The sequence below is a fragment of the Schistocerca gregaria genome, chromosome 4, assembly GCF_023897955.1.
Source record: "Schistocerca gregaria isolate iqSchGreg1 chromosome 4, iqSchGreg1.2, whole genome shotgun sequence".
Lineage (NCBI taxonomy): Eukaryota > Metazoa > Arthropoda > Insecta > Orthoptera > Acrididae > Schistocerca > Schistocerca gregaria.
In genome coordinates, this window is record NC_064923.1 from 349,208,157 (window position 1) to 349,352,335 (window position 144,179).

A 144,179-nucleotide genomic window follows, 5' to 3' on the forward strand; every position below is an offset into this window, starting at 1 on the left:
TGCGCCAACTGTTAAAAGCACATATAGAAGTTAGAAAGGAGCGACAAACACAACATGTTGAGGCGAATTTCGCTGGCGAGGAGATAGAGAGATAGATATAAAGAGAGAGAGAGAGAGAGAGAGAGAGAGAAAGAGGGAGAAAGAGAGGGGGATGGAGAGAGGGGAAAGGGCGGGAGGAGAGGAGAGGGGAATGGCGGAAGAGAGTCGGGACAAGCCAGCGGCGGTGGTGAGGGGACAAAAGCGACACTCCACACAAAAGCACGCCTGCAATAGCGTCCAGCGGCAACTGCGCAAACTGTAATTGGCCTCACTGAGCCCGGTGTAAACAGGTGGGTATTGGAGCTTATTCACTCGTAGCACAGAGGTCGCAGACAGCTGAATAGTACTAATGTGACGTATACACACGCTGAGGGCGAGTTAGTTGGTTACACAAGATTCATAATCTCCTTGCCTGACGGAAGATTAATTTATGTAATTATTGCAGATTTGCGTTCGACATCGATCATAAACAGGTGAATATTGGCGGTTATTTGCTCGCAGCTCAGAAGTAGCACCTAGTACAACAATACCATATTTCGTATACACTAGCTCAGGGCGAACGTTACATGCGATCTACTCGTATGATTTTGTTCGACAGGACACAAATTTATGTGCTTATTATGAATCTATTTTCAATAGCAGTTGCATGTTAGTGGAAGCCCCACAGTCAACTGTCTTGATCGTTAAAATAAGCAGTGTAACATTTTTTTCGTTTTACTGGTTGGCAGAAGAAAACTGGTAACCCGAAAGAAGCTTCGTCCTAGCACAGTCCTTGAAGAGTTATCAATGCAAAAATTCCTTTCAGACTATTTAGTAGTACAACAGTCGACAGAAAATATTTTGGATAAAGTGCACCGGAGAATAACGTTACACTACTTAAAAACATCTACAGGCACAAATATCTTACTACAAATTTTTATTAATGGTAAACAGAAAGCAGTAGATTTTGAAATGATATATGAGTATTACTTTGTGATACATGCCGGAACATGTACGAGTATTCACTACGTATATATGTTGTTAATAGCTACATAAACTACTTTGATTTACGTTGAGGTGGTGTTTGACCCGTATATGAGAGCCGCCAATCTTGAGAAGGGTAGTTGATAATATTATCGATCAAAAACAGGATTTTGTATAACATATTACGAATAATGCCCAATCGAACTATGCAGTTACAACGCTCGCTTGCTGCATCGTAGTAGGTAAATCTGGGTAGGAACAATTCAGTGGTAATGGAGTTTCTACTGTCACATCACACTAGCCACGAAATAATTTAGCGTGAAACACTTTTCCAATTTTAGTCACTTCTACAGCAGTTTTGTTGCGCCTAAATTTATTTCAGTTTTATTGCTGATCTCGTTGCAAGAACTTCGGCATAATATGAAATTTCTAACTGGAAAAAAAAGAAGAAAAGATGAGTACGCTATACTATTAGCACTAGTTGCATAAAGAACTTCGTGAGGACGCGTCCGATGATCAGGAGAAAATATCAATACCTGTTGTGGTATTAGAGTGAATTCGCTGTGCATGATCATAACCGTGCCTCCTAACAATTTGTACTTAGATTCTCATACATAGAGTAAATTCGAACACAGACTGTAATATTTTGGAGGTTGTTCGTGGATATTTTCTATTTCCGTGTATAAGACTAGCAATTGCTGGTGCCTCGTTACGAAGTAATAGCATTTCGTCTGACTTCTTACCACAATTTATCTGCATTTTCTATATCGTACTCTAAGTACCTGCACATTAGTACAAATATTGACAGTATGAACTGTGTGTGTTTGGAAAGAAACGGTACTTGCTGTTGTCTACGTTTATGTCCATTTTAGTCCTTGCCCTCAAGCTTGAAGTCAATACAGCTCAGTAGCAGCTCGGTTTCGTTTTAGCTGCACGTTGACAGTGGTAGAGAGCAGTATGGATGGTTTTACCCTTGAAGAGTTGACCGATACGCAACTCGTGTAACGGTTCACTGAGGGTTATTGCATCACTTTGTGATGTGTGTTTCACGTTTTGGTGAAGATGTATTTCATGTACTGGTAATAGAATTCCGTCTGATTTATTACCCAAGTTTATCTTCATAATCTGACTGTTTTTGCATCGCTTTTTGTTGTGTGTTTCACGTTTTGGTGAAGATGTATTTCAAGTAATAGCATTCTGTCTGTTTTCTTACCCCAGTTTATCTTCATTACCTGTCTGAAGATTTCTGCATCAGTTTGCGTTGTGTGTTTCACGTTTTGCTGATGACACGTTACAGGCTTTCTCACTGTTGTGATGATATTGTAGCAGAAATATCTTTAACAGGGTACAAACTGTATAAAATTATAATCGCATTGAAGCAATGACAAAATCTCTGGCATGTAGCGATCACAATACTGTTAGTAGTAGAATTATTGTTCTGTAGCAATGGCATAGTATTCTAATTAAGATATGGGTGGTTTTAATGCCGTACTCAGCATGATCGGATGTAAAATGCGTGGCTACGAATAGCTCATCAATGTGAGCTGCAGTCATAGCTGTTGATGATTCTGCAGCTTACATTGAGGAGCTACTCGTAGCCAAGCATTTTCTAACTGAAGAATGAAGCATAAGGCATTGAAAGCAGTCGTATCTTGAGAGGAGAACATGAAATTCTTGTGCTAAAATTTTTGTATTATAATTACAGTATTATTCTGTAACGAGCTACGAGAGACAGTAACACTACCACGAAAAGATTAAGGACACTGTTACATTACTCCTATCCACATGCGTTTCTACGTTTCTCCAGTCGGTACCCCTTCAGTTCGCTGATGACATTGCTATCCTGAGTGAAAGTGAAGAAGAATTAAATGATCTGCTGAACAGAATGAACAGTCTAATGAGTACACAGTATGGTTGAGAGTAAATTGGAGAAAGACGAAGGTAATGAGAAGTAGTAGAAATGGGAACAGCGAGAAACTTAACATCAGGATTGATGGTCACGAAGTCAATGAAGTTAAGGAATTCTGCTACCTAGGCAGTAAAATAACCAATGACGGACGGAGCAAGGAAGACATCAAAACAGACTCGCTATGGCAAAAAAGGCATTTCTGGCCAAGAGAAGTCTACTGATATCAAATACCGGCCTTAATTTGAGGAAGAAATTTCTGAGGATGTACGTCTGGAGTACAGCATTGTATGGTAGTGAAACATGGACTGTGGGAAAACCGGAACAGAAGAGAATCGAAGCATCTGAGATGTGGTGCTATAGACGAATGTTGAAAAGTAGGTGGACTGATAAGGTAAGGAATGAGGAGGTTCTGCGCAGAATCGGAGAGGAAAGGAATATGTGGAAAACACTGATAAGGAGAAGGGACAGGATGATAGGACATCTGCTAAGACATGAGGGAATGACTTCCATGGTACTAGAGGGAACTGTAGAGGGCAAAAACTGTAGAGGAAGACAGAGATTGGAATACGTCAAGCAAATAATTGAAAACGTAGGTTGCAAGTGCTGCTCTGAGATGAAGAGGTTAGCACAGAAAAGGAATTCGTGGCGGCGGGCCGCATCAAACCAGTCAGTAGACTGATGACAAAAAAAAAAAACCTTCAGTAGCATATTATGATACGGACCATGAAGTATTTAATTGACAAAAATTTGTAAAGGACCACAAAAAAGCATTACTTGAGAGGAGATGAATTTCTTAGTCAAGATCGCTTGTAAACAAACTTTATTACCGCTTTTGGTAAACATGATTACCATCGTCAGATCTCGATAAAAGGTTATTGGGTGTCTCCTATATTAGCTGTATAGACCGGTACATCGTTCATCTCGTCCCTCACATACCAGCAATGTTTCAGAAAGAGTCATTGTACGGATAATATAGGATACAAGCAGTAACCTTTTATCGAGATTTAAAGACGGTAAAAATGCTTACAAGCGACCTTTCCTGAGAAGTTCACCTTCTCTCTCGCCCCTTACCACTCAAGATGAGTAAACAAAAAAAGTGTTGTTTATTATTGGAATCGTACCTTTACCATAAACCAATTCAAGCTACACTTTGATTAGAAAAATCCCGCGTCCCACAATACATACTAGATTTCTCCACACTGGAGCTTTAGGTGTACTGGAAAGAGACGCGAATGAGTAAAACGAACACACGCACGAGATGTGTACAAATTCATTCCAGCTCTGCCGAAACACATACCTCAGCGCGTCTGTCGACCCACTGGGACTGATAGAAATATTACGATCAGCGCGCGCGCCACATAAAAATGATGATTCAAAAAAATTGCCAGTAGGCAAAGGTTATTTTATACTGCTGGATACAGCTTAACTAACTGTTGTTGCACAGCTACAGACTCTCAATAAGCTGTCAGACTGAAGAATAAGGTTGGGAATAGACAAACATTAATACAATATCACGTGAGAAGACGTAGGATCCACACAAAGCTACGGGTCCCTTGCACTAAAATATTAGGAAAATTTCGATCAGCAACAGCGAAATTGTGTGTGCGCTGTCGGGGACCACTGTGCTGGACGGAGACCGTCGCCAGCACCCGGCAGCGTTGGCGGCCTACCTGCTCCGGCCGTGACGGCGCCGTTCTGCGCCAGCTTGCCCAGGCGCTCCATGCGGATGGCCTCCTCGCCGGCGCCGGCGGCGGAAGCGGAGCGGTGCTGCTGCGGCTGCGGCATGTCGGCCGGCGTGGCTGCTCGCGCGGACACCACTGCCACTGGCCCAGCCCCGCGCCGCCGCCGACGCCGACGCCGACGCCGACGCCGCCGACGCCCCCTCCCCTCCCCCACTGTCCGAGTGGGGGAGGGGAGGGGGGAGGGCGACGCCGCCCGGCGCCGAGTCTCGCCACCAGCCGGCGCCACCGGCGGCACGGCGCGACTTGTTGCTGCCGGCAACAGGCGTCCCCGCCGGAGACGAGGGAGCGCCGGTCTGCCTTACAAGACTATCCACAAGGTGGTTCTCGCCCCGTCGTCAGCAGTTTGGTGTTTTTATTCTCTGCTGTCTGGTTAACGAGCGCCAGATTTAACGAAATATACGGAGGTGACAGTCATAACTTTCTTTCTTTCTTTTCTTCACTGGTGCCAGGTCACGCACTGACGCAGGGTCGGCATTGTTAGGAACGGATTTGGCAAGGTTAGTATGAAGGGGTGGCCGGATACCCTTCCTGCCACCACCCTGTACCCCCTGGGACGGAATTTGTGTACCCCAGCTGTCTGCGACTAGTGTAATTCATGGAACAGTGCGAACGTGTTCAAATGTCGGCGAGCCGTGTAACTGAGGCGGAACGTAGGGAACAGCCCGGAATTCACCTAGCGGGATGTGGAAAACCGCCTAAAAACCACTCCCAGGCTGGCAGGAACACCAGCCCTCGTCGTTAGTCGGCCAGGCGGATTCGATCCGGGGCCTGTGCGCCTACCCTAGTCCAGAAGCAGCGCATTAGTGCTTTCGGCTATCCTGGCGGGTACAGGTGACAGTCATAATGTGCCTCCTAATATCATGTCGGACCTCCTTTTGGCCGGCGAAGGGCAGTAACTCAATGTGGCATGGACTCAACAAGTCGCTGGAAGTCCTCTGCAGAACTATTAAAGCATCCAGCCTCTAGATTCGAACATACTTGCGAAAGTGTTGCCAAAGCAGAATATTCTGCAGAAACTGTCTTCAGGAATATGCCCCTTAAATGTTACGTGGGATTCACGTCGGACGATTTTGTGGCCAAATCATTCGCTTGAATTGTCATCAATGTTCTTCAAACATTGACATCCATAAAAATCCCCTCATTGTTTGGGAACATGAAGTGCACGAATGATGCAAATGGTCTCAGCTGCGTCAGCTGGACAAGAGGACCCAGTCCATTCCATGCAAAAGCAACCCACATAATCATGTAGTACACCAACTTGCACAATTCATTATTGAGAAGCTGGTTCCATGGCTTAGTGGGATCTGGGCCATACTCGAGCCTTACCATCATCTATTACCAAGTGAAATAGTGACTCATCTGACTGGGGTTTCCAGTCATCTAGGGTCCAATCGATATGGCCACGAATCCAGAGGAGGTGCTACAGGCGATGTCATGCTGTTAGCAAACCTCTCTTGTCTACTGCCATAGCCCATTAGCGTCAAATTTCCCCGTACTGTTCTAACGGATACGTTTCTATAGTTACTTCAAACAGTCTTACTTCTCTGTTGACACTGACAACTCAAACGAAAGTCCGCTACTCTCTGTCGTTAAGTGAAGGCCCTCGGCCACTACGTTGTCCGTGGTGAGAGGGAATGTCTGATATCTGGCATTCTCTGCAGGTTCTTGGCACTGTGGATCTCGGAATACCGAATTCCGTAACGATTTCTGAATTGAAAAGTTCCATGCGTCTAGTTCCAACTACCACTCCGCGATCGAAGTTTGTTGATTCCCGACGTGCGGCCGTAATCACGACGGAAACCATTTTACATGAATCATCTGAGAATAAATGACTGCTCCGCCAGTGCACGGCAATTTAATATCTTATGCACGCCATACTACCGTCACCTGTATACGTACATATAGCTATCGCATGACTGTCGTCACCTAAGCGTAATTCAACTCCAGCTCCTCTTCTAGCAGCTCTGTACCAAAGGCCGCTGTAAAAGGGAAGTGCTCCTAACAGGGTCCTTGAACAGGCACCCACAGCTATTTCTCAGTCGTCCAATTGATGTATAATTTTGGATTATGTTTTCTGTCCGCATGTTATGGTAATTATGCAGAAGGAATAAGTCCCCTGCAGGTTCCGAAAACAACGATCATATAAAGCAAAGCTCACTCTGTTCGTCCATGAGACGAAGAAAGCAGTAGACATCGGCGCTACAGAGACACTTCGACAAAGTCCACCAATGACGCTTAGTAAAAAAATATGAGCGTACTGAATATCAGCCACCAGCACGGCTAAACGGTTCCTAGAAAACAGATAGCGTCATGTCATTCTTAACAGAAAGATATTTTTCCTCGTTAAAGACGGTGTTATACGGCCATTCCTTTTCACAAAATATACGGATCAAAGATGTCTGGTTATCATGCATTCTAAAATGCATGCGTTAAGATCTGCGAGCACTTGTCCAGTAGAAGAGGAGTGTTTCACAGCAGCGAAGATGAACAAATGCTCATCGCTCTGGAGGTACGCACTTTTGAGCCCATGTTTACTAAACTTTCTTGCTTCGAAAGATCATGCCTGCCATATCATTGAATATTGACTATCCCTCCTCAGACTCCCCGTACCGGCCGGTGTGGCCGAGCGGTTCTAGACGCTTAAGTGTGGAACCGCGCGACGGCTACGGTCGCAGGTTCGAATCCTGCCTCGGGCATGGATGTGTGTGATGTCCTTAGGTTAGTTAAGTTTAAGTAGTTCTAAGTTATAGGGGACTGATGACCTCAGGTGTTAAGTCCCATAGCGCTCAGAGCCATAGACTCCCCGTATAACAATATCCAACCAAAGGTTGTATTTTTTGTATTCCGCCTGGGAGGCGGCGAGTGGGTAGGAACGGAGAAAGGTGATACAAGTCGATACTGCAAAAAAATGGTTTACTGGTGCAAAAACAAAGTGATAAACGATTACATAACTTTGTACGTAGGTGCGATGCTGAAGCGATGTATCCTGGCTGGCTGCACCTGATGCAATGGACAGAATCTGTAGCGGAGCTCGTAGAGCTGCACAGCACCAGCTAGAGGGCGCTGTTGTCGATGTCTCGTGGTAGTGCCAACTTTTGAAACTATGCCGTGGCATCGTTGCTATCGATACCACAGTATTTAAGTGCTATTTTTGAAAATGGGAACTTGTACTATGTAAAAGACACTCAGTAATTCAATAGAAGAATGGCAAAAAAAATTATTTTCAGAAGTTTTGAGAAATTTTGCAACCACCCAAACGTGCGTGTTGGGCCTTTATTACAACTTTTTTTATCATACACACACTCTACTCATTTTTTGATTCTTTCTCTGTGTGATACAAGCAAAAACAGTTGGCACCTCTTAATAAACACATATACACATCATATCTATCACATTTTATTCTTTTAGCCTGTTTGTAATGCGTTTTCCGGCAACTTATTGCAGATATTAAATCGTCAGCAATACCCCATTTGCTACGGTCGCAGGTTCGAATCCTGCCTCGGGCATGGATGTGTGTGATGTCCTTAGGTTAGTTAGGTTTAAGTAGTTCTAAGTTCTAGGGGACTAATGACCACAGCAGTTGAGTCCCATAGTGCTCAGAGCCATTGAGCCAATACCCCATTGACTAAATCTGTGCATGGTGAACATGATGGTTTATATCTTTTGGTTTCAGCTGTAATTAAATGTTCTTCTTCTGTTTCATTATGATCGTCAGTCCGTACATGGGCTCCCTCTTCGTGCTGTAATGAGGTGTTCCCTCATTGCCCTCCGGAATGCAAGCAGATCATGTATGCCTTTTGTTAGAACTTTATTTGTTTTACTATCATTTCTATACTAAAGTCACATGGCAAGTCCGTCAAACGTAAATTTATCTTCCTGATCCACTTCTTAGTTTTTATGTGTACATCAGCTGATCAGAGAAATCAATTCATTCTATTGATTGATTGCACTCGCGTACATTTGATGGGCACACCAATTGATTTCCTGTGTGTTATGTCGGCTACTGTGAGAGACAGAACCGACACAATCAAGGAAGCATAGAAATTGCGATGGCCGGAGGCAGGAATCCAAAATTGTCTCTACATTAAACTTTAAGGTCATTAAAAATTTTATTTCTAAAACGAAAAATAAATGTAACTTCTATTCATGAGGTTCCTGTGCCTCCTACTTGCAAGCAGAAAGAAGGCTGTGTAACTTCTTCCTATTAATCAGTGCTGATGCTCTCGAAGCTTGCGACCGAACTGGGCCGACCACCGATAGGCGGATGGTTAAACCAAGATTTCCAGGGTGCTGTGGCGCTGCCCGCTCTTTTCGTTGGCGCGCGGTCAGCACCTTTTTGATGTCGTTTAGCGGCACTGCGTTGGTCAGTTTGCAGTCGATGTCTTGGGACTACAAATTCCTCCCCGCCAAAATGCAGCACCGTTGTCGTGTGGGGAGCCATCTTATGACAACCTTGAACGGTTAGGCACGGGGGGGGGGGGGGGGGGGGGGGAGAATTGAGGAGGCAAGGAGCAGCGTGGCTTGAGGAGTTGAGTGCCACAACTGGGATCGATGCCGAGCCTCTGTCCACGCCCCGACATCAGTCCTGCTCTCCGAGGCGCCCACCCTCATCCTTAGCCGGTCCGACGAAAAATGAAGAGGGCGGCCATGGCGATGTCGGCGACGCCGGGTCCACGGCGGAAGCCGGGACGAGCGCTGGCAAGTTGAACAGCTGTGGCGGCTAAGGCGATTGTCCAGCTCCATCGGTTCTGCAGGCTGTACCGAAGAGGCACCAAGGGGCGGCCGTGCCGGCCTCTAGGTCCAGTTAGGATGTGAATCTGGGGATCGAAAATCTGCGGAAGAACCTGAAATCGACAAGCACGGATCTGGTCCTGATGGCGGAAAGCAACCCAGCAGGCTTGAATTAAGTACAAGTAAGCGCCGAAATTTTGAAAAATCGTTCCTCTCTCCCAGTGCCTGGTGTGACCAAAAACTGAAAACGAATGGGATCAATAGGCACAAAGCGATACCTGAGGAGCGGGAAAGGCGGTTTGTCCTGCACTGGCTGCAGCGACAGGATGAGCGTGCGGTGGCGCCGGTCGTGTAGAATCTCGCGGGGCTGGAAGCAATACGTTGCGAGAAAAAGCAGCCTCGCTTGCTCCAATGTGTGGGAGGCACGTAGTTTATTCATCTTCTGACTGAACGCCAGCACGAATCGTTCAGCTTCTCCGTTTTACTGAGTATGAAAGGGAATTCTGGTAAGGTGAGTGATACCATTGGCTGTGCAAAATTGTTGAAAGTCCTGAGCTGTAAATCCTAAGCCGTAAACCGTAGTCCGTTGTTTGTAGGCAACACTTCAGGGAAACCTTCCAAGCAAAAATTAGATGACAAAGCCTGACTGGTAATACACCACGTAGTCGAGTTCATCGGCACTGCAAATTTTTAAGTCTGGCATGTCTTTACAAAAATAATTTCAAAACAATTTCAAATAGCGTGACAATTTTCATTATGAAAAGGAGATTATCAGGCATGACATTAACAACTTGCCAATATTGAGATTTTAACTTGACATATATATATATATATATATATATATATATATATATATATATATATATATATATGACATTTGAAAAAAACCTCTTTCAAAAATAGCTCTATGTAAAGGATATTGCAAGGTTTGACGTTAACAATAAGAAGATTTTAAACTTTTGTACTAAGCAAAAATAGTTGTCTCTCGCCAGTTACATAACTTATCTTTGTTTCAAGATAAATGTGAATAAGCCAGCACACAAACCTTCACATTAAAGGCTGTTCCCAAAAAAAAATTCTTTTGCTCGGTGAGGGAATGACACGTGTAAAGGGGCCCAAATCACAATAGGCGGAATAGTTACTGGTGGTCTACAGGGCCATAGTAAATCAGCCCCAAAACTTCCGTTACAAGCCGCCACCTCCCCGAGTTACTCAAAACCAGAAGACGTAGCAAGGGCGGTGCCTGCACAGACTCCGAACCACAGAGACCAGCGACACTGACCCTAAATCACCCAATCGAGGAGTGAAGGAAATCGGCCCGACCAAGAAGCGATTACCACCTTCCCGCGGACAGGCAGACGAAAACTGTGATGGGACGACCCCCATAAAACCACTGGTGAAGAAACTCATACACTTCACTCGAACTTGAAAATAAAAACAGTACTCAACATCTGACACTCCACACCAGCGCCGGGAACACGTCGCGCTTCCAAATGCTCATCAGAGCCAACCGCTGCCAGCGGTTTCAACGACCGATAAGAAGACATACGGTCCCACGAGCTGATCTCCTGCACACGGCTTCTAAGCTTCATAACCCACGTACATGCGAGAAAGGTACACTTAGCCCCTGACAGCCAAGAGGTCGGCCAAAGCACGTGGCGAGCAGTTGACGACCCCCAGCAGCAGGGCCCCGCTTGCGCCACCACCTCTCTCGGTCGCCGTCCAGTACGTACTCCGCGATCGTCACGAGACAGTACACTTGCTCCACCTCCCGCCAGAGGGTGGTAGCGATCCAAACAGCGCGCCAAACCGAAAGCGCCACCGCAAACACTAGACGCGAAGCGAAAGCACTCCGCCGCGTTTTTCGAATTGCCGGACACAACTACGGCTCACCGGAATTTGAACCCGGGTCTCCAGCTCACTAGGCAGATGCAGTAACCACTGGGGTACCCTGTCACTGTGGTTTCGCACACTGCATGTACTCTACCCTGGCGCGCCTCCCTCCTCAATCCAAATTTCCATTCACGCCTCAGCCAAATTGGTATTTACCCTACAATCCAACAACGCTGCAGAGGCTTTCCAACTTTCTTGGAATAGCATCTCAGTATCGAATGAAATGGGGTATCGTGCCTGAAATTCAGGCATAGTTGCTCTGATAAAATGGAACACTATGTTTTTACAGACCTTTTGAAGTCTCAGAGGTCTGTGAAGTACATATGCAGACTGAACGCTGCTCGAGTTTAGGTGGAATACCGGGTAGGCTGAAGCATAAATGGAAATTTGGATTGAGTAGGGAAGCATGGTATGATAGTCTGTGCATTTATGTAAAGCAATTGTGTCAAGGTGCCGTGGTGGTTAGTGAATCTGCGTACTGAGCAGGGGACCTTGGTTCAAATACAGGCATTGATACAAATTTTAATTCGTCGCTTCAGTCTGCATTATACATCGTGGATGTTTGACCTGAAATGGTCTCTGGAACCACATAGTTTCATTTGATGTGTGTTTTATGCTTGAGTTACTCTCAGTGTTACTAAGAGGTGTTTACCGGTTGTTACATTCATAAATTTTGTTTTGCTTCACGCGTATTCCTGTCTGTTGCCTCCGTGCATCTGTTGTCTCCCTGTACTGTGGATAATTCATGAATATTATGAGTGGTGTCTGTAATGTGTACTCGGGGTAAAGGCGAGTTCAATTTTTCTGTCTTATTTGCAACCGCATGGGCGTTCTGCTTCAAATTATATTTATATACCACTATTTGAATTTTAACATGGCAAACTATGTACATCGCCGAAGATTCCTGTATGTTTATTGGATTCCAATACTGTGCTGTTCGGTTGTCCGAATTTGGTGAGTTTATTTAAATTGTACAATGTCTGATTCTTAAATTGTATTGCCCATTTGTTTACATTTATTGACGTTTCTTGGAATTACTGTAGAAATACATAAGTATTTTGAGTGCCGTCTTATAAATAACTTGCCGTATCTGGTTAATTTTTTTTTAACCCATCACCATGCCATTCCCAGCTCCTAGCATTTCAAGAAGCAGCTATGACACTTTGGAAACAAATGTAAAACAAGAGGAAATGAAACACACTAAGGATATAATTTATCTTCTCTTTACCACAAGAAATAAGACGGCTGGGAGGATAATACTTTATTGCATATAGGTAGTAATGCATAGAGCATCAATCAATATAAAAAAACTGAATTTAAAACGTTTTAGAAACGTATGGGACGTTTACTCTCTAGAAGGTTACAATAGTCATGACTCATTTTATTTACCCGGTAGCTTCTATTCATGAACAGATATTCATAATTAACGTGGCTGTCTGTAGAGCCTGAATGAAAAGTATGTGACAAAACACACGAATCCAGTCAACTTGTCATCGATGATTTCCGCCCGAAAAAATACCGAAAATCTTTCACGTTGACAGCGCTGCTCATTGTAGTGGCGAGTTTCATACCCCCACTGCTGACAGTCCTAAATACTCTATCCTTGTGGGAACTCTCCTTGTACAGGATGAAAAATGAGAAATTCACATTGCTGTGCCGCTGGAACTGTTAAAAATATTTGATAGTGTTGGGTAATAGTGTATCTACAGAGCGTGGTAGTTTTGCGCGTAATAAGAAGGCTAATCTGGTTTGACTTGCGATATTATAAGCTAGTCAATGAAGTGAAATGGTTGAATGATATTACTGGCAGGGAGACACCGTTTGGGGTGGTTCGGCCGCCTGGTGCATGTCATTTTATTGGACCTGGGGAACTTAAACGTTCGACTGAGATGAGATGAACGATGAAGACAACAGAAAATCTCCGACCAGACAGGAATCGAACCTAGGGCCCTGAGATCGAGAGGCGGTGACGCTAACCATTACTTTACGAGCTTGGCTGAAGACATTCTTTCGACACTTTGGAACGTTTCTTCATTAAATTTTGGAGCTTTTACTGTTCAGCTCCTGTATGTAGCCGGAATGGATAGCAGTCGCCTTATACGAAGCTAGATCTAATCCTAGAATGGAGGAAATTTGGCCGAATGTGAGGACTTGGCAGAGAAAGGGGACAGAGATGATGGCATGAAATCCATAATTAGCAGACATTGCATCAATGTGTTGGATTAAATTACAAATCGGTCCGCATAACCTCATGGTATGGGGACGTACAACACTGTTGGTGGTCAGTTCGTCGGATGGGAGACTAAACTCGGCAGCCGCTTAGATGCTACTCGAGAAGAGTAGACTACGTGCCGGCATCGGGTTTCACCCATCATTTCTCCCATCATCATCAAGACAACACAAAAACTTGATCATTTTCAGCCCCCTACCCGAGACATGCAGTGCTGCCCAAGTAGCATCAAGCATCACTCTCATAGCAGGATATAAGCCACACAACCGCACAAAAAATAAATAAATTGATCCTTACCGTTTTGAATTGCCCTTTTTGAGTGTAAGCGTACCATTGTTCTCAAAATCTTATCAAAAGCCGCAAGATTTCGTCTGCTGACAAGCTCCTTTTAGAGAATTACATATTACACCGCCGAAAAAAAAATCAACAGCAAGGACGAGATTGTGTAAGTGACAAGTGAGGTGACAGGTAGTTTGTCACTGTAGGAGTATACAATAACAAATTCAGGTCAAATAAAACACACACGTCCTTGTAAAGGGTTCCGAAACAGTCGCTTCAGTACACACTGTATCCACCTTTGAGGACGACGCAGGTGATTATTGTCGCATACAAACGATCATAAAGGTTCCGGATGGTATCCTGCGATAAATTGTCCCAAGCAAATTGTGCCCTTTGTTGCTATTCGTGAATGGTTCTTGCAGGCTCTGGAAAGAGAGTAAGTTCTCACTCATCATGTCCCATACTTTTTCTGCTGGCGAGAGGTCTGGAGATCTTGCTGACCGGGGCAGTTTTACACCACGAAGAGCGCATTGAATCGCAGCAGCAGTATGTTGGCGTGCCCTGCTGTGCTGAGAAAGCACATCACCTCCCTGTCGCAGGAATGGCAGTAGCACCGGGACAACAGCCTGTGCAATGTGGCGAGCACCAGTTACTTTACCCTGCAGAAACACCACGAATTATAACTGATGGCCCTTCACAGCATGAAGGGTGGAATGAGACCTCTATTTCATGGCTCTGGAATAGGCAGCTCACAAGAGCTACATCATACACGTCTCGTCCATCACACGCATACAGAAAGAACCTGCTCTCATCACTGTTGAAAGCAGAGCGCCATTCTGCTCTCCAGTGCATTCTTTTACGACATCAGAGTAGATACGCTTGCCAACGTCTTAGTGTCAGTGGTAATCTGGCCCGAGCCACACGCAGTCTGAATCCCGCTGCAAGCAAGTGGTTACCAATGCTCCTTGATGACACAGTAGGTGCAATACGTGTCCGGGTTTGGTCCCTGTATGGTGTTCGCTCAGCCACCACTGCTCGGACAACGAGTCGATCTCGACGTGCGTCTTTACTACGTGGACATCCAGAACGAGGTCTATGGGCTTGGAGCTGCTCCACAAAATTGCTATTCAAAGCAGCCACACACCACCTACACATCGTTCGCAAAATGTGCAGCAGTCCGTCAGTACGTTTATCCAGTTTCCCGCAGGCCTGCAATACGAACCCGTGCATATGGTTGAAGCACTTCAATAGTAGTACGCTCTCGTCGGTGGAGCATGGTTGTATGCTAGAATGAATTTTGTAAGCACTGTTCACCTCTAAACACAGCACGGTTAGTGGCTGCAGAGTGAAAACAGAAGGAGCACAGACAGGCATCCTGAACTCCATCTCAATACCGATGGCTGTGACAACTAAATCACTAACGTTACTACGCCTAGGTATGCACGTATTATGCCACTGAACGAAATTCTTGAGAGTGCTGCATTTCTCCGTGACGGTGTGTAATGCTTGCTCGCACTCACAGCATTACATCTTGCTGTTCCGTAAGCAACGCTAATGTACACGGTTTGTTATTTATACGGAGTTGTCAGAAGCAGTGTGAACGGCTTGAATTTGCACTCGCATTGACCTGATAGGCTAACTTCAACATTATTAACTCGGAAACGACGAAACATCGAATTTTTTCGTAACAATTATTTTTCAACACAAGCTATCCTGCAACACCCTTAGAAACTTTTCAAGCTGTTTCTTACCACCTTGTGTACCTGTTTATGATGAAACTTATTCGAAAATGCAAAAGTCAACAGTGGGGGCCCAGCACGAAACCACAACTCAACACAAAAGTTGTTCAGTGATACAATACCGCTGTCTAGGACACAAGTGACCCAGTACACTTATTGGACAGTCTAGCGCTAGTCGCTAATCGGCTGCCGTTTGTAGATCTACAGCGGTGAAATAGTTATGGTTATGGTTACGATCATGTGATAGTAAGTCCCCTAAACTGCAGTTTAAAGATTCTGCTCCTTATATACTATATCGTGGACGGTATGCCAGAGCACATGAAAAAGTTATATGTAACTCAACTGTAGTTAAGTGTTAATTTAAATGATTATAAACGTAATATAATCATAAAAATCGTAGATGGCAGGGCGTTATACGTAATAAGTTTATTTTTTCTGTACTTTGTTTAAATATGGTACTAGAACAGAAGTATGATCTCAGCGTTCACCACATATTCATAATAAACAAGGTAATCGCAAATTTTATTCTTTAAGTGGTCGATCGTTGCTTGAGCTAAACCTGTTGTCACAAAAAAATGTAACACAAATAGTAGAGAGCTAAAAATATTAGTAACATCAACAATCCAAATGTTGTCGAAGATAGCAAAGTATCAGTTGAGAAAATCTCTTACTTAACGAACAATAATTGTATACTAGAAGTAGCATGCCGTCTAAAACGTAGCACAGTATCCTAGGAATAATGTGTTTCCACCTAATGAGACAATCTGAATTAACATCCATGATTGCAAGTGCTGTAGGAGTTGGAGAAATCATTGCTCTTTTCTGTCTTGTTTATTCTGTGACACAAACATAATATGGAGGTTAGTCAAATGAAAATGTTAAATGCGTAATAAAAATAGCGAACAATGAAGCCTATCCTGATAAGTTTGTAATCACGTGCCTAACTATGATGAATGTTCACTAAAACAGGTCTTTTTATTAGGTTCCTGAATAGTGAAGACATGAAACCTACTGAAATTCACCGCAGAATGAAGATGCGATCCGGTAATGTACCTTACTCACAGCGGGAAGTCTAGGAATGGAGTCGGAAGTTCGTAAATATTGTGACATCCGTGGCTGATATTCTTCGCTCAGGAAAGACGCGTTTCGTCGTGGAGCCGGGAAACTATTCAGCCGTTGATGCTACTGTCACGCAAAACTGTTGTGTGACATTGAATCACATAGTAGTATTTGTAAGCGCTGAGACATCAAAATCAGACTAGCGGAGGAAAACAAGGCATTCCTGGATAAGGGAAGTCTGCTAGTGTCAAACATAAGCCTTAATTTGAGAAAGAATTTCTGAAAATGTACGTTTGGAGCACAGAATTGTATGGTGGTGAAATATGGACTGCGGGAAAACCAGAACGGACAATCGAAGGATTTGAGGTATGATGTTACAGAAGAATGTTGAAAATTAGGTGGACTGATAAGGTATGAAATGAAGAGATTCTCTGAAATATAGTAGAGGAAAGTAATATACGGAAAACAAGACAAGAAGAAGGGACAGGATGGTACGACATGTGTTAAGACATCAAGGATAACTTCCATGGTATTAAAGAGAGCTGTAGAGGGTAAACGCTGTGAGGAAGACATATATTTGAATACATCCAGCAACTAATTGAGGGTGTAGGTTGGCACAGGAGAGGAATTCGTGGCAGGCAGCATCAAACCAGTCAGAAACCGATTCAAAAGAAAAAAAGCGTTGGTTCAGTGCAGCTGGCTGTACACCAATGTCTTCGACTGCCAAGAAAGTGTTTGAGGTATGTCCTCCGCCAACTAACTCCTGAATTAAAACAGCGATATGTTAATTAGCCTAAACAAAGTCTCAGAGGTGTTGAAGAAAAAGTTTCGAAGATAACCATCACCAGATAGGCCTATGCTGACATCCTTTTCACAAGAAAGAGGTGTCATGTTGAATCATGACCTTTCGCGGGATGGGGGGACGCTCTGTCATTTGTGCATGACAACCATATTTCCTAAAACGTCTTCTTATGCCTACAACGAAATGGTAACGACTTGAATTGCTGTCTGCAGGTGTTCACTTGCAACGTGACAATGCATGTTCCATCCAGTGAATGATCTGGTTGCGATAATTACTACCTCAAGTGTGAGCCTTCCACATCCACTATACTCTACAGGCATTTTCTTGATAGATAACGAAACGGTTGCACCATCACAGATTCGTTGGATCACTTGTATGTGAGTGGTTGTGCAGCCTATGAAACAAATTATTTTTTACGAATATCAGGTGCTTCGTAAGAGCTGACGAATTTGCATCATGTGTTTGAGAGATTATTTTGAAAAGTGATACAGCTTCTGTGGTGACATAAGCTGATGCCAGTATGCCAGGCAGTAAAGAGTTTGTTAGAAGATCGTTGGAGGCGAGAGACAAACTCGCAAGGAACGTGTCGCCAATGTCTTCTCAGCCGCCAGTGTTTAGATCGCAGCTGCGGACCGGAGGGCCCAGCCAGTTCCAGGCTGTCATCCAGTGAGTCACAAAGACATCAGTCGCAGCCCAGTCACTTTCACTAGCAGAAAGTCGCATGAAGCACATAGCGACCAGAGTAGCGTACATAGTGGACTTATTCTTCACCAGCAGTTAGGCTAACGTGGTCTGTTATGGAGAGCTTGTATCAAAACACTTGGATTATCTTGAGTCAAGTAAGTTTCTATTCTTATGAATAAAGAACCCCGTTAATATATTCATGCAGTTTGTGCTATAGAAAAAGGATACTGGCCACCAACTAACATCCTCTCCTTGCTTCTCATGCTACAAGCCTCGCTTGCATAATGAAATGTATTACAACATTTTATTTGTACATTTGCCATATTGTAAATTAAACAATGTACAGTAACAAGATGGAAAGTTGTGGGTATTTCAAAAGTTAGACTGTACCCAAGTGAATAAAACAGAAACGTATTATGCTTATGTGGGAGGCAGGTGCATTATTCGCTGATTAGCCTTTTGCAGATGTCCGCAGTAAATATAGTTTCTTATTTATGATAATATATTTTCATTTGCTTCAACTATGACCTATTTATATTCAGGAACTCATGTGACATATTCATAGCAGCAAATGCTATTGGTCATGATCTTCATTCCGAAGACAGGCGTCATACAATTATTTACTCTATTCTGTGCAGGTTTTGTACCTCATAGACAAACACACACACACACACACACACACACACACACACACACACACACACACACACTGTCCAATTACAAAACCGACGACTCCTTAATAACTCTTTATTCTGTGCAGGTTTTTTACCTCATACACAAACGCACACACTGGCGTATTATAAAATCGACAATTCCCTAATGAATCAGGATGTGTTTATTAACTGACCACCCCTTGACGTCTAGTTGCATCAAACTGTTTTTCTCCTCAGGTCTGTTCAGTACATCTTCTTTAATTATCCTATCGAGCCATTATGCCTTCAGCATTTTCCTGTGGCACAACATTTCGAAATCTTCAACAGTCTTCGTGTCTGAACTCTGAACTGCATATCGCCCAATTTTTCGTCTCAGGAAAGACGTTCTAATACCTAAATTTATATTTGGTGATAACATATGGTGTCATTAATATTAAATGATTCAGAACAATTCGCAACACGAAGCCACTTTCTCCACACTGACAACAGCTTTATTTACTTATAGCAAATGAAACGAACTGTTCCTCAAAGAATGCAAGGCTTATTTCACGTTTTCGTATAATGTTAACTCCGAAGTCTGTTTCATAGTTTTCAAACAAACTGTGAGCATATCTCTACCGAAGAAGAAGAGAAGTTAGGATTCACATTATCGATAACGATCAGCAGCCCGGTGTGGACGAGCGGCTCTAGGCGCTTCAGTCTGGAACCGCGTGACCGCTACTATCGCAGGTTCGAATCCTGCCTCCTGCATGGATGTGTGTTATGTCCTTAGGTTAATTAGGTTTACGTAGTTCTAAGTTCTAGGGGACTGATGGCCTCAGATGTTAAGTCCCACCGTGATCAGAGCCATTTGAACCATTGTTGATAATGATCATAATGTTTACAACTGAAGAATTAAAGTTGCATACTGGCCTATCTCTGATAACATTGGAAACTGCTTGTTTCTCTCCCATAAATTACTTTACAGTGTTGTATTTATTTGATTAAATGTTCTCAGTAATGAGGAATTGATGAAATGTAGTGCAGTGCGGCAGTCTCCTGTAAGGTGAGCAAAATGGCGTATATATTCACTCACATTAGATTTCATAAACATTAATGTATACGGTTTACTGTTTAATAAGGCAGTAAATACAGAAAAGACTCTCTTTCTATAAGTAAATTGTATTAGCATTATTTAAGTGTGTATGACCAACTACCGCTGTGATTTGTTGGGCTGTGTCATTAAGGGAACACAAATTTTGAGAGAAACTTCTTATGTTTTATAACGACCAAGCAACAGTTGCAACAATCTCAAAAATTTTTATGCTCTCTAAGAGCCTACAGAAAATGACACTAGGACAGTTTCCAACTTACACTCAGTGGCACATTAAAACTCTATGTCACACGGGGATTCGAAACTAACATTTATGCTTTCCAGGGGTAAGTACCCTACCGGCTGAGCTATTGCAACACAACCCCCCCCCCTTACCCCCTCCACCTGTTGACTCGACTTGACTCCCCTCCCCAATACTTCCACCATCACCAATCTTCCAGAGCCAGCCGCGGTGGTCTCGCGGTTCTAGGCGCGCAGTCCGGAACCGTGCGACTGCTACGGTCGCAGGTTCGAATCCTGCCTCGGGCATGGATGTGTGTGATGTCCTTAGGTTAGTTAGGTTTAAGTAGTTCTAAGTTCTAGGGGACTAATGACCACAGCAGTTGAGTCCCATAGTGCTCAGAGCCATTTGAACCAATCTTCCAGAATGCACCAACATTCCCTGCGTAATTTGCAGGACTAGCACTACAGAAGAAAGGGCATGGCGGAGAACTGGGTTATCCATAGGCTTCAAGATTGTTACCAGAATGGATTTTCACTCTGCAGTTCCTTCCAGAAATGTTAGGCGTGCAAGATTTACGGGAGGGGTTTGGGAGGTAAGACATCTGCTGGCGGAAATTAATCTATAAAAACGGATAGTGAGGAATTTTTTTCTTTTTAAATTTATTTGCTTTCGGGACGAACTCATTTTAGCCATCTAAATAGTAACGTCATTTATAACGACACGAAAGTAAGGGCAGCACAACACCCAGTCCCGGAGTGGAGAAACCTCTGGCCGAGCAGCTAACGAGGCGGACGAATATAAGTTAGCCTTAGACTTCTCAGGCAGGAGAGCATAAGCCTGGGGAAGTCCATGGTCTCAGGTTGGAAGTTTTGGCACAGAATTTTAATCTGCCAGAAAGCTTCAGATCAGTGAACACTCCACTGCAGAGTGAAAATTCATTCTGGAGATTCTCGCTATAGATCACCGTATTCCCCATGTGATTTTATGAGAAAAGACCTTTCTCGTAATTTTGGAAACGAAATAGAATGGCTTAGCAACTGTGCCAAGGTGCCATGGTGGTTAGTACATCTGCCTAATGACCAGGAATCCTTGGTTCAAATCCCGCCATTGATACAAATTCTTATTTGTCGCTTCAGTCTGCTTGTATACATCGTCGATGTAATACAAAAGAAACGGATGTTTACTTATTTCCTTTTTTTCCTATTTTGGTGGACATTTTTCGTTGCTGCATTAAGTTATTTGGACGAGCTAAAGGAGTATCGTAGTTCTTGGATGGGTAACGTTGGTAGTTGACATTTGGTTACTGTGGTCAGGAGGTACACTGTGTTTCCACACCACTGCGTCAGTTCACTGCGCTGGTAAGCGAAGTGTGTGTGGGAAAGTTTTAGCTGGAATATGGTTCCAAACGAGCACCAAATGACATGCGTAGAAGATGGTGACCGTCGGCAAACTGTTCCAGTGTCCCGTAGGAGTACGACACACGACAGTGTTCATCCGACGGGTGGGAAGGGCTGCGCCATGGCCACGAGGAGCGCCATGAGCGGGTCTGGTGGTGGGGCGGCGGCTGGCGCGAGGCTCGAACCCAGGACCGCAGGGCCCAGGCCGGCGCCCTGCGCGCCCAGCCGCAGCAGCTGCATCGTCGCCAGCGCGTCCAGAGCGTGCATCAGCGGGGCCCCTGCAACAGCACACAGCACGATGTATGTAGGTACGGAAACAGGGCGGATGAAACGTGCAGGGGCAGAAGTGCAGGAGGCTCTTCCAGACAGGAGTAGGAACGATGAATTCAAATGATCTCGTCTAAGGCAATGAACGACAAGTTCATGATGGTGTATTGTACTACCTCGATAAACGGCGGTAGTACTGTCAACTTTACATCTGATTATCGATCTGACTACCAAGCGATGCAAAGCATACTTGTACGTGTGGCATCACGGGTTGCTTAACCCGTTCGAGTGTTCCACCCTGCTCCCTGATAGCGTCACAGGCTTCGTTCGTATCAGAGACCGGTCATGCAGACACGAGAGCTTTTATGTGTGCAGCAAATATCAAGGGAAATTTTATTTACTAAGCTCTAGAGAACCACGTGAAAAGATTTCATCAGTCTAGACATTTTCCAAATATGATGACATATACACATTGTCCGTGACAACTGGATCCAAAGTGCATAAGCTCACCATCTATGGGGTAGCATTGTGAGGTTGGCGCATGATCTACAGAGTCCTCGATCGCCGATTTGTTTGATTGATACACACTCGAATTATTACCGACTATTGACACAGGTGTGGGCTTGTTCTCCAGGATGAACGACATTATCTGTCACGCTACGAGCGGCACATCTTCAAAATGAAGTTGTGTGTTCTGCAGAAGGCACATATAAATTGAATGTTAATATTTCTCGCAAAAATTATTGGTACAGGCAGCTCGTCGCGAATAGTACGAGCCTTATTCCGCACGGCATATAATTTGTTGGAAACATTGTGCAGCAACCAAGACAGTTTTTTTATGTTTTCTGACATCCCAATAATTTTCCTCAGTGACCTTCTTCTTCACAAAGTCTTCGTCAAATATAATACTTCTGGATAGGTCCTCTTAAAATAATTATACACTGTTCCACCGGAATATGTATGTTTATAATTGTTTCTAACAACGATTATCAACTGTATAGTAGTTCTCTAAAGTCTCAACGCAACAGGTCTGCAAACTCTAATACAGGAGGCAATACCCATGTGTCAACTATACACAATAATTGCATTAAAATAACTCGATGATCAATTAGCACGAACTCACTAGACATACTAGGGTTGAATGAAAAGTAATACCTCCACCCTCATTAATTGGGATTGGATGGGAATATTTTAATAATTAAAACGCAGAAATAATCCTTAGAATGTGATCTTTAATTACCAATATTCCATTTTCCACATAATCACCAGTCAATTGGATACATTTCTGCCAACGATTAACAAGTTTTCTAAAGCCTTCACGGAAGAAGTCGACACTCTGTGCCGGCCGTTGTGGCCGAACGGTTCTAGGCGCTTCAGTATGGAACTGCGCGACCGCTACGACCGCAGGTTGGAATCCTGCCTCGAGGATGAATGTGTGTGATGTCCATAGGTTACTTAGGTTCTAAGTTTTAGGGGACTGATGACCTCAGATGTTAAGCATCATAGTGCTCAGACCCATTTGAACCACGTTACGTCTCCTGTCACAATTGAATGGAGAAAGGCATTACTTCATTCTCGTAACGCGATTGGAGTTCCTGCCAAATTTCAAGTCTGTGCACTTTCATTTCAGGAGTCAGCATCCGGGTATCTTTCATGTACAGGTCTTCCGATAGCCAAGCAAAGGAATAATGTGACCCACACGTTCTTGGGAAATGCCGATTGTGGTTGCAGTTTCTCTCTGAATGATACCACGTTCGTCCATTAATCAATCTGTCAACATTCTCCTTGTGAAACTAGGTGGCTGCTGTCACAGGACGTGCAACTCTTTGTCTGTCACGCAGGTCAGATGTTCCCGCCTTAACATCTTTGAACTTACTCGCCCAACGAAGAACAGTACTGACATCAACACAATGACCATAAACTGCTTTCATTCTCTGATCAATCTCCTTTGGGGTGACATCTTCTGCTGTCAAGAATTCAATGGCTGAACGTTGGTTAAATCGCACTGACCGATCGTCTGCGTAGGGTTCCATAATTGACCCTGTAACAACACGACTGTTCAGTGCTATGGATACCTGCCAACTGGAGCTGTAGAGAAGAGGCTACGTAATAGGCCAGTACCTGCCGCATACCAATGCTGCCCGCTGTTGAATAGTTACGAAGGTTGAGGCTTTACTTTTCAGTCAACCCTCGTAATACACAAAACTTTACACAGTGACTACACAACTATACTCTATCTGAATGTGTCCGAACACCTATCAATGAACATTAATATGGGGTGTGTCCACCCTTTCCCGTTATGACTGCTTGAACTCTACTGGGGGTACTTTAAGTGAGGTGTCTGAATGTTTGTGGTAGAATGGCAGCCTGTTCTCCTGCAAGACCGGAAACCGTAGAAGACAATGGTGTTGAACGCCGGGATGCACAGCGCATTCAGCTTCGTAAATCATCTCAAAGATCAAAGGGATTAGTCCATTTTAGGAACGTTACTGTCCACAAAGCATTGCCTCACAGATGCTGCTTTATGAAAGGTGCATTGTCATGCTGACAGAATCTGTCATCGTCTCCGAACAGTTCCTCTACAGTACATGGTACCCAATGCTGTAAAACGTGTTTATATCCCTTTGAATTTAGCGTTTCCTTAAGTGCAATACGTGGACCACATCCTACCTACTAAAAAAACCCATACCATAACACTACCACCTTCGTACTTCAAAATGTTCGAATGTGTGTGAATTCATAAGGGAGCAAACTGCTGAGGTCATCGGTCCCTAGACTTACACACTACTTTAAACTAACTTAGGCTAAGAAGAACACACATACTCAGGCCCGAGGGAGGACTCACACATGATGGCAGTTAACGTTCTCCATGCATTCGCAAGCTCGAAACTTTCGATCTGTTTGCTACAGGGTATAACGTGATTCATCACTCCAAATCACTCGCTTCCAGTAGTCCACTGTTCAGTGGCATCGATTTTCACAATACCTCAAGCGTCGCTTAGCAATAACTTCAGAAATATGTGGCTTATGAGATGATCAGCCATTATAGCCCACTGTTTTTAACTTCCCACACACAGTCATTGTGTTAGCAGGACAACTACTTGATACTCTCGAGTGATTCCTTCTGCAGATTTCATGCGATTTTTTACAACCACCCAGCACAATGCTCGACTGTCCCTGTCCTTCACGTGACCGTAGTCACATCATCAACAGTCAACATAGCTTTAGAAGGGTTACATCATCAACAGTCAACATAGCTTTAGAAGGGTTGAACTGGCCTTGATAGATTTGTTACTCAGGTGACTCCAGTGACTAATCCACGTTCGTAGTCACTGAGCTCTCATGACCAGCCCAATATGCTGTTACTCTTCCATGCTGAAACACAATACTCCGTGACTCTATTCGTCAATTTCGCATTACTCACTGATGTCTGGACACTTTCTGTCAGATAATGAAGCCCGGCTATGCCTTTAAGAAACACGAAATATACCCACGCTCGGCTTATTAACCGTTGCATCAAAAGCTCCCTCGTCTTTTGGGTTGCCCCTAAATTGTGCTTTGACCCACTAGGCTCCTGAATTGTACGCTACCATGTGTCGAAGTGGCTTTGCACAGTAGCATGGAAGGTTGTTGCAACACCATTATGCAACAATTGTACTGCCCTCACACAGGAAATACAGACACACCACGCCTTTGAAGAGTAGTAGAAAAATGACCTCTTTCTCGTCTCTATAATCACCACTCAGCTGTTAGTGAGACCGACTCCTTTGGATGGTCCATGGCCACCGTGCAATGACGATTCTGTGTAGCGCACAGCTGGATATTGGAAAATTGTCAATACTAATCTCTTGCGAAGGTGGCATCTGGAGTGTGCTGTTTGGTATGAATAAACAGCTTAGTGTCTTCTCACTGACCGTCTTCGACAAATCGTCTTAATTCTCCAAAATCATCATGAATTGTATCCACTGACACCGTACAGAAAGTAGTTATATCCTGCAGCGGAGATATGCATAACAGATGGATGTATGACTATACAATCTCTGATCAAATGTATCAGGACACGCACATGTAATGCAGAATTGAGCACTAGACGTCACTAAAGGTGACCCACCAGTACAAGGGGAGGCAGGGAGAGTGTGTCGTCAGTAGAGAAGCAGTAATAGCAGAATCGGTCGGTCAAGAGAATTCAGTGACTTCGAACATGGGGTATCCATTGGATGTCACCAAAGTAACAAATCCATTTTAGATATTTCTCGACCTTTCCAAAGCTGCCCAAGTCGGTTATTGGTGGTGGGACTGTGAAGCATACACATGAAGCACAGAGACCAATAAGCCTTGCGGAGGTAAGTGTAAGAAATGGGATGAAATCAGTGGAAGGGATCACTCTTGAGTTTCGAATTGCTGCCAGCATTCCTGCTAGCAGAATGACTGTTATGGAAATTTAAAAACAATGTGGTAAAATGGTTGAACAGCTCCTCATAAGCCATTCGTCTCTGGAGACAATGCTATGTGATGCTTGAGGGTTTGGGGAGAGCGACGCCACTGGACATTGGATGAATGGAAACAACTGATTTGGGACGATGAATCACGTTATACACTGTGGCAGTCCGATGGAAGGCTGTGGGTTTGGCGAATGCCTGGAGAACGTTACCTCTCATCATATGTAGTTCCAGTAGTGATGTACAGAGGTGTTGGTGTTGTTTTTCGTGGTTAGGCTGTGGTCCAACTACTGCGCTTAAGAAAACGCTAAATGTGAGAAGGATATGGACACTTCTTACAACATTCTGTACTGTGTTCTGAGCAGGAACTGTTGAAGCGATGACTTATTGTGTCTGCATGACAGTACACCCTGTTATAAAGCAGCATCTGTGAGGCAATGATTTGTGGACGAAAACATCCTGAAATGCACTGGCCTGCGCAGAGCCGAGACCTGAACCCAATGGAATACCTCTGGGATGAGTTAGAACTCTGACTTTGTTTTAGATCCCATCATCCAACATCACACTACCTTCTCTGCTTTCAGCTCTTGAGGAATAATGGACTGCCACCCCTCCGCAGGCTTCCAGATCCCTCTCTGAAGTTGTCCCCACCAGAGATCGAGTCATCACAAATTCTTACAGTGGACACACCCTGTATTGATCTACACTAAAGGTGTCGGGATACCGTTGATCAGGTAGTGTATGTACACCTGAGCATGGAGAACTCTTTTCCTACCTGCGGCCAATTGCTGTGCGGGGAACGGCCCAGCATTCAGTTGCCTGCCGAAGAGCCCTGGGAGCTGCGCTAGAACAGGTGATGCAGCGAGCGGCCCCATCGCGGGGTAGCCGTAGTCCCCGCCTCCGGCACTGCCTCCAGGTCCAGCAGCGGCACCCTCCAGAGGCGCTACCTGCCGCAGCACGTCCTGGATGCTGTTGACGGGACCGCCGCGCTGCTGGTGCTGCTGCTGGTACTGGTACTGGTACTGGTAGGGGCGCTCCACAGTGTCTGCAGTGGAGGGCGCCACCCTGTCCTGTCCGGGCGCCGCGGGCTCTGGCCGCTGTCTACGGGGCTCCCCGAGCTCCCGCGCTGTCTGCGAAGGGGGCGCCACGTTAACAAGTGGCACCATCACATCGCAAGCAACCATACGCCAGCTGACAATAATTTTATGCAAACAAAGGCGTCACCAGTGTGGGCGGAGGTAAGCGATATTTGTAAGGAAATGTTAGCGACAGCCCCGGACATTTTCGCAAGCCCCGCCCATTTACCCCTCCCCACACCTACCCCCGCCACACCAACCAAGAGCGCATCAATATGATCTTTCGTAGTCCTCGTCGCTGTCGTGATTTTGTTCGTTGTTTTTTGTATTACCGCGGTTGTTCATACTAGCAGTGTTGTGCTGTTGGTACTTCATAGCAGTTTGTGTAATACTGTCAAAATGAAACATAGATATGCACTCTCAATAAAGTTATCATACACAAGGTACCTAATCTTGACTGTTGTGGCCAACTGCTGTCAAAACTGATATCTAACAGAAATTAAAGTACGATAAGATGTGTTGGAATGACACTGACGAAATTATGTACATATGTTTAACAATAGGCAGCTCTAAAGCTCTCAAACACTGAAGAAGAACTCAATGTAATCTCGTGTCTGCTATAAGCAAGCAGTCATAAGAGTTCACAAGTAAAAATTCACCCATTACACAGGCAAATATTAATGAAGAATGTCACCGTATAAATATCTGACTGCTTGAATTACGCATTTCTACAGTATCTCACTCTTATATTCTTTAGTCTTAATGAGGTAATCAGAAACAAACCAAGACATCGACTTTGCCTTGTTTGTACACAACATTGACTTTACACAATCGATATAATGGACAGCATCCTTGTTCATACTACCAATTAACATTTCCCAACAGAATTTCTTACACTACGCGAGGTGACGGAAATTTGCGCTCACTGCAGTTAACAAATATAAAATGTTTTGATATAGTGCAGATGAAAGCTCATGAAATAAAAAACGACAGTGTGGATACCATTTTTATTTTTCATTCTTATTGATGATTTTTCAACTCAATTCAATGAACATATTTCTAATTATTTTCACAATGGTACCGGAAAAACTGTATTTTGTACTGACTACTGATTTTCTCTTTTGTTATGACTGGCATATCTGTGATACGAACAACTTTGGTGTTGGAACATGCGGCAGACCATGGGCGGAGCTAAGGATATGGATTGGTGTGGAGGGGGGTGACTGGGCGGGACTTGTGCACCGTCCGGGGCTGTCGCTAACGTTACGTATATTTGTATTATAACAAAACTTATAAAAATAGCGCACAAGTGCGAGTAGACCTCGCACTCTCAGGGTTCCGAACGAAATTAATTATGTAGACAATAATAATAATAATAATTTCTTGTGGCTCAATGGTGTGGAGAACGTCTTCGAATTGGATGCCACATCGTCGACTTGCGTTTCCCTACCCTACCTCAGTTATCCAAGAGTCGAAAAGGGGACCTACAGTTATTGTACAATCCGAACCACGTTTCGTTTAGGAGACTGCTCACATAGCTGAGAGATTAAGGCTAGGTTAATACGAAGATTGAAAACCTCTTGGTCCAACTGAGACTTGATCCCGCGACCTCTCAGTTTGCAGGCACGCGCTTTATCAATGGACCACCAGTCCTGACATCTGTATAGAGAGTTCATACATCAAAATTTCTGGCATAAATGGCCGTATCTTTTCATTCCATTGAATTAGAAGTTTAAATGTTTTACACCGCCGAGAGCCCGTTGATCTTAGTATTTGACGTAAATTTCCACTTGATATCTCTAACAGACCGTGGGAAAAGAGGGTCGTAACAGACGGACAGCCGGACAGTGAATTGATCCTGTAAGGGTTCCTTTTTTTACCGACTGAGATAAAGAGCGCTTCTTTCTCTGCAGTATAAGGTTTGGGCACCTTTTTCTGTTCCACCTTCGCTTTTCATGGGCACCTCATTCTCGGTCTTCGTACATCCCTTCTTCCCCTTGGCTGTAGTACTTGTGAAACTCTTCCTACGTTAATTCTTTATAGGTGATGCTTCAGCAATGTTTTATTTTCTTAACTCTTTCCATTACCATTGTAAATATCTAGTTTATTCGTAATATCCTCATTCCTTGTATAATCTTTCCTCAGAAATATCATTTCTGTTGTTGGTAGTTTACTTTTATCAGGTTTTTTGGGAACTGTGACTCATTTCCATGAACCAATGCAGATGTAACCATGGTTTCATAAAATTTTTATTTTGTTTCCTTCGATGTTTTGTTTATCATTCCATACATATACTGAAATTTCTTAGTGTTATTATCTTCGTCCTTTCCATATCATAGCTTAGGGTCATACCAACGATTGAAGTAGCGCGTGAACAGGACCTCGTAAACAACGTACAATGATCCAGATTTTTAGTGCACTTATTGATGACAACTTCAACTGAAAAACGATATTACTGATGTACTCTAACAGTTAAGATTAAATCGTCTTGGAAACAAAAGAATCAATCTCGTAACATATTTTCACTCAATATTATACGAAATATATTTCTGGGGTGACTAATCACTTGGAATAAAAGTATTGATTGTACAAGGGGGAGCAAAAATGATATGTAGTGTTGTTCACCAACAATTATCTTGTTGTTACATCTACAAGAAGGATGTATAGAATCACTCTAGGCACTAAATACACTGCTCTCAATTAAAACTGCAACACTTTGAAGACGGCATGCAACAAACATTAAACTAGCCTGAAGGGTACTACACTCCTGGAAATGGAAAAAAGAACACATTGACACCGGTGTGTCAGACCCACCATACTTGCTCTGGACACTGCGAGAGGGCTGTACAAGCAATGATCACACGCACGGCACAGCGGACACACCAGGAACCGCGGCGTTGGCCGTCGAATGGCGCTAGCTATGCAGCATTTGTGCACCGCCGCCGTCAGTGTCAGCCAGTTTGCCGTGGCATACGGAGCTCCATCGCAGTCTTTAACACTGGTAGCATGCCGCGACAGCGTGGACGCGAAACGTATGTGCAGTTGACGGACTTTGAGCGAGGGCGTATAGTGGGCATGCGGGAGGCCGGGTGGACGTACCGCCGAATTGCTCAACACGTGGGGCGTGAGGTCTCCACAGTACATCGATGTTGTCGCCAGTGGTCGGCGGAAGGTGCACGTGCCCGTCGACCTGGGACCGGACGGCAGCGACGCACGGATGCACGCCAAGACCGTAGGATCCTACGCAGTGCCGTAGGGGACCGCACCGCCACTTCCCAGCAAATTAGGGACACTGTTGCTCCTGGGTTATCGGCGAGGACCATTCGCAACCGTTTCCATGAAGCTGGGCTACGGTCCCGCACACACCGTTAGGCCGTCTTCCCCTCACGCCCCAACATCGTGCAGCCCACCTCCAGTGGTGTCGCGACAGGCGTGAATGGAGGGACGAATGGAGACGTGTCGTCTTCAGCGATGAGAGTCGCTTCTGCCTTGGTGCCAATGATGGTCGTATGCGTGTTTGGCACCGTGCAGGTGAGCGCCACAATCAGGACTGCATACGACCGAGGCACACAGGGCCAACACCCGGCATCATGGTGTGGGGAGCGATCTCCTACACTGGCCGTACACCTCTGGTGATCGTCGAGGGGACACTGAATAGTGCACGGTACATCCAAACCGTCATCGAACCCATCGTTCTACCATTCCTAGACCGGCAAGGGAACTTGCTGTTCCAACAGGACATTGCACGTCCGCATGTATCCCGTGCCACCCAGAGTGCTCTAGAAGGTGTAAGTCAGCTACCCTGGCCAGCAAGATCTCCGGATCTGTCCCCCATTGATCATGTTTGGGACTGGATGAAGCGTCGTCTCACGCGGTCTGCACGTCCAGCACGAACGCTGGTCCAACTGAGGCGCCAGGTGGAAATGGCATGGCAAGCCGTTCCACAGGACTACATCCAGCATTTCTACGATCGTCTACATGGGAGAATAGCAGCCTGCATTGCTGCGAAAGGTGGATATACACTGTACTAGTGCCAACATTGTGCATGCTCTGTTGCGTGTGTCTACGTGCCTGTGGTTCTGTCAGTGTGATCATGTGATGTATGTGACCCCAGGAATGTGTCAATAAAGTTTCCCCTTCCTGGGACAATGAATTCACGATGTTCTTATTTCAATTTCCAGGAGTGTATATGCTTCGATAGACAATGCAAATCACTAGCATTTCAATGCAGTCGCTCAAACTAGATCAGTGTGACACTAACTATCTACGTTTTGTATAAAAGAAAAGATTACACAGCGGGTTGCTCATTCAAAAACCTCTTTTGAATGTTTGTTGTGAGAACATTGTGTTGTGCTTCAGGTAAGAAAGAGAAACGTCAAACAGCAATACCAGCTGACAGGATTGTGTCATATCGACGCTACTGTTTCTCGTTGGTCTGGATACCACAACTATAATGTGAACATGGAATCGCTGGGCTCAACAGGGCAGTACTCAGCGTCATGGAGAGTCTTAGTGATTTCACGCACCTAGCGCAGGATGGGACAGTGAGGGTATTCACCCACCCCTCTGTATCGAACCCGCTGGGCAGATTAATGCCGAGGGCCCGGCGTCTCGGCCAGCATGGATGAGGGTTTTCAGGCGGTTTCCCACGTCCCACTAGGTAAATACTGGGCTGGTTCCCAAGTTCTGCCTCAGATACACTTGCTCATACGTGCACACAGAATTTGCTCTATACACATATGGATTGAGAACATTGCTTCTATGCTGTATGGGGGGAAAAAGGGAGGGGGGTAAATAAGACACTTTTGGCCCTAGCTGACTGGTCTCCTTAAACACTCAGTCAGAATGAGAATTTTATTATTTTCTCGGATGTGCAGGATAGTACAACCACGCCACATATATTGCGTTGGAAAATGGGTTTCTTTTCAGAATGTCAATTATCCACACTTGTAGTGTGGTAACGTTTGGAAAACTACGGGCTGTCAACAAGGCGACCGTTGTTGCGGGTCCCCTTTGCAACATCAGAGACAGAGGCGCGGTGAAAGTGGGATGCCTAACGAAAACACTTTACACAAGAGCTGGACCACATCCTATTTTCATACAGATCCTGGTTCGGCGTACAAGACAATATATGTATCGGCGTATGGAGGGTCCAAGAAGAACAAACGTTGCCAGATAACGTCTGTCGTCTTCATAACAGCCACAGCATCTGGCGTGATTGTGTGGGGCGTTACTCAGTATATGACATGGTCACCTCCTGTTCACGTAGCCGTTAATTTCAAAGGCGATCATTACATTTCTGAAATGTTGAGGCCGTTGGCTGAGACATATTTTGGAGGTCAACAACATAGCGCAATACTTTGCATTGTCTCCCTGTTCTGACCGACCTCGACAGAGAGGCTGTTCCCGGTTTGACACAGTGTTGCTGTCAGAGGTGATAGCTCCGTGTGCTAAATGTCTCATCCAGTATATCCCCCAGTCATCACGACCAGTTGTGCAAATGACTTGCTCTAAGCCGCACCAACTAAGAAGCCTATGCAGTCATTGCTGTGAGGAACAAACAAAACATGAGGTTGAGATACCAACATTCGTAAGTAATGATTCTGGTAGTCTACTAAACGTGGACTAATTTACTGAATTAAGTGGAAAAAGATGAAAAGCTACATTCCAAATTTTGTGAAATGCTAATTTCCCTGACGCGAGAGACTTGTTTTCTGTATTTTTTTTCCCTATCGTCATTAGTCTTTTGAAACGTTTCATGCAATTGATGCGAACCTATTTTTCTCGGGGAAACACTTGCACTCAACATCCTCAGTTATTTGTTGGATGTATTCCAACAGCCTTGTCAAAGAGGTCGGAGTAGCGGACAGATGTTCACACCCTTGGAGTGGGATGCTGCTTCTAAAACGCGGAAAAATCGGCAGTGATCAACGGCATGAGAATGCAGAAAGCTACAGAAACAACTGAATTACAGATGTGTATACATAGCACCTGTGTCTTGTAATTTAAAAAGTGTCAGGAAAAAATGATACGATGATGTCTCCATTGGAAAAAGATTCCGTTTTAGTCACCCACCCTGATCTCTGGGTCGGGCCTTCTGAGGGGGAGGTGACCATGAATGAACGATTGAATAACAGGAGAAAGGGTAACATTATACGAGTCGAGTATGGAATGTCAGAAGCTTGAATGAGGTAGGGAAGTTGGATGAAACTGAAAACGTATATGTAAAGACTTAGTCTAGTTATAGAGGAGTTCAGCTCAGTTAAGTGAAATGGAAACAAAATAAGAAATTTGTAATCAGACGAATATACGGTAATATCAACAGCAGCAGAAAATTGTATAATGAGAATAGGATTCGCTATGAACAGGAATCCAGGCCACAGAGTGGGTTGCTGAGAACGGTTGAATAGTAGGATTATTCTCACCAAACTCGACAGTGAATCGACGCTGACAATAATAGTTCAGGTATAAAAGCCGATATCGCAAGCAGAAGAGATGGAGATAGAGCAACTATGTGAGGATATTGAACTGGTAATCCAGTACGTAAAGGGAGATGAAAATCTAATGGTCATCCTTGACTGGAACGCCGTTATATTTATATAGAACAGAACAGAAAAAAGGGTTACGGGAGAGCGTGGGCTTGGTATCAAGAACGAGAGAAAAGAAAGACTCATTAACTTATGCCACAAATTTCAGTTAGAGTCAGGAATGAATACAGTAGTCACCTATCAATCTTTATTTTATTATAGATCTATTTAGATTCCAGCTACAGTGTAGTCATCCTCAGTGCTAAAAGGAATAAGAAACATAGTAGTTTGACACTTGAATTTATTACATCAAGAAGCATTAACCAATTACGGAAACTGACGATTGTGTGGAAAGACAAACATACTTTTCAGTACCGAACGTAGAGGCTCAGAAAGCATGTATTTACACCGGCTGTTAAAACGACCTTCAACCGTTGATGCCTCAGTTCAACCTGAGGTTGCTATTTACAAGCCTACTGAGGAAATGACAATGTACGTCGTAGATAGTAAAAGGCGCCCCTGTATTTGTTATCTTTTGGTTACAAATTGCAGATTATAACAAGCTCACATAAAAGGTAAAACATTAAACTAAAAGTCCTAATATAAAATTATAAACGTTGCACTGAATAAACTAAACCCGACCGAAATTATGCACATATGAAAGTTTAGGTAGTTAGCTCTATCTGATTAATGAGAACTGCCCATGTTTTATGCTAAATTAGTCTATAATTAAAGATTTTAAGAAAACAGATCTCATATATTATTTTGAAAAATACCTTATTGTATACATCAGAACAATACTTATATGTTAACAGCATTCGTGTTACAGCCTCCTGCCTACCAACATTACATGACAAATGTTAGAGCTCATTGCAAGAGGTTTATTGACGACTTTATTTAGCAACTATCGACTTAGTTTAATGTTACGTACACTGAAGCTGTTACTGTAATATTTGTCATCGGCGAATTTATTCTCGCTTGAGAAGCTATCGAGGGTTACTATTTAGAGACAAAGCCCGGATCCTGGCTTCATGTGGTTTTCAAACAGCTCCTAAAATTGAGAGCTACCTGCTCATTGAGCAGAGTAGTGCGAGATGACGTCAAGTAACGAAACAATTTCGTCTCCTTCACCACGCCCATAAATCCGTGTTTCTCCCCCTCTACTAAGCATCTTCATGGGCGAAGTCATGGCTGCAACGAGCATAGCGGGCAACGAAATCGATTAGGTGGGCAACTAAATTAGACATTTCGGCAGCATCCTTCCTCTCCAATGCAATGTGTTCATCGGACCTCATTATGAGCCGCTTTCCAACCTGCCCACATAGCAAGAACCACACAGTCAGGAAATCCATTCTGTAAACATCTGATTCATGATAAATATTCGTTTTATCCATAGTATTAATTAAGATACAAGCAAGGCTATTAGTAGTCGAAAAAGAAACACAACTTAACGCTATTTAGAAACGGATGCCACTCTAGTACTGATTTTGCCATGTGTCACTTACACTCCTGGAAATTGAAATAAGAACACCGTGAATTCATTGTCCCAGGAAGGGGAAACTTTATTGACACATTCCTGGGGTCAGATACATCACATGATCACAATGACAGAACCACAGGCACATAGACACAGGCAACAGAGCATGCACAATGTCGGCACTAGTACAGTGTATATCCACCTTTCGCAGCAATGCAGGCTGCTATTCTCCCATGGAGACGATCGTAGAGTTGCTGGATGTAGTCCTGTGGAACGGCTTGCCATGCCATTTCCACCTGGCGCCTCAGTTGGACCAGCGTTCGTGCTGGACGTTCAGACCGCGTGAGACGACGCTTCATCCAGTCCCAAACATGCTCAATGGGGGACAGATCCGGAGATCTTGCTGGCCAGGGTAGTTGACTTACACCTTCTAGAGCACGTTGGGTGGCACGGGATACATGCGGACGTGCATTGTCCTGTTGGAACAGCAAGTTCCCTTGCCGGTCTAGGAATGGTAGAACGATGGGTTCGATGACGGTTTGGATGTACCGTGCACCAGAGGTGTACGGCCAGTGTAGGAGATCGCTCCCCACACCATGATGGCTGGTGTTGGCCCTGTGTGCCTCGGTCGTATGCAGTCCTGATTGTGGCGCTCACCTGCACGGCGCCAAACACGCATACGACCATCATTGGTACCAAGGCAGAAGCGACTCTCATCGCTGAAGACGACATGTCTCCATTCGTCCCTCCATTCACGCATGTCGCGACACCACTGGAGGCGGGCTGCAGGATGTTGGGGCGTGAGCGGAAGACGGCCTAACGGTGTGCGGGACCGTAGCCCAGCTTCAGGGAGACGGTTGCGAATGGTCCTCGCCGATACCCCAGGAGCAACAGTGTCCCTAATTTGCTGGGAAGCGGCGGTGCGGTCCCCTACGGCACTGCGTAGGATCCTACGGTCTTGGTGTGCATCCGTGCGTCGCTGCGGTCCGGTCCCAGGTCGACGGACACGTGCACCTTCCGCCGACCACTGGCGACAACATCGATGTACTGTGGAGACCTCACGCCCCACGTGTTGAGCAATTCGGCGGTACGTCCATCCGGCCTCCCGCATGCCCACTATACGCCCTCGCTCAAAGCCCGTCAACTGCACATACGGTTCATGTCCACGCTGTCGCGGCATGCTGCCAGTGTTAAAGACTGCGATGGAGCTCCGTATGCCACGGCAAACTGGCTGACACTGACGGCGGCGGTGCACAAATGCTGCGCAGCTAGCGCCATTCGACGGCCAACGCCGCGGTTCCTGGTGTGTCCGCTGTGCCGTGCGTGTGATCATTACTTGTACAGCCCTCTCGCAGTGTCCGGAACAAGTATGGTGGGTCTGACACACCGGTGTCAATGTGTTCTTTTTTCCATTTCCAGGAGTGTATATTAGCTGTTAATATCTTTTATATTGCTAATCCTGAAAGACCTGATTTCCTGTTGTCTTTTGGCTACTATTTTATTGTAATAACACTGCCGTTTGTGAAATGTGCAACATCGAGAAGGAATTACCTGAATAGCGCCACACTTTGTGGAAGTGGCGACGGGTGTGCAAGCAATACGTGATACGTTTTGCAACTAGATAGGCACACGTAGGCCGAGCAGAGCCCTCTCGTATCGGTCCGGCAGGGTCGACGTTGCGCCTAGTGTAGTGGGTGCAGAGCTATCACACAATGTGGGAACAGTACAGTGAGTGCCAGTACGCGTCGTCGACGTCAAAGGGAGCCATGTCGGCATGTGAGAGAGTTCGAACGGGGCAGAATTATGTGTATGTGGTTGCTACATCTTCGTACCGTTACCATTGCTGATTCTTCCTTCTGTTAGGACTAGTTTCCCAATCCAAGTGCAAAACTGCGCCCTTAATTTGCGTCCGCTGCTCCATCCCCTTCGACGAGAACGTCGGGTAAGGAGAGTGACAAAGTATGCCGGAAACCTTCGACTGCCGTCGCTGATGACTTTTGTTCAAAATTTAGGCAACTGGATTCGAACCCTAGACAACTGGTTTGCTCTGGCTGATAGCAATAAAGATCTAAGATGGCCTGACTTAAAAATGCATGATTGATGCTTTGTACTACCTTCAGTAATATTTGGATACCTTTAGCACCATTGATCCACAAACGAACAAATGTAATATTGAAAAATAATGTCACTATTGGACATCACATTAACCATGTGTGTCAATGTGTGTTCTCTCTGGGATAAATTTCAGTATGAATGTTGGTTTCTTTATTAGATATGGCACCTTTGGAAGTGGCGACAGCAACGGACCTGGAAGAGGAGCTGAACGGAATGGACAGTGTCTTGAAAGGATGATATAAGATGAACGTCAACAAAAGCAAAACGGGAATAATGGAATGTAGTCGAATTAAATCGGATCATGTTGCGGGAGTCAGATTAGTAAATGAGAAGCTTAAAGTAGTAAATGAGTACTGCTATTTGGGGAGCAAAATAACTGATGATGGTCGAAGTAAAGAGGAATAAAATGTAGACTGGCAATGACAAGGAAAGCGTTTCTGAAGAAGAGAAATTTGTTAACATCGAGTATAGATTTAAGTGTCAGGGTGACGTTTCTGAAAGTATTTGTATGGAGTGTAGCCATGTATGGAAGTGAAACGTGGACCATAAATAGTTTGAACGAGAAGAGAATAGAAGTTTTTGAAATGTGGTGCTACAGAAGAATGCTGAAGATCAGATGGGTAGATCACATAACTAATGAGGATGTATGGAATAGCATTGGAGAGAAGAGGAATTTGTGGCACAACTTGACTACAAGAAGGGATCGGTTGGTAGGGCATATTCTGAGGCATCAAAGGATCACCAAATTAGTGTTGAAGGGCAGCGTAGCATGGAGGGCTGCATCAAACCAGTCTCTGGACTGATGGCCACAACAAGAACAACATGGTATACTTCTTTCCAGCTTCAGAGTGAGTTTTCCAGACTGTTAGAAATGGCCTGAAGTTTAAAATTAAATGCTAACATAGGGAGAGCTAGCCAATTTTCATATATACGAGTCATTAACAGATGTGCAACCAACAGCTGACATTGTCCTGCAAATCTGAACCACAAAGTAATTTTATGTGCGGATGTCTGTACATCGTCGTCGGTACAGGCTTCCGTCCACAGAGTAATTCTTAATGCGGACACCTGCATCTACCAAGGCCTGTAGTTAAAGGTCTTCTAGGTGGTAGTGTCTGCTGCCGCTGAGATGCATGTGTGCCGAATTACAGGGTGTTTGAATCGCAGTGCGCTGGTGCTCTCGTCATCGTACTTTACGTGATGATAAAGATGGCATAGAGCAGCTTACCGGAGACTGCGTCCACGCCTCCGCTCTACCCCGCGACTGGTGCTGCGTCTGCTGCTGCTGCTGCTGGCGCGGCTGTTGCGCCTGCGTCAGGATGTCCTGCAGGCTGCCTACCGACTCAGGCGCGCCTCGCAGTCTGTCCCTGCAGCAGAGAGCCATCGGCCATTAAAGTTCTGTTTTCACTAGCTAAGGATTCAGTCAAAACGCCAAGTAGAAAAGGCATATGTTTAATGAAGCCCACTGACTCAGATGGTAACACCACCAACTTCGAATTATTAACAATTTGTCATCCTGCTGAGGAAAGAGAAACGAGGTTAGTAAAACACTGGGAAATTAAACTACAAAACTCAGTGTAAGAACATATTATTATTTGTTTTGTTATTCAGCAGTTCTACGTGTTCTGATCTTCATTACGTATGTTGTACGTACATTGCCGGATGACTGTTCTCGGGCGCCTACGTTCTAATTCAGAATGTTATTTCACTTGATCAGGGTTCTAGTAACTAAACGCCGGCATAATCAACGTTGCTGACATCACTTTGTATGGTGCCGCTATACTCCGCTAGCAATGAACGGTTTATTCTCCTCAGTCAGCTTATAAAATAAGATACTTTTGCGATTTTTTTAAAGAAGAAAATGAAGCAATAAATTTAAATCTTTTTACAATATTATTTATTTATTCTTGGGAAATATTTTCTGATTTTTCTAAGAAATTCAATGAGTAAGCCTCCATCCGAGCAGTAAAAGTTGTTCACCATTTGCAGCATAGTCGACAGGACCGATTGCCGACCTCTGATGCAGAGCCGAGTGGAGGATCTGAATCGGAGGCTTCGGCCGTATAGGCTGCAGACTGCTTGACTTGCGCCATACACACGCAGGAGGCGGCTACACGGGTAGCAGGGGCTGTGTGGTGTGAACTGGGCGGTTTCTTAGTGTAGAGGGTCGAAGGGAAACAAAAATGGCTTAAGTCTCATAGTGTGCAGGTCGAACACATGAAGAACGTAGAGCCAGGAACCATCGATATAGCATAAACTGTCGTAGCTGTGTTGGGAAAGTACAGGGATCCTTTTTTCCTTTATTAAAACAACCATATAACCACATAAGCATAAAAACAAAATAATGAAGTGCTGGAACTGTTTCAACATGAATTGTATCCTACAACAGACTGAAAAACACATTTCAATATAGTGCCATTTGTAAGCTTACAAAATAGAACAAAAATATTAAACTGACAATAGCATCTTCATTATATATATATATATATATATATATATATATATATATATATATATATATATATATATATATATATATATATATATATATTGTTGTTGTGGTCTTCAGTCCTGAGACTGGTTTGATGCAGCTCTCCATGCTACTCTATCCTGTGCAAGCCTCTTCATCTCCCAGTACCCACTGCAACCTACATCCTTCTGAATCTGCGTAGTGTAGTCATCTCTTGGTTTCCCTCTACGATTTTTACCCTCCACGCTGCCCTCCAATACTAAATTGATGATCCCCTGATGCCTCAGAACATGTCCTACCAACCGATCCCTTCTTCTGGTCAAGTTGGCCACAAACTTCTCTTCTCCCCAATCCTATTCAATACTTCCTCATTAGTTATGTGATCTACCCATCTAATCTTCAGCATTCTTCTGTAGCACCACATTTCGAAAGCTTCTATTCTCTTCTTGTCCAAACTATTTATCGTCCATGTTTCACTTCCATACATGGCTACACTCCAAACAAATACTTTCAGAAACGACTTCCTGATACATAAATCTATATTCGATGTTAACATATTTCTCTTCTTCAGAAACGCTTTCCTTGCCATTGCCAGTCTACATTTTATATCCTCTCTACTTCGACCATCATCAGTTATTTTACTTCCTAAATAGCAAAACTCCTTTACTACTTTACGTGTCTCATTTCCTAATTTAATTCCCTCAGCATCACCCGATTTACTTTGACTACATTCCATTATCCTCGTTTTGCTTTTGTTAATGTTCATCTTATATCCTCCTTTCAAGACACTGTCCATTCCGTTCAACTGCTCTTCCAAGTCCTTTGCCGTCTCTGACAGAATTACAATGTCATCGGCGAACCTCAAAAGTTTTTACTTCGTCTCCATGAATTTTAATACCTACTCCAAATTTTTCTTTTGTTTCCTTTACTGCTTGCTCAATATACAGATTGAATAACATCGGGGAGAGGCTACAACCCTGTCTCACTCCTTTCCCAACGACTGCTTCCCTTTCATGCCCCTCGACTCTTATGACTGCCATCTGGTTTCTATACAAATTGTGAATAGCCTTTCGCTCCCTGTATTTTACCCCTGCCACCTTTAGAATTTGAAATAGAGTATTCCAGTCAACATTGTCAAAAGCTTTCTCTAAGTCTACAAATGCTAGAAACGTAGGTTTCCCTTTTCTTAATCTTTCTTCTAAGATAAGTCGTAAGGTCAGTATTGCCTCACGTGTTCCAACATTTCGACGGAATCCAAACTGATCCTCCCCGAGGTCCGCATCTACCAGTTTTTCCATTCGTCTGTAAAGAATTCGCGTTAGTATTTTGCAGCCGTGGCTTATTAAACTGATAGTTCGGTAATTTTCACATCTGTCAGCACCTGCTTTCTTTGGGATTGGAATTATTATATTCTTCTTGAAGTCTGAGGGTATTTCGCCTGTCTCATACATCTTGCTCACCAGCTGGTATAGTTTTGTCAGAACTGGTTCTCCCAAGGCCGTCAGTAGTTCTAATGGAATGTTGTCTACTCCAGGGACCTTGTTTCGACTCAGGTCTTTCAGTGCTCTGTCAAACTCTTCACGCAGTATCGTATCTCCCATTTCGTCTTCATCTACATCCTCTTCCATTTCCATAATATTGTCCTCAAGTACATCGCCCTTGTATAAACCTTCTATATACTCCTTCCACCTTCCCTTCTTTGCTTAGAACTGGGTTGCCATCTGAGCTCTTGATATTCATACACGTGGTTCTCTTCTCTCCAAAGGTCTCTTTAATTTTCCTGTAGGCAGTATCTATCTTACCCCTAGTGAGATAAGCTTCTACATCCTTACATCCCTGTTTAGCCATTTTGCACTTCCTGTCGATCTCATTTTTGAGACGTTTGTATTCCTTTTTGCCTGCTTCATTTACTGCATTTTTATATTGTCTCCTTTTTATCAATTAAATTCAATATTTCTTCTGTTACCCAAGGATTTCTAGCAGCCCTCGTCTTTGTACCTACTTTATCCTCTGCTGCCTTCACTACTTCATCCCTCAGAGCTACCCATTCTTCTTCTACTGTATTTCTTTCCCCTATTCCTGTCAATTGTTCCCTTATGCTCTCCCTGAAACTCTGTACAACTTCTGGTTCTTTCAGTTTATCCAGGTCCCATCTCCTTAATTTCCCACATTTTTGCAGTTTCTTCAGTTTTAATCTGCAGGTCATAACCAATAGATTGTGGTCAGAGTCCACATCTGCCCCTGGAAATGTCTTACAACTTAAAACCTGGTTCCTAAATCTCTGTCTTACCATTATATAATCTATCTGATACCTTTTAGTATCTCCAGGGTTCTTCCACGTATACAACCTTCTTTCATGATTCTTAAACCAAGTGTTAGCTATGATTAAGTTGTGCTCTGTGCAAAATTCTACTAGGCGGCTTCCTCTTTCATTTCTTAGCCCCAATCCATATTCACCTACTATGTTTCCTTCTCTCCCTTTTCCTACACTCGAATTCTAGTCACCCATTACTATTAAATTTTCGTCTCCCTTCACTATCTGAATAATTTCTTTTATTTCATCGTACATTTCTTCAATTTCTTCATCATCTGCAGAGCTAGTTGGCATATAAACTTGTACTACTGTAGTAGGTGTGGGCTTCGTATCTATCTTGGCCACAATAATGCGTTCACTATGCTGTTTGTAGTAGTTTACCCGCATTCCTATTTTCCTATTCATTATTAAACCTACTCCTGCATTCCCCCTATTTGATTTTGTGTTTATAACCCTGTAGTCACCTGACCAGAATTCTTGTTCCTGCTGCCACCAAACTTCACTAATTCCCACTATATCTAACTTTAACCTATCCATTTCCCTTTTTAAATTTTCTAACCTACCTTCCCGATTAAGGGATCTGACATTCCACGCTCCGATCCGTAGAACGCCAGTTTTCTTTCTCCTGATAACGACATCCTCTTGAGTAGTCCCCGCCCTGAGATCCGAATGGGGGACTATTTTACCTCCGGAATATTTGACCCAAGAGAATGCCATCATCATTTAACCATACAGTAAAGCTGCATGCCCTCGGGAAAAATTACGGCGCGTAGTTTCCCCTTGCTTTCAGCCGTTCGCAGTACCAGCACAGCAAGGCCGTTTTGGTTAATGTTGCAAGGCCAGATCAGTCAATCATCCAGACTGTTGCCCCTGCAACTACTGAAAAGGCTGCTGCCCCTCTTCAGGAACCACGCGTTTGTCTGGCCTCTCAACAGATACCCCTCCGTTGTGGTTGCACCTACGGTGCGGCCATCTGTATCGCTGAGGCACGCAAGCCTCCCCACCAACGGCAAGGTCCATGTTTCATATATATATATATATATATATATATATATATATATATATATATATATATATATATATATAATTGACTGTCTTAACTAGAATTGCAGTTCTGTCAATTGATTCACAACCATCCAAACTCTTCGCAGAAAGTAACACCATTGAGAAGTCGGGAGCAATCCTAGGAACAGGTATAACCCTTTATTCGTTTTGTATTGTACAGGCGCGTCGTCGGTAAAACCTGGGTGAAATAATGTCCATCAATAGAGCTTACTTCAAGAAAAACCTGCTTGAGCTCCAAGCTCTTAAAGTAAGTCCTGATTAACAAATCTTCATAAGCATTGAAAGTTGACTAAAGCCAGAGATAAGTTCAAACGAAATTTTGCGAAGAACCTAACGGTGTTCAGAAAGAATAGGCTAAACCCAGTTGGCGGTGGCGTATTTGTTGCTATTAGAAGTAATTTATCTTGTAGCGAAATTGAAGTAGGTAGTTCCTATGAGTGAGTATGGGCAGAGGGTATTCTTGGCAAAGCAATAATTGTATCCTTTTACGGAGCACCCAACACAGATGAAATAATTGCTGAAACGTAAAAAAAAAAACTTGAGCTTACTTTCAAACACTCACCCGACTCACACAACTATAGCTGGTGGTGACTTTAATTTACTCTCGATATGTTGGCGAAAATACATGTTTAATTCCGAAATTGTGCTAAACGCACTCTCTGAAAATTATCTTAGCAACAAATAACCCTGAGTTAATAACGAGCATCTAAACGGATACAGGTATTAATGAACAAAGGGTTGTCGTAGCGATATTGAATATTGTAACTCCCCAAAACCTTTAAAAATAAACGAGTAGTATACCTTAAAAAAAACGCAGACAAAAATTCACTTGACGCCTTCCTGAGAGACAATCTCCACTCATTCCATATTAACTCTGTAAGTGTAGTCCAGATGTGACTTGAATTCTAAGAAATAGTATAGACAGCAGTTGAGAGATTTGTACCAAATAAATTAACAAACGACGGATCTGATCCCCCTTGTTACACGAAACTTATCAGACCACCGTTGCAACAACGAAAAAGCATGCCATATTTAAACGAACGCAAAATCTCCAAGACCGGCGGTCTTTTACGAATGCTTGAAATTTAGCATGCACTTCAATCTAGATGCTTGTAATAGTTTCCACAATGAAACTTTATCTCGAAACACGGCAGAAAATCCAAAGAGATTCTAGTCGTATGTGAAGTATGCTAGCGGCAAGTCACAATCAATGCCTTCTCTGCGCGATAACAGTGGAAATATTATCGATGACAGTGCTGCTAAAGCAGAGTTACTAAAAAACAGCCTTCCGAAATTCCTTTACCAAAGAAGATGAAGTAAATATTACAGCACTAGGATCAAGAACAGCTGCCAAGACGAGTAACTTAACAGTAGATGTCCTCGGAGTAGTGATGCAACTTAAATCACTTAATAATAGCAAGTCTTCCGGTCCTTACTGTATACCAATTAGGTTCCTTTCAGAGTGCGCTGTTGCAATAGCTCCGTATCTGTCATATACAACCGCTCGCTCGAGGAAGGATCCATACCCAAATATTCAACAACGGCCGTAATAAAAATCCACTAAATTACAGGCCCATATCACTAACGCCTACGTGCAACGGGATTTGGTACGTATATTGTGTTCGAAAATTATGAATTACCTCGAAGAGTGCGGTCTATTGACACACAGTCAACAAGGGTTTAGAAAACATCGTTCTTGTGAAACACAGCTAGCTCTTTATTCACATGAAATGTAGAGAGCTTTTGACAAGGGATTTCAGATCGATTCAGTATTTCTGGATTTCCGGAAGGCTTTTGACATGGTACCACACAAGCGGCTTGTAGTGAAATTGTGTGCATATGAAATATCGTCTCAGTTATGTGACTGGATTCGAGATTTCCTTTCGGAGAGGTCACAGTTCGTAGTAATTGGCGGAAACTCATCGAGTAAAACAGAAGTGATTTCTGGCGTTCCCCAAGGTAGTGTTATAGGCCCTTTGCAGTTCCTCATCTGTATAGGCAATTTAGGAGGCAATCTGAGCAGCCATCTTAGGTTGTTTGCAGATGAAGCTGTCGTTTATCGACTAACAAAGTCATCAGAAGATCAAAACAAATCGTAAAACGATTTACAAAAGATACCTGTATGTTGCGAAAATTGACAATTGACCCTAAATAACAAAAAGTGTGAGGTAATCCATATGAATGCTAAAAGGAATCCGTTAAACTTCTGTTACACGATAAATCAGTCAAATCTAAAGGCCGTAAATACAACTAAATGCGTAGGAATAACAATTACAAACAACTTAAATTGGAAAGAACACGTAGAAAATATTGTGGGGAAGGCAAACCTAAGACTGCATTTATTGGCAGATATCTTAGACCTTGTAACAGATCTACTAAAGAGACTGGCTGCACTATATTTTTTCGTCTTGTTTTGATTATGATTATGGTGATGTTTGGTTTTTTGGGAGACCAACTGCGCGGTTATCAGCACCCGCTCAAATTCCCAACCTTTGCTCAGTCCAGTCTCGCCACTTTCATTAATGATGATTTAATGAAGAGGACATCACAAACACCAGTAATCTCGAGGCAGGTGAAAATCGCTGAACCCGCCGGGTTTCGAAACCAGGACCCCTTCCTCGGGAAGCGAGAACGTGACCGCGAGACCACGATATGCGGACCCGCCGTCTTTTGGAGTAATGCTAGGCGGCCTGGGATCCTCACCACATAGGATTAATGGAATACATCGAGCAAGTTCAAAAAAGAGCATCAAGTTTTGTATTATCGTGAAATAGGAGCGACAGTGTCACTGACATGATACAGGATTCGGGGTGGACATCCTTAAAACAAAGGCGTTTCTCGTTTGCTGGAATCTTCTCACGAAATTTCAATCACCAACTTTCTTCTCCGAAACCGAAACGTTATGCTGACGCCGATGTGCATAGGGAGAAAGGATCATCATAATAAAATAAGGGAAATCAAAGCTTGGATCCAAAATATCGTTGTTGGTTTTTTCCGCGCGCTGTTCGAGATTCGAAAAATAGATAATTATTGTGAAGGTGTTTCGATGAACTCTCTGGCAGGCACGTAAGTGTGATTTGCAGAGTATCCATGTAGTTGTAGATGTAGATGTCCAAAATGAATTGTGTCCATGACGGAAGTCCTGCAGTTTGTAAACCTTATTTATAATCAAGAAAAAACAATTTTTTAGTCTACAGGATGTCGACCAAGGAAAACAGGACAGTTTTCTGAAAGTCGAAAAAAAATAAAAGCACGGACGTTTTAAACAAAAATGTGTCTGATTTTTTTGCAGTAACTAAGTACACTACTGGCCGTTAAAATTGCTACACCAAGAAGAAATGAGAATGATAAATGGGTATTCATTGGACAAATATTTTATACTAGAACCGACATGTAATTACATTTTCACGCAATTTGGTTGCATAGATCCTGAGAAATCAGTACCCAGAACAACCACCTCTCGCCGTAATAACGGCCTTGATACGCCAGGGCATTGAGTCAAACAGAGCTTGGATGGCGTGTACAGGTACAGCTGCCCATGCAGCTTCAACACGGTACACAGTTCATCAAGAGTAGTGACTGGCGTATTGTGACAAGCCAGTTGGTCGGCCACCATTGAGGAGAAGTTTTCAGTTGGTGAGAGATCTGGAGAATGTGCTGGCCAGGGCAGCAGTCGAACATTTTCTGAATCTGGAAAGGCCCGTACAGGACCTGCAACAAGTGGACGTGCGTTATCTTGCTGAAATGTAGGGTTTCGCAGGGATCGAATGAATGGTAGAGGTACGGGTCGTAACACATCTGAAATGTAACGTCCACTGTTCAAAGTGCCGTCAGTGCGAACAAGAGGTGATCGAAACGTGTAACCAATGGCACCAAATTACCATCAGGTCGGGTGATACGCCAGTATGGCGATGACGAATACACGCTTCCAATGTGCGTTCACCGCGATGTTGCCGAACACGGAGGCGACCATCATGATGCTGTAAACAGAACCTGGATTCATCCGAAAAAATGACGTTTTGCCATTCGTGCACCCAGGTTCGTAGACGCTCCTATCTGTGATGCAGCTTCAAGGGTAACCGCAGCCATGGTCTCCGAACTGATATTCCATGCTGCTGCAAACGTCGTCGAACTGTTCTTGCAGATGGTTGTTGCCCTGGAAACGTCCCTATCTCTTGACTGAGGGACCGAGACGTGGCTGCACGATCCGTTACAGCCATGCGGATAAGATGTCTGTCAACTCGACTGCTAGTGATTCGAGGCCGTTGGGATCTAGCACGGCCTTCCGTATTACCCTCCTGAACCCACCGATTCCATATTCTGCTAACAGTCATTGGATCTCGACCACTGCGAGCAGCAATGTCGCGATACCTTTGTCGGTGGGCCCACAATCCGTTCCGTCGTCTTGAGAAACACTGAACCGACAGATAGGCATTGAAAGATATAAGAAAAGTGTTTCAATGAGATTGAAAGCGAATTTGTGTAAAAAATTTCATACTCACAGCTATTATACTGTGCCAGAACCGTACACGAGCCCTTCCACACCTCTAAATCCTCCTGCTCCACAGTTTTCACATGGTGCCTGGCCGCCAGCGCTTCCCGGAGATCGTGTAAGGCGCGGCAGTGAGCGTCCTACAGGCTACTTTTGTTGCGATCGATCGCAAATGTTTCTCCGTCGTTTCCATCTTTGACTCACACGATTTGCGGAACTTACAAAATGGGACTGGAACCTTCATTGAAAACCTAAGCTGCCATAAACACAATATTTCAGTGCTTATCCAGGCGCGATTGGTGTGTTTCGGAGCAAACTGCCAGATGAGCCATACCGACTCGTATTCATGTACACTGTCACATATTTCACAGAGAGTGCCGAGCCTGCCCACATTCGCATCTGCTCTCCGGCGCGTCGCACCGAGATCCTGCGCACCCAAACTAAATGACGCATATCTTCATTTCTACTTCACGTATCAACTTGGGGTTTTGATATAATATTCTATGTACTTGTTGCTTCAAAAAAAAATCTTTAAAAAGAATCAGTATTTTGAAGCGGAGAATGAAACCTTAGTGCAACGGTGGGAGTAGTAGTCCTGCGAAATTCCTAACCACCAGACTGTGCAAACGCCCTGACTTACGTTTCAATACTCTCCGCAGTTCCAACGTTTGATACTACAGACGATGTGAAAAGTCCCGTCCTCGAAGCTTCCGTGGCGTCGCGCAAGGTCACACGTGCCAGAATACACATTCTCCTACCGATGTGCAGCGAGCGGTACCAATGCCCTGGCGTAGTGCTCCACGGATTTAATTGGAAACGTTTATTCAATGGCCTCAGGGCACTAGGGGAATTAACATCAGAGGTCATGAGTCCCCTACACTTAGAACTACTTAAACCCTACCAACCTAAGGACACCAGACACATGCATGCCTGAGGCAGGATTCGAACCTGCGACCGTAGCAGCCGCGTGTTTCCGGACTGAAGCGCCTAGAACCGCTCGGCCACAACGGCCGGCGGAAACGTTTTTTGATGGATATGAAGTAACTGTATGCTATGTTACATTACCACTTAATGTAAATAAGGGACTCCAGCCTTGCTGTAGTCAGCGAGACAGGGTCAACTTCACACACCAAATGACAGTAACGACAGCCCAATAACTAAACAACTATTTTCAGGAAGGATTCCGAGGTCTGGACTGGAATATGATTCCCGCTAACAGTTTAATACACTACCACCAAGTAGCTATTAGCAATTGCTGCCGATAAACACATCAACAAACCGGAATACATTCAAACGCAATAGGGAAAGATACATATAACATCTCACTTAGATTTGGACACTAACAAATGAAGTTTACTTGTATCAATTAAAACCAACCAAGTCCGTCACTTTTATTTAACTCCAGCTCCAACCAGCTAACGGCCCCACGCTCATCTCTGAGGTCGCACTTTAGCGACCAAAGCCGCGCCCTCTGACTCACAACACTCGCCGACTAATCAGCAAGCAGAATTCGATGCCTGCGCATGGGTACGCAGTTTCAGCGTAGCGTAAAAGTAATCTATTTGATCGCTAAGGATACCTCACTCACAGTCATAGCTACATTAAAACCAAACTGCGCCCCAGAGGGCCCACGACTTGCCACATCAACCTCACGAGTGATGACAATCGACTGCTCTATTTCACGAGTCTACAACCGCTGTAGAAACTGTTTAATCTACAGTCCTTCTGGCGAATTAGATTCGAGATTCGGTGGCCGCATGCAGGCAGTTTCAGTGATCAATCCATCTTTGCCCTAATAGCACTTCTGTAAATTACACCTTTTGGCAGGATACTAAGAACACTTTCAACAACGTTCGCCGTGGGGAAATTTCTCGCTCTCAAAATCCGCCTTTTAGGCCCCAATCACAGACCGTCCCGGAGGATTTGTGGAAAAACCAGCTCCACGTTCAAGCAAGCCTCCTCCTCACAGAAACATGATCGTATCGCCGACAAAACCCAGAGGGAGGGCATATAGACACGGTATGGAAATGAGATGTTACAGATGGTCCTTTCATCGACTTGAGATGTTGACCTTGCTGAACCGCATTGCACTATTTGAAAAGAGTATTATTGGTTCCAAGTTTTAATCTCTCCCTTCTGTTTTCATCATTATCATCAATATAATCATCATCAGCAGCAGCAGCATCGTCACTATTGTAGGAATTATTATATTTATTGTAATTATATGAGAAAGAATGGTTACAAACCGAGCAATTATATTTAGAGCTAATATAAGAAGATCAACAGAATGCCTACAAAATAATCCACCTGCAGAACACAGTTACTCACGACCACCACCACCAACACCACCATTACCACGAAAAGCAAACGCACCAAAAGACTAACACATGGCTCATCAAAATCACCTACACAAAATAATTAGTAAGTAAATGTTTATAGCTTATATGAGCCCCATATCAATCTTTGTAATTTTTGGCTCTGTATTACGCATGTTAAGTAAATATAGCAAAACAAGGAACAGTGAAATTCAACTTCTAAAAGTTGAGAATCACAGGCACAGAAATACCCATAAAATGTAGTTTGTGTCATTAACTGTTCAATTATTTGACTCTTTCGTCGCCTCAGAATAATAAAGTTATTTTACTACAGAACATCCATTTATATCCTCTGCAAAATCTATATATTTTGTGCATTGAATAGGGTTGACAACATTTTTGTCTTTTGCGACCTGCCTAGTGCATACAGTGCTCTTGAGACACGTGTAATGGACACAGGAAACTAAGTAGATCTTACAATACTGTCTTGTAGTAGAAGGGCGTCCATATTATTACAAACATTATAATTTTGGTAAACACCGTGGCGTGCCATCTTTATGTCAGTATCACCATAACAAAGTTGTCAAACGTCTAAGCACCCGGAACTGGCAGCAGGAAACGAAATGAGATGATAAGTGATCTCATTCCTGTGCTTGGAATACTGAGTCATTTTACAAATAACACTGCAGCATGAGTCCACTTATCGCTATGACGTTGCACCGCCTCTGGCCTGCACATGCCCTGATTAGGTTAGGTGGGGGTCTTAAACTTTTGTATCCTCTCCTGAAGAAAGCTGGTCCACAGTTGTTGTAACTTAGGATACCGGCGCTGATACCTAGGTGATACCCGAGCTAGCCCCAACGTGTTCTATTGGGAAGGGATCTGGGAGCTAGCTGGTCACAGAAGTACCTCCACGTCGTGTAGACAGTCGATAGAGACACGTGCATTGTGTACATGAGCATTTTCCTGATAAAAATCGGCACCATGATACTGTTACATGACATGTGAGGATGTCAGCGACGTACCGTTGTACAATCAGAGTTCTTATGTTATATACCCCAATACAATGATTCCATGGGTACACTGTGCCTCTCCAGATCACTGGAAGAATGGGACGCCTCCGCCATACTCACCGATGATGGGCATCTGAGGATAGTGGAGACCCATGATTCATTGCTGAACACATTGAGACGCGTTTCATAACCAGTCCCTGCTTCCTAGTCAGGGCACCATTCCAAACGCAGCCATTTGTGTTGTGGTCTTCATGGCAGCCTATGCTCGGGATGATATTTCCCTAGTCCGACTGCTGGTTGTCTAAGACCAACGAACCAATGATGTTTAATGACACAGAATACTGCAGGGAGAAGCCTTGTTCTCGGATTGCAGGCGCACACGTGAAGGGGCTACGACGTACCTGGTGAACACCACAAGGCGATTCTCCCTAGTGTTCGACTGAAATGTTGACGACTGGCGTGCCTGTCACTCACGTTCCCTAGTAGTTTCATATCGGGGCATTATCACATCTGAATTCCTGCAAATCCGAGTATTGCGCGATTCGACCAACCGGCTAAATGGAGACCCACAATGAGGCCCCACTCAAACTTTCAGGTGCTGATTAGCCTGTGTTTCCAGCATCTCCATGTCCTTCACAGCAATCACTCAACAGCTGATGCTTTGCACGCCTATTACATGCCTTACCATGGCTGGTAACAGCACTAACCACTAACAACACTAAGTACTCTGGTGGCTTCACTGATTTACATACCCGGCGATGGAGTGAGCGTACGAAGTTCCAGTGACATACAACCATGTCTTCTGGATGTTTCACTTTTTATCAAGTCGTGTATAACGAGTGTCCAAATTACACGAGCATCGTGCACAGAGAGACGAATGTAGATGATTCTTATAGGCGCCTTGAGGAAAGATTAAGCTTTCGTATCACTTGACTAACTATTGGTGGATCAAAACTTTTTCAGAAAGAATATGTTTAAATAAATGTTTTTTAAGGGTACTTCCTTTCAGGACTTTGTAATGTACGGGATCTTTCCCCTGTAACGACAGTCCTTCTGTTTTGTTTCTACTTTTCTTATTTTGATATATTGAAAGGTACCTTGTAAGGTGTCAGGCAAATCCAACACCTTCCATGAAAATCCTGGCCCGCAAATCCAGGCCCGCAAATCCAGTAGTATGTCACATAGCTCCGAATAAATCGTGACATCAAATTAATCGAAGTAATACGAGTAACGAGTGAGCAAATGGAATACCACAGACCAGCACAAGAATGCCTAAATGCATGTCATGCCCTCTCACCGTGAGACCAACGCAGTTCCGAGGGGAGAAACGAGAGCAGAAGCCGAGAGCAGAACTGTGTTAAGCTCGAAGGCCCTACGATAAGGGACGGACTGGACACCCATGTCGCCAGCTAACCACTAGGGTCACACAACCCGCACGTTTTAGCGTGAGACTTTTTCGCGTCTCTGTTACGTCAAGGACCACCCGCCAGCCCATGTTAAAACCTACAGCCCTCTAGAAAAACAGTATAGATCTTACGATAACACAAAAAGGGCCACTACCACCCGCAAGTTTTAGCGTCAGACTTTTTCGCGTCTCTGCTACATTAGAACGACCCCCCCAGCCCATGTTAAAAGAGGAGAACAGTATAGATCTTACGATAACGCTAAAAGGACCACACCAGCTGCAGGTTTTAGCGTGAGACTTTTTCGCGTCTCTGTTACGTTGCAAAATTTAAAAACATTGCCCCACCACGAAAAGTATAACGTTTCTCATTGGATAGACAGAATTTTTGTAGGCGGAGCTTAAGGTTAACATTGAAACCCTGGTTGGTCAGATGAAAACACAGCCAGATAGTTTTTTTTAAACCAACTTCCGAAAATTGTAGTAAGGAGAAGTTAGGAGAAGGGATAGTTCCGAGTCGGCGAGGTGAGCGGAGCTGTGCTCCTCGCGGCCCCCTGACGAACACCGACAAGGTAATGAACGCATGCGATGCCGCATAACAGCGCATAAAGCTTCAATCATAACTGCAGAAGTCTCATCTGTTACACCCCCTTTTTGCGTAATACTAGTGTCGATCGTAAATTAAAGCTCATGGTGTTCACATTTGCCACTTGAAGTAAAAATCTGAAACGCGATGATTTCTCTGTTATATAGTTATTGGGAAGCCACATCAGCCACTGTAATTTACGACAAGTTAGATAAGTAATTAAAGATAATTGAGGGTCACTGTAGACCATTTTGATAGTTTTCTCTTTTGTGAAACTTAATTTAAACCTAGATTATAGATGTGATATGGCATAGGTCATCCTTCGATCCACTGTAGAACTTGGAAACCCATTCAGGGAATATTCGTTCACATTTTTTGTTGAACGCAGTTGGTTTTTACCATCCTGTATTAAAACATTTCCTTTTACCAATAGTGCAATTTATAAACGATGTTTTGTGAGTAGAATAAAATTTACAATGGTAAACGTAACTGGTTTTTCGACGTTATTTTGCCAGCTAACTAAAAATAGGAAAGCCTTGAACCCCTTCCACTAAATTTAGTTAGTATTAAGATTCTTTTACAGGGAGTGCAGTGGAGCTGACGCTGAGATCATTAAGTATTTGGTTAATCATCGCTAGCCTCACTGAACTCTTCTGAATTCTACATGTCATGTGTGCTCTGGCGTCTCCTTACCAGCAACAGGTCCCAGGTTCAAACTAGTCAATTCCGTAAAAAACACGGTCAGAGCGTCGTTGCGTGAAAGTGGTAGGGAGACACGATATAGAACAAACAGATACCACCATGAGTGTTTAGAACCTCTATATGAAACTTTTTCTCCAACGTAACAGATACCTGGAAATTATTACATCCTTTGCATTAGACCTTAATTTACCTACTAACGATGTCCTTCTATGTGTTTCGATCTTGTATATCTTCTTCCTCTGCGCCATGTCTTCTGATTGCTAACTGTACATTTTGGAGCCAGGTCGTCATAGCGTGTCCATTTCTCTTCTTTCCCTCCGGTTCCCATCCCACGATCGTTTTCATTATTCTGGCTTTCTCCATTCTTAATACATGCGCGTACAATTGTAGCTTCCCTCTATCCATCACGTGTTCTTTCTCTTAATTCCATTCTCTTTATTATTTCGTCTTTTATTATTTTCCCTTTTTTAGAAGTTCTTAGTGATCTTCTCCAGACGTAGATTTCCAGTGCTTACAGTTTTTTTGTGAGTTTCAGATTAGTATTCCATGTTTCCACTTGATACATAGCTATGGTCCCTGGTATCGATTTATATATGTTTCTTTTGGTACGGTTTATTACATTTATGCTCCAAGAGATTGAGTTGAGGATCCATTGACCTTCCTTCCAGTGCTAATTCGTTTATTAATTTCTACCTCTGATTTTCCCTCCATCTCTAAAATGAGTCCGTAATAACTGAAAATATTGACTTTCTTAATTCTCTTTCCCTCTGTGTATACGTTATCTGGATCATTTGTGAGGTAGGCTGTTTACTGATAGTTTCTCCCCTGTTGCTGTATATCAACGCCGCTGATTACATACATAATTTGCATCCTCCCCATCTTGCGCTAGAACTACTTGACCATCAGCGTATAGTAGGCAGTGTAAATTAACTCCATCTTTAATTTCTAGCCCCATCCCATTGCATACACAAGACCTTGTGTTAAGACTAATGTCTACACAGTTTTTAAATAACGTTGATGTAGAATGTATAATAATTGTGTATAATAATTTTCTGTTATTGATGGTTGTTCAAAGCAGAAAAATACGTAAAGACTTATTACAAGTTAAGTAAACATTTTAAAGACTTTGACACCGTAAGCCACAATATTCGGAAGCGGCAGCAGTCGAACAAGGAAGACCGGCACGAGTGTGACATTGTTCACGTTTCTGCCCAACGTGAGAAAGCATAGATCAACGACCGGAGAGTGAGTCGCCGCCCTAGAAACTTCGCAACATAGGCAAAAACACCGAATAAATACCTCCGACGAACGGGAGTGAGGGGGTCCTTTGAGGTGGTGTTTTGAAGAGATCCTTCGAGGAGAGAAAGAAGACACGAAGAAACGCTGCTCGATAGAAGATGTCGGTACCGTGCCAATAGGTCAACGCAGAAGATGCCATCCTAGAAAGAAGTTCGTTTGGTACTTATCCAGGTGGCTGGTGAAGACGAAGGGACTGCGGCCTCACAAAATGGGTCACTTGTGAAGATAGAGGCGGATGAAATCCCCAAGAAGATGCCGAACCTTAGGGTCGCTGTTTCGATTCCGGGACGGAGCAATTCAAGTCATGCCTTAGCCGCTTCTTAATAACGCAACGAGTGAACTCACAAGGAGAAGGCCGAGCCGCCGCGGCAGTGAATCATGGGCAATGTTCTGATTGGAAGAATAAGCCGCCTGCGTGGTTTTGCAACACGAGCCGTCGTCGCATCAGCTGTCACCGGAGTCTTCACGCTACCACTCCGCCTCTCCGCCGCCGCGAGGAATTGAGCGAATTAAAACACAATTTATTAGTCTGTTTGTTTAAAGGGTTGTATGTCTCAATAAATGACTGTTAGTGGAAGCACCAATATTTCACTCATACCTCACCCACTGAGCCAAGGAAAGAGCCCACTCCACCGTACACAAAGTTTCTTCCTTCCCGTCATTCCTGACAAAATAATGAACAGCTCTCCTCAATCAATGGCGCTCAATATCTAGAGTCACTAAACCCTGACCCGCTACACTGGTGCCAGTGGGCAGCCTTGTAACATATATTTGCTTGTCCTAAATTTCTGTGAAAGTGTATTACCAATTTTCACTTGATTTATGTTATCTTTATATACTTCTTGTATTATTTTAATTAAAGGACCCCTTATCTCCGCTATATCTAATACTCTCCAAAGTAGTTTTCTCAGGACAGTAGACTGTTTTTATAAATCTATAAAAATAATACAGATTGATAATATTTGCATATAACGTGCGATTTTCATATTGCCTCTCTAGAATTATTTTGAGGTAAAATCGTAATAACAATGTTATTGATGTTTGAAACTGTTTTTTGGATGTTTCAGAATTTGTATAAAATACAACTGCGACTATGTTCTCTCACTCACTCGTTCATGTAAATATTAAGATGTGTCGTTGATATACAGCAGTCACATCTTCCTCACTTGCTAGTTTAAATTTTTTGTTGGGTGAATATAGAATTTAACTGTTGAGAGAACGAAATGCTACAATTAGTTATCTGACACATCCCAAATTTTACAATTTAGTTCATCGTTCAACTATTATATCATAATAAAAAGGGTTTTTTAAAGTATAAAAACCGTTATGTCTCAAAGTTAAAGTCCTAACGTTTTTGTGTTATTTGCTTCAAAATTAAAAGTTAATTTGTCCTCAATGAATTCGTTTTTGCTCTTCCATCATTTATCATTATGGCAAGGTATAGCATCAACAAAGATACCATTGCCATGACAAAAAAACCGTAACTTCTAACATTTCAGCTCGAGGCGATCCCTGTGGATATGAAGACAGAGAAAGCTTTTCACCAGACGATGACATTTCAGGAGAAACCTTAGGCACCATTGTACGTCCAGGTAGACTGAAGAGGTACTGAGTGTACAGTTAGCTTATGGGATCAGCGATAATAGTTCACCAGAATCACCAGTAAAACGGGACCCAGTAAAATTTATGCCTCAACAAGGAATACACATCTCTAAATTAAACAGTAAACAGTGGAGAATCCAGAATGATGTAACAACGCTATGAACTGCACTGAGCAGGCGTTGAGTTGCAGACAGGCACAATGAAACAGACAGCCAAACACTTGAGCTTCCGGAAAAAGCCCTTCTTCCGAAATAGAAAGCCCACACACACAGATTCATACAAGCACGGCTTACACACATACGGAAATTGTCTCCAGGTAGTGCGGTCCAGCCACTGACTGTGCCTGCGACAGATCAGATACAGTCACATCCACAGTCAGGCCTAGTGGCCTGGAGACAGTGACCCTGTGCGTGTGAGTTATGCTTGTGTGAATCTGTGTGAGTGTGTTCTTTTTTGGACGAAGGGGTTTTTGTCTTTCTGATTGAGCCTGTCTGTGATTCATTGCCTCTCTGTGCAGTGAGCAGTAAATTAAACACAAGTCACAGATGAAAACTTTTAGAAGGGTTCATGGTGAATTTGTGTTTCTTTCAGCAAAGCGAAAGAGGACATGATGCAAAAACAGTGAAAGTTATCAACAGGAATTCCATGGGCAAGACAAGAAGCACTTTGTGTTATCCTCATATGAGACGGCTAAGAGGTGGCTCAACAATTTGATTCTGAGCGTAGTATCAATCAGCCACATGTGGCAGCTACCTGACCTGACTGTCCCAAGCAGTGACTCCCATTCAGGATGTAGCACGTGTAATACAGGGATGTAGTCTTTCGACCCTACTGTTCAAACTGTACATCGAAGAAGCAATGATAGCAATAAAAGAAAGGTTCAAGAGTGGAATCAAAATTCAAGGTGAAATGATATCAATGATACTATTCGCTGACGACACTGGTATCTTGAGTGAAAGTGAAGAAGACTTAGATAATCTGCTGAATGGAATGCACAATCTAATAAGTACAGAATATGGACTGAGATTAAATCGAAGGAAGCTGAAAGTAATGAGAAGTAGCAGAAATGAGAACAGCGAGAATACCAACAAGGATTGATGGTCACGAAGTAGATGAAGTTAAGGAATTCTGCTATCTAGGCAGCAAAATAACCAATAACGCACGGAGAAAGAAGGACATGAAAAACAGACTAGCAATGGCAAACCGGCATTCCTAGACAAGAGAAGTCTACTAGTATGAAACATAGGCCATAATTTAAGGAAGAAGTTTCTGAGACTGTACATTTCGAGCACAGCATTGTATGGTAGTGATACGTGGCCTGTGGCAAGCCGAAACAGAAGAGAATCGAAGCATTTGAGATGTGGTGTTACAGACGAATGTTGAAAATTAGGTGGACTGATAAGGTAAGGAATGACGAGGTTCTACGCAGAATCGGAGAGGAAAGGAATATGTGGAAAACACTGATAAGGAGAAGGGACAGGATGATAGGACATCTGCTAAGACATGAGGGAGTGACTTCCATTGTACTAGAGGAAGCTGTAGAGAGCAAAAACTGTAGAGGAAGGCAGAGACTGGAATACATCCAGCAAATAATAGAGGACGTAATTTGCAAGTGCTACTCTCAGATGAAGAGGTTGGCACAGGAGAGGAATTCGTGGTGGGCCGCATCAAACCCGTCAGAAAAAAAATTGAAAGCAGTGACATTGCTTAACTGTTAACGCCTTCTACAGACCAGTCAGTATCTAATACAGACACACCAATAAATATAAGTCGACTAATGTTCTAGTTTCGTTCAGTAAAACGATGCTGAGACCTTTTTATTTTTCTGGCTCTGAATACCAGTCAGGAATACGGTAACTGTTTCAAAATAAGTTTTGTAACATGTAACTACAATCAATCTAGCTGTAGTCTAAAACAGATATATTTTTGCATAAGTAACAAGAGTAGTAACATACTTCAAAACGTTCTGGCAGATGGTATGCCCAATACATTTCTTTGTGGCTGCAAATACTGCGAGTGCTACTTTTACAATGCCGATTAGTTTCTCAAGCCGTATAACGTAACAGATCCGTCATCACAGAGTAAGTAACGAAAGAAATATCACCTAAAATTGTATCTAACCTGGGGATAGGAAAACACAATTTCTACTAATTTTAGTCAGATACATAGAATAATTTATGAATGCTTCTGAAGCAACACAAGAAAGGAAACGTCGATAAAATTCCATAAATGATTTTCGTCCGAGTTATATGGGAGAAAACTTGGACATGTCAGTAATGATAACTTTTAAGAGTGCAGTCTGTATTTTTTTAAGTGAAAGAGTTTAGCGAAAGAAATGGGTCAAAGACGGCCGGTCTGTGTGGCCGAGCGGTTCTAGGCGCTACAGTCTGGAACCGCGCGATCGCTACGGTAGCAGGTTCGGATCTTGCCTCGGCCATGGATGTGTGTGATGTCCTTAGGTTAGTTAGGTTTAAGTAGTTCTAAGTTCTAGGGGACTGATGACCTCAGCAGTTAAGTCCCATAGTGCTCAGAGCCGTTTTAACCATTTTGGTCAAAGACGCAATTAACGCAGTTGTTTCATTTTAAAACTCATAATGAAATAATTAATGTTGTTGAAGATTGTGTCATTTATGAGATGCAGATTGTCAGAAATCAACATTGTAAAAAGATTGAGAGATTACAACCAGAACATGGCTAATGATGATCACGTTGCTACTAAATTTCAGTTTTATGACAAAGTAGCTAACGTCACAGATTGCAGAGTATTCTAATGATGAAAATGTCTTTTAGAACAAAGTTTTAAAATTTAACCTAAATAATAAACCAGATGATGTACGCATAAAATGGATGATAGCACACACGAAAATTGCTATTGACCAATTGAGTGGGTCAAAGCTGAGAAGAATGAATGACAAATAAAGCGGTAAGGCTACCTGACACTTACATGTCTGGAAATAAAAAGGGTATCAGTAGTACATCTACAAAGCGTGAAAGGTTACTAATACAAACAACTTAAGAGACACTTGATGACCATGAAGAGATAGTATTAAAAGATGATAAACGAAACTCTGAAGTTATTGTGACTTCCAAAGATTATGGAAGAAAATAACGCAATTTTTAGTTATAACAGTACTTCCAAATAGATGCTATAACATCGAGATTTCACGAACGTTATTGTGTCTTCGTTAAAAAATCTCTTGTGTAATAATTAGTAGTAAAAATGTTGTGTTATTATGAAACCTGTAGGACCTAAACTCATGGCTCAACTTAATATTTAAAAGAGAGACATTCCATTAAGACTACTTAGAGATCTTAATGGATGTTGTAGTGACAATAAGATGAAAAATGAAGCAACGTGTAAAGAATTACATGTATGCAATGTAATACACAAAATAAATGAGAACAAGATCAAGGGAATACTGAGCAGAAGGACAGACTGAACATTGTGCATGATTATATAGCTGCCATTGATGACGATGGTATTGCCGTTGTTGATTATGATGATGATAATGATGTCGCTGTCATTGATGATGATCATGAACATTCAGCTGTCAATGATTAAGATGCTACTGTTGCTGTTCCTGTAGTAGTATTAGTTGTTGATGATGATGATAATGTTGTTTCTTATGTTGATGATGTTGATAATGATGATGTTGATGATAATAGTGATGATGGTGATGATGCTGTCAGTGATGATGCTGTCGTTGTCGTAGATGACAATGTTGTTGCTGCTGCTAATGACAATGATTACTATGTCTGTCATAATAATTTCGTTACAAAATCCACGAAGAACTACACTACTGGCCATTAAAATTGCTACACCAGGGAGAAATGCAGATGATAAACGGGTATTCATTGGACAGTAATATTATACTAGAACTCATATGTGATTACATTTACAAGGAATTTGGTTGCATAGATTCTGAGAAATCAGTACCCAGAACAACCACCTCTCGCCGTAATAACGGCCTTGATACGCCAGGGCATTGAGCCAAACAGAGCTTGGATGGCGTGTACAGTTACAGCTGCCCATGCAGCTTCAACACGATACCACAGTTCATCAAGAGTAGTGACTGGCGTATGTGAAGAGCCAGTTGGTCGGCCGCCATTGACCAGACGTTTTCAATTGGTGAGAGATCTGGAGAAAGTGCTGGCCAGGGCAGCAGTTGAACGTTTTCTGTATCCAGAAAGGCCCGCACAGGACCTGCAACATGCGGTCGTGCATTATCCTGCTGAAATGTAGGGTTTCGCAGGGATCGAATAAAGAGTAGAGCCGCGGGTGGTAACACATCTGAAACGTAACGTCCACTGTGCAAAGTGCCGTCAGTGCGAACTAGAGGTGACCAAGACGTGTAACCAATGGCACCCCATAAAAATCACGCCGGGTGATACGACAATATAGCGATGACGAATACACGCTTCCAATGTGCGTTCACCGCGATGTCGCCAAACACGGATGCGACCATCATGATGCTGTAAACAGAACCTGGATTCGTCCGAAAAAATGACGTTTTGCCATTCTTGCAGCCAGGTTCGTCGTTGAGTACACCATCGCACGCGCTCCTGTCTGTGATGCAGCTTCAAGGGTAACCGCAACCATGGTCTCCAAGCTGATAGTCCATGCTGCTGCAAGTGTCGTCGAACTGTTCGTGCATATGGTTGTTGTCTTGCAAACGTCCCCATCTGTTGACTCAGGGATCGAGACGTGTCTGCTCGATCCGTTACAGCCATGCGGATAAGATGCCTTTTATCTCGATTGCTAGTGATACGAGGCCGTTGGGATCCAGCACGGTGTTCCGTATTACCCTCCTGAAGCCACCGATTCCATATTCTGCTAACAGTCATTGGATCTCGACCAAAACGACCAGCAATGTCGCGATACGATAATCCGAAATCGCGGTGGGCTGTAATCCGACCTTCATCAAAGTCGGAAACGTGATGGTACGCATTTCTCCTCCTTACACGAGGCATCACAACAACGTTTCACCAGGCAACGCCGGTCAACTGCTGTTTGTGTGTGAGAAATCGGTTGGAAACTTTCCTCATGTCAGCACGTTGTAGGTATCGCCACAGGTGCCTACCTCGTGTAAATGCTCTGAATAGCTAATCATTTGCGTATCACATCATCTTCTTCTTGTGGGTTAAATATCGCGTCTGTAGCTCGTCATCTTCGTGGTGTAGCAACTTTAACGGCCAGTAGTGTATATGCACAGAAAGTTTCACGTGTACGGTGAGTCGTTTTTTTAGGAGACGTGGAGGCTCACCTGAGAGCGGCTCCGAGGGCGTCCCTCGCGATGTGCGGCTGTCCGCGCGCCGCCGCCTCCCAGTCCAGCACGGCGCCCGCCCCCGGCACCAGCTGGCAGCGGCCCCCGCAGGCCGCCAGCAGCGCCACCAGAGCTGCCCCCGTCCTCCACAGCTGGCTCATATCGTACCGTCTGCAAGGAATACAACATCTGTTTTTTCGTGCCTGAAACCTCCTTTTCCTGCGAAGGCTTCTACCAATCTCGCACTTTAACAGGCAATGAGTGAGAATAAGCAGAATCAGAACGTTGTCCGACTATATTTGAGTATTGGTCATGAGTCAGGACTGACAGAGAAGATCCAAAGAAGAGTGGTGCGTTATGCACAGACTCATATAGTATACTCGAAAAGTCTCGAGATTCGCACCCAAGTTAAGTGGCAGAAGCTACAAGAGACGCATCGTTTACTGTAAAATTTTCGAAAACACCTCTAAAGGTTGAACAACATATTACTGCCTTTTACGTGTATTTCCTGACAAAAAAAATCCCTGAATGTAAAATTAGAAACATTCGGGGTTACACGCAGGCCCATCGAGAATCGTTATTTCCCCACACCATCAGAGACTGGAACAGGACAATGGGAAATGGTACGTAGAAAACGTACCCTCACCCACACAGTACAAGGATCCCATGAGGGTATTTTTTTAGTAGAATACAATCAATCAGATTATCTTATGGTTCAAAGTACGAGGGCTATTCAGAAAGCAAGGAACGATAGGTCGCGAATTGGAAACCACAATGAAAATCAAAATTGTTTTATTTGCAACAGTTAGCAACAACTTCGAGCTACTTATCTCCATTGTCACCGATCCGACTTAGAAGTTTGTCGTAGCGTTGTACCAACTTTCTAATACCCTCGTTATAGAAGGCAGCCGCCAGTGCTTTCCGCCAATTTTCTACGCTGGCCTACAGCTCGTTGCCTGTGCCAAAATGTTGTCTTCATTGCCAGCGGTTCATGTGAGCAGAGATGAAACTCACAGGGAGACAATAACGGGCTCTATTGTGGGTAATCAAACATTTGCAATTGAAAACGATGAGCGTCTTCATTGCTCCTGCAGAATGCGACTGAGAATTGTCTTGAAGAAGAAAACGCATGACATTTATGTAATGTTGGCTGCATATCTTCAGATGAAATTTTTCACCAGGCCCTCGTGCTTGGCGGAAGACAGTATAGTTCTAGGTATCTTTGTGTGCTTCCTGTACGCTGAGAACTAAAAAGAACGACGTAACGCGATCGACGGATATACTAGAGACACTGCCCAACGCACCTGTGCAAAACTTCATTGGATTTTCACTGTGGTTTCCATTTCGCGACCGATCGCTCCTTGCTTTCCGAATAACCCTCGTATTAACTGGCTGCTGCTACTTCTGTAAGGGTGAATAACGGAACCGTATTTGATCAGTAAGCATTGTCTCTTAATAAGATATATTTTTCTCACCATAAGATAATATGCTTGTACTAAGTAGTATAATCGTTCCCCAACCATATTCCATTGATTCTTTTTTCACTCTCCCACTCCTCCCCCTTTTTCTGGGGACATGTTCATCACTTTGACCAGATACTTTGTCCATATTACGTAGTAGTCTGTGCCTCTTATGTACTCGCCTGTGTACCGTTTTTGTCTGTACATTCTTATATTTTTAATCTTAGAATGCAAAATACGTTTACTCGTTCATAGTTTCTTTGTGAATTTCATCGCGCCTGTGTTTTTATATTGCTAAATACACCGAAGAAAAAAATCGCAGCATCAAAAACTAATTAATGAAGCTTGGGAAAGAAGCAGGTGTTTTTGTTGTTTCACTATGTTCTCTAATATAAAATTGTCGAGAGGTAGAAATGGACGTTGCAGGAGTCTCGAGCCTGCGGCTGTTGACAACTAGAGATCACACATCAAGATTGAAACATTACACGGCAAAATCCCAACAGAAATTCACAGTGCGTTAAGTGAAGTTTGTGGTGAGTTTACAGTGGATCGCAGTACAGTTTCACGTTGGGTTAATCGGTTTCGTGGTGGTCGTATGAGCATAGAGAGTAATATAAGATCTGGTAGGCCAAAAACGTCAACAGATGAACGAAGTGTGAAACTTGTGGCAGATGCCCTAGAAGAAGATCGCAGTGTGACTTGTGAGGAACTCTCAGAAGCCAAGGCAATTCTCCGAAGGTCAGTATTCGTTGATTTTGACCTATGATTTGAAGAAGAGAAAAATTTCTGCGAGATGAATCCCGCACGGTTTAACTGCTGAAGAGAAGCAGAAATGCCTAAACATTGCAACCTTGCTCAAACAACGATTCGGCCGTGAAGGGCAAGGGTTCTTGTGTTGAATCGTCGCACTGATGAAACGTGGGTTACAGACTCTGAAATGGAGTTGAAATTACAGTCCAATGAGTGGAGAGCTTCAGATTCTCCACGTCCATAAAAATTTCGCTGTGCTCAATCAAAGCTCAAGCAAATGATGATTTTTTTGTAATTATCACCAAGGAATCATCATGAGAAATAGAGTTCCATGTGGAACAAGATTCGCAACAGTGTATTATCGTAACTTCAGGCAAAACCTGCGCAAATCAATGGTAGAGGCTGGCCCACGATAATGCTTGCTGGCATATCGGCAATGTTGTAGCCCAGAAACATCACACGTACGGGTGGAAAGTGTTGCCGTATCGTCCCTACAGCCCGAACATGAGTCCACCAGACTTTGATTTGCTCCCAAAGTTGAAAAAACCTATGCTTGGACGTTGATATCTTTCTTTGGAAAAACTTTCTACAACCGTTACCTGAGCCATTCGACTGGTGGACGGAAGTGATGGCCTGGATGGAATAATAGAGCTTCCGAGACGTTCGGATTCAGTCATAGAGAAGCAGGGAGAAGGACTGTAAAAAGATATATGAGAAAAAAGTGTAAGTAAAAAAAAATAGTGTTCATTATTTCTGAGATGTCCCACGTATTTAAGTAATTACCATTGCAGTATCGCAGGTTAATGCAAGCGCGAGATGTGCCATTGCTACTGAGAAACGCTGCTACATTAATAACCGACGTAACCATCAAAATGTTGAATGCAACATGCTATCATGAATCCATTGTGGTGTACAGCTGCATAATGTCAGTTTGTGGTATGGAGTTCCATGCCTGTTACACTTGGTCGGTCAATACACAGACGGTCAATTTAGCTTATGGATGATACTGGAGTTGTCGTCCGATGCTGTACCACATGCGCTCGGTTGGAAACATATCTACATCTACATCTACGTTTCTACATCTACATTTATAGTCCGCAGGCCACCCAGTGGTGTGTGGCGGGGGGACTTTACGTGCCACTGTAATTACCTGCCTTTCCTGTTCCAGTCGCGTATGGTTCGCGGAAAGAACGACTGCCGGAAAGCCTCCGTGCGCGCTCGAATCTCTCTAATTTTACATTCGTGATCTCCTCGGGTGGTATAAGTAGGGGAAGCAATATATTCAATACCTCATCCTGAAACGCACCGTAGCCGCGGTGGCCTAGCGGCTCTAGGCGCTTCAAAAAAAAAAAAAAAAATTGTTCAAATGGCTCTGAGCACTATGGGACTTAACATCTATGGTCATCAGTCCCCTAGAACTTAGAACTACTTAAACCTAACTAACCTAAGGACAACACAGAACACCGAGCCATCACGAGGCAGAGAAAATCCCTGACCCCGCCGGGAATCGAACCCGGGAACCTGGGCGCTAGGCGCTTCATTCCGGAACCGTGCGACTGCTACGGTCGCAGGTTCGAATCCTGCCTCCGGCATGGATGTGTGTGATGTCCTAAGGTTAATTAGGTTTAAGTAGTTCTAAGTTCTAGGGGACTGATGACCTCAGCTGTTAAGTCCCATAGTGCTCAGAGTCATTGACCCAGAAGCGCACCCTCTCGAAACCTGGCGAGCAAGCTACACCGCGATGCAAAGCGCCTCTCCTGCAGAGTCTGCCACTCCAGTTTGCTAAACATCTCCGTAACGCTATCACGCTTACCAAATAACTCTGTGACGAAACTCGCTGCTCTTCTTTGCATCTTCACTATCTCCTCTGTCAACCTGACCTGGTACGGATCCCCACATTGGTGAGCAATGTTCAAGTATAGGCCGAACGAGTGTTTTGTAAGCCACCTTCTTTGTTGATAGACTACATCTTCTAAGGACTCTCCCAATGAATCTCAGCCTGGCACCCGCCTTACCAACAATTAATTTTATATGATCATTCCACTTCAAATCGTTCCGTACGCATACTCCCAGATATTTTACAGAAGTAACTGCTATCAGTGTTAGTTCCGGTATCATATAATCATACAATAAAGGATCCTTCTTTGTATGTATTCGCAATACATTACATTTGTCTATGTTAAGGGTCAGTGGCCACTGCCTGCACTAAGTGCCTATCTGCTGCAGATCTTTCTGCATTTCGCTGCAAATTTTCTAATGCCGCAACTTCTCTGTATATTACAGGATCATCCGCGAATGCCGCATGGAGCATCTGGTTATCGAGTAGGCCAAGCAACATGTCAAGACTTTGTGGAGCATGTCGTGTTACAAGACTCTGGAAGGCTGTTCATGAATGGCAGAACAACAGGTCGAGTCACCAGACTGACGTACTGGTTTGCAGTCAGGGTGCATGGGATAACCACGAGAGTTGTCATATGATACCGCATCCGTGACCATAACTCCAGTTGTAGATCCACTGAGTCTAGTACGCAGACAGGTTGGTTGCAGGCCATCAACTGGACTCCTAATCAACACATTTGGACCGAGGCAGAACCAGTTTTCGTCAGAAAACTCAACAGATCTCCACCCTGCCCTCCAAAGAGCTTGCACTTGACACCAGTAAGTCGCAAATGACGGTGGTTTGGGGTCTGTGGAATGCACGCTACAGGGCGTCTCGAGCAGAGTGTCCTTGAGGTAACCTGTTTGTAACAGTCCTTTATGTCACTGTGGTGCCAACTGCTGCTGAAATTGCTGCTGCAGATGCATTACTACGTGCCAGAACCACAAGCCGAACACAATGGTCTCCCTCTCGGTAATACCATGAGGCCATCTGGAGCCAGATCTGCTTGTAAACATATATTCTCGTGACCACTGCTGCCAGCAGATATCTACAATGGCTACATTTCTGCCAAGTCTTTCTGCAATGTCACAGTAGGAACACACAACTTCTAGGGGACCGATGGCCTTTGTAGTCTGGTCTCTTCAACCCCCACAAACCAACAAACAGCTTCTAGTAGCCCTATTACAAGACATCGTTCATGCTCTGTGAGGTGTTTAATGGCATCTTTGTCGCCTTAAAGGCATTATTGACTAACATCAACTCACCACGTCAGATCTCAAAGGAACACTCACACCTTTACAGTGTTATTTAAAGCAAACTTGATTTGCATCTTCATAGTGGCGCTCCTATGCAACTGGCACGAAATTTGTACAAACATTATCTTTCAGATGTAGGAACATGCCTACCAACTTCCGTTTATATCGCACATCTTCTTCTTGGTGTTGCGATTTCTTTTACGGAATTGTGATTGTAAAATGTCACATATATTTGGAGAAAGAACCTTTGTACAGCTATAAACTCTGGGTGATTTCGAGTGGACTACCTGTTTAAATTGCCTGAGGATGACGTAGAAATCCTAAAGCCGCTTCATAACGAACTATGAAACAAATATTACTGTGGAACATGTAATGGAACTTGAATTACGTAACCATTGCGTCACCTGAACTCAACCTCTCATACCAGCAATATTCTACTGTGTTTCTGTAGAATAGGTAACATATTTCTGTGACTACATTCAGATTTGATTTCATTAATGTAGAGGTACTTTGATACATCAATATGTTTATATTGCATGGGTATTATTCTTATGTGTATTCTTTCTTTTGTCTATGATCTTTGACGTACTTGTAACTCTCATTTTTGGGCGCGTAAGCGGTTATTAGAGAGAGTCAAGTCTTCGTCGTCATGTTGGAAAGACGCAAATTGTGGTCAGTTTATAAAATGTGAACTTTAACAGTGAGGAAGATATTTTCAGGTATGTTTTATATTGTGAAGTGATGTTTTGTGAATTACGTGATATTGCAACGAAAGTAATAAAAAAGAAATGTAATTTAAATTCGGAGTGCTGATTACTTTTTTACATCACCATTGTGCTAACTTGCAAAAGTTTAATCTTCAAGAATAGTTTATGAAACACATCTATAAAACTTTTGAATATCGCAGAATAACACCTAGGCCTCTTTGCATCCGAGCTTGGAATCATCATTACCTAGATTTTCGACGATTGAGCCATGAGTCCACAACGAGACCAGCGTAGGGAACACGAAGAGATGAGTGCATAGTTTATCCATTATTTCATGAAATGACTTTATTAACTGTGCTCTAATGACACCTGACACATAATATAACTTTTTTGTTGCCCGAAAATGCAATATTCAGCCGCGTGAGCAACGCTACAATCATAATTAATTTTTGACCTTTGTTGTGGTAGGGTTTTTAGAAACACCAATAGTGTGTATTTAACTTTTTAATAAGTCAATGTTCCACCAAAGTGCGACGGAATTAACCACAAATAAAATACTGCTGTATCAAAAACGAAACTTACAAAATGAATATGAAGTGAAAACAGTTAAGACACTAGACTTCAGTCCAACAGTTGCCTAAGGAAAGTGTTCTGTGATCCTCGGGGGTGGTCAGTATGTTTAACGCAAGACAGCAGTAGTAATGTCGGTAGTCAGAACATATTTTTGAGTCCCGCAATGTCTCTTAGGTGGTCATTGTCGCTAAACGGGATTTAATGACGTCATAATAGCAAAAAAACGAACGTTACTCCCGTGCGAATTAGAGACTGCAGAAGTTTTACTGCAGCAAACAGAAAATCGGATTAAAAATAGGGAAGTTAGTTACAAGGAGTCCCATCTAGAAGCTCTTTACGTAATTCCTGCAGCAAAGCCGCTGAAGGCCGCTTAAAGTGGGCACGAATGAAGAATTAAAAAGTGTTGTGCGCGACGTCGTGGAGACAGGTACCATTAACAACGGCCCTCTGTCGCGGACTGGAGAGCAGACTGCTCTGAAAGAAACATTTCACGGTAAATGGCTATTCATGGGAGGGGGAGGGGTGGCGGAAGTAGGGGGGTGGGGAGGGAGTGTGACGCGGCAAAGTACCGAGCGGGCGGTGGGAAGATACGTCAGTGACGAGGACTCGTAAAAAAAGGAAGAAGAAGGGGCGGTAGCCGAGAGGGGAAAAAAGGAAGCGCAAAAAAGGATTCTGCCAGCATATGAAGCTGGGAGAGCAGCTGCAAATGGGTTACTGTGACGCGCAAAAACGCGTGACACGGGAGAAGCGAAGAAGCGGGTAAAACTCGAGTAGCGTGGCACGCAATGAGGGCGGTGATCGACTTCATTAGGGCTCAGCTGGTGGTCGCCTGCACGCTTTATGCCTTTGTTAGCCAGTGGGGCAAACGATGACGTCTCCAGGATGTGCCGCAATTTCACAAAACAAAGTACTGAGATAAGCTGGTGCGGTGTTAAGCAGAAAGCTCCTCACGAGAATAATGCAAAATAAATAGCTATCGGAAAGAATGTCGAGTAGTCGATGTCGATGTGTGGCAATATTAGGTTATTTGATAGTCTGGAAATGAAGGGTATCACAACGGTGATTACTATTGTTGGCAGTTACTGTCAAGCATTCAGCCTCTTTTCAACAACTGCCAAATCAGTCCTGTTGTCATTCTGTATAATTATTCTGGGGGGTCTGCATCTAGAGCAGTGGTCGTCAAACTGTTTTGATCGAGAGGTAGTACTGACAGTGTAGAGAGACGCCTTGGGCCACATATGTATCTCTAAACATTCATGGTGGTGTCTGTTTGTTCTATATCGTGTCTCCCTACCACTATCGCGCAACAACGCTCTGAGCGTGTTTTTTAGGGAATTGACTAGTTTGAACCTGGGAGCTGTTGCTGGTAAGGAGACGCCAGACCACACATGATATGTAGAATTCAGAAGAGTTCAGTGAGACTAGCGATGATATTACCAAATACTTAATGATTTCAGCTTCAGCTCCACTGCACTCCCTGTAAAAGAATCTTAATACTAACTAAATTTAGTGGAAGGGGTTCAGGCTTTCCTATTTTTAGTTAGCTGGCAAAATAACGTCGAAAAAGCTATTAAGTTTACCATTGGAAATTTTATTCTACTCACAAAACATCGTTTATAAATTGCACTATTGATAAAAGGAAATATTTTAATACAGGATGGTAAAAACCAACTGCGATCAACAAAACTGTGAACGAATATTCCCTGAATGGGTTTCCAAGTTATACAATCGATCGAAGGATGACCTATGCCATATCACACCTATAATCTAGGTTTAAATTAAGTTTCACAAGAAATAAAATATTAAAACGGTCTACAGTGACCCTCAATTATCTTTAATTACTCATCTAACTTGTCGTAAATTACAGTGGCTGATGTGGCTTCTCAATAACTATATAACAGAGAAATCATCGCGTTTCAGATTTTTACTTCAAGTGGCAAATGTGAACACCATGAGCTTTAATTTACGATCGACACTAGTATTACGCAAAAATGGTGTGTAACAGATGAGACTTCTGCAGTTCTGAGTGAAGCCTTATGTGCTCAGAAATGCGGCATCGCGTGCGTTCATTACCTTGTCGGTGTTCGTCAGGGGGCCGCGAGCAGCACAGCTCCGCTCACCTCGTCGACTCGGAACTATCCCTTCTCCTAACTTCTCCTTACTACAATTTTCGGAAGTTGGTTTAAAAAAAACTATCTGGCTGTGTTTTCATTTGACCAACCAGGGTCTCAATATTAACCTTAAGCTTCGCCTACAAAAATTCTGTCTATCCAATGAGAAACGTTATACTTTTCGTGGTGGGGCAATGTTTTTAAATTTTGCAACGTAACAGAGACGCGAAAAAGTCTCACGCTAAAACCTGCAGCTGGTGTGGTCCTTTTAGCGTTATCGTAAGATCTATACTGTTCTCCTGGAGGGCTCTATCTTTTAACATGGGCTGGGGGGGGGGGGTCGTTCTAATGTAGCAGAGACGCGAAAAAGTCTGACGCTAAAACTTGCGGGTGGTAGTGGCCCTTTTTGTGCTATCGTAAGATCTGTACTGTTTCTCTGGAGGGCTCTAGCTTTTAACATGGGCTGGCGGGTGGTCCTTGACGTAACAGAGACGCGAAAAAGTCTCACGCTAAAACTTGCAGGTGGTGTCGTCCTAATGGTTAGCTGGCGACGTGGGTGTCCAGTCCGTCCCTTATCGTAGGGCCTTCTAGCTGAACACGGTTCTGCTCTCGGATTCTGTTCTCGTTTCTCTCCTTGGAACTGCGTCGGTCTCACGGTGGGAAAGTACGACATGCATTTAGGCAATCTTGTGTTAGTCTGTGGTATTCCATTTGCTCACTCGTTACTCGTATTACTTTGATTAATTTAATGTCACGATTTATTCGGAGCTATGTGACATACTACTGGAGTTGATTATCATGTCAGGGTTGTTATGGAAGGTGTTGGATTTGCCTGACACCTTACATACCGACCTTATTATTGCTTGATGACCTACGTAAATTGGTATGTTGTGAGCACCAAACGGACTAGCTATACTAAGGGCGCCAAAAGTTTGCGCAGTCTCCCAAGTATTGATCGTTAAAAGTCGTCGTTATTCGTGACACTTTCTATCGACTGTTCTCTCGCTCAGCTTGCTGCCATCTTGGCCGATCCCAAAACAGTGACACTATAATTGCCTGGCGATGCACTGTGTTCTTTGTGGGAGTAGGTTATTGTTTAATAACAGTAATTGTACTCACATATAAATACATGGTGCAATACGAGACACGATTTGCAAATGCATATTTACGAATTCAAGTTATTGGTTCAAATGGCTCTGAGCACTATGGGACTTAATTGCTGAGGTCGTCAGTCCCCTAGAACTTACTGCTTAAACCTAACTAACGTAAGGACATCACACACATCCATGCCCGAGGCAGGATTCGAATCTGCGACCGTAGCGGTCGCGCGGTTCCAGATTGTAGCGCCTAGCACCACTCGGCCATTGCGGCCGGGAATTCAAGTTACTTCTGTGTCAAAATTTATACCGTGGCAGCTGCTCGGTACAAGGTGGTTAGCTCTGAATTAAGTAATCCGATGCTAAGATAAGAATTTTCAGTGCTCTTTACACAGCAAGACCCTTGGATACTTTTGTCTACTCTTTCTTTAATAACACAGGTGATCGATACTGGCACCACCTTCGTCTCAAATTGTCAGTTGAGTACTGTGTAAATGCATGTACCAATTATGTGGTTTCTTTATCAATGAGAAGTTAGTGTTCTGTAAAGTTTGTGACTAGTGCCCGTATTTTGTCCTCAGTCCTTTACCTAAACAGGATCCTCTCCCAAATGCTGCGATAATTCCGGTACCCTATTTTAGTGAAGTTAACAACAATTACCTTCCTTAACAGAAGGTAATAAACTTTGTGTAGAAGTACATAATTATTTAGTGAGTGTAAGTTTTGAAATAATCCACATAATGTTGATGAATGGTTAGTTGAAGTTTCATCAATGCACAGTTACTAAGAGAAGATTTTAAGTATTCAGATTCAAGGTTCTTCTTATTAAAATCTCAGTACAGTATTAAAAATTAAATTCGAAAACTGTGCTGATTCGTAATAGTTACTGGCTAGTACAATTGAAGGGCCAGCATGAGCATTAAATGAAGGGCCAGCATAAGGGTTACTCATTGTGCAGGTTTGGACATAACAGTGCTCATAACGTCACGTGTTATATAGTTGACAGTGTTTCTAATACTGTGATGTGACTGAAATGTTCATCCTAGAACCGAGTCAATTGATAGACTAGAGTCTAGGTCGCCACGCTAACAATTGAGCCAGATTTAAATTTCATTTTACAGTAAAGGCAGAAAATGCATTCCTGTTTTCTGTGTGGACTATAGAAGCAAACAGCTACAACTATTAAAAGTATACTAGATTCAGGTATCCCATATTCCATCTGAACTAAATAGTATAAGGAAGTGAATGCTGCTTGAGACTACAAATAATAAGCAATACAAATGATGCAATTGCTTGAGAACTATGAAGCGGTACTGAGTACGCTTCATGAAAAACCCAGGTACTGGACATGTAGAAGGCAACTAAGTTTTTATTTCGATTAGTTTTTCAATGTGTCTGTGCCGTGCTGGCCCCAGGTTATGCATTGGTTTAAACCTTGACTGTTATTCTGAGTTTGGTTTCCCACGGTTATTGCGGTTATGCCGAGGTTCTTCCTCTTCCTACGTGTGGCAGCAGCCAGGAAATCTCCGCGCAGCACAATGGGCCGGCCAGCTGGCGGTCTCTACGCAGTGTCGGAGTGTGTGGGAACTGTTCCGACTGCTACGAGGTTCGTGGCTCACCGACCTAGGACATCACAGTTGAGTGGTGATTTAATTACCGAAGCCAGTCTGTTCAAATTGTGCCGCTGGTTTCCATGGTTGGCTGTCGGAGGTATTCCCGTGAGCAACAGCGAGTGTTCGATTTGGCGAAAGTTTGGCCACCATCCGGTGCAGTTTAACTGTATTTTGGTTATTTGAAGCCCAAGTGAACCAGCGGAATTTCCTGCCTTGTGGCCCTTAGAGTTCCGGTTACCTGCCCTGGACGCTGACATAAAATTCTGGCAGTGTCCTTTCCTCACCGTGTTGTCGCTGTCCAACACGTGTATGTAGTTTTGAGAGCTTATACAGACTTGGTTGTGAGCGGCTACGCCTTTTACGTTTAGGCTTTGGAGTTCCTTGTGCGCTGGTCGGGTGGAAAGCAAGCCCTCTTGTCGGTGGGTCTGCTGACTGTCTGTTGGCTGGGTTGCCGGCGGAGCGGATATAGTTGGGCCGACTGCCTGTCTCCCCTAAGCGAACGTTAATGTTTCAAGTGCAGACCGACCCGCAGAAACTTCTGAGGGTCGCTGACTGTACTGCCTTTGCTTGTTTGATTGTGTATTTTAATGGCTCATAGCCGATGGTTTGAATTTGTATGCTTTTAGTTGGGTTTTAAATAATAGGCCTTCTTGTCAAGACTTAGATTGTTTGGGTCTTGGGCCTTATTTGAAATATTATTTAAGGATAAAACCTTGCGCTTTCTGCCTTTTGAAAATATATTGTAGTTGTTTTTTTTTAAATCATGGGTCTTCAGCCGTTTTAAAGAATTAAAGAGGTTGTGCCCTTTAGCCATAAGATTGTGTGACATATTCAGTCGATAGTTAAGCTCGGAAATTTGAGCTGTAATGTTTGGGCCACTGAATAAAGTTATATGTGTTCGACTGTAACTGACAGCCGCTCATTTTGTGGCCCCTTTCCTCAATTCTAACTATCTGTTCTGTCCTGCGAATTAACCAGGCGTTTCAGTGTCACACTTTTTTTGTCCTTTCTGTAAAATTCCAGTATGTATGCGGGCATGCTGTGTGAATGTGTTGGGCTTAGAGAGGTGAAGGGCTGTTTAAAGAGATCGTCTGTAGATGCGGTAGGGTTCTCAAAAGAGAAATTTCGGAAGCTAAACATAGGGATTGCTTGAGGTACTTAGGAAAGATCGCTTTTGAGGAGTGAAGAGGGCGGGGGCTGGCTTTGAGCCTTTAGGATGTGGCAGTTCGAATAACGGCCAGGGTGGCCGGTCGGTAGCATGGAGGAGACAAACGTAGCCGGGCCGTGGTGAGGAGTGAGGAGACGCTCCGTCTGGAAGGTGGTAAGATGTGAAATGCAGTGCACCATATTGCACACAGTTCACGAACCAGGTTCCTCTCTTTGGCTCGTCTCATGAGGGTAATTCGAAAATTATGTGTCCAAGCATCTCTGTGGGTAGCTTCCCAGCTCTGTGCGGTCGTGCTTGTGCATTATTTTACGTAGTAGCGGCTTTTCGCGTAGTGTTTCGCGGTGTGCTTCATCTTCACGGCGCATGGAAGTGTTGTTCCCTGGTGTGCGATTATGAATTCCCTTCACCCTCCCTGCAGTGTGACCATAGATCGGCTGATAATACGAGACCAATTACCTATTTCAGTACTTGTCAGCACTGATGGTAGTATGGACCAGTCATGTCAGACCATGTTCAGTTATAACATCTAAATTTGTAATAAAATTTCAATCACCTAAAGGAAACAGGGTTGCAATTTTCAGACTCTCTCGTCTCTCAATGTTCAAATCCATAACTGTAAGAGTAAGAACACCCTTATTACCTTGGTAAATGATGCCAAATCGCCCAGCATTCCCTCCTTTTGATAACGCAGCAGGAATATGGCTGTAGGTCTGAAAAAAATGCTAGCGGTCACCACCCCCGTTGCCGAGAGCTTTGGTTTTGTATGTGTGTCTTGTTATCCGTTGCGTGCACTAATACTTCATCAATAGTTAAAAATCAGGGTCGTACTCACACGAAATATTATCACGCACATTCAGTCACGATATGGGAGATAAGAATACTGTGTCATACTAGTGTATGAGTATCAAACAAACATGCAGACAAGCAGCACAGGCCAGCAACGTAAACGAAAGTCGTTTAGCGTGCAACTATTCAATGGTAGCAATTTCCAATAATTAAACTGACAAAAGAACCCCTTGTGAAAGTTATTAGAGCTCCACCATTAGGAATTATTTGCCAATAATGATCATTATCTTCCTACTGTAATATACTGATAATTTGTGTTATTAAGAGCCTAAACGTTTTAATATCCCTCCTGCTTAGTTCATGTCAGATCACTGGTATATTACTTGCTAACTTGCGCTACTGCCTTGTATCTTATCAGCAAAACAGAATTTCAGTGTTAAATAAGTCAATCCCAGTAGTAAACTTCTTTTATGAACCATGCTATCACTTGGTCCAACTTTGCCTAATTAGGATGGCGACCGTTTACATTTACATAATTGCTGTTTACGTGATTACTAATGGAAGGGTGGTTCATTCCTGTTTGCTTCACTTCTGCTTCCTTTCAATAGAAATCTTTAGACAAATCAAAACAGTCCGATACCTTTTCATTACGCACGATCACGATTAAATAAGTATCCTTTCACCGGAGTAACACTGACAATGTATTGCTAATTTACGAGTAGCCGGTAGTGTTATATGCGGCTTTTCCCATGACAGGACTAATAATACTAGTAGGAAAGAGTGTTACGAATGATCTCAGAAAATTATGAAAAGGAGAGTTACAAACAAATTACTTTTTCCGGCCTTCAAAGTAATCAGCATAAGCTAGAACATACTTCTGATATCTGCTGTAAAGCAGTTGCAATCTGTCAGCGAACACCTCTTGTGAAACGATTCGAAGCACCTCACGTGTAGTTGAATATCCACAACGTCTGCGTTCTCAACTTTCTCGTTCAACGCAAGGTGACTATTCTTCAACATCTTCCTTATTCTCCAGATTTGGCACCAGCAGACTTCTTTTTGATGTCTCTCCTTAAATTAGCCCCTAAAAGCTTACGCTTCGCAGACGTTCCGGGTGACCACAGTGCTATGAGCGATTCGACAAGTAGCGTTTGCTGAAAGTTGCCAATAGCCTTACAACGGACGTCAGAAGCGTGTTAAGACTAATGGTGATTACTCTGAAGGCCAGAAAGGTAATTTGTAACTCTTATTGTCTTTATTTTCTGAGAATGTTCACGATCTTTTCAGACGCATCTTGTAAAATACGGCTGAGAACAGTGAGCCGAGCGGACGCTTGATTCGGACCTCATGCGGGCCTCGGGACGCAGTTTGGCGAGCACTGATCTCGAGTATCGCCACTGGCTGTGACATTTCACCAGATCGTCCACAGAAACACTGGCGCCGATGTAACCACCATAAACTCATCGATGAACTCCGAGGAATTATACATGATACTCTAGGCTCCAGCCGATTCTGACGATATACCCTGTAAGTCTACGTTCTCACTGATATAATATCGTATGACATCTCGGTAAAATTCAACTTGAGAGTAAATCCGTTTCCAGCGGTTTTTAGTGACACACTGCCTGCAAATTCTTCCCTGATCTATCTGTTCGTCAAATCTTCTTATGATTTGCTCCTTTTAGACCACAGAAGGTTCATGTTTCTTAAAGGTTCATTTACTGCATTTGGCGTTCTTACAATTATATCATTACTTGCGAACCGGGCAATTCTTCTCAATTGCTAAATATGTATGAGAACTGGATATACGCCATGATCTCCCTGTCCCCCGTCTATCTGCCTGTATCTTTCTCTCTCTATCTCCCTCGACCTCCTCCTCCTCCCTCCTCTCTCACTCCAACTACTCCTTTCACCATATCAACTTTCTCCCCGTCCATATCTACCTCCTCTTCCCCCTTCTCGCTGACCCTCCGCCTTGTTTATTGTTACAGCCAACAAAAACGTGATTGCGAATTGAAGTTACTTAAAATTAATGGGTAAATCGGCTGGTATTGTTAGTGCAGAGGGATAGAGAGACCTCTCCTTCTTCTGGATCTGTGAAGATAGTCCCTTCAATGACAATATTTCACATGGTTTTATTCTGCAAACGTGTAGGATTACAAAGTTTCGTACTTTCAGATTCTGTTGCAGTATTCTAATCATAATATCATAAACTATAAACGTAACTTTCCCTATATCTGTTAAAACCGAGTACGAGGAAAACAAAAACAAAAAAAACAAAAACAAAAAAACAAAAAAGAAACAGCACATGGCTGTGCATACAATTTTTGTTTAAGACTGTATATAAGGAAAAAGATTATGTATGGTAGAAATAGAATTCTCTAATCCAGGGTTGTCCAACGTTTGATCTTACCTGCGCCATACTAGAAGATGACGAGTATTTTTCTGCTGCACACAATGTACTTAACACTACCGAAGAGATATACAAAACCATTTAGATGGACCAATGAGCGAATAGCAAAGTTTGGCGGGAGTTTAATATTGAAAATATTCAATTTATCATAATTTTACATAAACGTAGTTTTATGGTTTTTTTTTAACGATCGTCTGATACATGTTTACTTCTTCCTCTTTGATGCTTGCTTTTGGCCGCTGGTTGGACACCAGTGGTCTAATTCTTAAAACGTTCTGGTATCGTAGTTAAAACAAACTCCGAAAAAGAAAACGAAATCGCACTTTTTCACAGCACAGCATAGCGTGCGCACGACGTTACACCTACATTTGTACCCTACAAGACTGCGAAATGCAGCGTAGAATGAATATACACTCCTGGAAATTGAAATCAGAACACCGTGAATTCATTGTCCCAGGAAGGGGAAACTTTATTGACACATTCCTGGGGTCAGATACATCACATGATCACACTGACAGAACCACAGGCACATAGACACAGGCAACAGAGCATGCAGAATGTCGGCACTAGTACAGTGTATATCAACCTTTCGCAGCAATGCAGGCTGCTATTCTCCCATGGAGACGATCGTAGAGATGCTGGATGTAGTCCTGTGGAACGGCTTGCCATACCATTTCCACCTGGCGCCTCAGTTGGACCAGCATTCGTGCTGGACGTGCAGACCGCGTGAGACGACGCTTCATCCAGTCCCAAACATGCTCAATGGGGGACAGATCCGGAGATCTTTGCTGGCCAGGGTAGTTGACTTACACCTTCTAGAGCACGTTGGGTGGCACGGGATACATGCGGACGTGCATTGTCTTGTTGGAACAGCAAGTTCCCTTGCCGGTCTAGGAATGGTAGAACGATGGGTTCGATGACGGTTTGGATGTACCGTGCACTATTCAGTGTCCCCTCGACGATTACCAGAGGTGTACGGCCAGTGTAGGAGATCGCTTCCCACACCATGATGCCGGGTGTTGGCCCTGTGTGCCTCGGTCGTATGCAGTCCTGATTGTGGCGCTCACCTGCACGGCGCCAAACACGCATACGACCATCATTGGCACCAAGGCAGAAGCGACTCTCATCGCTGGAGACGACACGTCTCCATTCGTCCCTCCATTCACGCCTGTCGCGACACCACTGGAGGCGGGCTGCACGATGTTGGGGCGTGAGCGGAAGACGGCCTAACGGTGTGCGGGATCGTAGCCCAGCTTCATGGAGACGGTTGCGAATGGTCCTCGCCGATACCCCAGGAGCAACAGTGTCCCTAATTTGCTGGGAAGTGGCGGTGCGGTCCCCTACGGCACTGCGTAGGATCCTACGGTCTTGGCGTGCATCCGTGCGTCGCTGCGGTCCGCTCCCAGGTCGACGGGCACATGCACCTTGCGCCGACCACTGGCGACAACATCGATGTACTGTGGAGACCTCACGCCCCACGTGTTGAGCTTTTCGGCGGTACGTCCACCCGGCCTCCCGCATGCCCACTATACGCCCTCGCTCAAAGTCCGTCAACTGCACATACGGTTCACGTCCACGCTGTCGCGGCATGCTACCAGTGTTAAAGACTGCGATGGAGCTCCGTATGCCACGGCAAACTGGCTGACACTGACGGCGGCGGTGCACAAATGCTGCGCAGCTAGCGCCATTCGACGGCCAACACCGTGGTTCCTGGTGTGTCCGCTGTGCCGTGCGTGTGATCATTGCTTGTACAGCCCTCTCGCAGTGTCCGGAGCAAGTATGGTGGGTCTGACGCACCGGTGTCAATGTGTTCTTTTTTCCATTTCCAGGAGTGTATATTCGAGCACTGAAGTTGTGTTTTTCCTACCAATCTATATCAACGTACTCTCAAAGCTGCAATTCATTGCTCCAAATAGAAATTCTGTCCACTGTCCAAGTCAGCCTTAATCTCCGTACAGGTATTCAGCAATTACTGTTTTCCATAAGTAATAGGATTATCAGCAAACAGTGTCAGATTGTTGCCCATCCTATCCGAATATCGGCTTTGTACTTGGAGATTTACTGCTCTTCCTTGACGTTTGTCTACAGTGAACTCTCTATTTCCAAGACATCGCATTGGGTTCCATCACTCAAAAGGCTGTCACAAGTTTGAGAAATTAATCCTTTTCTCAAAGTTTCATTTAAAATTACTGTCTGGTTATGTGTCGAACCCTTTCTGTATATCTACAGGGAAAGAAACTGCCTGTACGCTGTGTCCATGCGTCGTCCGATACAGCGCGTGAAATAGATGAGGCTTGTTTCACATGAGCGCGATTTGTAAATCCGCCATGATTGATAAAGCATTTCTCCCTCTAGGCAGCTCTTTCCATTCTAGCTCAAGATACCTGCAGGAGATATACATTAGCGATGTTGGCCAAAAGCGTTGTATCAGATCGATTGCTCCTTCTATACTAGTTCATTCAATTGCCCATACGTTTTTATGCAACCTGCAATGTTCATCATAAGCCATCGGCGAGATTTTCATATTCTCTCGGTCGCTGTACACAAACTATTAGTCCTGCAGAAAGATGAGGAGGGCCTTTTTGTTCGAAATTTAATATAGTTAAATTTTTGAACAGGGTATGTTTTCGCTGGAGGCCACGGTTTTCGAGTTATTCAAGAAAAACGTAGAAAAGTGAACTTCAAATGCAACTCCATCCCACACTTATCCCTCACCAGCCAGGATTTCTGGTATGTTATTGGTGACACTGCCTCCTACAACTGCACAAAGATTTCCGACTTAGCGAAATATTCCGGATATTCTACGTTCCTTGGTCTCATTTTATTGGGCTATTATGCTACCATTGTGGTTGGTTACTTTGTTAATAATATTAATTTAAACCTACTCCTGGGGTTAATGATATAAAAGCGACTTCTGTAAACGTTACGCTAATACTATTTACGTTGACAATTCGATCCACAGTTAACCCTTATAATCACAATAGCTTCGTGGTTAGAACACCTGACAACTACAACGATGTAATTGCTTATTTTATACTGCTAAAATTTACACATACGTAAGTTTTACAACTTTTAATGCTCGACTAATAAAGGTCGAATGTGTAATCGCAAATATTTGTGCAATGGTAGTAAGAAGTGCCGTGAACAACATACTAGAAATCCTGACCGATGGAGACTGTGTGTGGAGTCGGGGTGCGTTTGAACGTCACTTTGTACGTTTTTCTTGAATAACTCGAAAACTAAGGCCTCTAGGGGAAACGTAACCCAGCACTAATTTGAACTCCATTGAATCTCCTACAAAAAGGTCCTGTTCCTTTCTGCTGTTGAACGAATAGCTTGCGTGTAGCGAGCGAGAGAATATGAAAATTTGGTTCGTGGTTTATGAAGGTCAACTACAATATTGAGGCTTGCATAAAACGACAGCGGTAGGCACAACTGACTCACGTTGCTTATTGGGAAAACCTGTAGAGCGACGTGTACGAATGTGGAATTATTTAAAATATGGTGTTGCTTGTCTGTACTAATGCTTCTTTGTTCCAGCAGATTTTATTACAAGACTCGTACTAGATGGTGAGTATTTTTATTTCTTATACTAGCTACAGAATTGTCGACCGTTTCCCACCATTAGATGATCTTGAGTCATACCGCCTGATTAACTTGTATTTGAGCGCTTGTATGTTCCCACGTACACCCAATGCAGGGCATAATAGTGACGAGTGAAATTCATTCAGTCGATCAATGACCGAAACTAGTCACTTGTAAAATGTAAAACATAGAATTAATTAAAATAAAATTTCATTGATAGAGCGTGAAAATCGCAAGATCATTGCAAAAACCGGATGTTGCCTCTTGTTCCATTTCATTTTCTTATTGAAGAAGTATTCTTGCCGTTCAGGATTTAGAATGATCATACATTCCAAACTATACAGATTTATGGTACTAATAGGTTTTCCGCCACACATCCCTTTAATCGCAACCATTGATACAGAACAAGTCCCTTAGAGCAGAAGCGTACGGCAATTACCTGGCCTCTGTAAATACAGGTGGTTCCCGGACTAATCGGTGCATGAAGCTATTTTCCAGTGGTTGGATCGTTACCTGTAAAATAAAGCCCAAGACCTACATACTGCCGGCTGTTGTGTCAGAGCGGTTTTAGGCGTTTCGGTCTGGAACTGAGCGACCGCTACAATCGCAGGTTCGAATCCTGCCTCGGGCATGGATGTGTGTGATGTCCTTAGGTTAGTTAGGTTTAAGTAGTTCTAAGGTCTAGGGGACTGATGACCTCAGATGTTAAGTCTCATAGCGCTCAGAACCATTTGAACCTTTTTTGAACCTACATACTCTGAGGAAAGAAAGGAGGCAAGTTGTTGTATTGAACAGGAAGTCGTTTCCAATAGGCCGTGTATTGAGAAAACAGCTTTTATTTAATGTTGTGAAGCATAGAGAAATGAGGCAGCAACTAGCCACATGCTTCAGAAAAAATTGTATTAAAAACAGAGAGAATCGAGCTGTAGCCCTAGCTGATTCAATTTTCAATCTGGGAGGTTTTCGACTTACTGTGTCGATGGATCTAAAGTAATTTTGCCGATTACGAGGCTGCATTACGTAGGAGAGCGACTGCGGAGGTTTTTAGTAAACAGCAACGAGGCACATTTACGTTAAAGAGCAAACACATTTTGTAACCATAAGGAACGGTGTTCACACGTGGTTGGTAACTCTGTTCAGAGATAATACACGTGCGGAGAACACTGGCGTGTTCGCATGTCCTGTGTGTTAGTGGCAACGTCCCTCGCAAGCGAAATTCAGGCCACCTGCGATTGGGAAAAGGAATTGTGCTGCCACAACGTCCAGGGGTAGTAAATTACTATTACCGCAACAGAATTAGGTTAATTAGGGTTTAACAAGCCCTTGACGTTAGGAATAACATTCCTATGCTGTCCAATCACATTTAGGGGAGGCTTACTATCTTTTGGTTCAAAAAATCGATTTTTTTTAAATTGCGTTTTTGGATCCATAAAAGTGTTTAGAATCTATCCCTGAAACGGTTTTTCCGAATACGGAACGGAAATCTTTATTATTCGCGGATGAACAAAAAAATGCACCTGCCTGAAATCGGCTTTTTTCATGCACCAGTTTTAATTTCTTTCGGAGGACGAGTTATTGTACCGGTGCTTGGGAGGAAACACACAAAATTGTAATGAAAGTTTCAGCAACTATGAAGACCATGACAACGATGGACGTCACCCTGGGACTCTATTCGACGCAGTTCGCCAAGCATTCGGACGACCACCGGATTCAAATGGCTGAAAACCGCTTCTCACCAGCCGTACGAGCGGCTCTGGAGCAGCGCAGGATGGCCCAGATCGAGCAGAACGCCCTCTATGAGGAAGAGGAAGGACTAGTTTATGGACCCGGAATAGCAGATTGAACGTACGTTGCATAATATTGCATTTATATGTAGTCAAAGCTACAAACGCGTTTTCCTCGAAATGACGTTATCTTTTTTCTTTTTTTTATCGCGCGGTATGGTAACTTCAAATCTACTGAACTGATTGGCATGATTCTTTGTTTCCGACGAAGCTAACTCAATTGTCTATGAATTGTAACACTTATATTCCGATCTATCAGCTGTAAATAATTTTACTTGGCCGACGAAGTCGAAAATCGATAAGAGCCCTACTTTTTTCATATGGCCGCCATTTTGTTTCCTATGGTCCAAATAACTTAAGCGAAGTATAACTTCTAAAGAATCATATGTACTTTCCTAACGTCAACTCAGTTTTGATTTCAGACGACCCGGCTGACCTGTGACATCCCGCTCGTGGAGGTCTACATCGAAATTTGATTTCGTTCCGACGCCACTTCCGCCTTTGCTCTACGATATTTCCGGTCGAAAAAATTTCAGTTTGTAGAGGAAATATCAATAAACATTTTGACCAAATTTGACATTTATATCTATAACACACCCCGATAAAAAAATTCTCAAGGAACGAGCTTTTTTTGGGCCAAAGATAATAAACCTCCCCTTAATATGAACACCAGTCAAACGCCGGAATAACCAACTTCTGCAGCTTGGACCGCTGCGAGACACGCATGGAGCAAGTCAGTGAGGACCTGGGAGATGCCCACAGGAAAGTGGAGCCACGCCCACTCCAGTACCGTGGCAAACTGCGCTAGATTTCTCCTTTGAGGATCCATGGCGCGAAAAGCCCAACTGAGGTGGTCCCACAGATTCTCCATTGAGTTTAAATCCGAAGAATTTGGTGGCCAGCAAGTACGATAAACTCATCAGCGTGCTCTACGAGCTTGCTGCGAGCTGTGTGACACGTTGCATTGTCGTGGTGGGAGACGCCATCGTACCGAGGAAAAGTAAACTACACGTAGGGGCTGACGTGGTCTCCAAGGACACAGGCACACTTGTGTTACGTTGTGCCTTCCAGAACGAGAAGATCACCCAGGGAATGCCACGAAAACTTTCCCCAGACCATATCACTCTCTCCCACGGCCCGGATCGATTTGATTTCAGACGTTTCAAGCCGTAAACCCCAGCAAACATTTTCCAACAGAACGTAAAAAGTGTTTCATTTGAAGAGGTCACGTGTTGGCACAGTGACCATCCACTTGCCTTCGTCCCTGATGAACAGCGGTCACCATGGATGCTTGAACCAGGTGCTTGCTGCGGAGCCCACATGCAGCAAAGCTCGCTGAACGGTCGTTGAGAAGACATTGTTGCTAACCGGTTGATTCATCTGGGCGGTCAGTTGCTCAACATTTGAACGACTATTCCCCTGAACACATCTTCTTAGCTGCCGTGTAGTCCTGTCATTGATGGCCTGCTGTGCACCACAGTTAGCTCGGCGCCGATTTTGTTTTGAGTAGCGCCATTTTGCCATGCACAGTATACTTTAGCTACGGCGGCAGGCGAACAGTTTACAAACTGAGCCGTTTTGGAAACGCTTCCACACTTGGCTTCAGAGCCAATAACCATATCCTTTTAAACATCAGAAAAATAGTTACATGTCCTCAACGACTGCAAAGTTCCCTCGACATGCTTTATATGCCATCCACTGACAGTGCTGCAACCTGCCGACTGTGACTTGCTTTTTCACGTTGACGCTGAACATTGGCGGTGGTCACATTATCGTAACTGGTCTGGACTGTGTGTATGAATTACTTAATTCAGAGTATAAAGTGATTCGCGATTTTATCTCTTGCGAAGGCAGACTAGTCAGCAAATACACTAATGATTTTCCGGTACAGAGGTATAGTACATGATTTTTATTGCTTGTAATTTCAATAAATTCGGAAGTTAGCAGTTGTCGCCAAGATGGCAGTTTCTGCTGTAAGAAATCCTTCGTGCTAAGTCTGAGCGCTCCTTCGCTCATGAATGCACCAGATAGCAGTCAGAGGAGTGCTTCTGGTTGTTGGAAGAAGTCCTTGTCTGGCAGGATAAAGTAGTCAAACAGTGACCCAAAAATTATGCAAATGCTGACAGGTGGGCTGTGAAAAGTAGATCCATCAGCGCAGTCGTTTATACTACCACCACAGCAAGAGCTCACTGGGACCATTGTTGTTCTGTCATCAACACGCGTTTCTATAGCTAATTTTCCAGACGATATGGTCGTACCGTTTAGGTGCCACAGAAGTAGATAAAATATTGAAGCTGGCCTCGGTGACCGATCGGTTCTAGGCGCTTCACGCCGGAACCGCGCGACTGCTACGCTCGGAGGTTCGAATCCTGCCTCGGGTATGTATGTGTGTGATGTCCTTAGCTTAGTTAGGTTTAAGTAGTTTTAAGTTCAAGGGGACTGATGACCTCAGATGTTAAGTCCCATAGTGCTCAGAGCCATTTGAACCTTATCCTGCAAGGATATTTCAGTAACATCAAAACAGATAACTTTCCAGATCGTCGGATTTCTGCACCAATAGAGACACTAACTCTGCCAGCTATTTCCTTCACTCGCACCTAAGACTCTAGAGTTTGAGGACGTGCATCGCAGGAGACCTGCATCCTTACTTCTGTGGTTTCTTTTATTACGTTGTCTCAATAGCTGCTGTCTTGGCGCAGTACATTAATATTCTCAGAATCAAACATATGTTTCCCATTTAGGCTACCTACAGTTGAAATCATGTATGTTGCATATTGTTGATTTCTCTAAGTCACAGACGAACACATGTAATGTGCTTCTGGTAGTGTTTTTAGACACTGCGCTGCTTTTGCATCGTATATTGTCGGCCACATTTACATTAGATACTATAAATTCCTGGCATGGTTCATTCACAGAATCTAAATAATATTTAGTGCTGGCTGGAATATATTTAAGATGGCGTATTTTCGAGCAGTGTCACCCTCTTGGCTGAGAGTGGACTCCTATAAGAAAGAAAACTCTTATTTTTAGTTTGCGGCGTCTTTCATTTTCTTCACCACCTTTCTACTATGGGCTTCGTTGTACCCATTTTTTAAAGAACGCTTCCTTCAGGTGTTGTAGTTCGACTTGGAGGCTTCACTGGTCATAGACGACGCTTGCGAGCTTGCTCATAGTATTTTTATAAGTTTATTTATATGGAATAAATGAACTGAAGAGCTGAGAGACGAGTTGTAAAAGTGAGATTTCACAAGCAAGTGATCTAAGTATAATGGTTAAGCTAAAGTATGGATCTCTTCAGGGTAAACGAATTACAACGGATTTCCTGCATATATCTGCACTCTGTGATGATACAGTTTAGATTCCAAGCCAATACCTGGACTCCACTTAGAATACACCTGGTACAGGTAAAACGGCGGAGAAAAGGAGAATTTCTAACATCTTTAATGAAGCGTTAGGTACGCATTTTTAAAAAATAATGCAGTAGCCTAAAGTGTATGGTTTAATGCATGCTTACATATTCCCGTTTTTAAATAACAGAGGTACAGCTTGATGCAAAATCGACACATTGACGCAATAGATCAGAATTTCCTTGAACCTGGGCTTAGTCACATGGAACGTGAGAATACAAATAATCACATGAAACATGTATTTGCTTTCCAGTACTGTCAACAAGTGCAGTCTACAGTTTTACACAGTAGAAAACAAAAAAACACCTTTCCCTTTCAATTAAAGTCACAGACGCCATAGCGAGCGACAATGTTGCTAAAGAAACTCAAGGAAACAAAATACTATGGCGGAATATTAGTAGGATCATAATCAGTAAGGAAAATCCTCTAACAATGCAGTTCAAGCATTCACTGAGGCATGATCTTGAGTTTACTGAAGCGGTTTTTAGGAAGCACAGAATTGGTGACCCATAAATATCTCTTCTGAAGCCTTTGCAAAAAGAAAAGAGTACGAAATAAAATTTGAAAAGCGGAAGTCTCTTTAGGAAATAAATAACTACATACTTACCTTTATCGTTAAGTTCTATAACAATACATCTCATTCCCAGATAGCATTTACTATGTGTGTAAGAGGGGCGAGTGGAGAAAGAAGAGGAGGTGGTCAAAGAAGGAAACAAGGAAGGCTGACAAACGTACAACACAATGGTGCAGCATGAGTAGTATTTCCCCAGGAATGACATTCCTCAACAGATATCACTGAAAGAAAAGGATTCTAATTCTATATTAAGGCACTGACTGTGAGTGGCCTACAAAAAGTGACAGTGAATAATCTCTCGTACTTGTTCGAACCACATCACTACGTTTTCCTTTTGGTGTTTTTATTTTATTTGCTGTTTACCTGTTGTACCTACTGTTATATTAATTTAGCACTGATTACGCACATATTCTTGATTCGCAAGGAATATCTATTGTACTGTGAGTAACATGTGCGTTGCATCAAAAAATCTTCAGAATAAAACACAGTAAACAAAAATGTACCTTTACCTCTTTCCCTCCAAAATGTTTTAAGATGCAAGGAGTATAAGTATTTGAGCAGCAAGGAGAATAAGTATAAGGAGTAATAATACAGAAGTGCTACAATCTTACACAATACCTACAAGATGTAACTGACCATTAGGAAAAAAAATTCTTACGAGTCCATAGTAGCTCACATAATTTACAAATAGTCATCTAACTTTGGCAGTCATTCACTCAGTTTGCTGCAGGAAGGACATATACCATTTTACTCTCAGCTCCTCAATTGTAATTGAAGTCACCGATTGTTTCGATAGTTTTTGAGGTCGCTCATTAGTCATTAATTTACTAGGCACAATGTCTGGTACTAAGTATAATCTCAGTAACGAAACGATCAGAAAAGTTTCAGTGTTGTGGTACTTCCATCCATTGCATACAGAGACTGAGTTGCGACGACATGTCATTAACCGACGATGCGTCGCAAACTTTCAAACCTTGGGTCAAAACTATGTTACCAATCGTAGCTTGTATCCTGATCCTTGCCTTTCCTGGTAAACGCGTTAACCTAGCTACAGCTCACAATCACCTTCATATGTTCGGTCATAAGTTGCATGGTCCTTTCCAAATGCTATAGCGTCTCTGCTGCAACACTCACTTGACTAGAATTCTTGGGAGAAAGGATATGTCAATCTCTAAGGTTTAGCTGCAACCATGGATTCATCCAATACAAAAACAGTTTGAAGTGCAATAAAGAAGCTAGAGGAAGGAGGGGGGGGGGGGGGGGAGTGAGGTGTAGGTGCATAGACCAATCATCAACGAAATATACTGAAATAAGTTTTATTTACAGAAATAACCACATTTAATTGTCGGTTTCAACTGTATCATCCGGAAATCAATGAACAACACTATAGACTAGTGCAAGGAATATGTGTGAGCTGACTAGGAAGCACTTTGCGGAAGATATTCTCAAATTACACACTTCATATTTTTTACGAGTCAATTCTAAACTTACGTTGAGTAAATAGAGAACTGATGACATTAAGAGAAAAAATACACCTAAATTACAAACATCGCTTCACTCACGTGTGATGAGATGCGTTGGATAGAGAGTGTCACATAAAGATACTTCAGTATGAGTGAGTATAAAACTTCAGGTCAACACTACGATCTATGTCAGAGCAAATACCGAAACCACCTACCTTATTCTTCAAAGGAAGGAAAAAATAGTTAGTGATTGTTTTCTGGCAAACCCTGGGAACCGGTTTAACTTCCCAATTTGTAAATACCTCCTGCCTTTGCACACATTGCTACTTTTATTTCTCAAAGTTCTGGTGCTGTTTCGTAAGTCTATTTGTTCCGAATAAAAAATATGATGGGTGCATGCTTGCTCTGTTGTGTTTTTTGCGGCTGTTAGCGAAGAGTGCAACTGAAACCCAGAAATTGCACAAACTTTCTTTCTCGAATGGCCATACCAGGGCCACCGAAGTGAAAGTCTGCAGCTCACAGATGGCATGCCATTATCAGCTCACATTCTCCTAATTTGTGGAGAGGTTTGGTAATTAACGAATGGTGCAGGAGTACAATCTGATTATTAAATAGTGTATTCTGCCGCCTCTACTCTCCAAGCTAACATGAGCGTATACTTGGGGCATTGTGTATGATGTTTTATGTAGTGACTTTTTACTTTTGACATGCCGATATACTATGTTATGCATGTTCTTGGAATATATGTTTATTATGTGACACAAATTATTGTACATAAGGACGACATTCTTTGCAGAACAGTGAATCAGATCTGAAGACGGTATCATAGACTGACGAAATCGGTGATCTGAATAAATGCTCCATTAAAGCGAACGTGGTATTTTGAATTCTGTTGCTTCTATTTTCACGGAAAAAACTGAAGCGACGTTCCTTATTGCAGACCTACAAAATGTATTAAAGCTGAAATGCATTAATGTTACACCCTCTTTTACTTATTCCTGTAATGCGGCATACAAAATACATCCTTAGAAAGGATTACATCCTCCTGCAACTTCATTAGAAACGGCAGCCGTGTTACGCACCTACAGCAAGATCTACATCGATACTCCGCAGTAACCTTACGGCTCGCGGCGGAGGGTGCTCCGTACCACTACTACTCATTTCCTTTCTTGTTCCACTCGCAAATAAAACAAGGGAAAAACGACTATCTATATGCGTCCGTATGAGCCCTTGTTTCTTATCTCTTGTTCGTGGTCCTTACACGCAATGTTCTGCAGAGACCTTCAGATGCCGGTTTCCTAAATTTTCTCAAGAGTGTTCCTCGAAAAGAACGTCGCCTTCGCTCCAGGGATTAACATTTGAGTTCCCGAAGCATCCTCGTAGCACTTGAGTGTTGTTAGAACCTACCAGTAACAAATCTAGCAGCCTGTCTCTGAATTGCTTCGATATCTTCTTTTAATCTCAAACACTCAAGGAGTACTCAAAAGTAGGTCTCACCAGCGTCCTATATGCGGTCTCTTTTACAGATGAACCACACTTTCCTAGCATTCCGTAATAAACCGAAATCGACCATTTGCCTTCCCTACCACAGTTCTCACCTGTTCATTCCATTTCGTATCGTTTTGCAACGTTACGCCCAAATATTTAAACGACGTGACTGTGTCAAGCAGGAAACTACTAACGCTGTATCCGAACACTACGTGTATTTTTCCTACTCATCTTCATTAACTTCCATTTTTTTACGTATTGAGTTAGCTGTCATCCACCCTTTATCCACTTACTAGGCACATGACTCTCCAGACCACGATTTACAACCTGCTTAGACTTTGCCCACAATTCTTCTATGTTCATCTTACTGGAACTACGTTATGTCAGTTCACTGTCTAAGGAAGATGCTAATAATTGCTTATCTGCTCTTTCTAGCAGGAACACTCTCCTAGCCTTCTTAACTGATTTGTTAATTTTTGTAGCAATAGCCACTACAATGGCATCATATCGCTAATCCCTTTTTCTACACTGACGTTGTCGATGACGTTCTTCCTATTTGCAGCTACAAGATCTAAGATATTTCCATTGCGTCTGGGCTGCAAAACTACCTGCCCAAGACAAATGTGTTCAAAAGTACTTCGCATGACTGTTTGTCTGTAGCCCCTGCAATGAATCCATAGAGATACCAGTCTACACTCGATAGGTTAACGCTGCCTCCAACTAGTAGTGCACGACCTGGGTATTTTACGCGCTACTGACCGTAGATATTCTTTGAATGACTAGTATTAGCTACAACTAGTACAATTGTAGTTCGTTTCATAGATGTCGAAAATAAAGGTGGAATCTGCGTGTCACTAGTGGCCCGTGCTGCGACATCCCGGGGAGTTGAGCACTGTGAGGTAACAGGTGAGTTGTGGTGCCCTGGAAATATTATATATTCGGAGTTGGTGCGGCCGCACAGGACGCTCGTCAAAGCTGCGACCCGGCAGCAAGCCTGTGGTGCTGAACGTTAGCTTAGCAACCGCGTGATGCCGCACAACGGCCAGTCCAACCATGTGGCTGGGAATTCCATGGTGACGCTGTGTTGATGAAGGAGACACACTGGGAGAGCCAAAGATGGCGGACTTTGTGAAACGTTAATGGCAGAAATTTCATACTTCATATAAAAATTAATAGTAGCCAGATGAAACATGATACCTCAAAAAGAAACATATACATTACTATTATTTGAACGATGATTTTGATGGTGTGATCACCGAAGTTAAGCGCTGTCAGGCTGAGCTAGCACTTGGATGGCAGACCATCCGGTCTGCCGAGCGCTGTTGGTAAGCGGGGTGCACTCAGACCTTGTGAGGCAAACTGAGGAGCTACTTGATTGAGAAGTAGCGGGTCCATTCTCGGAACTGACATACAACCGGGAGAGTGCTGAGCTGACCACATGCCCCTCCATATCCGCATCCAGTGACGCCTGTGGGCTGAGGATGACACGGCGGTCGGTCGGTACCTTTGGGCCTTCATAGACTGTGCGGGAAGAACTTTTTTTATTCTGATGTTGTAATCAGATTTACAATATCTTTATTAGTTTAAAGTTTAGTACCCGATGGTACATTATACAAGTAACACCCAGCATCGAATTTCCAAAATCTAAAGGGTTCATCCGATTTCGTCGATCTACGTGTCTTTAGAAAGCTATAAGTGTAAACCTAAATTGGTAGGAGTTACAGGCATGTAACTTGAACAGTACCTGAGTTATTGGAGGTCAAAGTGGCCAATTACTATCGATCGCGTCAGGCCATAAGTTCTCCACAGTTACACGAAAAAATGGTAGCAGCATGCTGATAAATATATTTATTCGTCTATGTGTTTGTTTATATCCAATATATACTATTCATGAAGAAATTGGTTAAATATTTACTGTGTGTTAGAAAGCACAGGGACATTAGGCTCCTGGCCTACCTTTTGCGCCTTTTCTTTTGATATATGTTTATTTAATTGTTTATGTATTTATTAATGTGTGTTAGGGCGTGTTTATGGTCCATCCGTAGGAATATTTATTTAATTTCAGGTTATTTAAATGTAAATCCAGTATTTGGTATGTGTTTCAATATGTCTGTGAGTGCACGTTGGCTTGGAGACATGGAGGGAGCGCCCTAGCCAATCACAGCGCTCGTTACTAAGAGAGACGTATGGAGGTTGGGGAGCATCGTTTCCAGAGAGGACACGAGGTAGTTCTGAGCAGTGCGGCAGTTCTGGACAGAACGGCATATGACACGGGAAGTGCTGGACACGACGGCCCAACGGACGTGGAGTCAGCGGAAAGACTTGGACAGTGGAGCAGTTTGCACGTGGTCGCGGAGTATATTTTATGTAAGTGTTAGACCATCGACACCAATAAGTGTTTTGTAGAAATATACCACATTCTCAAAAGTACTTCTACTATCGTAATCATCATTTAAAGTCGTTTAGATAGTACCTGCAGATTTATTTAATTGCAATTTTTCATTTATAAATTTATATGTTACTTTCATAATTCGCAATTGCTGAGTGATAGAAACCTTCGACCATTCGATTTGTGTGTGTGTTCTTATCTTATACTGTAGACTCAACAGTATTTGTCCTGTAATGCGGCAACTACGTATCCCAACCCCTAGACAACGAAACCAGCCAAAAGTTTTAATACTGCAACTCTGATTCGGAGGGTACGTAGTTGAGGGTCATCCCAACATTCCATCATTTCTTATTCGAAAGCCCGCAGCACTTTCTTGCGGGTTCGAGTATCTTTGGTCTCTGTGGTAGTGATGAAGTAGCAGAGCAAGTGATGAATGTGGTCGATGCTGGTGAGCGTTGAAGTGGTGTCTAGTGGAGAGTACGGGCTTCTTGGGAGCAATTTCGCCAGTATTGCTGGCGCACGGATTTTCAGGTGCGAGCGTCGAGAGCTGACGATTGCCCTACAGGGTGGTGCGGTTATTGATGTGATACGTTTGGCGAGGCTGCCCACTGTTCTGGCCGCGCTAGTTCATGTAGTTTCGGGGCTCCTCTTGCAGAAGCCAGCGCGATGTGGCGAAGCTTACGGATCGCGTCTCGGGCTGCTCTAGTCGCTCGGAACGCCGTTATCGTGGCGTTTTGCCTCACCCCGGGTAAATGACCTCTTGAGTTTTCCGGTCGAGGGCAGAGCCACGTCCTGCCACCCTCTGTTTATGGACGAGCGTCATTTGTAAACTTTACTGGGTTGGTAGCTATTTGTTTAAAGCAGTATGGCGATTGCCTTCCGCTTGGTTTTCAATTTCAGTTGCGCTGCGCTCCCGCATTTTGGGTATAATTGGTGATTATTTCAAAGAGCCGCTGGCATGTGCTCAATTACCTCCTGTATAGATTTTGGCTGATCTGTTTAGACCAAGTTTCAACTTTTCTTTCTTTTTTTGATTTCGGCCACTCGATTCTAAGCAAATGTTCAAACTCTTGTTTTGCTGTGATTTTGATTTTAAGGCTTTTTTTTAAACTTATGTAAGTGGATCCATTTTGATCTTTGGCAGTAACTTGGTTCTTGCAGTCAACAGTGTATGTCCCTTGACAGTGACTTGGTTATTGCAGTCAATAGTGTATGTCCCTCCTTGAACAGCACAACTACTGTTTAGCGTAATTAGTGGAATGTTTTATTTGATACTCAAACTGTGCTTAGATCTGTTAAATCTATATGAAACTTCACTACGATGAAGTATTTAAACACCCGGCAGGGTCAAGGTATCTTTTGAGCTGTGGCTACTAGTCTGAAAGCGGGTTTTGCATTTTTCAAGTTATGGTAACATTTAAAGTAAAATTGGTTCAGTCTTGGTTGTTCCCGTGGTTGTACCCGAACTAAGTGTGATATCTTTCAGAGGAGGTCTAAGGCTTTAGTTTTGCTTTCCCTTTCATTGTTTCAGAGTGTGTTTGCTCTACATGATGTAGCGTCAACTTATTCTCGCTTGCCTTGTTGTCGTCTAGATCCGCTGCACGAGGTCTATGCTTGGGACTATTGAGCAAACTGTAGTTTATTAATATTTAATGCGTCTGATCTTTTGTAATTCTTTTAAAATTATGAACCATGTCTAAATTGCTTAACATTTAGCATTTGGAGTTTAATAATATTTGTTAAAAATGATTTTTAATATTTTTCTTTTTTTAGATAAAGAAGGAAACATAGATGAATGTACCTAGTTACTGTTTTGGAAATAAAAAAACTTTCTTGGTTAATACATTTTTTGAGGAGGTACATATAATAAGTCATATTTTACCGTTTTCCCCGGCGCTTCCTCTAGGATCTGAGTGTTTGTACCCTCTAACTGGTTACACGCCCTTGTTGCCTCTAGGTACGCTACCTTCGTATAGGGGAAGCAGATTATTTTTGCTCTTTGTGGCTTGACTATAATCGTATCAAAGAGTCCTCGCTTCTAGTGTTAAGTTTAGCTGAGTTCAGTTTCGAATGGATGGTTGAATAAAGTCGTGGATCATGTCCAATTTTGTCATTTGAGCTGACTTATAGCTGAGGCAGAGGACGGTCAGGGGAAAAAACTGGATCATGTCCGGCAGTTTGTATTTCCTCGCCATTTGCTGCTGAGATATGTCGTTCTAAGCAATGAGATCTCTCTGTGCGGTAATATAATGGACCACGGCAAAGAATATTGGAATGTAATATGTAGTTTCACGTTTGGTGTAATTTTAGAGGCGATGAAAGTACGTAAAAACGCAAACATGATTTCTACATTCCAAGTTTTAAGTTAAAACTTATATGTAATGGGATTAGAATACTAGGGCTATTTTGGTATATCGTTAAACATTGATCCACATTTAGGATTTTCGCTGAGAGAGAGTACTGTAGCCCATTAATGAATGGGCTTACACATAATGTTTAATTAAGATTTTAAGCTGTATTCTCATTTTAAAAATGATCGCCAGACTGCAAATCGAGGACGAAGAGAAGTACTGAGAAATTTACAGTTGCTGCATAAAGAGGAGGCAAAGGCAGCAGCCCAGAATGTCAGTAGAGCTAAAAATTCTCAAGAGAGTTCATCCACACACAGCCGCTATCTACCATGCCTTCTATCTGAATCTAACATCCGCGGATGGAGTTAATGAAGGTGAGAGATACATTGCTGAAAATGAAAACGAGTAAACTGGCAGTACGAGTGGTTGTAACGAAGAAATGGTGTGCTTTGGTAAATATTTTGTCATACTGTCCGCGTCAGTAACTGGTATGAAAATTGTTCCAGTGAAAAAGTATAACTTGAAAATGTTCCGGTTTCTCTCAACAGCTCAGCTTCATTACAAAAGACTCAGAACTCTTTCTAACAAACTAACCACTGGAAGTTAAATTACATTGCAATTATATTTCTTAAATGTTGGTTATTCTAACTAAATCACTGTTTTGACGTGTACTGCCATATTTACGCGAATATAATGCCAACTCCTTTTTTTTATACCATATGCAGTATTCAAAACTGAGTGCGCACAAGATTAGACGGCGCTTTACATTTGAGAAGAAATTTGAATTCATCGTTTACTGGTAACGTAATAGAAATGTAGGTATTGTTACTTACGCCACAATGGGTTGTTGTAGCTCTCAACTTCGTTACGTTATTGTTGGCCTATTACTGGCTAGTGTGTTTGCATTAGGTGATCACGAAATGGAAAGCAAGCAGAGAAGAACATCGTATGATGCGTAGAGTGATTCTATGTGCTAAAAAATGTGATGATAGGAGAACGGGATGAGTGTTCAGTGTAGCTGAGAGTAGCGTTCGCTTGTAGAAGAAACAGAAATTGACATTATTTGCAGCTACCGCTACTAGAAAGAAATTCACTGCTCCTCGCAAAGGAAGACATCCTGACACTGAAGTAAAAGTTTTGAAAGGCGTCCGTTAAAGGAGGAGGAATAAGCGACCTGTCACTGGTGACATCATGAGAAACAGAGCAAACGAGGTGGTTGCATTTTTTAAGAAATCGAAGCAAGAGTTTACGGCTAGCCGTGGACGGGTTGATTCTTTATGATACTGGCGGGCTTATCTCTACGCCCTACAAGGGATACTGATAAAAAACGTTAAGAATCCCAGTGGTATCGCTATGTCATCACACTTCGGAAAGAGGAGAATCTTTCGATATACCAAATGGACAACGTTCATGATATGCTAGTTTGGATTGATATGCCACTTAATTAAACGATTGATCAGAAGGGAACAAAAGAAGTTACCACCAAAACACCAGCTTATGAAAAATAGCGCAAAACCATACCTCTGGCAATCACAGCAGACGAGCATAAACTTGCCTCCTTTCTTAATCTTCAAGCGGATAACAAGCTACAAGACCCCTAAAAATGAAAACCTGTTCCCTGATGACGTCATTGTTCGAAATCAAGAGAAGGAATGGATGAGTGAAACTTTTAATGCCTGACTGCCACCGAAACGCGCGGAAACTCCGTTCTGGCGGGCTTTCCAGATTACCATCAATGGCTTGGTCTTGATGCATGTGTAGTCATTTCACTGACGACGTAGAAAAGAACATCCACAGCCTAGACAGTGACCTAATTATTATTGCCGGAGGAACGACTTATGTCTTACAATCCTTGGCCGTTAGTGTAAAGAAACCTTTAAAAGGTTACGTTCAAGTACAATATGAAAACCAAACTGTGAACTGCCAGAGTGCTGCAATCAAAATTATTGCACAATGAGTTTCGGCTCACTGGAAATGCATTGAAGAAGCAATGATCGTAAAGTAACTCAGGAAATGCTGTATTTTAAATAGTCTGGACGGCAGTGAAAATTATGTACTTCGGAACGACAACGAGTCTGAAGCGGAAAGAGGAAATGAATCAGTTTCTGATGTAGAACCCTCGGAGGATACGAGTAATGACGACACTACTGAATACTTATGACTCACAAATGGTTCAAATGGCTCTGAGCACTATCAGATTTAACATCTGAGGTCATCAGTCCCCTAGACTTAGAATTACTTAAACCTAACCTACATAAGGATATCACACCTAAGGTAGGATTCGAACCTGCGAACGTAGCGGTTACGCGCCTAGAACAGCTCGGTCACAGCAGCCGGCGAATAATTGTGAGTAACACCTGTAATTTACTGTATGTTTGTAATTTACGGTATGTAATTAACCTGTCATGTAGGTAATAGAGTTAGGCGTTCTTTTCTAATAATGACCTTGTCACTTAACAATCGGTAGCTTAAAAACTGTTGTTGTGATAGTTCACGTACACACCCATTGTTGTGTTAAATAAATTTAGTCTACGAGCGAGGCGTCAACCAATTCTTTTTATGATTTAGATTTTTAAAACAGGGGCAAGCATTACATTCGATGGCGCATTAGATTCACATAAATAATTGGATTTTTTGCATTAGCTCCATACTTAACAATCATATACTACGGTTCGCTCGACGAAAAATCCGTACCCAAAAACTGGAAAGTTACACAGGTCACACCAACATTAAATTCTTCTATATCGTATCAGGGCTCGTACGGAAAGATATAGGTGTTCATTCTTTCCGCACGCTATACGACATTGGAATTTTAGAGAATTGTGAAGGTGGTTGGATGAATCCTGTGCCAGGCACTTGAATGTGATTTGCAGACTATCCATGTAGATGTAGATGTAGATGTAGAAACAAAAAGAATTACATGAGCGAGCGTTTCTCGAATTTCAGAATATCGGCATGGCATTTTCTTTATTTTTTATTTTTTATGAACCGTCCATATGAGTTACTACGACGATGTTGCATTTATGTTACGTTGCCGCCGCGACTGGCAGAGCCTGTCCTCAGACACTGCACCGTAAAGATACAGTCACGTTGCAGTCGCGCTGTGTTTGTGCAGTTGCTGCTTGCTGAGTACTCACCTTGTCGCTCTGTCTGTCCACTTAGGCCAGTCGCTCCCTAACGACTTGCACATTGTTCCGAGGACCGACCTTATAATACCTCAGCTGGTGGCGCTGCCCGCATAGGTCGCGACTGGCGAAAGTTGACGGAGAAAGCACCGCGATCTGAAAACAGGTGTACCGTGCGGGTGCCGCTCAACCGCCCCAGCATGTTCGCTTCCGGTATAGGCAGGTCGTACGCACTTCCCGTACTGCTGCGAGTACATTTCTTACCATGTTGAGCGGAACACAAAACAGGATGATCAGCGAAGTGGTTTGTAATATCACAAAATTTCGAGAGCGTTAAATGGAATGGAATATCAAATACCTAGATCCAGTAGGGATACCTCTAAGGCACGCAGATATTAGCTAACCACTTTGCCAGATTCCTAAATAAGATACGTTCGATGGGAAGTATTGAGACAGAAGAGAACTTGAAGATCGGAGTGGATTTAGGCTTTGGATATCCTGTGTAGGTGAACCTTTTATTTTCTACAGGAAAAAGTATTGGATATGCAAAAGAGCTACAAGCAAAGAATACAGTACCAACAGTTAAGTTATAGATGGCAACGGTATACTTTCAAGATGCATTAAACTGTCAAAAGCATACATTAACGTAATGCGAGTAAAATTAAGAAAAGCACAGTGTTTTAGACCATCCCCTGTTAATAAGATTCAAATGGCTCTGAGCACTATGCGACTTAACATCTGAGGTCATCAGTCCCCTAGAAATTAAAACTACTTAAACCTACCTAACCTAAAGACATCATACACGTCCATGCCCGAGGCAGGATTCGAACCTGCGACCGTAGCAGTCTCGCGGTTCCGTACTTAAGTGTCTAGAACCGCTCGGCCACCGCGCCCGGCTTAATAAGGATTTCAGGCAAGATCGTCGTCTTCCACAAACGTTACTCAAAATGTGTAGTAAAGCAGCAGTGATATGCTGGTCAAGAAGCTACAGTCAAATGGGTGTCCAACTTGATATGACACATAGGGCGTTTCCGTAAGAGAGTGCAAAAATGTAGCAGAACACAGAGAATGCTCCACTGAACAATTGGAGATAGTGAACCTGGGGTCGGAGAACATAGCTTAAGGACATATGGAAGTAGAATTGTGTACCTCTTGGTCTAGCACTACTCTTTTCTTGCGTATTTACAACTAACATGGGTACAAGTTTACAATACTGTGCTGTTTATTTACATGTACATTCTTTATTTCCTGCAAAGAAACGAGGTGATGAGCCTGATTACTAGGAAGTCTGGTGCAGGTTTTGTTTATTTTACTTGTTCACAGAGTGGCTCTGTTGTATAGTATATACATTGTCCAATGACAGAACATGCTATGAATCAACAACAGACACATTCAGTACTCCATACTGTTCAGAGACGTACAGCACAGTACGGTGGAGTAGTACAGTACTTCCTGGTTGCTGGAATGGAAGGGGAGGTCCTATTAGATTTCCTGCGAGGTCACCTGACCTGAATCCTTTTGATTATTTCCTATGGGGATATCTAAAGCCACTTGTGTGTGAGACCCCAGTGGGTACGGAGATGGAATTGGTCGCCAGAACTGTCGCTGCCTGTGATGTGAGTCGAAACACACCAGGGATATTTGGCAGAGTGCGTCAGAATCTTCCCTACCGATGTTATGCTTGCATTGTGGTTGATGGGCGTCCATTTCAGATCATTTTGTAAGATACAGTACAATGGTACGTTCATCGTCTTAATCAATGTAAATAACAAAGTACACAGTAATGTGATTTTGTTCCAGTTTTCTCCCTTAGCCGATTTTCTCCGACCCCAGGTTCCCTATCTAAAATTGTTCAGTGGAGCATCCGCTATGCCCTGTTACATTTTTGCACGCTCTTACGGGAACACTCTGTATACATAATTTATTGTTTGTCTAGTTGACAAACAAGATGATTTTTCAATATTTGGTGAGGAAATCTGTAAAATAATATATAAAGCGAGATTTGAAAATAAATACTGAAAAAGTAAAATATTTGGTAGAGAACTTGGTAACGTGCGCAGAAAAAATATAAAAAATCAGGAATGAGATATATATATCGGTCACTCTATTGGCAGAGAGAATAGATGAAATGATTTGGTCCACAGAATGGGACTAGCAAAAGCAATAACAAGACAACTATATTCTGCCTTGTAGATAAGGACAAGGATTATGTCCAAGTCATCTATTGAGAGTAATATCACCTGTAGATCGGTGTTCCCAATAAGAAATTAAAGTAACAAATAAACAGCGTAGAAAAAGGATTTTGTAGGTGATGTTACAGGTGCTTTGCGATATAAATGTAGAATGACACAAATTAAAAGAAAGAGTATTGAGAAAAGCCCTTCGTTATGCTTCTGACGATTAGCGATTTTCATGGTACAGTTCATAGAAGGAGAGAATACCTCAGATAACACAGAAATTAGATTAGGCAATGAGACACTTAAAGTAGTAAATGAGTTTTGCTATTTGGGGGAAAAACAACATGATGGTCGAAGTAGAGAGGATATAAAATGTAGACTGGCAATGGCAAGGAAAGCGTTTCTGAAGAAGAGAAATTTGTTAACATCGAGTATAGATTTGAGTGTCAGGAAGTCTTTTCTGTAGGAAGCGTAGCCATGTATGAAGGTGAAACATGGACAATAAATAGAGTAGACAACAAGAGAATAGAAGCTTTCGAAATGTGGTCTACAAAATAATGCTGAAGATTAGATGGGTACATCACGTAACTAATGAGGAGGTACTGAATAGAATTGGGGAGACGAGGAATTTGTGGCACAACTTGATTTGAAGAAGGGATCGGTTGGTAGGACACGTTCTGGGGCAATTAGGGATCATCAATTTAGTATTGGAGCGAAGCGCAGGGTAAGAATCGTAGAGGAAGATCAAGGCATTAATACCGTAAACAGATTCAGAAGGATGTAGGTTGCAGTAGTTACTCGGAAATGAAGAAGCTTGCAAAGGATAGAGTAGCATAGAGAGCTGCATCAAACCAGTCTCTACACTGAAGACCACAACAACAACACGGAAACTGATGCTTGGGGAAAGATAATAAAATGAGTTATACTAAGAAAAAGGGTGATGGAGAGTATAGAAGTTTTCTAAGGCAAGAGGAAGCTTACAGGAGGACGAGTAACAAAATGAAAGATCTCACGCTTAGGACATGAATAATACGGAATTTATAAAATGGTCACGAACTCTTTATTCCAGAGGGACAAGAATCAAAAATCTGATATATTTGTTAAAAAAATAGCCCTCAGAGAAACCTTGATAAAATACATCCGTGGAGATCAATCAGCGTGGCATTCCCAAAAATTTGCTGTTGCATCTCTGCCTAATTTTAAATTTATAAAATACAGTGTTACTGTAAAGCATAGCTGATGGTTAGGCTAGACAAGTGTGCGAAAGGAACAACGGTCACGAGGATACTCTCACCTGTAACGACATGTTACGGCATTGCAAATGACATCGCTGACGCGGTTTCCGATATGCCAGTTGGTTTTACTACTCACTTTATGTATCAGTTAATCACAGATAAATTTTAAAATATTTTACGGCTCCTGCTATCTTCAGAAATGCGTGGGAGATATTTTTCTGAAAGTCTGATGGTAAGTTGCCAGTCTCATACTTTTCCCCGTAAGAATTTGGTAATGGTGGGAGGTTCGAAAGTATTTATTGGACAGAAGAAGAATGCAAGCCAGCCAATTGGAGTTGTGGACACGTCAAGCGAGATAGCTCGGGAGAAAGCTGAAGGGTCGCCTGGTGGACACTTGCTGATGAAACTGGGAAGAATAAATTTGTAATCATGATATCAACAGCGATACTTCTTGGTGGGCATCTGCGCTGGACATCCAGAGCCGGTAGCAGCCAAAGACACACAGTACCTGCCACATACGCGTCGCCAGACATCGATGACGCCTATGAGAAAGACACGTGGTGATCCGAGTTCCAGAAGCCGTCTCTGGCGGGGAGCGAGTAACTAATTCTGGAATGCGCGTTTGAATGCATGCAAGGTCTCGACAGGGTACGACAAAGTTATGACATTCAGTAGGAACCTTTTCAATTACATATTGATTTCCCGTGAGCCCTCTGCGGAGCCGAGCATTAGCAAAGTGTGCCGTACGAGCCGATTAGTGTGATTTTACAAGTTCGTAGCGGGGCCCGTATTTCTCGTGGGCCGAGCCCACAAGAGATGAGCCAACCCCGGGACGTCCGTCCACAGACCTCACGGAACTACGAGACGCTGCTCACCGACCACACCGCGACGTGAACCTCGCCTACAACTGAACGTCCACACTCTCTCATTTAAGTCCGCCTGCCAACACGGTAATGATTCTGAGAGCTGTGTAACTTATTATTTCTTTTTCATATGAATGATAACAGCTTGTAAATTTATTTGAATAACGCTGTCCAAAGGAATTTAGCTTCTATATATAAATACGTATCACTAATTTCCTTAAATTCTTTCTGCTGGCGCTTCTAGTCGTTTTTACTGTACGTGCAAGTGCTACGCTCAAGAGAAATTTAAGATATTATTATTACTTTGATTTAATACGCGAATACCGAACTGAACTGCTGTTTAATAGTACACTCACGGAAAAAAAATCGCAACACCAAGAAATAGTTGTGCAACATAAACGCAAACTGGTTAGCGTGTTTGCACATCTAAAATATGATCTCTGCTGAAATTTCGCGCAAGTCGCATATTAGCGACGCTAGTAACGGCACTATGAAGATGAAAATCACGTTTGCTTTAAATATGGGCTGTAACTGTCGTTAGCGTTAGCTACCTTTGAGACTGGTCGTGGTATACTGATGTTAGTCAAAAATGCCTTTAAGGCGACAAAGACACCGTTATCAACACTTCACTGAGTTTGAAAGAGGTCTTGTATAGGGCTACAAGAAGCTACCTGAACTTTTGGCAGTAATGCAGAAAGACGTGGCAGGAATGCAACCACTGTACATGATTGCTGGCAGAATGTACGGCCGCAAGAAGACCAGGCTCCAGATTCGACCTGTTGTACTGTCAATGATGAACAGCATTCCAGGAGTGTTTTCCAACATGACAACACTCGCCCACAAACCGCTGATGTAACCCAACATACTCTACAAAGTGTCGATATGTTGCCTAGGGCTGATAGAATGCTAGATCACAAACAGCATTAACTGTCTCTGTATTGACCGACCAAATACAACAGACATGGAACTCCGTCCGTCTTGGAGCTTGTTAGTCCTAGCTATGAGGTGGCACTTGTACAACACAATGGATGCACCTTTATATGCTTTCATTCAATATTGTGGCGATTACACTGGTTATTAATGCACTAGCATTTTTCATTTGCAACGTATTATCTCTCACTTACGTAAATCCGTGGTCTCTTAATGTTAACCACTGAAATACGTTGCCTAGACAAACGTATTCTCGAAATTTTGCCACTCTACATTAATTAATTCTTGATACCGCGATTTTTTTCTGACAGTGTAAAAAATAAAAATTCCGAACATTTACTGCTTCTAAAAATTGCATTTTTCTTTACCTCGTAAGTCATCATTTATTTTTTCGCTCTGTGCAATTGACAATAATTTTAGAGAATATAATCTGCATAATAGAGATGATGATGATATGCATATTTTTTATCTCTTAATTGTTCCCTTTTTTGTGAATTAGATCTAATGCAGCACTGCCCCAATTTTATTTTTAACGCTTTGCACACATTTGGTAAATAACTTTGGAAGTTCCACTCGTATTACTATTCCGCCAGCTTGAAAGTTAACCCTAGTGGGACTACATAAATTGATTGAGAATGTTGGCAGAATTTTAGTGTCCAAACAACATTTATCTTTTTTCTAAAAAAAGAAAACTCAAATTATGCTAAACAAGTTATTGATTGAATGCCGTAAACAACTAAAAGGTAGTTTAAGACTACACTGGACAAGGATTCTGGGTTGGCAAAGACGGCTTAACTCTGGCCGTAAAAAGTGGGTAACGCAATCTGAATCAATCTGAATCTGAGCAGACTTTGATTTATCAAATCTGCTGAAGTTTCTCTATATAGGTACAGCTGAGAGCAAGTGGCGATTGAGATCTGTACGCCCTGACAGTGCCGGAGCGGCGGTACGTTATCCTGTTTGCTTAGTGCGGCGATGTAACCTGCAGCTGGCGAGATGTGTGCGGCGGATGTGAGACGTGGAGGCGGCACCTGTGAATCGATCGCGGCCACGAAAGAAATGCAAAAGTCTCACGGTCTATCGATCAGGTAGACGGATCGCAATTTACTCTCTACCAGAGCCCTGAAATCACGATAGATTTCAGTGTGTGACACACCCATTCGCTGGTTATACCAAGGACCAATTTGGCTCACTTATACGACAGAGCGCACAAGGATAGCAAATGTCAAGACTGGTAAACCAAAAAACGAATAAGTGTGCCCTCGGCAAACGAGCCGTCGGAGACGTTTGAAGCCACACTGTCGGTACAGTAAAAACTTCACAATAGGCTCCCCAGTCTAAACCATTGATAAGTGATGTCAGTCTCAGAACATCTCCCAAGTACCAACCACACATGCCAGACCCTCGACTAGAAGTGCTTACCAGACCAAAGTCCCACACCTGAGTGCTTTGCACCTCTCCAGAAAAAAATAAGTCCGTTTTCCCACAAAGGGCATGAACGACACCGACATCACCCCATCTTGAACCAAAGGACTCAACAGGCGCTAAACCTCCCCTCCCACACGACAGCACTCATGTCAAACCTTGACAATAGTTAAGAAACATGAGTCTGTGAAGAAAAAAAGAAAACGCCAAATTACTGGCTTTTCTAAGTTGTCACAGAGGGGGAAGAGACTATTTTTTCCGAAATTGTGTTGCTTCCCACAGCAACAATCAAACAGATACGACCTTAAAGATCTTTATCTAAATCGCCTGTGTCTTGGAGCTTGTTAGTCCTATCTATGAGGTGTAATAAGGATTCTATCTGTAAACGTATCTCAGACTCATGATTTTTCTTATACCACCAAGGTGACCAGGAAAAGTGGTTCACTGGCCTATTTCTACTTTCAGCAGACACAAAAACGTGTGAATTTTTTATTAAACGTGGCTCTGCACGCAATGCCCAGTTTATGATTCCACTGTGTATATGCATTCCTTCAGATTGTCGTCCCAGCCCAGGCTTCTGCTGGCGCCGTGACAGGTATCGTGGTATTGTTCTGCTGGAGACCTGTCTCAATGAGGGGCTCCCCTGTCTGCTCTGTATGGCTGTGGGCCTGTCTGGCAAGAGTTACTGAGCGATAGGCTCGCCGCCAATTGCTTCCTACTCCAAACATGCCGTTTCTACAAGCTAAGAACCATAAAAATACCTCATGCTTTTAGCGCCTTGCAGGTCCTGTTCAGGCCATTAACTTTCTAGAGTCTTGCTCAAGGTGTGTCAGGTTGTAACAAAATCTTTAATAATTTTCTGTGCAGGAAAAATAGGCGAGAGAGTAATTTGTCATTTCTCAAGCTTTACCCATGTCCAATGCGACAGTGTCTTCTCCAGATGCCGTTCGTTTCTTCATACATCCGACAACTTTACAGGTTTTGCTTGTAATAATTTTCGATATCACATAGCTGTATTTCTGATTTATGACAATTTTTGGAACTTGTCAGATGCTGAAACAAGTATTAGAGTCAGTGGTATTGAGAAACAGCTGAAATCGTTGAAACTGAACTAAGCTCCAGGGTCCAATGGAATCCCTATCAGATTCAATACTGAATTTCTTGCTGGATTAGCCCCTGTTCTAACTATAATCTTTCATAGACACCTCAAACAAAAGACCGTGCCCAATATTTGGAAAAGCCCAGCTCACACCCCTTCTACAAGAAGGGTAGTAGAAGTGATTCATAAAACTACCATCCAGTACCCTTGACATAGACTTACTGTAGAATCTTAGAACATGTTATGAGCACAAAGATGCCAACCAGCATAGATTCTGTCGATCATGTGAAAACCAACTCACACTTTTCACAGATGATATACTGGAAGCTTTGGATCAATATAGTCAGGTAAATGCAGTATTTTTTGATTTCTGGGAAGCATTTTACTGATAAAAGTACGATCGTATGGGATATCAAGAGAAATTTGTTATTGCATTGAGGAAATGTTTGATAGGGGGAATGTAGCATGTTATCTTGAATGGAGAATTATCGTCAGATGTAGAAATAACTTCGGATGTGCCCCAGAAAAGTGTATTGGGTCCCTTGCTGTCCATTATGAATATAAAAGACGTTGGGAACAATATCAGCAGTAACCTGAAACTCTTCAGCAGATTAAGTACTTATGTATAATGAAGTACTATCGGATAGATGCTGGATAAATATTCAGTCAGATCTTGGTAAGATTTCAAAGTGGTGCAAACACTGGCAACTTGCTTTAAATGTTAAGAGATGTTAAATTCTGCACTTCACAAAACAAAAACAAAAAAAACGAAGTATTCTATAACAATAATATCAATGAGTCACAGTTGGAATCGGCCAGTCGTAGAAATAGCAGGGTGTAACACTTTGAAGTATATGAAATATTCTCATCACATAGGCTCAGTTGTGGGTAAAGCAGGTTTATTAGTAGAATACTGGGGAAGTGCAGTTAGTCTACGAAGGAGATTGTTTACAAATCACTTGTGCAACACATTCTAGAATATTGATTAAGTGTGTGGGGCTAACAGGGGATAGTGAGCGTATACTGAGAAGGGCAGCACGAATAGTCTCAAACTTGCTTGAGGGAACTGGTAGACTCTTGAAGAGAAAGTCGAATAACAAAGTTTCAAAAATGGATCAAATGGCTCTGAGCACTGTGGGACTCAACTGCTGTGGTCATTAGTCCCCTAGAACTTAGAACTACTTAACCCTAACTAACCTAAGGACATCACACACATCCACGCCCGAGGCAGGATTCGAACCTGCGACCGTAGCAGTCGCACGGTTCCGGACTGCGCGCCTAGAACCGCGAGACCACAGCGGCCGGCAACAAAGTTTCAAGAACCGTCTTTAAATTATGACTCTATGAATATGTTACAACAGCCTATGTATCGTTCAGAAAAGGATCGTGAGAATAATTACAACACTCACAGAGGCATTCAAACATTCCTCCAGGTGTCAATACGTGAATGGAATGGAAATAAACCCTAATAACTGGTACAATGGGACGTACCCTCTGCTATGGCTTCATGGTGGTTTGAAAAGTGTAGATGCATGTGTAGATGCTGACGTAGATGCAACTTTCTGTCTCTCTCAGAAGTAACTGTGACTTATGCTGTTAGTGGATGAAATGTGATACTTATTCAACATAAGTTTCTGTATTCTCTCATTCATACTCTTATTTACATTCACTTTTTTAACGAGGTTTTCTTTATACCTTCTTATATCGGCTCCGAATTTCCGAACATGGTTGTTTAATTTGGCAAACTCTTTGGTAATTACGTTATTAATTTGTTGAATTTCTTGTAATTTTTACTACGGTATCGATGGCACCTTTGTCGACCGCACCCTCACAGCTAGGCCAGAGACGGCTCTTTTAACTCTCCCGGTAGCGCGCCGCCAAGCAAGCATCGCTTCTCCATCGTTCGGTGTTCTCAGTCGAGTGGCGCCACGCATGCACGCCACCGTAGGTCACTAAATTGGTACGATATCATGGCGCGCAACTTGATTGGATGGCGCATCTCCTTTTAAGCTGCCGCAATTTGGATCTCGCCCCGGATCTGAATTATCTACTTAAGAAAGCGGCTGTACTAACAACAAAAATCATTAACATCTGTTTGATGTTGGGTTACTTCCCTGAGTATTGGAAAGTGGCCAGGGCAGTACCTAGTCCTAAACCAGGAAAGGACCTCGCCCAGCCGTAAAATTACAGACCAGTTATCCTCCTCCCAAGGCTGGGAAAGGTCTTAGTAATCCCTAGGCGGATACAGGACCTCCTCGATGCCTATGACATCTTACCACCGGAGAAATGAGGGTTTCAGGAGAAACTGTCTGCTGAGCTACAGCTCCTACCCTGAAATAGAACTTCAACAAGAAAAACTCGACCATCTGGTTTTTTTCTAGATATAGAGGAAGTCTACGATACAGTATGCCACCAGAACTTCAAAGTTAAATTGTCTGAGACCTCTCCGATTCTGGACTGCTACCTTAAACTCGTTGACATCTTTCTCGATGACAGACGACTGTATGTTCGTATCAAAGACTAGAACTCGACATGAAGAGTAGCCACCGCTAGAATTTCCCAAGACTCCATCTTCTCGCTGTTTCTTTTCAACTAATATATTAATGACTTTCCCAACATGCGACATGCGTATGTTACTTTATATGCAGATGACACAATGCTCCTCACCTCTTAGCGACTAGATCACCTCATACTAATGTCGCAAAGGCAATTAGGCCTTATAGAGCAGTAGGCAAAAGACAACAAAATGACAGTTAATACGAACATGACAGCACCATTTTCTTTACAAAGAGGAAGCCAATCCTCAACAGAAGGCTCCGGATACTAGAACAACCGATCCTATAGTCAAATATTGTCAAGTACTTGCGAATACATCTTGACAGGATGCTGCTTTATACGCCACACGTCCTAGAAAAGCAGACCGCTGGAATAATAATGATGGGGACTCCACGACTCTCATCCAATTTTTTTAAATCTTGGATTTGAACTAACGTACGAAATTAGAACTCTACCATGCCGCAGTAGAGCCCACCCTACTATATGGCTCGACGTCATAGGTAACTAGACTTTAAACCAATTATAAAATCTACAGGCCCTACAACATCGCTGCTTTAGCTGGAGACCAGGAACCCCTTGGTGGGTACGGAACCAAGAGTAACACAATGCACTACGAGAAATGTACCTTGGAGAAAAAGTGGAGGAAAAAGCCACAAGAGGTGTTCGACAAATGGGACCCCCTACAAGGAAAACACGTCAACTAGTTACGGTAGCCACAGTTGCCCCCCACCACGATGGCACAAATGTAAAGTACCCAAAGCAATTGTGATCCATTCACCACAACCCAGTCATCTATAACGAAGGATGTTTAGCAGCGTTATAAGTGAGTCTTAAAGGAACATACTGCTCTTATAACAGCAGGTTTCACGGACCCATTAGTGACCAAACCTTAGCTGATCGATGATAATAAATAGGAGCTAAACCTTTTACCTGTGCCACATAGTACTGAAGTACATATCATCAAAGATGATAAAGACTTCAGCCAATATAAAAAAAAAGAAGAGAGCTCGCCAAAACTCGCCCCCGATCAAGGGCATCTACAGAGTGAAAGGAGATTACTATGGAAGATTACAGCGAAGACAATACGTCTTTGTGGCACTACGCTACTAAAATCATTTAGTGTCGGTGTATTGTTGAAGTATATCAGCATTCAAGACAATTTGTTGCAATCAAAAAGTTTATTGTATGTAACACAGCACCACAGAAGAGCCTACAGCAACAATGTTAAGTGTAACTCAATTAATGTGGGTAGATGATGTAAATAACATTATTCATGTATTAACTTTTTGTAGATGTTCGACAGTATTTTGCGGATGCCTCAGCTAAAGAAACAACAACTTCTTTTAATAGTTAGATAGTTCTATTGTCTTTTCCTTATCCTGAAACACCTTTCGCAGTTTTCTATAAAATCGAATTTTTTTCGAGATAAGAAAAAATGTGTTTCCTTACATATTCGTGTTTCGCCGAACTAGGCAAGCTGAGGAGAAAACTAAGAACGTGCAGCAAGGAGGCCACAGGATTACCAGTGCTAGCCAGTAAGAACCGGCGACTCCCTGTGGTCAAAGGCATTTTAACAGCTGGCAGCCACTGAGCTCGGGTAACTCCATAATCGCCGAGGATAGTGTAAACAACTCTATTAATAAACACAGCAGATACTCCTACACTCGCTTCTACCACGTGCCATTTAGGTCTCAACACAAATTCCTTAATACCCGACTGGCTTGCAGTATTTCGGTGGCAGTTAATGAAAAATTCACTTCATTGATAAGGTGAACGAGGTAACAGTATTATAGATGTTTTCTCATTGAAAAGGAGTTTATGAGCTGTTCACGTTGACATCATTGAAAATAGAAACCAGTTGAGAGGTATCAAGATGAAATTTGTACAGCGTTGCTTTACTTTTTCGCATTACTTTTTACATCTCATTCTGGACCAGATGACGCACTGCACTGCACTTGTACTCGGAAAAAGATATTCCAGTTCAGCTTTTCTGAGATTTCCCAAAAACGGTTAAGGTGTGTACACTTTTCCTTTATTATTACGAACTAGCTATCGTAATGGGAGATGTCAACGTGGACGACTAGAGACTCTCACTTTGCGGTAAATGTGTGAAAATTTCCCTGTTGGTTATTACAACTGTCATACCAAGAAGGACATCAAATTACACCGTTTAACCGGCCACGGTGGCCGTGTGGTTCTAGGCGCCGCAGTCCAGAACCGCGGGACTGCTACGGTCGCAGGTTCGAATCCTGCCTCGGGCATGGATGTGTGTGATGTCCTTAGGTTAGTTAGGTTTAAGTAGTTCTAAGTTCTAAGGGACTGATGACCACCGCAGTTGAGTCCCATAGTGCTCAGAGCCATTTGAATAATTTTTTTTTGTTAAGTCCCATAGTGCTCAGAGACATTTTTTACACATATTTTTGTGGGTTACATCCGGAAGAGTTAGACCACTTTCTTTCTTGAACATAAAATTTGTTTGTTTTTCACCTTTTTTGACTTCCGGCTTCATGTTTATATACAGAGCCATATAAACTTAATTACAATATATTACTGTGGCACCGCCACTTAGATACAAGATACAATACAAGAGAGGTGATAAAATTAAAAATGTATGGGACTTCCATTTAACCCAAAGCCGTATGGGTGAAGTGGGCCAGTGCACTGGGAGAGATGGACCATTTAAAAATGGCTATACATAAAGAAAAGCACCAACTACAATTATAAATTTTCATTTGGAATATGTTGTAATGACTACTGAATTATACTATGAAATATTATAGTCCACAACAATACTATCACTTTCTTATAAATCTTGACTGAACATAGACTTTTTGTGATGAGTTGTTGGTTTTGTTCAAGCATCACCCGCACTTGTTGCCAAATGTTGAACAACATTTATGTGGGCATCATGAATGGTAAACACACTGAATACAATCGTCATTTTTATTAGAATTCAAGAGATCCAACACATTCATGTTCATCCCAATCTTCTACAATGTCTGCATGTGATGAACACTGTAAGCTGGTATTTTTCCTTTTTAGCAGGCGGCAGTTGTGGTCGAGCGGCTCTAGGCGCTTCAGTCTGGGGCCGCGCGACCGCTACGGTCGCAGGTTCGAATCCTGCGTCGGGCATGGGTGTGTGTAATGTCCTTAGGTTAGTTAGGTTTAAGTAGTTTCTAAGTTCTAGGTGACTGATGGTTTCAGATGTTAAGTCCCATAGAGCTCAGAGCCATTTATCCTTTTTAGCTTCATCTGTCTGTTTTCCTATTAAGTGGTATTGCCCTTTTCCTGTGTCTTTTCTTTCTTTAGGCCTCTTTTTCTTTATAGCTTCGATAGTTTCAGCAGAGTTTAGCCATTCGTATATGGTTGCTGCCTTCCACTTAAAATTTATGGTATTATTAACAGAAGGAAAAGGTGAGATTTGTTCCAAAAGTTTTGTCTGTGATGGCTTAAGAATACTTAGTTTTGAAATAGTAGTCTTGGAAATTTTATGTTTAGTAGGAGGGGAGTTCAAAGTTTTGTCTTGGACAGATAACTCTGCTCTGTTGACGCGCTTGGGATCACTAGGTCTTTTTATGAGCTTTGAATTGGCTGGTTGGTCTGTGTGTGAAATTCTGCTTTTCTGTTTCTTGGCACAGATTTAACTTCCGATGACTAAGCATAGACTGGCACTGTCCATCCTCAGTGAGATTATTCAATATGCCTTGAAGTTAATTTTAAACAAGTGGTCCATCTCTCCCAAACGAATATGGTCCATCTATCCCCATTGTCCAGGACATGGGAACCACTGTGACTTCTGTCTGCAGATAGCGGACTCAGTGGCCATTTTAAGTTAGTTTTATCACTAGACATTTGTCAAACTCACAGTACAAAAACTGCATCAATACTGTGCAAACTAAGCCTTAATACTAAAACCATGTTACCAAACGATGGAACAGAAGTAACACGAAAAGAACAGCAACACTTTCACACCACGTTTGTTCAAAACAGAGCTTCCTTACAAGAAGCGGGAGCTGCTCTCTAGCGGTGAATTTGAGAGATCGTCACTGGTCCGTCTCACTCTGTGGTCCAACTCTCCCGGACGTACCATATAGTACGTGTACAGTATAGTCGAATACGTGATTAATTTGTAGGGCATATAGGTTTTCAAATATAGTTCTTAGAGCACATACTTCTCCCACTAACAACAGCTCTAACCAGGCTGCGTGTGGATTTGAACTGACCTTAGATAGCAACCTAGCGAAGTGGCACAGTGGCTAGCACACTGGACTCGCATTCGGGAGAACGACGGTTCAATCCCGTGTCCAGCCGTCCTGATTTGGGTTTTCTGTGATTTCCCTAAATCGCTCCAGGTAAATACCGGGATGGTTCCTTCGAACGGGCACAGCCGACTTTCTTCCCCGTCCTTTCCTAATCCGACGAGACCGATGACCTCCCTGTCTGGTCTCCTTCCCCCAAAACAACCCAATACAACCCCTTAGATAGCAGACACTTGTTCGTCACTCTACGCAGCTTCAGATCTATACCAGAGTTAATCAATAGTACTAGCTAGTAAATGGTTGCGTGCACGTCTATGGGCAACCCACAACCATGAGATGTAGTCATTGAGTGAGAGATCTGTCCAACGTGCTGGCCAGGGCAACAACCGGACACCCTCTGTATCGAGGCAGTTCAGCGTGTAAGACCATAGCTTAGACACTACATACCTTTTGTTGGTTCATTTAGCTTTCTATTTTGTTCAACATCCCATCGTTGAACTTCTGTAATTAGTGTATGATTAATTCGATACTGTAATGAAATGTAATCTCTAATATGCATAATATGGGCAAATGATGTTTTATTTTTCCCATATAATCTCTTTGGTTATCCTTGAGGTTGAATAATTTTGTTTAAATAATTTTTTTTATAAATGTCAGTATGTGCAAATGTTCTGTTTTATTTAATGTGTTTGGTTGCTGTTATGTAAACTGCTGACCTACACTTAGGGTTCTTAGTTATTTCATATGTAAAAGGTTTTGTGGTTCCCTTCGGGAACGGAAGTATGCAGCACGCCCAAATTGTGGTTGGTATGGTTAGAAAGGTGGAACAAAGAGTCAGTCTGGGACGAGCTACTAAATTACCAACTACTCATGTAAAAGTTGTGTATTGTGCTGGTTCCGAGAGAGGCTTTTCCTGACACTTTCCAATGCCTCTGATGGATGGATAAAGAGCTGGAACTATTCTGAAATTCGTATCTATCATCGCCACCAACAAATGACTGAGTCCAGCAATTCTACCTGCAAATCCACCTGCCAACATGCACTTGCCACCAAATTGCACAATCACGGTAATAGAACAGAAGAACTATAGTAATGTACAGTGAAGGATCAGCTCATTGGATGTGTTAGTGTGCTCAAATATAAGGTAATTTATAAAGGAATTTATGTACCTACCTTGATGTTTTCCTTATCATAACACCTCTCAAGTTCCTCTCCGTTTGAACTAAAGTGATTGCCGAGTGTCCTTTATTGATAGCATACTAAAATTAATATGGCAATAGAGTGTGCTAAAATTAATATTGTTTGTTGAAAGGATGTTACAAACATATCAAATTTGTGTTTCACTGCAGTAAAGGTTCAGAACTGCAACTGTTGAGAGTTATTGGTTCATTATTGCTAAGTACTTGTTTCTCTAGTGTATTGAAAGTGTGTTTAGTTTGCTCAGCTACGGTGGTAAAGATTAAGCGCCCCCCTCCATTGAAAGTAGTTCAAATGCACAAAGATACTTAATTATAGAAAGTTTTAATTACTCTTGCTATTCGGGTCAAATTCTGTACAGCATTGGGTTCCTCTTGTGTATTGAAAGTGCAAAGTAATAGGATCCACAGTTTATTCTTTATGCTCATGATAAACAACAATTAATAGAAAGACCACTATGTATGAAAGCAGTAACATTTTTTATTAAAAATAAGTGAGAAATTGTTTGTTAGTGAAATACATTTAACTTTCATTTTACATAGAAAAGTATTAAGCTGAGAGAGACTTAACCTATGACCAATTCATAATAATGCAATGAACTACACTTACAATTTTTTGTCAGATAGGGAAATGTTTGAAAAGTAATACAGAACCTATGTCCAATTTATGATTCTACAGTGAATATTAATAGTAATGTTATAAAGACCATTCAGTTTGAATAAGCCCTGAAAGTAATAGTGTGTATGGTTATCTTGTTATATTTATGTAAATAGTTTGTTCTGCTCTGTCAGATCCAAACTTACCGTGAACACATGCAGGTGCCAGAGTTCATTGCACTCTCGAGTGACGAAAGTATAGGCCGTGTTTGCCCATTGAATTTAGTTATTTTCAGTTCTTGAATAAGAATGTTACTCATTCTCTTGCCTAATTAGGCTGGATACCGTTTTCTTTATTCTTAGAACAGTGTAGATAGGTAAAACTTTGTTTGTTACTGTTTAAATATTTACGTAATTTCGACTTTCATTTCCGATAAGCCACCTCCGTTAGGTACAACGCGTCAACATAACGAAATTCCTCTCACATTGTAACACTGTTCTGTTGCTTTATACCATAATTGCATGAATTAAAATAATTACATTATACGAACTGCCTCCAACTTTAAGGTATGGTATAGCAGACGGAAGTGTTACACGTGGCTTTTCCGTGACAGGACTATTTGTTCTGTTGAGGGATAGTACGTAACAGACCAAATTTGGTATTTGATTGCACAAGCTACGTAAAACGGTTGCAGTGTTGTAAGCGCAGCAATCTTGCGTTACCTTGTTGGAAGCTAACTTTACAAACACCTGAAAGATAGGGCATAGCCTCTGGGATTAACACGCCAAAAATGTAACGCCTGCTACCAAGATTAACGGATATGCGAAAAATAAGTTTCTTTGTGGGGTTCCCAGCGGCACACCATACAATCACGCCACTTTCTGGGCCCATATGACAATGAAAAATTCTATGAGACAACATTCGTTATACTTGGCGCCTCCAGTCGCTCACTGTATTTCTATGTCTGGTCTGAAGAGGCGACGTGCTGACGCTCTTGTGTTCAGAGCTGTCGCTGGGAGCACTCGCCGGCTGGCCTCTCTACTACTGCGTCAGCAACGCTCGTCGTGCTGGCATTCCTTGATGCTCCATACATCATCGCACTGACCGTACTAATACTTATCTTACTGCAAGGAAACACACTTCCTGACTCTACGTACGAGGCGTGCGTGCGTGACATCATGTGTGTCCTCTCGTGTCCTGTCATGTGCGGTCGTTGAGTTTCACCTTCCCGAACCCGCAGCTTCCATACTCACATGACAGTCGTGGTATCCCGACTAATGCGAGCATTAATATCCTTGAACGATAAAGTGCATAAGCTTTGTATAAAAAACTGCCTATAAATGGAAAATACTGAATATTCTTATTTCAAAAACTCCTCATGTAACGTGTAATTTAAATATCGAATTCAACTGCTGAACAGTACTGTGTTGGTTGATCCAGTGTTTCGCATGTGAACAGAGTCGTGATACAAAACTTTAAACTTAGTGAAATACAGAATTTAAAATAATGAAAACTAATCTAATTAAGTGCCAAAAGTAACTAATTGTGTACTCAGTGTAAAACATTTAATTGAAACTCAATACTGAAGTACCCAATGTAAGCTGCGTGGCATGAAGTGTTGTTTCTGACTTGAAATGCCCACAAAAATATAATATTGCTGTACTCAGAAGAAAAAAGTAGCTGTTTGATATTGTCTACACTATTCTCTGAAAATTAATCTTCTTACTTAGCACAACACCTGATAATTCTAAATACGAACTGTTTCCTTATAAGATTGAAAGGTGAGATCTTCCCTGAAATAAAAGTAAGTTACCTCAAGCCCAGCACGTTGTTTTGTATTTACTATACTGGGGTTCTTGAAAGTAAGTAGAAATCAGAAGATGTAGCAGCTAAAGAAGAAGTAAACTACTCAAAACAAAATTTCTTATTTGATTGTCAGAAACAATCGGTGGCTTCGTGTTGCGCAAAGTGCAATGCATGTTGTTCTTGTTGTGGTCTTCAGTCCTGAGACTGGTTTGCTGCAGCTCTCCACGCTACTCTATCCTGTGCAAGCTTCTTCATCTCCCAGTACCTACTGCAACCTACATCCTTCTGAATCTGCTTAGTGTATTCATCTCTTGGTCTCCCTCTACGATTTTTACCCTCCACGCTGCCCTCCAATATTAAATTGGTGATCCCTTGATGCCTCAGAACATGTCCTACCAACCAGTCCCTTCTTCTTGTCAAGCTGTGCCACAAACTCCTCTTCTCCCCAATTCTATTCAATACCTCCTCATTAGTTATGTGATCTACTCATCTAATCTTCAGCATTCTTCTGTAGCACCACATTTCGAAAGCTTCTATTCTCTTCTTGTCCAAACTATTTATCGTCCATGTTTCACTTCCATACATGGCTACACTCCATACAAATACTTTCAGAAATGACTTCCTGACCATTAAATCTATACTCGATGTTAAAAAATTTCTCTTCTTCAGAAACGCTTTCCTTGCCATTGCCAGTCTACATTTTATACCCTCTCTACTTCGACCATCATCAGTTATTTTGCTCCCCAAATAGCAAAACTCCTTTACTACTTTAAGTGTCTCATTTCCTAATCTCATTCTCTCAGCATCACTCGACTTAATTTGACTATATTCCATTATCCTCGTTATGCTTTTGTTGATGTTCATCTTATATCCTCCTTTCAAGACACTATCCATTCCGTTCAACTGCTCTTCCAAGTCCTTTGCTGTCTCTGACAGAATTACGATGTCATCGGCGAACCTCAAAGTTTTTATTTTTTCTCCATAGGCTGGCCGGTGTGGCCGTGTGGTTCTAAGCGCTTCAGTTTGGAACGGCGTGACCGCTAGGGTCGCAGTTCGAATCCTGCCTCGGGCATGGATGTGTGTGATGTCCTTAGGTTAGTTAGGTTTAAATAGTTCTAAGTTCTAGGGAACTGATGACCTAAGAAGTCAAGTCCCATAGTGCTCAGAGCCATTCTCCAAGGATTTTAATACCTACTCCGAATTTTTCTTTTGTTTCATTCTCTGCTTGCTCAATACACAGATTGAATAACATTGGGGAGAGACTACAACCCTGTCTCACTCCCTTCCCAACCACTGCATCCCTTTCATGTCCCTCGACTGCTTTCTGTACAAATTGTAAATAGCCTTCCTATCCTTGTATTTTACCCCTGCCACCTTCAGAATTTGAAAGAGAGTATTCCAGTCAACATTGTCAAAACCTTTCTCTAAGTCTACAAATGCTAGAAACGTAGGTCTGCCCTTCCTTAATCTAGCTACTAAGATAAGTCGTAGGGTCAGTACTGCCTCATGTGTTCCAACATTTCTACGGAATCCAAACTGATCTTCCCCGAGGTCGGCTTCTACTAGTTTTTCCATTCGTCTGTAAAGAATTCGCGTTAGTATTTGGCAGCTGTGACTTTTTAAACTGATAGTTCGGTAATTTTCACATCTGTCAGCACCTGCTTTCTTTGGGATTGGAATTATTATATTCTTCTTGAAGTCTGAGGGTATTTCGCCTGTTTCATACATTTTGCTCACGAGATGGTAGAGTTTTGTCAGGACTGGCTCTCCCAAGGCCGTCAGTAGTTCCGATGGAATGTTGTCTACTCCGGGGGCCTTGTTTCGACTCATGTCTTTCAGTGCTCTGTCAAACTCTTCACGCTGTATCGTATCTCCCATTTCATCTTCATCTACATCCTCCTCCATTTTCATAATGTTGTCCTCAAGTACATCGCCCTTGTATAGACCCTCTGTATACTACTTCCACCTTTCTGCTTTCCCTTCTTTGCTTATAACCGGGTTTCCGTCTGAGCTCTTGATATTCATGGAAGTGGTTCTCTTATCTCCAAAGGTCTCTTTAATGTTCCTGTAGGCAGTATCTACCTTATCCCTAGTGAGATAAGCCTCTACATCCTTACATTTGTCCCATAGCCATGCCTGCTTAGCCATTTTGCACTTCCTGTCGATCTCATTTTTGAGACGTTTGTATTCCTTTTTAAATAAATTATGAATAATCCGCCTCGATTGCGAAAATTCCCGGTGTTTACCCAGGTTTCAACGTGGATAACCACGGCTTCTTCAGAACAAAATAAAAAAACAGCTTGCCTAAATGGGCATAGTCATTTAGGCAAGCTGTTTTTTTATTTTGTTCTGAAGAAGGCGTGGTTATCCACGTTGAAACCTGGGTAAACACCGGGAATTTTCGCAATCGAGGCGGATTATTCATAATTTATTTAGATAATTACGATTGCTGACGCGCTGCAATGCTGAAAGTTCTTGTATTCCTTTTTCCCTGCTTCATTTACTGCATTTTTATATTTTCTCCTTTCATCAATTAAATTCAATATTTGTTCTGTTACCCAAGGATTTCTACTAGCCCTCGTCTTTTTACCTGCTTGATCCTCTGCTGCCTTCACTACATCATCCCTCATTCTTCTTCTACTGTATTCCTTTCCCCCATTCCTGTCAATTGTTCCCTTATGCTCTCCCTGAAACTCTGTACAACCTCTGGTTCCTTCAGTTTATCCAGGTCGCATCTCCTTAAATTCCCAACTTTTTGCACTTTCTTCATTTTTAATCTACAGGTCATAACCTTTAGATTGTGGTCAGAGTCCACATCTTCCCCTGGAAATGTCTTACAATTTAAAACCTGGTTCGTAAATATTTGTCTTACCATTATATAATCTATCTGAAACCTGTCAGTATCTCCAGGCTTCTTCCATATATACAGCCTTCTTTTATGATTCTTGAATCAAGTGTTAGCAATGATTAAGTTGTGCTCTGTGCAAAATCCTACCAGGCGGCTTCCTCTTTCATTTCCTACCCCCAATCCATATTCACCTACTACGTTCCCTTCTCTCCCTTTTCCTACTACCGAATTCCAGTCACCAATGACTATTAAATTTTCGTCACCCTTCACTATCTGAATAATTTCTTTTATTTCATCATACATTTCTTCAATTTCTTCGACATCTGCAGAGCTAGTTGGCATATAAACTTTTACTACTATAGTAGGTGTGGGCTGCGTATCTATCTTGGCCACAATAATGCGTTCACCATGCTGTTTGTAGTAGCTTAACCGCATTCCTATTTTCCTATTCATTATTAAACCTACTCCTGCATTACCACTATTTGATTTTTTGTTTATAACCCTGTAGTCACCCGACCAGAATTCTTGTTCCTCCTGCCACCGAACTTCACTAATTCCCACTATATCTAACTTTAACCTATCCATTTCCCTTTTTAAATTTTCTAACCTACCAGCCCGATTAAGGGATCTGACATTGCACGCTCTGATCCGTAGAACTCCAGTTTTCTTTCTCCTGATAACGACATCCTCCTGAGTAGTCCCCGCCCGGAGATCCGAATGGGGGACTATTTTACCTCCGGAATATTTTACCCAAGAGGACGCCATCATCATTTAATCATACAGTAAAGCTGCATGCCCTCGGGCTGTAGTTTCCCCTTGCTTTCAGCCGTTCGCAGTACCAGCACAGCCAGGCCGTTTTTGTTATTATTACAAGGCCAGATCAGTCAATCATCCAGACTGTTGGCCTTGCAACTACTGAAAAGGCTGCTCTCCCTCTTCAGGAACCACGCGTTTGTCTGACATATCAACAGATACCCCTCCATTGTGGTTGCACCAACGGTACGGCTATCTGTATCGCTGAGGCACGCAAGCCCCCCCACCAACGGGAACGTCCATGGTTCATGGGGGGAGGGGGAGGGGTGCAATTCATGCAAGACAAAATATTTAAAATTTTACTAGGAATGGTTATTGTTAAAGAGACTGCACAACATGAGAAGACTCCCACAGTTACAAAATTCTGTCAATGCAAAAATTAGATATCTTCCAACCAATTGCGTTATTCGTGAAATGATGAAAAGATAGACACCAAATGAACTTTAATCATGAATATTATTAGTTACCTGAGCGACAAAGATTTACTTCAATTAATAGTTCTGACAAACAAACATTTCATTCTTGCTCATGCACTGGTTGCCTTGGAAATTTTTTACAAAAATCTTCTCCATCAGTAGAATTAATGATATATATTTAATATCAAGTTCTCATCTCCATAATACAATATTCCAGATAATTTCTCTCAGATTCCTAACTAACAACTATCTTTCTCAAAACACTCAGTTGCTCGCTACTATGCCTCAAATTAGTATGTTCCATCGTTGAACAACTGACTGGCGACCAACTATGCCACAGATAAACTTAAACAAAGAGTCAAGGATTTTATTCACTTCTCGTGTAGGGAGCTCATTCATCTTTGACCCAGTACGTAAAGGTGTCGAATACGTTTTCTTTCAGATACAAGGCAGAAAAGTATTCTAATGTGATTTCTGAATGATAAATCCGCTGCGTTTACGTACTGCAGATGGCGTTACTGTTACATTGTGCGAATGTGCTGAAGTGCTAATCAAATTTATTGCTAATCGAAGTTTGTTGCATTCAGTCTTGTTGCAGTTGTAACGGGCGTCAGTTACACTAATACACAGAACTTTTGTTCTGGTGTTGTATGTGTATACTCGTCAGTCCAAAAAGTTTCGAGATTGGATTTATAAAAAAATAAAGTTAAGATGGTGTTTATGTAATGTTTTCGTGTTTTCTGCCGCTGTAAATATTTCACCCTCTATGTTCTGGGAAAAAGATGCATGAGTGCATAGCAGTGATAGTAGATAAGATCCGTGACTTTGGGTTTAGTGTAATCTTTAGTGCGCTTGGTGGCCAGTCATTATGCAGCGCTACGGCATTCTAATTTGAGACGTAGTACCGTAGCGAGCAGTTGAGTTTCTAGAGGACATCTGATATTTGTGGATCTGGGAGAAATTATCTAGAATACTCTATTATGAAGATGAGAACTTGTTTATAAAGATATTTTCTTGACTGTATGGAAGTATAAGACTTATGGGGGAGTATTTCAAGGTAACCAAGGCACGTGCAAGTATGAAATGTTTGTTTATCAAACTTGTTAATTCAAGGAAATCTTTACACTTTAACTAACTAATAATATTCATGATTAGAGTTGGTTTCATCTCTTTGTTTACATTATCTCCCAAATAACGCAATTGGTTTTAATGTCTGAAATTATTTAGTAGTGAGAGAATTGTTAGTCATCTTATGTTATACAATCGTTTTTAGAAGAATCAGTGTTTAATTTTTTAAAAACGTTTTTCTATAAAGTAAAATCTTTCTCCATCATTCTTAGTAAAGTTTTAAATATTTTGTCACGTCTACATCGCACTTTACGGCATATGGGGGCACTTGCTATTTCTGGTAAACAAAGCAAAATTTAGTAGTGAGTAAATTGTTTTTCTTTAGCTGCTGCATTTGTTGATTTCAATTTGCTTTCGAGAACGTCAGTACGCAAGACACAAAGAAGCATGCCGAGCATGATGCAAGTTACTGTCCTTTCAGGGCAGATCTCACTTTTCACTCTTGTGAGGAAACAGTACCCAGTCATAGTTTTCAGGTGTTGCACTTAGTAAGGAAATGAATTTACAGTGAACAATGAAGGTCGTCTTAAATGGTTATTTTCTTCCCAGTAAAGCAATATTTTATTTTGTGGATATTTCAAGTCAGACATTGCACTCCATGTACGTAGCTTTAGCAACTTGCTTCAGTATTGAGTTTCAGCTAAATAGTTTTACTGGGTACACAGTCAGTTTCTTTTTGGGATTTAATTATTTTCATTATTTCTAATTCAGCATCTCACTAAGATTAAAGTTTTTTTTCATAACACTGTTCACAAGCGCAATACAGGGCCAGCCAACAGTCTATATTGACCAGCAGTTGAATACGATAGCTAAAGGGCACGTTACAGGACGTGAAAGTTTTTGAAAAAGAATACTCAGTATATCATCTCTGGATAAATTACGTAGAAAGCGTGTAGTTGTAACCCTTCGGGTGTTCTTTATAGTGTCCACCAACTTCAGTACAATTCTGAGAGCATAGATATAGTCTACCATGTGAAATAGTCAGAAACATCCTTATCTCAGAATTTTTTTTTTTTCAAATTGCCCGTCCATTGGCTTGAGTGTCGTTTATATCATCAAAGCGTTGACCATTATGTGAATTTCTGCACTTTGTCGTGTGAGTGTCATTTATATCATCAAAGCGTTAACCATTATGTGAATTTCTGCACTTTGTCGTGTGAGGCAGGTTTGTATTGATAACGCCAACTATTGTCACCTTTGATACTTCTTTCCAGAAAAGGACTGTCCACATTCAGCATTCCAGTCAACTCTCGGCTGGTCTTCAGATTCAAATGGTTCAAACGGCTCTGAGCACTATGAGACTTAACATCTGAGGTCATCAGTCCCCTAGAACTTAGAACTACTTAAACCTAACCAACCTAAGGACATCACACACATCCATGCTCGAGGCAGGATTCGAACCTGCGACCGTAGCGGCCGCGCGGTTCCAGACAGATGCGCCTAGAACTGTTCGGTCACACCGGCCGGCAGGCCTTCAGGCATCGTTGTTTTAGTTCTGGAGTCAAGGTTAGCGGAGGGACAAAGTTTCCACTCACTTGTTTCGTCGTCAACACGTTCTGGATAATGCCTTCAACACTTGATTTAGAGGTGTTGCTCCATTGTTATTTGTGAGACAACACGTCCACTACTTAAGAGTACCTCCTCACAACTGACTGGTCGAATGCAGACCAGTTATTTACAGTTAGCAGTTAAAGCTGCCACCATGCTGCACTGACGTCGCTTATGCAGCGGACGTACACTATCAGAAGAAGTCGCAATAAGAAAAAAAAAATATTATGTAGAGTAATTAAATTTCGAGAACACAATTTTGTAGGTAACATTTAAGTGTTTAACACTGAAGGATCACAGATTAATGTCAGCACGACATAGGAAATGTGGAATGCTAGTACATTTTTAACTGGTGTAAGCGCCAGAACATTGATTACAAGCATGCAGACCTGCATGAATTATGTTGTACAGGTGCAGGATGTCAGTTTGTAGGATGGAGATCCATGCCTGTTTTACGTCGTTGGTCGTTACAAGGACGGGTAATACTGTTTGTGGCTGTTGCTGGAGTTGTTGTCCGACGGTATCTCATATGTGCCACGTTGCCGTCGGAGCTTGCTTTCTTGCGACTGCACAATCTCGTGACCACCGCTGCCAGTAATCTCGTATAGAAGCTACATTCCTACCACTTCTCTCTGCAATATGGCAGAAGGAACACATGTGGTGATAGAGCAGGCCAAGGCAACATGTCGACACTCTGTAGAGAATGTTGGGTTACAACATAGAAATGTGGGCAGGCGTTAATGTGTTGGAAAACACCCCCTGGAATGCTGTTTATGAAGGGCAGTATAACACGTCTAATCGGCTGATTGCCATACACGTTTATCCAGAGTGCGGTCAGAGTGTGTGGCATAACCACGAGAGTGCTCCTGCTGTCGTACGAAATCGCGCACCGACCATAACTCAAGGTGTACGAACAGTGTAGGACGAAGACATGCGGTAGCGAGCCCTCAATTGGCCTACTTCGAACCAACGGACGGTCAACACTGGCATCGATGCTGAACCAGACCTCATCAGAAAACACTACAGGTCTGCATCCTGTCCTCCAACGAGCACGGTCAACACTGGCATCGATGCTGAACCAGACCTCATCAGAAAACACTACAGGTCTGCATCCTGTCCTCCAACGAGCTCTCGCTAAAGTGGCAAGTGGCTGTGATTGGGGTCAGTGGAATGCACGTTACAGGGCAGCCTAATACTGGCTGCGAGCTGTCCTTGAAGAAACCTATTTGCAACAGTTCTTTGTGTAACTGTGGTGAATACTGCTGCTCATATTGCTGCTGCAGATGCACTACGATGGGTCAGAGCTATACACCGAACACGTTCGTTTTCCCTCTAGGTAATGCCACGTCGCCTTCCGGAGCTTGCTCATCTTGCGACTGTCCATTCTGGTGACCACCACTGCCAGTAATAGTGTATAGAAGCTACGTTCCCACCCCTTCTCTCTGCAATATCGCAGAAGAAACAGCCAGTTTCTCGTAGCACTATTACATGACCTAGTTGAAACTTATTGCGGTGTTGATAAAGGCGTCTTTGTCGCCTTACAGGCATTCTTGACTAACATCAATTCACCACGTCTACTCTCATACGTAACTAACCCTCGCGACCTTGACAACGTCTTTTTAAAACAAACTGTTTTCATCCTCATAGCCGCGCTCCTAGCGCCACTCTTATACGAGTCGTGCGAAATCTGAACAGACACCCTCTTGCAGATGCAGAAACACGCGTCCCAACTTTCGTTTATGTCGCACAACTCCTTGGTGTTGCGAATTTCTTTCCGTCGACGTAAAATCAGTCTCGGTGCTTTCTGGACGGACTGTGTGTATTTATACGACGAGAAACATTTGTTGGAGTTTATTTGTGTGCCTCATATTCGCCGTGTGTAAGTGATACTCGCTGATCGAGACGAGAACAACTGTTAAGATTCATACATTTATTTACCAGTAATACGAAAGTGAAGCTACCTCAAAATGACACGGAGAGGTGGATGGGGGGGGGGGGGGGGAGGAGGGGGTGTTTGGAGTGTGGACCAGACGTCCCGCGAGCAGCTGTCGCGCCGCCACTACTGTGTCTCCGCCTCGAGCTCCTCCTCCTGCGCAGCCTTTATTGCGTTACGCCTCCGCAACAGGTGCAGTAGTACGCGGTCGTAGTACCGGCGGCGGAAACGCTCCCCCCTTAATCGATACCGCGTGCCTTCTACGCCTTAAAGCCGACGGCGCCTCTGGCCGGCACGTGGACACGCCTCGGGGGTGGTCTGATAAACGGCCGCCCCGGCCACCTGGGGTGGTTCCACGTGACCCGGTGTAAGCCCCATCTGTTTCCGTCCCGGCAGTGCTGGAGGAACTAACGAGGCTATTAAAACCGGGGACTTTCACACGTAGGATTTGGCTGCACGGCTTTTCACGGTGAGTTCGTGGTGATGGCAACTTTCAAAACACTGCCTGAGTAAAAAACTGAACCACGCAGACGACGTGGTCTGATACCGTGCATGCACACACCATTGGAGAGTATGTAAATGAACAGAACTGTAATTCTCTGCGAGACATAGAACGGTGACTCGATGGTGGACTGCTTGTCCAGCCGTCCATAACTGCCCTAGAAGTTTCAGCGACTGAGGTCAACAGACTGTTCTACGGATCGTCAACTTCAGCTGATGGTGCTATCTGACGATGGGCTGGGCCGAAACCTGTCATTTTAGTAAAATAACCGTTGCGATCAAGACTTTTTTTATTGATTTCATAAATAATGTACTCCCTGAAATATTGTGAAATCCTCCAACATTGGGCGAGTACTAATAGAGCGGACTAATGGATTACCATCGCAAGTGCAGGCTTCCGTTACCAAGACAACACAAATAGCTGCGTTTGGGTAGTTCATATGGCTCTGAGCACTATGGGACTTAATTTCTGAGGTCATCAGTCCCCTATAACTTAGAACTACTTAAACCTAACTATCCTAAGGACATCACACACATCCATGCCCGAGGTAGGATTCGAACCTGCGACCGTAGCGGTCGCGCGGTTCCAGACTGTAGCGTCTAGAGCCGCTCGGCCACTCCGGCCGGCTGCTGCGTTTGGAGTGACGGTGTGTGTGAGAAGAATGGACTGCATTTAATGGGATCGCATTGTGATCATTCACGAATGGTGCTTCCACACTACTCTACATGACCATAGTCGGTGAGTATGGCGGCGAATTGGGGATCCCCAGAACTACCCCCAATAGAACACCTGCGACTGCAGCTCGTTCGTCTACTCTGCCTCAGTGGCGGTGTCCAGGGCATCGAGGACCAGTTACAACAGATTAGCACGAGATTTCGTCTGGAGAGGATATGGCGTGGCTTCATAACACCCCTCCCGATCGAATTAATATATACATGTACGGCAGAGGTAGTGCAGTGTCACTGATAACAGGGCTCACACAGTCAAGTCTTTGGAAATTTCACTAGATTTCGTAGTCAGTGAAATAATACATACTCTGTTCTCCTTATGTGAGTGCTTCAACTTTTTTTTGTCAGTTGGTGTATTAAGCTCGCTAGACAATATGATCCAATTAGTGGCCCTATTAAAAGGGAACACTGGTGACATTGTATATGGTGCAGAACAGATGCCAGTCAGCTATGGGACTCTCCAAAGCTACCCTACGACATGGGTGTGAAGTGGTGTGTATGTGCCTTCGGTTGTATACAATCAGCGTAGTGAGGTGGGTCGATGTGGACATATGCTAGAAGGACAGAAAGGAGTTGCTGTGTTTGCACCTGCCATTACCACGCCGTCACTGTTGTTGTGCATTGAGTTGGAGTATCAACGTACGGCTGTCCACCGTGTCTACAGCGAATCAGCTGTCACTCGTAGTCATGGAAGACAATGTAAAAGAAGTGGCAGCAAAAAGTTGTTAAACAACATGGACCGGAGGCAAGTGTCATATTTTGAGAACGGCAATCTGTTTCATGCCCGACAGGATCTGCTACTGTTAATGACAGCAGGTCAGTCTCAACCAGTTCCCGAGAGAACCTGGCGAAAGCAGCTCCATGCCGAATATTTGTTTTTTCACCCAGCGATAATCTTACAATGATGTAAAATTTGCCATAGTAATACAATGAAAATAAACAGCTTAAAATAGGCATTAATATAGTTTACCCCGGTTGTCAATCATACGTGGAATTGGAAATGAGCGTTTGGCGTCATTGGCCGGGAGGCCCCTTACGGGGCAGGTCCGGCCGCCTTGGTGCAGGTCTTATTACATTCGACGTCACATTGGGCGACCTGCGCGCCGGATGGGGATGAAATGGTGATGAAGACAACACGACACCCAGTCCCTAAGCGGAGAAAATTCCCGTCCCAGCCGGGAATCGAACCTGGGCCCCTTACGACGGCCCTCCATCACGCTGACATTCACCTATCGGGGTGGACCCCACGAGCAGTCAGGTGCATTTTCTCTGGTGTTTCGACGGATACAATTTCGGCAGTGTATAGCTGCAGTCATCTCAGACAAATACTGCTCATCACCTCTTTCATGTGACGGCCAATGTCCACGGAAAGCGTCGATTTGTTTCCCATTAGAAACAAAATGATTTTTAAAGCCATTCGATAAAGCACTGGTCCTAAATTGGTCTAATGCGACATTCGTATTACCCATTTGTGTTAACAGAAACATCAAAACACGAAGAGTAACCAGTACTGCAGCAGAGACTGAGCAGCGCTGCTGACTGGCGGTAGCAGTCAGTGTGGGCTAAGGCAGTATGCCCGTCGCTGCTGGATTACCGATTATTCATCGTGTTTTGCCGTTCCTGTTAACACATACGGGTAATACGAATGTCGCATTAGACTTATTTGGGACCGCCTCTTTATCGAATGGGCATGTAACATTAGGCTTCAAAAATATTTTTGTTGGTAACGGAAACAAACCGACGCATTCCGTCGACACTAGACGTCGCATGAAAGACGCGATGAGAGGAATTTTTCTGGGATGATTCCAGCTACACATTGCAGAAACAAATTTGAAGATACCTGCCAAAAAACCTGATAAATATGTGCCAGACGACTTTTCTCAGTAGGGACGACCTGTATAAGTGAGATATTATGACAGGACAGATGGTCGGCCGTTTCCTCGTTTGCCTGAAATAATTTAAGAAAACCAATGGAAGCCTAAATCAGAATCACTGGACAGAGCAAACTCCTTCCTCCCGAATGTGCAGCATGCGTATTAACATCCGCACTGTCGCATTCGGCTGGTTCCTGTTGCACAATATTCTTTGATTTACACGTTTCAGCTAATTTATAATATGAAACACAGTTTTGCCTTTCATTGCAGAACGCGCTAAGGACAGCCGCTGGTGACTCCTGACCCGTGGACAAGCTGATATGCCCCTTTACTAACTCCAGTCTGCTTGGAAAACTGACGGCAGACCGTTAGACACGTAATTATTCCCCACGCGCGTGTTCATGTCCTCCCCTCCGTCCTCTTGAAAAACTAAGTCAGCATCTCTCCAATATGAGTGCGAAGTTGAACTCAAGACAATGACAAGATATTACTAACAAGCAATATAGATCTTGGCCCATGATTTCTTGATAAAAGCGTTATATTGTGAAAATGTAATGTGGGATGGAGTTGTAGTTATTGCCTTTCATTATTAACTACTAGTAATCTTTAAACCTGTAGTACACAGTAATTATATTCACGTTTTATCTATCTTTTTAAAGAAATGTATTCAACTTATGTTTTTCACTTCTTGGGCAGATCATTACACAATTTTATTCGCCAATAAAAGTTGCTGTTTTGAGTTTATTATTTCCTTGGAAAATATAAGTCCGAACTGGTTCTTATTTCATTATTATATACAGAATAGTCAGTGAAATACTTAGTAATGTTATTCGTGACGTATACTACAAATTGGTAGATGCAAGCACTTGGTGCAATATGGATAATCAGCTTTTTAAACAGTTCTTTACATTGAAACCGAATGTTACTTCTAGTTATTATTCTTAAGGTCCTTTTCTACTGTTTAGAAACTGTGTCAGTGTTTTTTGTATCTGACCTCCAGAAAAGAATCAAAATAAAGAACTGAATTTACCCAAATACTATGGTGCATCACCACAAGGCATTGTCTGTTACACAATGGTGATTGAACCTTAAGAGCATAATATACATACGAAATCCTTCTTGCCAGTATCTTTGTATGTTCGCTTCATGTTAGCTGTCAGTCAACATTCATCACTAAAAACTATGTGTTTTTTACACAATCTGTGATTTATCATCTATGCTTAATGCGCCAGATTTGTTTTATCTGTTTATGCTGAACTGCTGACTGTTTTCTTTATGTTCGATGTTAATTTTTTACACACTGCCCAATTGTAAACATCTTTGACGGTTTCATTCGCTTTCGCCCCTGTTCTGATGTGTTGTTAATGCCTGTGACGTTGTAGTCATCAGCAAAGAGAACGTCTTCTCCATCTCTTATACAACCTGGAAATAGTTTGTTGTGTTAAGAACAGGACTGGAAAATATCCTGAGGAACACGTATTTATCGTCTGACACTTGTTTTACCGAAAATTTACTGTCAGCAGATGTATGAACTATCTCTACCATTTGTACGCTGCTTTGCAGGTAAGATTAGTACCACTCGTTTGCTATTCCTCTTACACCTTCTGCTTATAGCTTGTTTAGTAGTATTTTGTGTTCAATTGTGTCACAAGCCTTGGACAATTCTAATATATATTCCTTTAGCAGTCATCCTAGTCAAGAGTTTCAAGTAGCAATTTTGTTAACTGCATAAAAATCAGCATTGTTCTCCTTCGGAAACCAAACTCTGCTTCGTTGAATTGGTTGCGTTAAGTCAATTGACTCTTTAATCCATCTTCCGTGGTTACTTCGACGTTATGAGTCGGTGCCATTGCTCATAGCGTTCGCACTGTCTTCAGTGCTCCAGCGAATGTGACCACGATTTTGCCTCTTTTCAAACGGTGCATGTTCTCGAGTGCACCGACTGCCCAACGAGACGTTTAAAACGCAGTGTGTGGAGAATGGAATTCAGGCCGGAATTAGTTCTTGACGTGTAACTCTTCAGGCTTTCCCGGCGATCTAATGACATCTGTTGCACCTGTTCAGTCATACACTGACATCCACGTAGTTCCTGTACAGAAACAAATATTACGAGCAAACTGAAGGTGTAGCTATGGGCAGCCCACTGTCCCCTGTGGTTGTCAACATGTTTATGGAGAGTTTTGAGGAGAGGGCATTGGAGACAGCCACATTTAAGCCCACATGCTTCTTTAGGTATGTGGATGACACCTTCGTGATCTGGCCACATGGGATGGACAGGCTCAATGAGTTTCTTGGACATCTTAACTCATGCCACCCTAATATCAAGTTCATCATGGAACTGGAGAAGAATGGCCAACTGCCATTTCTGGATGTACTAGTCCAGAGGAAAGCAGATGGATCAATTGGCCACAGTGTGTACCGAAAACTAACACACACTGATTTATATCAGCAGGCCAGCAGCTGTCACCACCCTGCACAGAAGAATGGGCTTTTGAAGACCTTGGTCCACAGAGCACGTGCCCTGTCAGACCAAGAGAATCTACCTATAGAGATAGAACGTCTCAAAACAGTTTTCTCCAAGAATGGATACACGGACAGACAAATTCAGAGGGCATTCCAACCAGCCACTATACCACAGGTTCCGGAAGAAGACCAAGATGAAGCAAAGAAGGTGGCATATTTGCCCTATGCTGGCTCTATTTCTGCCACAATCAGTATGATCCTCCGTAAACACAATATCAAGTGTGTTTTCCGTCCATCCAACAAGATCGGGGGACTGCTGGGGAGTGTCAAAGACGACCTGGGGTTACGAAAACCAGAGATTTACAATATACCTTGTCAGTGTGGCATGTCCTACATTGGCCAGACGACAAGAAATGTGGAGATCAGGTGCAAAGAACATCAGAGGCACACTAGATTAAGACAGGTGACTAAGTCAGCCATTGCTGAACACTGTCTAGAACTACATCATGCCATGAAGTATGAAGATACCAAGATTCTAGCACAAACACCCAGATTTTGGGACAGTGTTATAAGAGAATCGATAGAAATAAAAATGGTTGACGATCTTATGAACCGTGACACAGGGTACCAGCTAAGCAGAGCCTGGGATCCGGCTCTGGAATTGTTAAAGGAGCAACGGGGCCAGCTGCAACACTACACTAACAGAAGAACCAGAGACATGGAGATGGAAAACGAGCCCCTGACGGACTGCCAGGCGCACCAGACCGAAGATGGAACACCCAGAAGTGGGACTGGAGGGCGCGGACCGCAGAGGGAACACCTAGAACCGCAGCGGACGGAAAACGGAGCAGCAACGCTCCAGCAGGTCGCAGGGAATGGGCGCGGACCACAGAGGAAGCGCCTGCAGCCGTTGGTGGAGGGGGAAGGCCATAGGCATAAATACTGGACCAGGTCCACTCGAGGAGCAGTCTCAGGTCGCATCTGATGAAGGTTACGAACTACGTGACCGAAATATCGAGCAAGTCGACGCTGATATCCGGCAGAACCTCCGACAACCCAAGATGTCAGTCCTTGACGTGCTGGAGATATTTTACGCATCATGAGTTGGCCCTTCTTATGTACGTAATAATTTCACGATTATCGGTGACGAGGTGATGCCCTTTCCTGGACACCTTCATAGCTCAGTCAATACACGATGTTATCACACATGCTGCTTCTTCGGGCAATCTGCTTCTTTGGGTTATCAAATTTGCCTCACCACCCCGCCCCCCACTCACCCCCAACCCCGTACTTTCACAAAGTGGACACTCAGTAACGTCTTCCTCCTTCCTTAAGTGGATCCAATCTCATAACGTTGAAGAATTTCAAAGGGAAATGTTTTATTAACAGCTGAGATTCAGTCACGCCCTTCATAAAAGTCATCATGGTTGGGAAAAATGTGTCGCAATGAAGGGTGAATATGGTCAGAAGGATTAACAGCGTCACCAAATTTTCAAGGTCGCGCTTTATTTTTTCGAGGTGATATACCTACATAAGAACACCTTTCCTAATCTCATTCTGAAACTATCAATCTTGTATGAATGTAGGATAAACTACTCATATCTTTATTGTCAAATTCCCTTTTAAATGCTAGTGATAGTTCTATATATTAAAACATTAAAGATTACTTGTTACAACTGTAATAACAAATCAGTAAAATGTAATTTATTGCTGTTTATAATGCAGAATGCAACTAAAGATTAAGTGATCAATCCAGGTTTGTTCAGTGTAACAAATCTTATGATTATGCACTGTAAACAGTGTTTGGGATTCTTTATATATAATCTTTTACGTGTAATATGAAACAATGAATAGCGTACCACGTCAAAAATTGTTGTACATAATTATACTTCTCTTTTAGATTTTTAATTTCATTGTACTATCAAAGACATGTTTCACTGCCCGTATATTCTCACATCATCGCCATACTCACATCTTTTCCAATGTAACATCTTTGAAATCATTGTTTATGTTACTCGTGTGAAGCTGGGCCACGCTTTGTAAAAGTTTATCGTGTATGCAGTTAAACATAGAATGGTGTGGTTTAAAGCGTAATCCACTGAATTGAACAGTACTCACGTAGTGCACATCCAAAAATGTATTACAGTAATTTTAAAATACAAGACAACAAAAACAAAAGACGATTTCGTCACAAAGAATAATACAACACGTAAGTTTTCGCCGCATTCCAAGTTTTAATAACTTTAAAGCCTTTTTATGAATGTGACTTCTGAAATTTTCCCGGCGTATTTGTTCTTCTAATAATTTCCGGGTATGCAGCCGGATCCCGTTGACATTCTGCCACGATATTTCGGCCCAGAGACGTCCGGCCGTCATCAGGTGAGTACACAACTACTGAAGAGCCCAGGTGCAGTCGCGCATGCGAAATGTACTGGCATCCTATAGCGCAAGCGTCAGGTATTGACATGCACGGCATCGTCGAGTTTCCCAGCGTATGGAAGAAACGCAGTTGATTTAAAGTCGTCATCAGAGTCTTGTTATGACAGTTGCGCATGGCCTTTCTTATTTGGCGTGAAGTGTAGCCATTCTCTTTAAAAACCTTCTCCAAGTGTTCTACTTCTGTGTGGAGGTTTTCATCATCCGATATTACATGCGCTCGATGTATTAAGGTACTGAGAACACCGGTTGTTTGTGCTGGGTGATGGCAGCTTGACGCCTGGAGATACAGATCTGTGTGAGTCGGTTTTCTGTACACAGAATGTCCTAATTTTTACGGCGTACTAGCACGTCTAGAAATGGTCAAGTGCCATCTTTTTAAATCTCCATCGTGAATCTGATGTTCTCATATAATGAGTTTAAATGATGAAGGAATGTTTGATAGAGATCAAAAGAACTGCATCTCACAAATTTTACGGAATTGTGAACAAAATGCTTTGTCCATTCCAGTGCAGCAAACAAATAAGGACTGGAAAACGAGTGCCCACCAAGAAAACAAAGATATCAGTAACACCTTTCAGAAGACAGATATGTATGGTCTCCGAAACCGGTTATGGTGTTACTCAGGTAAATTTTTTCTAAATATTGCTTGTGACAGGTTGATGTTTAAATGATAAACCTTATTGTACTACAGCTACGGTTCTCTAAATGTCAATTTTCGACAAGAACGCCTTACAGTATTCAAAACTTAGGGCTTATTTGTTCTGAACATCAAACGGTCCCGAAAATACGTCGTATGAATAGCTTACCTGAATTATTTTATGGGTTTCTAGTACGAATCTCATGTTGTGAGTGACAGTGTGCCGATTTACGTTACTTGCAGGTATGTAGCTGAAGAAATGATCTCAGTGGAAGTTGTTCCATTTACTGAATTGCAGCAGTAAGTCATTGGTGTCTTAATTTGACATCATTAAGCCGAAAATGTTTGCTTACAAATTTTATATTCTTCAACTTTCTTTCTGGTGAGTATACCCTGCCAAAGTGGTGACGCGAGTTTCGATCGAGTTGGATACCAGGTTCATATTTTGCGAATTTGACTGACAAAATGATGATTCTAACAGCTTGTCCACCTTGATGAAACAAGAAATTCTGTCACTGCCGAACAGCAGTAACTTTACTTTTAATATTTGGGTGTTGCATGTACAACGAAGCGTCAAAGAAACTGCTATAGTCAGGGATTTTCTCTGCCTCGTGATGACTGGGTGTTGTGTCATGTCCTTAGGTTACTTTGGTTTAAGTAGTTATAAGTTCTAGGGAACTGATGACCATAGATGTTAAGTCCCATAGTGCTCATAGCCATTTGAACCATTTGAAACTGCTATAGCCATACAGAGATATGTAAACAGGCAGAATATGGCGCTGTGGTCGGCAACGCCTATATAAGACAACAAGTGTCTGGCGCAGTTGTTACATCGGTTACTGCTAGAATGGCAGGTTATCAATATTTAAGCGACGTTGAACGTGGTGTTAACGTCGGCGCACGAGCGATGGGAGACAGATCTCCGAGGTACCGATGAAGTACAGATTTTCCATTACGACCATTTCACGAGTGTACAGTGAATATCAAGAATCCGGTAAAACATCAAATCTCCGACATCACTGCGGCCGGAAAAAGGTCCAACAAGAACAGGACCAACGACGACTGAAGAGAATCGTTCAACGTGACGGAAGTTCAACCGTTACGCAAATTGCTGCAATTTCAATGCTGGGCCATCAGCAAATGTCAGCGTTCGAACCATTGAGCGAAACATCATCCATATGGGCTTTCGGAGCCGAAAGTCGGACGAGTGTCGTTTCAAATTGTACCGAGCGGATGGACGTCTATGAGTACGGAGGCAACGTCAATATCTCCGTCCGATAGACGCCCATCAATTTTCTTTCCAGGACATAAAAAAATTACACCTGTCTGTATGTGAAATGGTCGCGTAGATTTTTATAGAGACACATGGGACAATCCACTTGTTTCAGTTTTTTTTTAAACAGGGTAGGCCACCGCAAATTACCAAAGGCCACAACTATATCAGTCATTATGCCTATAACATACTTCTTGTACGTAGTGTCCACAGTATTCATTGCGTGATTGTCCGCCGTCCCCCCCCCCCCTCAACTCCGCCACCCTCACCCCCCCCCCCCCCACTATCCCCCCCTCCCTCACCATCCCGGTAGCTGAGTGGTCAGCGCGACAGAATGTCAATCCTACGGGCCCGGGTTCGATTCCCGGCTGGATCGCAGATTTTCTCCGCTAAGAGACTGGGTGTTGTGTTGCCCTAATCATCATCATTTCATCCCCATCGAAGCGCAAGTCTTCGAAGTGGCGTCAAATCGAAGGACTTGCACCCGGCGAACGGGCTACTCGACTGGAGGCCCTAGCCACACGACATTTACATTGCGTCATTTATCGCATCCCCGGTAGATTTACTTTTATTGGCTCTTACCTACTACCTGTCTGTTGTCCTAAGTCGGAGGCACAGAGGCTTTTCCTGCAATCTCTCTCTAACAGAATGTTTCTTTATTGACTGAGCTCCAAATGTTCGCAGAAGAGATGGATGAACCACGTAACAGGAGGCCTGGGTAGCCGTTCGTGGGTGGCAGGCATGTCCCTGGGAATATTGTGACTTCTAAAGTGAGATCTACCCAGTAGAGGCCAGTACTCTAACCGTTTATCATCGTATAGGATCTGTGGCTTACGTGGCTTTTTCCGCGTGGGTCCTCAGGACTGAGAATTTCATCCGGCACGGCTGGGGTGACTTCCTAAAAGCTCTGGTTTGAGAACAATGTTGTGCTTTCGGCAAATGCAAAATAATGTTACAAGCCGCTGTTGCTGTTAAAGAGAAATGGTGGTGCGTTTTTCGCTGGCAGACCTTCTGAGAAAATTGGAGGAAGACGAATTGGCCGAAGGATAGTGATCTCGCCATTTTCATGTGGGAAAGCTATGTGGTAGAAACTGTCAGCGTTTTCCTCGTTTCGGCGGGGGCGGAATGGCGCCACCCATAGTCACGCCACGTAAACACCAAATTTCTCTCTCGCAGCGTGGGAAAGCACCTCATTGGATGTCTTAAGAATATCTGCTAGGTGGGTTGTTGGAGCTCCATTTCTAAAATTTCATAGGTCAATCATTGGGCAAGCCTTCCCATTGATGGAGTAAGGTTTGTGCTGAGTATTGCGGGAGAGCCTGCAGCAGCGGTAGGGAAGCATCAGGAAGACTGTGAAAGTTTCCTTTAATAATTATTCATTTCATCTGCGATTACGTACTGGTTGTTGTAACTTCGCTGTTGTTTCGTTTTGCGTGACTTTTAGCATTCCTTACTGCGAGAGAAACCAAATATATTTAACTTCGAGAATAAAATATGAATTTGGCCCTGTTAGACAATCTTCCTAAAAAGATGTGCAAACTGATTAAATCCTGAACTTTGTTATTAATCTCTTTAATTAAACAAAGTGGTCCCTGGGCGTTAATACTCTGATTAAAAATGCTAGTCGTGAAATGCTCCCAGTGCGTTTGTAATTTTAGTAGCAAAATGATCATGAAATAAAAATATTTTGCCTCGTAATGCGACTGCTTGGAAACGCAGTGCTTGCTGTTCTCTGTGCGCCAGTTGGAAATTTCTAACTACAGTTGCTGAGACCTCAGTGCAATGCTCCAGACAACAACTAAACTGTTTTATACATAGCATTGAGTGAGACACTCCTTTAAATAAAAATGACTTGGATCGAGAACATGGACAATGCACTTAAGCAAAATATTCCTGTAACAAACTGTTTTAAACTATCTGATATATTATTAATTTGCGAAATTCATGTTACCACCGCCCATTAACATTGACTAAGGGCAACACTGACATCAATTCTTAGTCTCAGAAAAGTCAGACAAAGAATTGACCAACATAAAAAATACCTTACAGTGAAAATTACACAATCTTTAATGAAAAATCTGATGTTCCCTGATACGGATGTCTCATTCAACAATGAAACATAACTATGCACGACTGCAGTGACACTAAATAAAAAATATTACCTTCATTCTTCTTCATACTCTTTTCTTAATATCCTTGCATCTCATTTCAATCTAAATCATTAATCAAATCTTTCTCCTCTGTTTCACAATATTCAACAACAAATCATTTCACTTAAGCACAGATGCACTTAACTGTACGTCTACATTGCTACGAGTCCGCTGCTCGGCGTCTTTCTCACTACTACTCTAACGATAGAACTCCCACGTTCCTCGTTGCCAATCAGCGATGACAAAACACACACACCGTCCAGCGACACAGCTACTCTGACGAAAGACTGCGCACGATTAACAAGCCTTTCAAGATTGTCGCTTAGTGTTTGCGACATTCAGTGCATATACAAATTCCAGAGCCGAAAATAACAAACTCCCAACAGACCTGTTTCAACTGGTTCGGGAGACACGGAGGAAGATACTGGGCCAGAACATACTGACCCCAGCAGATGCGGGTCTTACCACTCTGAATCATTGATTTCGCTGAAAATAGCTTACGGCATGGACTATCAAGGGAGGAAAATAGTTACGTGTTTTGGCTCGTTTCTTTTAAACTTGATTACACAGTACGACTTGATGTTTTCTCTTGTTGCAGTTGGCTCATCTGTGACTGAGGTTATTCTGGGCTGAGTGGGTTAAATATTTTTCATGTGGAACCGGTACCAAGCTTCCTGGTACGATTAGAGTAATCATAAGACACACAACAGCAGTTATACGTTTTACTGCGAGATCGTGTTGAGATGATTGTCACGCTTGTCTTATCCAGTCATTATGGAGCTGTCAAACAGCTCTAAGACTCACTTAAATTGTCCCAGTGTTCATAACTTGCATTTCCTTTTGTTTTCATTTTCTATAAATCTCACTGCCTCTTTGCGTTTGTGCTAGAAAAAAATAAATGAAATTGGGTCTATTCTGTACCTAATTATCAATTGAGTACATAGCTAACCTGCCCTAGTAATTAAACATTAATTTTTTGTGAGAACAGACATTCAGAACTTATTTTCTTTATTTCCTCAATATGCGATCCATTGCACGACAAACTCAGTTATCGTCTGAGATCATGAGGACTGATCTGACTCTAGGTAAGTCCCGCGAGAAGATATAACAAAAACGACCAAAAGGTTCGTTAGTTCCATTTGGCAACTTGCGATATATTAAGCGACCTGGATGGTTTTATTCACAAAATACAGACAACGATATTAGACTCATAAGGTAATTGTATTTCCTTTATTATATATAGACCAAGAGTATGTTAGCGATAGTGGAGGGAACATTTTCCTAATGCTATATTTGCGAATGCTACTAACTATTTTGTTTTTCAAATTGTGACTGGATCTGAGGTACAAACCTCATAATGGAGTGGATACGCACATACATTGGAACCTTGCATATAGGGACTGCCTGGATAATGGAAATCGGTATAACCCATGAACTCTGAAAACTTGATCTGGAGTCAACTTGTCAAAGGAAATAACATATTCTAATGCGTTTCTGCTATTTTTAACAGCCCCTGGAAGGTTTTCACCAGTCACACCTGACATTTTTCTTGTTGCTCTTTCCACCTTAACAACCACCACTGCCTACCCGTTCAGTTAGGATCACAGTTCGAAACCTTTTTGTTGAAATTTTATCGCTTTTTCCTTCAGTATCAGGTCTGACGCTCTCCGTGAACCGTTGTAACCTCTCAACAGAAAAATTCCGAAACCTCCCAAAAGTAAAAATATAATTATTTATATCATTCACATTCAGCGCAACCTCCCAATAAAAAATTCCGTAACCTACCAATAATACAATGTGACTAATCTCTCAATAAAATTGTGCTTCATTTATAACCTTTCAATAATTAAGAGACTGTAAATTTAAACTTGTAAATTTGGACGTCAGCAGAGCTGCGTCATGGCCCTGAAAGATCATTCTGAATAAAAACATGAAAATTCTTACCTCAATAAAGTCGCCGGATAACGCGTATATATATCTTCTCCTATAATAAATGTTTGTGGCACAACTCAGTGCAATGCTGCCCATCAGATTTGTCATATATAAAAGAAACAACTGATTTGTCTTTACAATAATCAGGGCGAGTATGGATTGGAGAAATTAGTAAAATATTTAAATTAAGTTGAATGATTGTCAAAACTTAACTTTAATAAGAAAGATTATTATTAAGAGATTTCTTTTTAAAACCATTTACATGGGACTTGATATATCATTACTACATATGCGCGAGGCTGCTTTTACCTTATACTACTACGCTCAAGCACCGCCATCGCTCCACACGACCGGCCCAGCCACCACGATACACCAGACTGCTAGCAGCTACTACTGTTTACTCCTACAGCCACACAGTTCCTACTGCTGACAACACTGCTCTCTGGTGTGAGATTTTCTTATGCTTACATATCGCAGGCAGCGCGTGAGCAATCCATCGAAATTACATCTGCTCGAGTGCGCTAGCAACAAATTCCTTAACCATGGACCTCTTACATAACCCTCCACAGGGGAGGCAAAAATTTGGCAGCGATGGTGAGTCAATTGGACTTTCCATGAGCAACAAATTTTTCTATAATCTATTTAGTCACTAAGTCTACGGTCACAGAGTATATACATTATTGATAAGTGCAGAACATATTAAGAAATGAAATAGAGTGCACAAGTACTGAGTACAGAACATATTAAGAAATGACACAGTTTATACGCAATGAGTGCACACGCACTGTATACGTCTTTACCATTTTACAAGAATTTGAACACATTGAGAAATGAAATAAAGTGAACACGCACTGTGTAAGTCTTTAGCATTTTACAACAACTAGGAAAGGGATGGGAAGGATAGCATCATGGTTGTAGCACTGTGGGTTGCACGTAGCTGCACTGAAAGTCCATATGTTTCCACAGAAGCACAACAGCAACTGAGACAATCTGTAGTTCTCTTCCCTGAAGTATTGATCAGTGTAGCCAAGACACTGAAATGTTGTATTAATATTCTATGTTATCATTTTGGTAATACATTAGGTACACCCAACATTAAGACCATAATGACATCTCCGTCGGTTAGAGTGGTGGACAACTTGATGTCAACACCACATTATGGTAGAATCCATACTCTTACATTAACATAGAATCAGTGCAAAAACCAAATATAGTGCCCCATGATCATGAGGATGGACAGGACATACGGATATAGCAGTAATTGGTGGTAATTAGGTCAGAAGGTGAAGGACATTAAGTCTTATGCCAGTCATCATTCAGAATTACACTAGTGTATCAATCGATATGAATAATTATTGGCATCCATTGGCTATTTAAACAGCATTTAAGTAGTATGTATGGAGTATTACGGAACATTATTCATAAGTAGTCTCATTACAGTAATTAATGGCATAGCATTTATGCCTAAACGCGTGAGCAATCCATCGAAATTACATCTGCTCGAGTGCGCTAGCAACAAATTCCTTAACCATGGGCCTCTTACACCGTTGTGGGTTGGCTTGAGTGCCACAATGATACAGATAGCCGTAGCTTAGGTGCAACCAAAACGGAGGCGTATCCGTAGAGATGCCAGACGGACATGTGGTTCCTGAAGAGGAACAGCAGCCTTTCTAGTAGTTTCAGTCTGGGTGACTGACTGATCTGATCTGTAACATCAGCCAGAATGGCCTTGCTGTGCAGGTACTGCGAATGGCTAAAAGCATAGGGAAATTACAGCTATTATTGTTCCCGATGACATACAGCTCTTAAATTACGATGCCATCATCTTGAGTACAATATAGCGGAGGAAAAATAGTCCCCCATTCTGATCTCCAGGGGGGGGGGGGGGGGAGGGGAAGTACTGCTCAGGAGGATGTCGTCATCTCATCAGGAAACAAAACTGACATTCAACAGGTAGGAGAGTGGAGTGGTAGGGGATAATTTGGTTATAAAACTTAAAAGGTAAGTGGTCACGTTTAAGTTAGTTATGGAGGAAACTGGTGAAGTTCGATGGTATGGTGAACAGGACCTCTGGCCAGGTCATTAAAAGGACATAAATACAAAATCACATAGGGACCAATGCTGGAGTAGGTCTAATAATAAATAAGAAAATAGGATTATGGGTAAGCTGCTACGAACAGTGTAGTGAACACGTTACCAGAGCAAAAATAGACAAGAACCCGCCACAGTAACACAACTTTGTATGTCAATTAGATCCACAGATAATGAAGAGATTGAGAAAAAGCTTTATGAGATAAAAGGAACTATTCAGATAGTTAAGGGAAAGGAAAATTTAATTGTGATGTGGAAGTGGATTGAGATATTGAGGAAAGGAAGAGAAGGAAAAGTGGTAATGGAATCAGACTACCATTTACGATTGAAAGACTAAGCCACCTGGCAGAATTTAGCACAGAGCCTAACGTATTCAAGCTAACACTTTGATTAAGATCACGGAAGGCATTTGTCTACATGGAAGATAAGTGGAGACAGTGGAAGAGTTCAAATTGCGTACATAATACGAGGATAAGTCAATTATTATCCGCAATTTAGTTATATTTTTGTTTATTTTGGTAGATGACGCGTGCTTGGTTTATTTGTTGTTATACCTTCGCAATTTTCAAACTATTAGGTTAGTTTCGTTATCGCTGCCGTGCTGTTAATCATGGGTGCTCCGCTGTCTATTTACACCAAAGAAGAGCAACGTTCAGTGATCCGTTTTTTGTAGTCGGAAGGAGTATCAAGGGCCGAAATTCATCGCTGACTTTCGGTACAGTACGGGAACAGTGTTTTTCACGAGGGAGTGACCATGAATGGAATGAAAAATTCCGAAATGGTTACACAAGTGTTATACATGATGAATGAGCCGGACGACCGTTTACCGCCGCAAATGAAGAAACCGGTGAGCGTTCACGTGAAAAGATTCTCTTGAACAGACGATTAACTATTGACGAAGTGGCACGTCGTCTGCAAAATAGTCACCGTTCTGCCTACTAAATCATCCACAACAGACTTGGGTTTCATAAAGTTTGTGCAAGATGGGTCCCAAAACAACTCACACAATTGCGTAAACAAACGCGCTTGGACATCTGCAAAAAACATTTGCATCGCTATGGAAACGAAAGGGAGAACTTCTTAGACAGGATCTTTAATGGTGATGAAACATGGATCCAATATTACGAAACGGAGAGTAAATGGCAGAGTAAGGAATGTAAACATTCCAACTCGCCCTGCAAGAAAAAGTTCAAGACCCAACTGTCAGCAGGAAAATTGATGCTTACGGTTTTTTGGGATGCACCAGGTCCATTACTGGAACATTATGGGGAAAGGGTCACAACAATAAACAGTGTACGTTACAGTGAGATTCTTATTGCCAGGCTAAAGCCTGCAGTTCGAAGCAAACGCCGAGGATTGTTGTCAAAAGGTGTTGTGTTGTTGCTCGACAATGCCCGTCTGCATACTGCTGCCCACACTGCTGAAACGCTCCAGAAACTCATATTTTAAGTACTGGATCATCCTCCATATAGTACCGACCTTGCTCCTTCCATCACTTGTTTGGTCCACTCAAACAGGCATTAAGGGGCCGTCGATTTGCCTCAGACGAAGCAGTGAAAGAAGCGGTGCATTCCTGTCTCGCAGCTCAACCGAGAACCTTCTTTTATGAGGGCATCAGGAAGCTTGTACAACGATGGACCAAGTGCGTTCTTATAAGTTTCCTATTTGATTATAATAAAATTTGATAACTACTTTGCGGATAATAATTGTTACCCTCTTACTAAGGCATAGAATTCAGAACCGGATTTTAACTGTAAGACATTTACATGGGAATATGTGCACTCTGACCATAATTTATTGTATGAATGAGTGGTGTCTGTTCTTTCGAATATGTGAGAAACAGACACCACGCCTTCATATAATTGAGTCGCTTCGATGTGCACTGAATGCGCAAGCTCCAGTGCGAAACCACATTTTCGTTCGACCTCCAGAGGAAATCTAAAATTAGTGAGCATGACGGACTTGGATGGGGGACAATGAATAGAAGAGTTTAGGGGGAAATGTGAGTCCGACGGGGAGCATTCCGACGTTGTCAGCACATTAGCAATGAATACTGTGCCCTGATGGCGCAAGTGGTTGATGTTAACTGCCTGGTGAGCAGGAGATCCTGCCCTTGAGTTCCGGCCTGGCACACGTTTTTACTCGTCGGTGCTGATTCTGCACAAACTACCAGTGCAGGTGATATTATAGGTTCCTTCCCTTTCCTTTCTACCCTCCCCCATCCCGACCCCCTTCAGTTTACGTAATATATGTCACAGCTGCGGATACCGCGTGGCAGACACCACGCATTCATATAGTCGATGCGCATCGATGGGCAACGCACCCACGACAATCTAAAATTAGCGATCATGGAGGATATGGACGGGGAATACGGATAGACGGTGCTAGATTGGAATGTGAGTCGGCCAGGGAGTGTGTTGAGATACTCCACGCATTTGCGATAAGCACTGTGTCGGGGTGGCGCACTGGTGAACGAAACTGTCCAGTACGTAAGAGATTCCGGCTCCGAGTCCTGGACCGTCTAACATCTCCTGTAAAAATGTAGTGCAAAATATAAGTGAATTAGGTCAATATAACGTAGAAAACAGGGACACAAGACACAAGTATGCAATTGATGCAATCAAATCAAAGAACGCTTCAAGACAATTGTTTATTTTGTAATGTAGACACTATGGTCCCTTTTTGATCACACTGCTTTTGGTTTTATCCCTGCACAGCTTGTAATAGCTGGATACTCTTACGAGGGTCCAAAAGACATGCGCACTATTTTTGTAAAAATACAGTTTACGTTCTGCATGTGTGAAAGTTTTACAGTGTGTAGATACGTCCTTACCGCTTTTTTTCAAACTTAGTTCAACCTGTTTCCTTGAGTGGCGTCATCACAGCATGTCTTGAAGATGGCTGCTACACTTGACGTTTGTTCAAATGGTTCAAATGGTTCTGAGCATTCTGGGACTAAACATCTGACTTCACCAGTCCCTTAAAACTTGGAACTACTTAAACCTAACCAACCGAAGGACATCACACACATCCATGCCCGAGGCAGGATTCGTACCTGCGACCGAAGCGGTCGCGCGGTTCCAGACTGAAGCGCCTAGAACCGCTCGGCCTCACCGTCCGGCTTGACGTTCGTCAGAAGCAACGTGCTGTCATAGAATTCCTGTGCTGTGAAAACGAGACAGTGGGAAACATCCACAAGAGGTTGAAAAAGGTGTATGAAGATGCTGCCGTCGATCGCAGTACAGTTAGTCGGTGGGCAAGCAGGTTACGTGATGAAAGCGGGTATGTCAGTATTGAGGATTGTCCTCGCAGCGGCAGGCCTCGTACTGCACACACTACAGACAATGTGCAGAGAGTTAACGAATTGGTGACTGCTGACAGACGCACCACAGTGAACGCATTGTCACGCTACGTTGGGAT

At 42.8% G+C, this 144,179-nt stretch overlaps 2 protein-coding genes across 3 annotated transcripts in view; both read right to left on the bottom strand.

The window, feature by feature from the left end:
* The window catches only part of LOC126365777 (glutamyl aminopeptidase-like), a 790,794-nt gene extending 786,053 nt beyond the window's left edge, over positions 1 to 4,741 (bottom strand). Inside the window, exon 1 of one of the 2 annotated variants that reach the window (XM_050008333.1) lies at positions 4,582 to 4,741. In XM_050008333.1, the coding sequence (XP_049864290.1) occupies positions 4,582 to 4,696 (115 nt within the window). In that variant the 5' untranslated portion in view covers positions 4,697 to 4,741. The remainder of the gene's footprint in view (positions 1 to 4,581) is intronic. The other variant, XM_050008334.1, reaches the window with a different exon arrangement.
* Positions 4,742 to 20,454: 15,713 nt separating this feature from the next.
* LOC126365781 (uncharacterized) lies at positions 20,455 to 97,882 on the bottom strand. The gene is made up of 5 exons (XM_050008346.1): positions 97,853 to 97,882; positions 61,862 to 62,032; positions 38,566 to 38,704; positions 26,918 to 27,272; positions 20,455 to 21,714 (listed from the first exon to the last, which is right to left on the bottom strand). Exons 2-5 carry the CDS (start codon positions 62,020 to 62,022, stop codon positions 21,530 to 21,532), a joined length of 840 nt encoding a protein of 279 aa, XP_049864303.1. The 5' UTR covers positions 62,023 to 62,032; positions 97,853 to 97,882; the 3' UTR covers positions 20,455 to 21,529.
* Between the last annotated feature and the right edge of the window lie 46,297 nt (positions 97,883 to 144,179).

Coding starts and splice junctions, on each gene's coding strand:
- LOC126365781 (XM_050008346.1), bottom strand. CDS start 62,022: ATGAGCCAGCTGTGGAGGACGGGGGCAGCTCTGGTGGCGCTGCTGGCG. Junction 38,705..61,861: donor GCCCTCGGAGCCGCTCTCAG/GTGAGCCTCCAC, acceptor TCTCTGCTGCAG/GGACAGACTGCGAGGCGCGC. Junction 21,715..26,917: donor CGCACAGCAATTGGCCGCAG/GTAGGAAAAGAG, acceptor GTGCTGTTGCAG/GGGCCCCGCTGATGCACGCT.